A 120,469-nucleotide genomic window follows, 5' to 3' on the forward strand; every position below is an offset into this window, starting at 1 on the left:
CTCCTCAACGCCCGGAGAAACCGGAGAAACATCGGAAACATCGTGCCTGACGAACCGTCGTCGAACGAAAAGTGAGTGGTTTGAGTTTTCCTGTATGTGATCTCTATGTGTGTTCGTTCCACGCGTCCGAGCTCTTTCTTCGTTTCAGATCTATTTGGCGCCGTTGCCTACATTGTTTGAGCCTGCGTTCACGATTAAAACAACCATCGCAGAAAGCTGAAAGCCCGCCGAAGAACGGCTGACTTGCGAGCTAAACCTAATTCAACAAAACCATTTGATCCGACAGAATAATGTGCTTGATCTTACATTTCATGTCAACAAAGAACTGCGCTGTCTGTCTTCGTCCCTGCATGTTTTATTCTTTCGTGTTTTTCAAATCTTTACCAACCCGCGTCCAATCGAATGCCCCCATCACAACCAATAGTTGGTCGTACTCCGATGGCCCTTATCATCAGCCGGTAAGGCAGTTACGTTTTTCGTTTCTATATTTTGACCCAAGTAACGTCATATTCTCAAACTGTGAAATTCTATCACCACCTCTAGTTTCACCAAAATGAGTTGCTGGGCGAGTTGGATAGACATCTTGACTTAAACAGCGCAAATAAGTAGCGTAAGGAAGAGACAACAGCGCTCTTTCCTTCCTGTTGTCTCTTCCTTACGCTACTTATTTGCGCTGTTTAAGTCAAGATGTCTAGTTTCACATTCTGGTGCACCGTGCACTTGCAGCTTCCTGCACCCCTGCGAGGTTTCCTGCGGTCGTACCCTGTATATTATGGATTTCTCGCCGCACGCGAGTGCTCTCGAAGGCGTGCTATACACTCTGTAACATAGGCTGTGTGCAGAAAAGGCACAGGCCCGAGCACAGAAGCGCCCTTTTTGCACGAGCAGACGTGCAAAAAGAACATTCTGCGGAGCTACGCACTCGCACCCGTGCCTCTGCTGCACACAACTTATTAATAACCGAGCCGTTCTCGTTTTTGTTTTGCATATTACTGTGAAAGAAGTGTCATTGTTGTTTTCTTCTCAAACAAAATTCAGGCGCTAGACAAAAGCAAACAGATAGGAGTCTGCACATTCACACCCTTTTCTCCCTTGTGCGACAGGTTATAGCTGGTTGCGATTCAACACCGTTTCTTTTGAAGCTGATGGGCACCACAAGGCGTGAAAGAGGTGACTTGCAGCTTTGCCAAGGCAGCAGCAAAACACTACAAGCCTTCGCATTAACTGGCTAGCCAGTGCCGCTCTGTTCTGAACAGCACTGCGTGCCGTGCAGAGGGTTTGTGCAAGCTCGCTGGGTGGCGACGCTAGCCACGGTAAGTGCATCCTATGCAGCTTTCTTTTAGGGATATATGTGGCTTGCAGGCCATGTCGTGCATGTGCCACCCGAGGGACAGCAGTGCCAGTGGCAAGGCTGTGCTGATGGTAATCACCACTGCACTGTGTTTTCATTCAATAACTACTGAAAAGGAACCAAGCACTTCCGAGAGAGTCTCGGTTGTGCTTTGATGAACTCCAGGTCGCTTATGGACTTGATGTCTGTGTTAACAATGCAACGAGACTTCTTTTTAGTTTGGGGCGTTGTTTCTGCTGCGGATGACTAGCGTTGCAGTAGAGAAAGATGCAAAATAGTGTAATGCTTGCATTAGTTACCTAAATTAATGTCGGGAATAACTGACCTACATTTCCACTGACAGCATTTCTCAGAGGAATAGCCTGGACTAGATAGCTCGCTGCACTATGTCCTTCCTCCTTAGCCTGTACAACTCGGCGTCTTTTCCTGATTGTCTTATGTGGCTGCTTTTGTGTTTGCCTAGGCACTCGGTTGAAATAGTGAAAGCTGTCTGCATCGCACATAACTGCCATGAAATCCAGTGTGGACGTAGCTGGGGTAGCTCCCAATATGGCTTCTCTAGCTCGACACAAGTAATGTTCCTACCACTGTCGTGTATGATGCCAATCCAAGATTGAAATATACTTGTGCGTTTCATTGCCGTGACGTCAAGCAGGCACATAGTCAGAATTTTGTTTTGGGGGCGGCAGCGGCGGGGCGGGTCGGGCCGGGCTTCATGAACCCCCTCTAGTTACGTGCTTGCGTCACGGGATGGGACAGTCTCACGGTTCGAGCGGCTGTGTAGAAAGGAACTATGCCCAGCATTTGTTTCGTGCTGCTGGGTGGGATTTGGGGCGACCTTCCAAAGCATTCTTTTGACACCATGAAACTGTTTGTGATCAGTTGTGAACAAAGTCTACAGCCATAAGAGTGAACCTTTGCCTTCGCATGACGTCTCAATTTCAATGTTGCCAGTAGAGCTTTTCACTTTGAAAAGCACAATGATGACCAAAATTGTAAATTCTGTAACTTTGCGAAAAAAAGCTATTTCGGTTACTATTTCAGCGATGTTTGTTGATGTGTTTAGCAAGTTTTTAGGCAAATCGGGGACAATGAAGAAAATGCTGGAGTACCCCTTTAAAACATGGAGTGCACGTAGTACACAATGGAGAAGTTGCTCGCCAATCATTCTCTTAGAAGTGTGAGTTGAGCCCCTTTGAGGCAGTTTACTGCCGCAACGTGCACTTTAATCCGCCCGAGAAGGGAAAACGAGATGAATGACGAGTAGGATATCTTTGTTCCAAGGCTTCTTGAGACAGGAAAGGCTAGGGAACCAGTATTGTTGCTTCTTACTACCCGGTACGAGACTCAAACCCGACATGCAAGGAAGTCGAAAGGCCTCTTCATGTGCCCTCTTTCTGCTTCCTTGTGCCTTGAGTTTTAGCTGTGTCTACAATTCACACTCGCCTGCATGCCTACTCTTTTGGTTTCTTTTTTGTTCACTGTGTTACTGAAGTTTTCTGTCGTTGCTGTCCCAGAAATGCTTTCTGGATGCACAGAAATACAAGGTGCTCGACGCCTGCAGTTTATTGGTATTGCTTTTCCCGGTACCACGGCATGAAGGAGGTGGCCTCTCTCCCTTCCAAGCAGCTGCGATACACTACAAGCACTGGGTTACATCTGCAGCTAGCCCATGGGTACCGTTCTGCATCCTGCACTGCATGTAGTTCCGAGAGCCATGTGAAAAGGCAGGTGTGACCTTTTTAGGCACTGTCACTTTGTTTTGTGTATTTTCTGCCGTTTTTTCGGGGCAACTTCTTTTTAAGATTCAAATATTAGAAAACAGACTCAAGTGAGAGAGGGGTTTTTCTGAGAAGACTGGCTTTTTTGCTAAACCATTGGGACTGGTATTATATCTATAGAGTTCATGTACACCTTACGTTATGTACTTTTTCTTTAGTTTTATTTTACTTGGTACTTATACTTCCATGTTACACGACAGCCACTAAAAAATTAAGAAAAAACAAAAAAAATGTTGACTTGTCGGTTTTTTTGTTTTGTTTTTTTGCAATATGTTGGAAGAGTCAATGATGTGGTCGGTCATTCATGTTATTTTTTCTACACGCATGTCCAGCCTATGTTTACATAAAGCCCCAATTGCCTCTTAGCAACGGAAATAATCTGTGCGACAGACTAGGCGGCAGCATTGTGGACGGAAACTGGCCTGATTATATCTGCCATGTTTAGAAACTACATTTGATGTCAGGTTATGAATTCAGTGGCAAATTCCCCCCAAAAGAATCTACGTCACTGCCAGCCAATCGCTGCCGTCAGTTGTCGTGACGTCACGTCCAGCAAAGAAACTGCAAACTAGTTTTTTTGTTTTTTTTTAATGGCAGGCCTCAGCTGTTGATGCCACATAGCACGTCAACACTCAAGCAATTCTTCCGCTCTTGACCTCTCCGGTTTCACCTTGCCAAGTCGTGACGGTGTCTGCTTTTGTTTGCGGTATTTCCCATGTGTCGACGTGAGAAGGCAGCGGTTGTATCGCCAAGGAAGTAGCAATCAATCTGTGCATTTGCTCCAGCGGCACAGTGTTACAAACAGGACTCTTTCACCAAGGGCAAAGTCTAACGACCGGCCCTACAGTTGCCAGCATAGTGCAGCCGTGAATGCGTAACTTGTCTGAACGCTTTTATGCTTTCGTCTGTGTACAGTGGCAAAATGACTCGCTGAATGCGAAATGCCGTACAGCAAACTACAGTAGAGTCTCATTAATTCAAACTCCAGGAAGTCACAGATTTTAGTTTGAATTATCAGAAATTCATCTAAATATGATACTAGACAGCATTATGATTCATTACATGGATAGCTACTCATACAAAGCAGATTTTTGCCAGTTTCCTCTACATAGGCCTAATTATAAGCAAGTACAGGCATAACACATTCGTGAAAGAGCTGTGACATTGAGTTTATTCATCCGGCAAAAAATTTGTCGATTGTGGACTGTTTTGTCAGCACATACGATCCCAAAATAAAATTTTCAATACCAGCCAACGCAAGTAGCTCTTTACGGGACTCTTCCTTTGCAGACAGAAACTTCCGGAGCTGAGCGATGTGCTCAAAGCTATGGCTGTGACAGTTGGTAGCAAGTCATCCCTTTCTTCATCGTCATCTTCACTCTCACTGCTGCACTGTGCTGGCATTACTTCCTGTACTATGTCCTCTAATGAGTCATCACGACAAACACACACATCATCGTCAAGACTACCATATTCCGCCTGCTCGGCGTTCACATTATGTGGTTCAAGGCCAGAAAGCACGATGCCAGTGAGCTGGTCCTCATCCTCGATGTCGTCTTGGTCATCATTGCTAGTCTTGAAGCACATAATGTGAATGCTGTTTTCCGCTAATGTGTGCCCGCTTGAGCCCCGTTGAGTGTGCTTCTTTATGAGCACCGGTGCACTGCGGAGAAACAACACTCGTGAAATCACGCTCCGCAGGCATCGCTTCTCTGCGGTGCACCGGTGCTCGAACAGAAGCACACTCAACGGGGCCGCGAGTACAAAAGTATGAATTAAAGGAGTCATGAAATGCTTTTCCAACTTTTTCCTGTTTAGCTTTCCTCTTCAACTCATAAATCGCGCATTCTACCAAGCAGTTCAAGAAGATGGAAACGGGGCAGTCCCCTCTTGCTCGGACTCTCGTTTGAGTACCGGGACACAGCCATTGTCCCCCTAGAAGATTAGCCCGTCGCTCAAAATTCAGACAAAAGTTGCTTTCCCCACCTCAATCACCCCGAAGCTGACAGTGCTGCGGAAGCTACGTGCTCGTCGGGCCAGCCACATTTCTGCCACAAGATCACGCTCTCCCGCGCATACCCATGCGCAGAGAATGAGGCCAGGTGATGAAAGGGAGGCGGCTGATTGTCCGGCAAGCACGTAGCTTCCACCACAATGTCAGCTTAGGGGTGAAGGGATTAAGTGAGGTCCGGTGCCGTGTGACGTGCATTTGGACCTGGTGACGCGCTGGGGGGAGGGGCTTTGCAACGCGTTACGGGGACCGCGGATGTATCACAGTGAAAAGGCAGAGAGCTTACGAAGGGAAGGAGTTACGAAATAGTCCCTTGTGTTTTCGAATTTTCGTACCGAAAGTCAGGCATTTGACTTTCTACCTTTTTTCTTTTGGCCAACTGAATGATGTGTTATTAGTAAAATCCCAATATAAATTGATTTATTCCAGCCAAAATTTGTTTCATGGGCCCTTTAAGCAAAAACGCCGTTTGAATTAAGTGGCTTATAAATACATTAAAAACATAGCGGGACAACCAAAATTTTCAAGTCTGTTTGAATTAACCGGAAGTACGAGATATCAGTTTGAATTATCACAAACCTATTGTATTAATTACTTTCTGCAGCAACTTAGCGCTTAAAATTGCAACAAAGTGATTTTTAGGCTAAATTCATTTTTCTGGACTGCTCGATTATTCTGAACTTTGCGCGACCCCTTCATGTTCCGAAATATTGGTCAGTGACCGTAAAACTTAAACACAATGGTTACACACCACAGGTCCCGAGGACCATGACATCAATGAGCTGGCTTTCACCTTGTCCCAGGCAGCAGCGGAACACTATGGGTGGGACCCTGGGTCGACGCACCGGCCGGCTCATGGATGCCGTCCTGTACCCTGCACGGCACTGCGTGTGGCTTAACTGGCCAAGCAGAGGGTCATCGGATGACTTTTATGAGGCGTCGCTAGCTATTGTAAGTATATTTTTTGACACTCATGTCTGGTGACGTACTTTGGTGCTGTACAACTGAACACATTTGGTGGCAGTTCAGTCTTGCCAATTAGGCCATTTTGAAACGGAACACATTTAGTGGTGGCTGGGTTAGGTTTCCTGGCTCGGCAATCTTGTAGCAGTGTCTAGACTCGGCACAAACCTTTTTTTACTTCACTGTCAGCGCTAGTGTAATCTCTGCAATGCTGTCAAAGCAACTTCTGCACGCGAACAAGATGCAAGACGAAGCCACATGCTCGTGCCCAGTGTACGACTACATGTATACATGGGCACTCGTGCCCATGTGTACCTACTCGAAATGTGGAGCGAGTTCGTTTTGGCCGACACTCCATGCGTTGATATTTGCGTAGTATATATTCTTTTTTTGTTATAAATGGCAGGTCTTGGCTGTTGATGCCACGGAGCACGTTGCCACTTGAAGCAATAGACCCTTTGCAAAACTCCCAAAAGGCTTCGTGCACCGCGCGATGAATAATCGGAGCCCTCGGTACGCTCCTCCCGCTACCACGTGATTACATGGCATACGCGAGCAGGTGCAGGTTACCACGGCAACAACTTTTGAACAGCCGAGTCGGGCGAGCGACAAGCCACCGGCTGCCCCTTTCTCATTTCTCTCCTTCGTCGAAACGCTTCGTCGAAACGCTTCGTTGAAACCTGCCACAGTTGCGGCGCTCCATCACTCAATTTTTGCGGACTATATTACGTTATGGACAGCACAAGGAAACCCCGGACAAATCGAAGAAACTCTTCAACGGGGCTGTGATGCAGTCGAAATCTACACCTCCACAATAGGACTCACCTTATCTCCCTCCAAAACTCAACTACTGGTCACATCCTCCAAGAGAGGACCTGACCCCGACCGAAAACTCATCAAAATCAAGCTACAGGACAAGGGAATTCAACAAGTTGATCAAATCAAAATTCTAGGAGTAGTATTCCAATTCAACGGTAAACCAGAAGGATCACTCAACCGCCTTCACGCCCAAATCAATCAGATCGCACATCTGTACAACGGACCACATATCACAGAACCGGACTCAAAGAGCATAATCTACTCCATATCATTGACGCCTTCGTCATATCTCGTCTCCTATACACACTACCATACCTCACGACAACATGTACCCAAATCACTTAAATGTAAACATTGTACCCAAATCAGAAAGCTCGAAACCAGTCTCCGTAAACTGTATCGACTCGCCTTGGAAGTGCCGCGCTACACGTCCAGCGAACGCCTTCTCAACACGGGAACTTTCAACATCATTACAGAGCGCATACAAATGCACAAAGACGGGTAGATATTACGACTCTACCTCAAACTAAGGGCAAACAATTTTGCAGACACTAGATATCAGCACGGACTCACTTCCCCCAGTCCCCATACCTCCCCCTCCGTGGAAAAGCGCCAACCCAAATGTTACAGTAGAACCACTACCGAAAAACATGAACCCCCACAACAACCCTGAGACACGAAAACTCCGCGCCAAAGCCCACAAAAAGCGAATATGCTACCTACATGAGACAAATCACGATATGTAGTTTGCTGATGCCAGTCACCAGGTCACGCATGGCAAAATAGCTTTCGTTAAAGGGCAACTCCGCTCAGTTTTGAAAAATTTAGGCTTACATGCGATTCCATTTCACAAAGCACTACTAAACAGCTCTACGTCTTCGGATTCGCGAAATGTGGAATATTATTTGTGTAATCCTAATTTAAACAACAGCTGATACCGAAACCGAAACTTCGGTTGCGTCAGGCAACATTGGTCTCACGTCGTCAGAGTCATGGCCATGTCACGTCGAATCACATGGTCTTGTGACGCTTGCGGGGGCGAGGGACAGGACACACGACGCGGGCAGGTTGCTTCGCATGGCGTGGACGGTGATGGCCCAGGGGAGAGGGGGAGGGGAGAAGACGAAAGAGAAGGGGAGCGGAGAAACAGACTGGATGAGCACGCAGGGCAATGCAAACTAGCGCATCCACGTGGACGCTGTTCAGCCAACACCGGGAGGAGAAACTCATGACGTCATCGTTCAATTTTGCTCTGAGAAGTAAAAACAAACGAAACGTGAGAATGATGTAGCCATAGTGGCTCATTGTCGGCTACTTGAACTCCGTGGCATTGACTGCACTGATGATTGCGCCTCCCGCCACATGCTAGAGTTGGCAGATTTCGGCCACTTGGCTCACTTGAAGGTTTGCTGGCCAGTTTAATAAATATATAGACGGAATTAGATCGTAATATTTGACATGGGGTCTTCCTATATGATACTGAAGAGAGCTACATAGTTTTCTAAATATCGAAAATGAAGCGGAGTTGCCCTTTAACACACGCACTAATACACATTACTCCGAAACCTTCACAAAACCTTTAACGATCGACGATTTAGAAGAATACGAAACTACACCGACAACACCTTACACTTAAAACGGATAACCTAGTCTGTGAAATACATGTCCGCTACCTGGACAAAAAGTTCCGCCTCGTATGGACGCCTGGCCACCAAGGCGTGGAGGGTAATGAGACAGCCCATCGTCTCACGCTCGAAAACTCCCCGGGTCCCGTCTCGTCATGGCCAGCTATCTACTCTGTAGGCGCAACAAGGAACGCTCGTAGAGCCTGCGGAAGTCGAGGTTAAAAGAACAATGTGAAGAGCGGACCATTTACCCTCACCCTCCAAAGACCATGTCTAGGCAACAATCCTCCCTCGTCAGGCAAGCCCAGACCAACTCTCTTCCATTGCACCACATCTTCCACCACATCTACAAACGACCAGACTCCCCCACCTGCCCAAAATGCGCAGAATACCCTTCTATCCCCCATACCTACTGGTCTCGTAACCCACCCACCCTTCCCCCAACCCTCTCACACATCATTTCTTGTGAGGAATGGCTGGCTCTACCCATGGGCATTGACATACCCACCGCACTAGAAGCACTAATTGATCACTCCAGTCCCCTTGCGGAATCCATCCGCGAGACGTGCGCCGGACGGACCGTCCGGACCAAGACGTAGGCCCTTACACAAAGTAAAGTTTTGCTTGCTTGCTTGCGGTGCAAAATAAGTGGATTCGGTGACACTTCAGTTACGACGAATAACGTATTCAAATAAGCTCACCTGTCGTAATGCCTTTACGCTGTTACAGATACAGTACGCCGCCAAACGGCTTGGCGGATGGGCGGGATGGCTGCAACGGCTGCTGGCGGTAGCTGCCGGGACACGTGGGCAGTCGCAAAGGAGAAAGTCGCGATCTGTACCGAGGGTTCCCGAAATTCCCTGATGGGCGGGATGGCTGCAACAACTGCTGGCGGTAGCTGCCGGGACACGTGGGCAGTCGCAAGGAGAAAGCGCGTGATCTGTACCGAGGATTCCCGAAATTCCCTGCCGTCGTGGCGCTGTACGTTTTGCAAGGGGTCGATTCTTCCGCTCTTGGCCTCCGGTTTTACGTTGTAAAGTCGTGACAGTGTCTGCTTTATTTTTTTGCGGTATTTCCCGTGTGTCGACGTGTGCGGTATTTCCCGTGTGCCGAAATATTTTTTAAACTGACGTTCGCTCAAGTGAGAGTTTACTGTATACTCGACTACTGTGCGTTGCCCCAGAGCCGTAAATGTAGAGAGTTTGGCCATTCGTTGGGAAGTATAGGAGACAAATGAAGAGGCGCCATTGGCCGAAAGCGGACTGGGCGTGTTCCAGGGCGTCTTCAGAAATTTGAATGTGACCAACCAGAAGCCGGAAATAATACCCTGGCGGTGGTCGCGAGAAACAAACCTGATAACTGCATTGGAGTAACTCTCAACGGCTGAAAATATGGTACATGCGATGTTTCAATCACGTTAATCCAAAAAGATGGTGGAAGAGTGCGACTAGCGGAACGATCGACATAATCCTTACGCCAAGCACCCAGGGCCGGGAATCTGCCGTCCGAACGGTCACACTCTGTTCGTGCAAAACAGAGTTGTGCGGCGCATTCGTTTCTTAATCTTTCTGCATGATCATGATCAAAACAACACGTGCACCCTATTTTCAACCACAAAGAGTTACTACACTTCACTCTTATGCGCTTATTAAAACCATATACGAACATAGACTTTTGATCAGAACTGTTTGCCGCTACCACCGCTAGGGGATTCTTTTCGGCTTCTGGTTGGTCAAGAGAGCATGCCAAGCCCTCTTTCCGACTCTGCCGCACGCCCTGACTGCCAGCGCCTCCCATTGACCAAACTCTCTACATATACGGCTCTGCGTTGCCCTACATGTTTGGATAACGTACTGTTTCTGTTCACCTGGTAGGCACTTTCATTCTCTACATACACCATAGGTTGAAAATGCCCCGAATCATGGATCAAGCCTTGCAAGATGGAACTTCTCTTTAGGCCCAGCGCCTGGATCAAGTGTTGTCCCCCACCCCCTCAGGCCTTTCTGTCATATAAATTGTTGGTATTTCTTAAGAAAATGCGCAAAGCCTGCCGACCACATCTTACATTCCAATTGTTAGTTTGAACCCGAGGGGGACCAAAACATTGTACGAGTTTAAATTACCGGACGTTTCCTTTCTAGAAACATATAGGATGGGACCTGCATGTTAGCTTGAATTATTTGCGAGTTTGAATTAAGAGGGCTTGGACTAATGAGATTCCACTGTACAAAGAGTGTGGTTAATCCAAGGTTCAGATTACTCTGAAATATGTCGGGTGATTACTGAAAGGTTAAGATACAAAAATTTTGGTAGAAAGGAAATGAATCTCCTCAGTTTTTAATTTTTCTCGCCACTTTAACTGCTAGGCACGCTATGTCTGAAGTTTTTCAGAAGATCATGGCATCGGTCTTCGCCCATTTACACTTGGAAAGAAATGCTACCGGCAATAAGGGCTACGAAGTTTTCTTTGTGTTTGAAATTATGTACGCTAGTGTGTATCACTTGTTTCTCTTGTGCTACCTTTGCGCAAGCTTGCCGGCGTGCTCGCTTTGGCGAGTGAGGAAGAGCTAAACTCAATTGGACGTGGTGTGCTATCTTTTACACAAACTCGGTATTCCTATAGACCTTTTCATCTCGGCAGTTACCTGACTGGTAACTGCCGCATTGACACACATGGTGCCATAGAATGGCTTTAGTTTGGTTGGTTTTTGGTTTCAGTGGGCTCGCGGCTGTGTTATGTGCGATAAGAGACAAACCCGCCAATCGAAGTCTTGTCTTCTAGACAAGACTTCGATTGCCAGGTACCCCTTCATGGATTTGTGTAGACAGATGTTATTTGTTTGAACATGTACTAGTGATTCAAAACTATCAATAAATTGACTATCAATACTATTGATAGTTTTTGCACCACTAGAGCGAACACAGATGCCGCACCGCCGCTCACCTCCCTTCCTCCTCTCCGCCCAAACTCCCGTCTTCATCATCACTGAAAACTGAACCAAGTTGGGATGGTAAGTGCTTGGGCTAGTTGGTGTCCCATTTGAAAAAAAGAAGAGAGCGACGCAAACTAGTGTCGCTAGACTATCGATAGTAAACAGTTGACAGTACTATCGATAGGTTTACGATAGTCGACTATCGGTAGTACTATCCATAGCTTTTCGACAGTCGACTATTGATAGTAGTGTCTAGTTTTTCGATAGTCGACTATCGATAGTTTTTTTGCTATCGTGTCAGATTTCTGGCTACTTTCGCTACTATTGATAGTTTTGCATCACTAACAGGTACGCTCTTTCAGCGGCGTCGAGGGTAAATCCGGCATCGACATCGCTGCACCCGAGCGATTTCCATGATGATGGTCTCTTTTCAGCGTTGTGCATTATGTGCCTCGGGCACTTTTGCCAGGCACTCAAGTTTTCCTCGGCACGTTTTTCACCCCGGGAGGCAACCCTGTGTGTCTAAATAAATTATTTGTAGTTTATTTAAATTCATAAATAGGTCAAACAAATGTTTCTACTACAATCATGATTCCCCCATATAATCAAAAGTAACTTTTGGATTCGTTATGAAGGCAGAGCACGATGCTTTCAAGAAAGTGACTACTTGCATTGTCCATATTTGCAGTCTTCTTTAAGATCGTAAATGTGTAAATATACCTTGTGTTTCTTATTGCACAACTAACACTTAAGCAAATTTCCAGTGTCATAAATAATTGGCCTCTCAACCCTTGTCCGTCTTGGGGACCTCTCCATACTCTATATGCGCCAGTGCTAACGCCGATTCCTTTCCCCGACGGTGCATATATAAAATAATGTGCAGAAGTTGCACGCATAACAATGGCATGCAGTTAGGTAGTAAATATAAGTATCAGACAACACTTCACAAAGCAAGACAAAAAAAAATAAAAAATTGGGGCTCCTATTCACACTGTAAAGACAGTTAGTTGGCCAGCGAAGCTGTGGTATCACTGCAACGATTGCCCACTGCACTATACCAAAACGTCTTTTGTAAAGACCCTTTTCTTTGCAAATGCCACCAGGCGGTGCTCCAGTTTGACGTCCCAGCGAACTTCCGATTCACAGAAAGAATGAACAAAACCCACCTTGAGACAGCTGCCTGAAATGTCGATGAAATGTTTAACCACCAATTCTTCAGGTGAATGCCAAAAAAAAAAACGAAGAAATGGGAGATGCTGTAAACGACTTATTTTTTGCGGGCTCAATATTTCGCAATTCACGTTAAAGCTGAAGTTTTGGAATAATTCGCGGGTTCTAATTTTCGCGATGCGGTGGAATCTCAATATAAATTCCAATGTATTTATGTTTTACCAGAATCGTTCGCGTGACCTATTTTTTACGAAATGTAGGCGGTTTGCAAAATTTAAGTCCTTTACAGTATGTCAATAAGTTTAGAATATTTTGTAAACAAACTTTCCTCCTCCAAGACATTAAATTGTACAGCCGAATGCCCTCATTAAATCTCCAACCTTTTTGTCCGTGTAGCATTTATAATTTCTAGCATGGGTGACATAAGCAACCTCGACAGACTTGTAAAGACTCTGCGATCAGAAGTCGCTTGGGACGCAAGCAGCAATTCATGTTTGTAAACAGCGAAAGGGCCTATGTGAAAGACTGTATGGTGCCGTTACCATGGCAACTTATGAAACCGCAATTTTTACCGAGAGACGCATGCGGGGAGCACTATGTGTTTTGCATTGTGCACGCCTAATCTATCATGTGGTTCCAACACTTGTGGTTTTCTTATTGAAAAATACAAGCGTCAAAACTACACGATAGAAGACAAGGAGCGCACAATGCTTTTCTGTCCACTACTGTTCTGTTGACAGACACAAAAGAAAACTTACCAACGAGTCAGATACAGCTTCGCTGTAAAATTGCGGTAAAACTCAACGAAAAAACGAATGCAACGTGTTGGCGAAGGGGAGGGAGGAGCGACGATTTGAAGCCACCTTATGGCGGCTATGTGACATGATTTCAAGATGGCAGCACCCATGTGACAGGGTGAAAAAAATCTAGAATTTTAGAAATAAATTGAAGGGATGCCATACAACCACTTGCAGGGGGGATTGAATAGCTTGGGAGCCCAAGCTACTGTTGCATTGGTAGGAGACTACATTTGGAAGATGGAGTGGCGGTAGCTGGCTTCAATCGCTGTGTTGGCATGTGCATCTGTTGACATTTGGTGACCATAGCAAGCAGAATTTATTGTCCAGGAGGAGACTGGTGTGGCGAGATCAGGTGCATGCTTGCGCTCTTTTGCAGTGCTTTTCAATAAGGCCGCAGGACATGAACATAGAGTAGAGTTCTCAATAAGGACAATGTGGATGGCTGATATTTTCCAGCACCTAATATTTTGACAAGCCTTGCATGAAAAAAATTTGTTTTTCTTACCTGGAACATGGTGCTGAAGTATCAAACTGCCTCTGATGTTGTGAATGAAAAAAGATGCCACCAGAACATCTCTGTGCTAATAGTCGCCGACAAGATGAGAAACGCAGGGCATCTCTTAGTGCCCAGCCTCCAGCAAGCACTTGTCGCCTTTTCTCATGCTCTGTCTGCGTGTGCATTCTGGAGGCTCGCAAGACGCCAAAGCATTGCCGAATGTAGGAGGCTCCTCCCTGCAATTCTTGTTGTCCTACATTTAGTCCTCCAGGTCAGTACAAAAACATACAAGTCTATTCAACACCCGAACACGATTTGGGCGATATGTTAGATATAGTCCCTAACGGAATGAGAACGTCTGGGCGTGTCTTACAAATGCCCGGGCTTGAAGCATTGCCAAAAGTAGGAAGCTTCTCCCTACCGTCCTCATCTTGCGAGTTGCTAGAGTTATTAAACCATTTTAAATGTGGCAATGCTACACCATACAATAACGGTTTTTACAAAAGCAATTTCTGGTTGATCTTATCAAAAGCTTGCTATAAATCGAAATAAATATTGACTTGCTTCCAAGAAAGAATAAATGGCACCGTGTATTCAAGTGTGCAGAAACTAATTTCTAAATCTGGGGATATGCATGGTTCAATGATGGGGCAAACAAAATCTGTGCTGTTTTTAACAATAAAAGAAGATAAATCTGGACCCAAAAACAGCCTAGCTTTAATTTCTTTATTGCTTTCAACATTTCGGTGTCAACTTCCTTGATTGCTGAAATGTTAGTCAATATTACTGAAGAAAAAAGATGTGCTTTTATTGACCAACGTGTGAACGTTGTAAAAACACTTTTTGCAAACAGCAGATCTCCAACAATATCTGGACCCGCTTGGCAATGGTAGCAATGTGTGTACATATGTTCTTAGATCTAGGTCAGTTGACAAGCTTCGGAAAACGCCCGACGCCTTTTAGCGGTGCATCCGCTAATGGCACCTGCTACACGATCGGCCCATCATACGGTCATATGGACAGATCCGGTGAAACGTTGGATGCACATTACCTGCGGCGGAAAGTGACTTTATTACAATAACACAATACCTTACAATAAACATAAGGTCTTCACAATACTTAATGCAAAAAGAGCGTCGTTCAAAAAATGTTCTCTGTTGACCATGGAGGCATTGACGCTGTGGCGCTAGGAATGTTATCTACCTATACCTGCTTGCATGCCAGCAACAGAGAACTGTTTTTGAATGCTGCTTTTCTGTGGAGCTTGTCAACTGATAGATCTAAGAATGTTGCCATGTAGGGCCTGAGTGGAGGCACCTATTTTCTCAAGCACCAGTTTAGAAACCCCCATTTTATTCAATCCTTTCAAAAAGACACACAGTTTAGAGAAAATGGCAACAAACTTGCTTTTCGCAAATTCAGGAAAACGCAATTCACCGAACTCGACTGCTTGCTCTGCCTTGGCCGACAGTAAAGCCAAGCCAGTCAGCGAATCGCTCGCTTGGGCGGCCAGCACATTCAGAATATGATGGACATGTTTTGTGCATGTCACAACCCTGCCATTTTTGCAATTACATTCTGCCTGGTTTACAGCCTAAGAGAGAAGAGAGTGCTCGAAGCATAGGCAAACACGCCTCAGTGAATCGCGCTAGCATTTAGGGGCTTCCAGATTTGCTTATGCCAATTGAATAGATTCACTAAATGGCCATCCTTTTTCAATAACTGATGTTGCTGTAAACTGAGCTTCGATAAAATGGTCCCGTTCTCGAAAACATGCTTCTATGGAATTGTCTTCGGTCAACTGTCGTAGACCTCTGTACGAGTGAAACTGAGCAGTAGTTGTAGGTGCAGCACATTCTGTAAGCATAAAATAAAGGCACACAGCCAAACAACGCACCTCAGTGATGCCTAGCAGACCACTAAACAAATAAATATTTAACACTGGGTACTATTCTGTTTCATACCTCCAACATTACCGTCCCGCTTCGGCTCGTCAGTATACTTCGTTTCAGCTTCGGTTTAGAGGCAAAGCTACAAGCGCCAGCTCCGGGCTTTCAGCATCCCTGCCAAGCATGCGCGCTCGTGCAGTGCAAGCACTGTTCTGGGCCACATGCTCGCGCTTGTAGCATTGTTGACAGCTGCTCCGCAAGGATGCTTTCCGGACATGCGGAAACATCTCAATACAAGCACTATCCACACCTGCTTAACCACATGTTCTTTACGAACATAACTCGGCTTCCTAGCAATATTTTAGAACGCCATAAGTTAAAGAATATTTTCAAACAGTAAAAGCCTATCTTGCAATTGCGCAACATAAACAGAACAGTGCAGGTAGAGCTGCATGGCCACTTTCTACTTGTCCGGATTCATACAAAATATGATTGTCGTTAGCAAACTTTTAGGTAATGAAAACAGGAAAATGAACAAGAGTGTGTGATGGGTTTGGAAGGGAAAGAAACGTGGACAAAAGGCAAACACAAGCAATTTAGAACAGACGAGTCGACCCACCCAGCTAATGCTCTGTACGAACAATCTCAACCTTAAATACTACTTTCTATACAAATACAAGATACCCAGGATATTAAAAGATAAATAGTCACCAAAATTAACGTACCGATTGGGCAGTGCTGTTCGTAAATCAAAAAAATCGCCGAAGTCACAGCACGTTCACGAAACAAAACAGCCATCTTGGAAAAATAAAAATAGTGATGGTGATAGCGATGTGTGTTCTGTAAAAACTCCGAGGACAAATGTAGTCAATGTTTTTTCTTTAAATTTATGTATAGCACCTGGAAACGCTTTGGAAAACATACTTTACCTAGAAAAACTTCATTAAAATCATGGTGACAAAATAGTCTAAAGTTTAGGCATTTAGACGTGTTGAAATACACTTGGCAATGTCTACGTGGAGTGCAAGTTTGTCCGTTTCTTTTGCAGGGGTTGTGGTGATGTCAGAATGCAGAGCTCTGATTGAAGGATAGTGGGTAGACCTGAAGGCAGCTAGCATTGTGTACCCACCATCCTTCAATCAGAGCTTGGCATTTCGACGTCACTACAACCCCTGCAAAAAAAAGCAGAACCTGCACTCCGCATAAACCTTTTCTCAGTAATTAAATGCAAACAGAACAGACCTGAGAACCCTTCTTGCTGATAGCCTTTCCTTGAAAGTGTGAATGGTCAAAAGTCAATGCCATGATAAGCTGAAATACTTCGGGCATAGCATGCTAAGGTGGCAAGAAAAATTAAACGGGGATAGCTATCTTCTTTTCATCAAACTTGTCGGAGCTTCATCTTTTGTATAATTACTGTCGTATAAAGAAGACAAAGTCTGGCGGCATGCTGGCTGGGCCACGCGTGAGGGTCCGAGATGCGCATGACTGGCAGATACGCTTAAGGTTCGATAAAGGACTCACGGGTATTGGTTTGTGGCCCCGGGCTTTGACCTTTCTCTCGCCTCGGAACACGACATGGTGGCAGCAGTGGGATACTGAACAATCCTCCATCGTTTCTCGGGACCTGAGAAGCCGCACCAAACTCTGCAGTTCGACCGAAAGGCCAGCAAAGAAGATTCGAGCCGCTGCTAGATCTACGCCATGACTAGCAACGCAGACGGTTCGGGGGCTTCAATCTCCCAGGCCAGCAGAGGACCTTCCTTCTTCAACCCCTTTGCGGTCGAGCTACCGGAGAAGCTGGATTTCAGGAATCCGAGCGACTGGAAGGACTGGAAGGCGATGGATCATTCAGTGGGACCGCTACCGGATCATCTCGGGGCTTCATCTCTGTGACGCTTCAACTCAGGTGAAAACCTTCATCGAAGCGATGGGCAGAGGATGTCCTTTCTTCGCTCGAGATGACACAAGAGGAGCTGAACGACTACGACATAGTCAAAGCTAAGTTCGACACACACTTCATTCCGCGGGTGGACGTCATCTTTGAGAAAGCGAAGTTTAATTCTAGAAAGCAAGAGCTGGACGAGCCTGTGGAGCTCTTTATCACGGCATTGCACAGATTGGCGGATACCTGTGACTACGGCCCTTTACGAGACGAGCTCATATAGGACCGCATTGTTGTCGGACTCCTGGACAGGAAACTAAGCGAGAAACTCCAGCTCGATGCTAAGCTTACACTGCAGCGCGCGACTACGGCAGCTTGATCATCAAACGGTAAAGCGCCAACAGACTGAGCTACGCAGCACAAAGACAGACGGCGACGTTCTTGAAGAACTCAGAAGACAGCCGAAAACAAAAAGCGAGAACAAGGACTTTCGACGTCCGAACATGTTGCCTCTTTAAGCCCCGTCTAATAATTCGCCATGGACGTGCCGATGGTGTGGCAGTTCACGGAAACACGCCAAGTCTCAATGTGCCGCAAAAGACAAGAAGTGCAACGCCTGCGAAAAGCTAGGCCACTTTGAGAGAGTCTGTTTTTCCAAACACACTCGAGAAAATTTCAGTATACAAGAGCACAGACAAGGACTGAATGAAGTCTTCCTCGGCGAGTTGGTACACTCAAGCAACGGGCAATGTACCAGGGGAAGCCTGGTACATTACAGCCAAAGTAAACAACCAAGACATCACATTCAAGGTGGACACGGGGGCGGACGTCACAGCTATCCCTCCCAATATGTGCGACGCGACAACGTTTGCAACTTTGCAGACAACAGGGACGGATCTTTATGGAGCAGGCCACACTCCGCTGAACATGCTAGGCAAGTTCACAGCGACGGTAACGTGGAATGGGCGCACTACTAGAGAAATCATCTATGTGTCCGACCAGCTAAAACACCCACTGCTGGGGCAGCCTGCAATTGAAGCCCTTCAGGTGCTACCTAGCTTGAACAAAGTCAAAGCCGAAAGCAAGCCGGAGTATGACCACCTCCGTAAAAAATACCCCTTGTTTTTCCAAGGACTGGGGAAAATGAATGTGGAGTAGAAGATCGCGCTTCACCCTGATGCGAGACCATTCGCAATCGCATACCCGAGACGGGTACCTCTACCTCTGCTACCCAGCACTCAACAGGAATTGCAACGGATGCAAGACATGGACGTTATTGAGAGTCGACCATGCCGCAGCATGGTGCGCACCCATGGTGGTGGCTAAAAAGCAAGACAGTTCTCTTCGTATCTGCGTGGACTATACACAGCTAAACCCGCAACTGGTGCCGGAGCGGATCATCATGCCAACCGTAGAGGAGAGCTTGGCAAGACTCGCCGGGGCGACGGTATTCAGCAAACTAGATGCCAATGCCGACTACTGGCAAGCACCACTAGCCCCAGAGTCAAAGGAACTGACGACTTTCATCACACCAGTGGGACGGTTTCAATTCAAAAGACTCCCGTTTGGCATTGCGACAGCGCCCGAAGCCTTTCAGCGGGAGATGCTAAGGATCCTAGAGGGAATCCCAGGACAAGTATGTCATATGGATGACATCTTAGTTTTCAGTCGTGACAAAAGGGAACACAACAAAAATCTTGAGCTGGTACTCCGCCGCCTCCACGACTCCGGAGTGACCCTGAACACCTCAAAGTGTGAGTTCTCCAGGAAGAGCATCAGGTTTCTGGGCCACCTTCTGGACAGCGGCAGGACATTGCGGCAGACCCCAAGAAAACGGAAGCGATCATCCAGATGTCGGCACCTGGAAGCTTGGCAGACCTGCGATCATTCTTGGGGATGGTCAACCACCTTGGGAAATTTCTTCCCGACATAGCCGAGAAAACCAAGCCACTTCGAGATCTGCTACACGAGGATGCTAGCTGGCTCTGGAGCGAGCCTCAGGAAGAAGCATTCCTTAACATCAAAGATCTCCTATGCAAGACTCCTGTGCTCACACTCTATAAACCGGATGCACAACTTACATTGTCGACGGATGCGTCTTCGTTTGCACGGGGGGCGGTTCTGCTCCAAGAGGAAAATGGCTAAAGACGACCAGTGGTATATGCATCGAGAGCCACGACACAAATGGAGCAGAGATACGCCCAAGTTGAAAAGGAGGCTTTGGCCATCGTATGGGCCTGTGAACATTTCCGGACCTACTTGGTAGGAAAGGGATTCCACATCGAAACAGACCACAAGCCTCTGGTGCCACTGTTCACAACGAAACGTCTTGACGAAATGACACCAAGGCTACAGCGTCTGAGGATGCGCATCATTGAGTATGACTTTGCGATATCCCGCGTACCGGGCAAAGAGATGTTCACTGCGGATGTCTTCTCCAGGAAACCCCTACCGACCACACGCCAGTCTACAGACTCAAGGCACACCGTGGAGATCAGTGAAACGTTGGTTCACGAGTATGAAATGCTAACAGTGGAGCTCCTTCCAGCCTCTACTTCATTTTTGTCCAGACTGAAGGCAGAGCTTTCCAAAGACCCAACCACATCAAGGGTTATGGAATACTGCGAAAAACAATGGCCGGCAAGGAACAAACTTCCTCCGAACTTAAGCAAATTCGCGAGTCTCGCCGCAGACCTTTCGGTTGCGCAGGAATTACTAATGCGTAACGACCGGCTGGTGATCCCGCCTAGTCTGCAAGGAGAAGTCTTGGAGCGATTGCACAGCGGCCATCAGGGTGTTGTCCGATGCCGAGCAAGAGCCATAGAGTCCGTCTGGTGACGTGGCTTAAGCACGAAAATACATGACTATGTGAGTCGCCGTCCTACCTGTCAGCAATATAGACGACCACATACAGAACCCCTTCTTCAGACTCCACTACCCGATCGTCCCTGGCAGGAAATTGGAACGGACGTTTTCCAGTTCAGGGGGAAGAAGTATATAGTCATCGTCGACTACTACTCGAAGTTCTTCAAACTTGAAGAAATACCTCGAACAACCACAGAGGACATTATCAAGGTTTTCAGCCAGAACTTTGCTAGACACAGTTGCCCAAAAGTCATCCGCTCCAACAACGGTCCCCAGTTTGGCTCAACCAAGTTCCGGTGATTCGCCAGAGAGTGGGGAGTCGAACTGTTTGCTTCAAGCCCGTATTATCCCCAGAGTAACGGAGAAGCGGAGAGAGCGGTGCAGACTGCGAAGAAAACCTTGAATTCAGCACAAGCTCTTCTGGTCCACCGAACCATCCCTGGGCCCAAAGGGTTTTCCCCTGCCAAACTTTTGATGGGGCAGAAGTTACGCTCCACTCTTCCAACGGCGCCCCGTACCTCTCTGGCAACACTCCAGGAGGTATCGGCAATGATACAGGAAACGGAAGACAAGATAGGTGTCTAACTATAATAGGCGCCACCGTACAAGAAATGGCAGGGAGCTACACCCACATGCAGCAGTGTGGATTCACGCTGGAGCGGCCGGACCACCTTGGTCTTACCTTGTAGAAACCGACCAAGGAACGATACGACGCACAAGGCACCATCTCCAGCCCGCGATTCCCGACAGCGACAGCCAGCAGGCCGGTTAACGGGAGAACGATCCTCAAGCAACCATAAGACGAAGTGGGAGAATTTCACGACCACCGGAACGCTATGGACAATGAGGCTGAAAGGGGGAGGCGTCGTATAAAGAAGACGAAGTCTGGCGGCATGTGAGACGGTGAGCTGGCTGGGCCATGCGTGAGGGTCTGAGATGCGCGTGACTGGCAGATACGCTTAAGGTTCGGTAAAGGACTCACGGGTGTTGGTTTGCGGCTCCAGGCTTTGACCTTCCTCTCGCCTCGGAACACGACAATTACCTTCTCGCATGTTTCACAGTAATCTGTGGAATGGATTTACCACACTCTTTTTGTGACGTGTACCAGTAGGTGTGCACTGTCATGAGAAAAAAATTTAATTTATTTAATTACGACAGGGAGCCACGAGAGGGGAAGATGGCAAGTCCCGATCCACTAAAAGGGACAGGGCATAAGAGTGAAGTCTTGCAAGGCTTGGTCCATGATTCAGGACGGTTTGAAACCTATGACGAATGAAGAGAACAAAGGAGTCCATCAGGTCAACAGGAACAATATCTGACCTAAACATGCAGGGCAATGAAGAGCAGGGGCGAATTTATAGGTCAGGCTGGGTGGGGTGGAGAGGGGAGAAGGGGGAGTTTGCAAGGAGATACTTATTTCACGGGCAAAATGCAGCCCAGATGTGTTTTGTTGACCTAATATTTGTTATGTCACCAAAAACTAATAATTTCTTCCTAAGAAAAGCTGGGGTATGTTGATTTTTCATTAAGAAAAAGTTAACCTGAAAAAGAAACAACTCCCCCTCCTTTAAAAAAAAAAAAAAAAAAATCTGCTAATGATGCAGAGCATTTGAGTATGCACCAAAACACTGAGGGAGAGGGGGAGACGAGAATGTGTGTGGACGTCAGAACACAGAGCTCTGGTTGGAATGACTAGTGGGTAGACCTAAAGGTAGTATACGGCTAGCAGTTCAAGAGGAGGAAGAAAGAACTCCCCTCTTGCTCACAGTGCTTGGACCCTTATTTTTGTACCCGCACATCACCACTCTTCCCTTGGAAAATTAGCCCTTTGATGCTCTTCGCTCAACATTCGGACGAAATTTGCCAATCCCCCCCCCACTCCGGCCTGTGGCTTCTACAGTACTACGCACAAATATCCTCCGTGCACCCCTAAACTGACAGTGCTGTGGAAACTATGTGCTCCTTGGGCCAGTCGCACTTGAGAATCTTTTGCCACATGATCACGCTCCCTCGCTTATAGCCACATTCGCAGAATGGGGTCAGGTGACGGACAGGGGGGCGGGCGAGGTTTGTCAACTAACGTCCCAACTTTTCACCCCCGCACGGATTGCGACAGATCTCGCGGTAGCTGACGTTTGTTCTGAACCTATCTTTATCCGCTGATGTAATTCAACGTCTGTCTGGCAACAAAATGACTAAAAACTTGCAAATGAAGCACAGGTTGTCGATTGCTTGCTTCACAGAATGAACAGCGCAGCTCTCCTTCGATTTTGTTGCCCGTGGGACGTGCTTTTTTTTTTTTTTTAGGTTCTCCCGTCTCTTATGGCCGAAAAACCCCAGTTGTCTGCTCTCGTTCCTCTCCTGAGTGCTGCATGACGGGAGTGCTTTGTGGTGCACACTTGACTCTCAAGGTGCAGCGAGTGCATGGACGCGTGGAGTGGCAACGCCAAAATGAACTCGTGAAGTACACTGGGCACAAGCACTGGGCACAAGCATGTGGCTTCGTCTTGCATCTTGTTTGCGTGCAGAAGTTGCTTCGACAGTATTGCAGAAATTACACTATCCCTGACAATGAAGTACAAAAAGGTTTGTGTTGAGTCTAGACACTGCTGCAAGATTGCCAAGCCAGGAAACCTAAACCGAGCCACCACTAAATGTGTTCTGTTTCAAAATGGCCTAATTGGCAAGACTGAACTGCCACCAAATGTGTTCCGTTGTACAGCACCAAAGTACATCACCAGACATGAGTGTCAAAAAATATACTTACAATGGCTAGCAGCGCCTCATAAAAGTCATGCGATGGCCCTCTGCTTGGCCAGTTAAGCCACACGCAGTGCCGTGCGGGGTACAGGACAGCAGCCATGAGACGGCCGGTACGTCGACCTGGGGTCCCGCCCATAGTGTTCCGCTGCTGCCTTGAACAAGGTGAAAGCCAGCTCATTGATGTCATGGTCCTCGGGACCTGTGGTGTGTAACCATTGTGTTTAAGTTTGATAGTCACCGACTAATATTTCGTACTCGATGGGGATAGCGCAAAACTCACAATAATCGAGCAGTCCGAAAAAATGAATTTAGCCTAAAAATCATTGTATTGCAATTTTAAGCGCAAAGTTGCTACAGAAAGTGATTGATACAATAGGCTCACAATAATTGAAGCTTGGATATTTTGTACTTCCGGACAATCCAAACAGATTTGAAAACTTTGGTTCCATGTTATGTTTTTAAATTATTTATAAGCCGCTTAATCCGAATGGCGTTCACGCTTAATTCATATCTTTTTTTTTGCTCTCGCGGCCCCGTTGAGTGTGCTTCTGTTCGAGCACCGGTGCACCGCAGAGAAGCGATACCTGCGGAGCGTGATTTCACGAGTGTTGTTTCTCCACAGTGCACCGGTGCTCATAAAGAAGCACACTCAACGGGGCTCAAGCGGGCACACATTAGCGGAAAACAGCATTCACATTATGTGCTTCAAGACTAGCAATGATGACGAAGACGACATCGAGGATGAGGACCAGCTCACTGGCATCATGCTTTCTGGCCTTTAACCACATAATGTGAACGCCAAGCTGGCGAAATATGCTAGTCTTGACAATGATGTATGTGTTTGTCGTGATGACTCATTAGAGGACATAGTACAGGAAGTAACGCCAGCAAAGTGCAGCAGTGAGAGTGAAGATGACGATGAAGAAAGGGATGACTTGCTACCAACTGTCACAGCCATAGCTTTGAGCACATCGCTCAGCTCCGGAAGTTTCTGTCTGCAAAGGAAGAGTCCCATAAAGAGCTACTTGTGTTGGCTGGTATTAAAAATTTTATTTTGAGATCGTATGTGCTGACTAAACAGTCCACAATCGACAAATTTTTTGCCGGATGAATAAACTTAATGTCACAGCTCTTTCACTAATGTGTTATGCCTGTACTTGCTTATAATTAGGCCTATGTAGAGGAAACTGGCAAAAATCTGCTTTGTATGAGTAGCTATCCATGTAACAAATCATAATGCCGTCCAGTATCATATTTAAATGAATTTCTGATAATTCAAACTAAAATCTGTGACTTCCTAGAGTTTGAATTAATGAGACTCTACTGTAGTTTGCTGTACGGCATTTCGCATTCAGCGAGTCATTTTGTCACTGTACACAGACGAAAGCATAAAAGCGTTCGGACAAGTTACGCATTCCCGGCTGCACGATGCTGGCAACTGTAGGGCCGGTCGTTAGACTTTGCCCTTGGTGAAAGAGTCCTGTTTGTAACACTGTGCCGCTGGAGCAAATGCACAGATTGATTGCTACTTCCTTGGCGATACAACCGCTGCCTTCTCACGTCGACACATGGGAAATACCGCAAACAAAAGCAGACACAATCACGACTTCGCAAGGTGAAACCGGAGAGGTCAAGAGCGGAAGAATTGCTTGAGTGTTGACGTGCTATGTGGCATCAACAGCAGAGGCCTACCATTAAAAAAAAAATAATACTAGTTTGCAGTTTCTTTGCTGGATGTGACGTCACGACAACTGACGGCAGCGATTGGCTGGCAGTGACGTAGATTCTTTTGGGGGGAATTTGCCACTGAATTCATAACCTGACATCAAATGTAGTTTCTAAACATGGCAGATATAATCAGGCCAGTTTCCGTCCACAATGCTGCCGCCTAGTCTGTCGCACAGATTATTTCCGTTGCTAAGAGGCAATTGGGGCTTTATGTAAACATAGGCTGGACATGCGTGTAGAAAAAATAACATGAATGACCGACCACATCATTGACTCTTCCAACATATTGCAAAAAAACAAAACAAAAAAACCGACAAGTCAACATTTTTTTTGTTTTTTCTTAATTTTTTAGTGGCTGTCGTGTAACATGGAATGAATGAATGAATTTGGAGTTTTCTGGCGCAGCAGCAACATAGGCCATAGTGCGCCAAACACAAGGTAAGGAGTGTAACATGGAAGTATAAGTACCAAGTAAAATAAAACTAAAGAAAAAGTAGATAACGTAAGGTGTACATGAACTCTATAGATATAATACCAGCCCCAATGGTTTAGCAAAGAAGCCAGTCTTCTCAGAAAAACCCCTCTCACTTGAGTCCGTTTTCTAATATTTGAATCTTAAAAAGAAGTAGCCCCGAAAAAGCGGCAGAAAATGCACAAAACAAAGTGACAGTGCCTCAAAAGGTCACACCTGCCTTTTCACATGGCTCTCGGAACTACATGTAGTGCAGGATGCGGAACGGTACCCATGGGCTAGCTGCAGTTGTAACCCAGTGCTTATAGTATATCGCAGCTGCTTGGAAGGGAGAGAGGCCACCTCCTTCATGCCGTGGTACCGGGAAAAGCAATACCAATTAGCCGCAGGCGTCGAGCACATTGTATTTCTGTGCATCCACAAAGCAATTCTGGGACAGCAACGACAGAAAACTTCAGTAACACGGTGAACAAAAAAGAGACCAAAAGAACTGCAGTAGGGTGGAAAGTTGGGCTAGTTGGTAGTTATTCATCTTTGTTTTAAAAGTGCACAAAAGACGAGGACAAAGTAAGAAACACAAACACAAACGAAAGCGCTTGTCCGTCGTTTGTGTTTCTTACTCTGTCCTCGTCTTTTGTGCGCTTAAGAGACCAAAAGAGTAGGCATGCAGGCGAGCGTGAATTGTAGACACAGCTAAAACTCAAGGCACAAGGAAGCAGAAAGAGGGCACTTCAAGAGGCCTTTCGACTTCCCTGCTTGTCGGATTTGAGTCTCGTACCGGGTAGTAAGAAGCAACAATACTGGTTCCCTAGCCTTTCCTGCCTCAAGAAGCCTTGGAACAAAGAAATCCTACTGGTCATTCATTTTGTTTTCTCTTCTTGGGGGGATTACAGAGCACGCTGCGGCAGCAAACTGCCTCGAAGGGGCTCGACTCACACTCCTAAGAGAATGATTGGCAAGCAACTTCTCCATTGTGTACTATGTGCATTCTATGTTTTAAAGGGGATAACTCCGTTGATTTTTCGGTAGACTTCGATTTGGCTGGAAATTTGCAGACCGCATCAATAAGCCTTTTTTAACTGATAACCAAAATATTAAAAAAAATATATATATATTTCCGTGAAGTTATTTAACTTTCAAGTTATGCCGGCCGGGACGGTTCCAGGAGGCGACACTCTACTGGCATCAATGAAAAATCCCTATTTTTCCCTACCCACGTACATCACGGATGTGCAGGCGGACGAGCGACTCGGGCAGCCGCGAAGTGGATTTCCGAACGCCAGCGATCGAGGTAATTTTTTCGCAGCTTCAAGGTTGAAAGTTTCTTTGCAATCTGTGCTCCGCTATAGATTATAGAAACAGTGCCGGGAAAAAGCTTCTTTTTTGCCCTTGTTTTCGTGGGAGAAAAAAAAAAAGTGTTCCCCAGCAGCAATGGAGGCCAGCCATGTCAAGGAGCTTTTGCGCGAGCTGTGTGGCGAGAGAACTAGTGTCACATGAAACATTTTCACTTTTGCTCTAAATACTTTATAGCCGCGTGCTGCGAGTTGAGTATCCTTCAGCAGCTGGAACAGCTTCAAGAGTGGCAAGCGCAAACTCAAGCCGGCTGTGACCATTACAACATCCGTCCAAAGAGGAGTGCTAAGAACCGAGAAAAATAGTACAGAATCTAGCACTATAGTCAACATTTTGCAAAGTCACATTTGTTACTCCCAATTAGTTCAGAATTTTTTTTTTTTTTTTTTTAATTTTTTAGAAACACTATATTTGTTTGGGACGTCGAATCTAGCTCGGGCGACTCTAGGAGTTTCACTCACGCAGCCGATATGTTGAAAACGAGAAGAGAAACATATAAACGAAGTTCCAGTCTGAGTTTAGACATGACTTTTGACATATTGCTATTCCTGTCTGCTATTACAGAAGTCCATGGATCAGGTGTTGAGCTCCATTAAAGGGGTAGGAAAACGAAATTCCAGCGCTCATTTTCTAGCTTGCACCCTAACCTCAAAAACACCAGTCTTCCGTTGAAAGGCACAAGAAAACTAATTTTCAAGCTAAATAAACAATCTTTCAATGTGCACCTGGTGGATGCATGCGGAGCCTATTTGGGAGGTAATCTAGCGACAATGGGAAACTTGCTACGTAGTCGTGACATAGCAGATTCTTTCGGAGCAGCGCCGCTCTTTGGCATTTCAACGTTTTCCTTCTAGCTTTCCTCCTAGCTCAACTCACAAATCGCGCATTGTACCAAACAATCCAAGAAGACTGAAAGGAAGGACTCCCCTCTTTCTCGGACCCTCGTTCGTGCAACCGGACACATCCATTGTCCCCCTAGAAGATTAGCCCGTCGCTCAAAACTCGAACAAAAGTTGCTTTCCCCACAACGTTCAGCCCTAAGCTGACAGTGTTGTGGAAGCTATGTGCTCCTTGGGCCAGCCACATGCTCGTCGCTCCACGGGTACTTCGAACGGCTTGGTTGTTACGCGCTGACACTACTAACACCACCATAACGCTGACAACGCCACCAAGGGCAAAGCTCATAACCACGCCAGCCTTGCTATGTCACCAATGCGGGGAATCTTTTTTTTCTGTTTTGTGTTTGCGTCGGATATCCCACGACGCATCGCGCTCTCCGTTCACTTCTCTTTGAGTGCTTGCTCGAGTGCACAGTTTGGAACAAAAAATATAGCCAGTCGTTCAAAATACAAACGTGCGATTATCATTTACGGTTATTATCTGTCATGCTTGACTCATTTCCGAACGAAATTTGAATATTTCGATTTTTGTTTTTGTACCCCTTTAATATACAATAGATCCTTGCCTGGTTTGTCAAATGGTTGGCGTGCAATATTCGCTGCAGAAGAAGTGATGAAAATGTCTAATTTATTATATTGCAAAGAAATTTTATACAGAGCTGAAAAGTTTTTTTTTTTTTTAATTATGAAAATATTAATGTTGTTAAGGGGAGGCATGCAAATTTACAACTGATGAAAACTGTGCCAAATGAACTTAACTTAAAAAAAATTTACATAGAATTACCCCCTTCCCTATTTTGAATTAAAAGATTTATAATGTCTTTCTGTACCTCACGCACTATTGTATCTTCAAGCAAATATTCTTTATTTGGAGATGAACAGTGTATTTGTGTATTTTATATGCATTTCCCTGCACCTTGATGTTTGGCTTGGTGGTTGCGAAGTTCTTTTAATCGTCATTTTAACACAATCGTCATGACCAGTAACCTGCCACCTGATCTACACGAACGCAGTTCATTCCATTCTATACTTTTCATTGTTTACGATAATCACAGTCTATATGTCTTAGGTCCCAGCCCAGCATGCACATGTTCATCGCTTTGGAAGGCAAGCAGTGTATGTGCCACACGCATGAACGCTGAAAATGGCATCGACCAGAAGCGCTTTTCAGAAAATGTTTACAGATCTTTTGCTAAATTACTTAAGCACCAAGGAGCATATTCATGCCACAAGAGTAGTCACACGTGCTGACGCCTGCAACAGTAACTTTTCAAAAGAAAATCTAAAACAAATGGCACATTCCTTCAGGTCATATGAGCGTGTGGGGCATCTGTACCCACATTCCGAGCAATTTCCGCGGTGCTTTGGCAATTCACAAAAAATTTATGGCGTGACTCTTCGACCTGTTTTCACCAGCCACCTTCTAATAAAAAAAGAATCGATTTACCAGCGATATCACGAAACTAGCGAGGCGCGGCTTGAGCGTAGCGAGTTGCAAAAGTGGTTTTATGAAATTCCAATTGCTCCCGTTTTTTTTTTTACGTTCTTATAGTTATGCACATAGACCAAGGCCATACTTTGCGCAAATATATATAATTATCAACTTTAAACAGCACGAATGCCCAGATTTTTTTGCTGTTAGACGCGAGAAAGGCGGGCGCGAGTGTACCCGATTGCCGGCCGCACGCCTTGCTGCACAAAGTGACGTGACGCTTGGGCGACGGGGAAAACTGGGGAAAAACTAGGGAGAATGATGTTTCGCTTAACTAGAGTGAATCTGGGAGAATGCGATAGCATTTCGGAATCAGGAAGCCATCCGCATTCAGATTATGCCCTTGAATTAGGTAGCTCGAAAAGTCGGAGCTCTCCTTTAAAGGGGTACCCGGCATTTTCTTCATTGTCCCCGATTTGCCTAAAACCTTGCTTAACACACCAACGAACATCGCTAAAATAGTAACCCAAATATTTGGCCAAAATAACTTTTTTTCGCGAAGTTACAGAATTTACAATTAGGGTCATCATCGTGTTTTTCAAAGTGAAAAGCTCTACTGGCAACATTGAAATAGTTACATCATGGGAAGGCAGGGGTTCATTCACTCTTTGGGCTGTAGACTTTGCTCTCAACTGACCACAAACAGTTTCATGGCGTTAAAAGAATGTTTTGGAAGGTTGCTCCAGCTCCCGCGCAGCACGAAACAAATGCTCGGCATAGTTCATTTCTAGACAGCCCACTCGAACCGCAAGCCTGCCATCCCGTGACGCAGGCACGTAGGCAGGGGGGGGGGCCATGGGACCTGGGCCCCACCCCGAAATCTTCCATTTTGCTGGGACCTCCTCTCCCCCTCCCCCTCATACAGCACTTTGTCATAAACAGGCCCCCCCCCCCCCCCCCCCCTCGAAACAAAATCCTGGTTATGTGCCTTCCATGATGTCACGGCAATGAAAAGCACAAGTATACCGTAAAATACCGCGCACATCCGCCCATTCCACATTAAGCGCCCATTACCAAATTTGTGAGATCTGAGGAAATACGTACAGTACATTTATATGTAAAATTGATGACCAGACAAGCGCCCATCCCCCATTTTTTTGCAATTATCTCCAAAGTTTGAGTAGGCGTTTGCCCAGTATTTTACGGTATTTGAATCTTGGTATTGGCGTCATTTTCATTTGCCGATTTCATAATAAATATTTTGAGTTTCGTGATAGCAAATAGCATACCGGAAAGAGTAAAAGATGGCGATTTTGAAAATGTGGTTAGGTGGGGTTGCCCAAAAAATCGCTGGATTTTTTAAGCAGGTCTTTTTTCTGCGAACACGACAGTGGTAGGAACATTACTTGTGTCGAGCTAGGGAAGCCATATTGGGGGCTACCCCAGCTACGTCCACACTGGCTTTCATGGCAGTTATGTGCAATGCAGACAGCTTTCACTATTTCAACCGAGTGCCTATGCAAACACAGAAGCAGCCACATAAGACAATCAGGAAAAGACGCCGAGTTGTACAGGCTAAGGAGGAAGGACATAGTGCAGCGAGCTATCTAGTCCAGGCTATTCCTCTGAGAAATGCTGTCAGTGGAAATGTAGGTCAGTTATTCCCGACATTAATTTAGGTAACTAATGCAAGCATTACACTATTTTGCATCTTTCTCTACTGCAACGCTAGTCATCCGCAGCAGAAACAACGCCCCAAACTAAAAAGAAGTCTCGTTGCATTGTTAACACAGACATCAAGTCCATAAGCGACCTGGAGTTCATCAAAGCACAACCGAGACTCTCTCGGAAGTGCTTGGTTCCTTTTCAGTAGTTATTGAATGAAAACACAGTGCAGTGGTGATTACCATCAGCACAGCCTTGCCACTGGCACTGCTGTCCCTCGGGTGGCACATGCACGACATGGCCTGCAAGCCACATATATCCCTAAAAGAAAGCTGCATAGGATGCACTTACCGTGGCTAGCGTCGCCACCCAGCGAGCTTGCACAAACCCTCTGCACGGCACGCAGAGCTGTTCAGAACAGAGCGGCACTGGCTAGCCAGTTAATGCGAAGGCTTGTAGTGTTTTGCTGCTGCCTTGGCAAAGCTGCAAGTCACCTCTTTCACGCCTTGTGGTGCCCATCAGCTTCAAAAGAAATGGTGTTGAATCGCGACCAGCTATAACCTGTCGCACAAGGGAGAAAAGGGTGTGAATGTGCAGACTCCTATCTGTTTGCTTTTGTCTAGCGCGTGAGTTTTGTTTGAGAAGAAAACAACAATGACACTTCTTTCACAGTAATATGCAAAACAAAAACGAGAACGGCTCGGTTATTAATAAGTTGTGTGCAGCAGAGGCACGGGTGCGAGTGCGTAGCTCCGCAGAATGTTCTTTTTGCACGGCTGCTCGTACAAAAAGGGCGCTTTTGTGCTCGGGCCTGTGCCTTTTCTGCACACAGCCTATGTTACAGAGTGTATAGCACGCCTTCGAGAGCACTCGCGTGCGGCGAGAAATCCATAATATACAGGGTACGATCGCAGGAAACCTCGCAGGGGTGCAGGAAACCTCGCAGGGGTGCAGGAAGCTGCAAGTGCACGGTGCACCAGAATGTGAAACTAGAGGTGGTGATAGAATTTCAGTTTGAGAATATGACGTTACTTGGGTCAAAATACAGAAACGAAAAACGTAACTGCCTTACCGGCTGATGATAAGGGCCATCGGAGTACGACCAACTATTGGTTGTGATCGGGGCATTCGATTGGACGCGGGTTGGTAAAGATTTGAAAAACACGAAAGAATAAAACATGTAGGGACGAAGACAGACAGCGCAGTTCTTTGTTGACATGAAATGTAAGATCAAGCACATTATTCTGTCGGATCAAATGGTTTTGTTGAATTAGGTTTAGCTCGCAAGTCAGCCGTTCTTCGGCGGGCTTTCAGCTTTCTGCGATGGTTGTTTTAATCGTGAACGCAGGCTCAAACAATGTAGGCAACGGCGCCAAATAGATCTGAAACGAAGAAAGAGCTCGGACGCGTGGAACGAACACACATAGAGATCACATACAGGAAAACTCAAACCACTCACTTTTCGTTCGACGACGGTTCGTCAGGCACGATGTTTCCGATGTTTCTCCGGTTTCTCCGGGCGTTGAGGAGACCGCGTCTGTTTCCGTGCTCCTATTGGTCGTGACGTCACCAAATTTCATCCAATAAAGTGCGCGCCGAAGTTCTCTCTAGTCGCCGGTAAAGAAAAGCACAAAACACGAGGGAAATAAATGTTTACACTTTAGACCTCTATGCTTTAGACCCAGCAGAGAAATTACAATACACCATCAAAAGCGAGCACCTATTAGACGAATAAAACTTGTAAAACAAATAAAGTGAACAAACGTTGGTGGCGTCACAGACGACGTCAGTTGGTCACGTGACGCGCATGCGCAGTGACGTTTTTCTTTTCCAGTGAAGCCAGCCAGAACCGGCGGCGGTCATCATCGCGAGTGTCGAGCAGCGGCGTAGAGAAGAGGTGGAAGCGGGCGGAAGCATGGCCGCGGACTCAGTGGTGAGCAGCGTGAACGGCATCGGCATGTCGGATAACTTCCAGAAACCGCTCGGCGCCAACGGACACAGTCTGAACGTGGTGCTGGGGACGCAATGGGGCGACGAAGGCAAGGGCAAACTCGTCGACCTGCTCGCCAACGACGCCAACATCGTTTGCCGGTGTCAGGTGAGTCGACGATCCACCCTTCCCTGCACGTGTTGCCGCTGCCGCCACTACAGCCGGCGCCGATGCGTTGGCATCTGAAATTGCACCCTAGAACTACCTAGAACTAGGGTCAACCGGGACTTTCTTTTTTCTCCGAGAAGCTGCGTCTCGTTTTGGGGAAACGTCGACCGTCCTTGTATTCGGACCAGCATCTACTACTGCGTGATGCTCGTTCAAGGGTGGTGTACTGCACTAACTAAATTTCTCGTCTATAGTAGAGACACTCGAGATTATTGTCCCGCTCTTTAAACGTATGTACACACAACCCAATTAATCTTTGAAATATAATCTTAAAATTACTAGACGCGGCAAGCACCGCGGACTTCCCCACAAAACTCGCGGGCTCATTCCTTTCTTGAGTGTCGTGGCTTTCCTGAGCCGCAATGAATAGTTTTAGGGTCGAGTCCTCGCTGTGGACACGTCGGAACTTAGGCAGGAAATTGGAAGGGCAGGCACCTGGTGAGGGACTCCAGCTGCCTGCACTTCCATGCCTGCAAAAAGACGTGGGCTCGCGAGGGAGTGCTCACGAGCTCATGTCTTTTTCTGTGGTAGTTGGCATTGAAAGTAAAAAAAAGGTCTTCAGGGGCACTCTGTCGGAAGGTCAGCTGACGAGCATACAGCGCTTCTGCCTGTGGTGGGTAAATTTTTAGCCTGGCTGGTGCATAATGACGTCGACTGCGTTGGCGGTGTGTTGCTGCAAAGCAGGGATGAGCCTGAGAGAAACTTCAGTTGTCAAAACGAGGAAAAAATGACACATCAATGTTGTGTTTTTTTTTTACTCAATTTCCTGATTTTAGACCACGGAGAGTGCCATTATCTTAACCTTATAATGTAAAGGCAAGATTTCGTGACCCTGCTGATGTGCAAGTTTCTTGTGTGATTCGCCCATTCTTTGCAGTTCTCAATGTGGCTTTGTTCTTCGCCCTCATGTCTTGATTTTAGAAGTGTCTCCACTGGGAACCAAACCGAGCTCGTGTGAACTGCCATCCTTTGGGCAGATTTTGTTGCTAAATCCCAGTAAAAGAAAAAAAAAGTATTTTTTTTTATTTGAAGATCTGTTAGACTGCCACTGTGACTGTTGAATAGAAGATGAGTATAGTGAAAAGTCCGTGGACAGCAACAAGTGCACAGCTCACTTTGCTCTCCAAATCACTTCGAGAAGCAATGAGCTTTTGCTTATGTGTCCATAGTAATCATCTAATGCCTGATTTTGTTTACTTTTCCACCACAACTTGACCGTTATTGTAGTGCCACTTTCCACCTACAAGCATCGTGGATGAAAACTGGCATGCTGCACAGTATTTGTTGCGTTCATGAGCACTGCATACAAGTAGGTAGAAAGTGCAAGCAGGTTGATCTATAAATTAAACTATTTAACATTATCCACGAAAAGATAATCAATGATATGTGTTGCAGTTTCCATCAGACATCATTACTTATATTTGTGAGTGCTTAAAGTTACATTATTAAAACCCTTCTGCTTAAGCACTTTGTGGGTGCAGAAAGTGTTTTACCATTGTCAAGATTCAATCGTGAAAACAAACTGAGCGCCTATCTGTCATTTTTTTTTCGTCAACAAGGAGCACGGGCTTTCTTTCTTTCTTTCTTTTGATATAGCTTTAGAATTTCTAGGATGGGACCTTCATAGACTCGTGAAAGGATACTTTTGCTTGACTGCCTTTATTTTCAATTTGAGAAATTTCTACTTTTAATATCGTTCAATAGAAATAGGCTCAGTGTGTGTAGTCTCTAAGAACTATTTGCCATCAGTTCACCATCAAAAATGTTCTCTGGATTTCCTTTAAAAATGCCTCAAATTTGCCACCCAATGCCTCCCCATATGTGGCACTTCGTCTGCTCTTAGATTGCAGATGCCAAATCCACCGTTTACCTATAGATAGGGGTCGATTGTAATAGGAGGGCAAAACGATTAGCAATAAAGTTACGAGGTACGACAGTACAGACTGACACAGTACAGTTGGAAAAAAGACTGAGTTCTCCACAACTTGGGTGTGTATTGCTTTTATCCCTCAGAAACACCTGCGAATGGCTGGTGTCCTAGCAATATTGATAGGATTCAGTGTTTTTGGCGACTGCCTTTATAAGTCCCGAAAATTAACCCGCAAGATGGTTTTATCGAAATTGAAAATCCAAAATAAAATCTTGAATTGAACTGGTCTTGAATAAGAAAATCCTTCCCGGCTGCAACTAGAGCCTCACAAATTTGTCTCAATTTATTGTTACCATGGCGGCATCTACGTACTGTAAGAAAAATGGATCGTATTAAGATGTCCACATTCATGTTTACCTAACAGCCGGCACATGTGAATAGTGTATGTATGTTTTGGGGTGATGTATTTCTGCCCCTTTTACATATCCAATTTGTCTTATGATGTAGTAGGCTTCCGTCCGCCTTTTGTCTGCGCAGCATGAGCTGACACGATTTTGATATAAAGGATGCTGGCAACCTGGTGAATATTGGATATGCAAGAAGTCGGAGTTGAATGAGCTGGATAAATATTTTGTTTGTGTATTTCACAAGTGGTTATATTTTTTATGTCTTAGTCCGAGTTTATTGCAACATTGAGATATGGCTTACCTTAAGAGAGATCCCACCGTTGCTTTTCTGCAGGTCGTTTTAGGTCTTTGGAGATAATGAAGTGACATATACTGCTTTGTACTGAGTAGACATAGTTGTGACCCTTAGTGCCAGTGGGTGCACATTACTGAAAGACCATTCGTAAGCAGTCAGTTTTTGCAAGTAAACATTTATATCAAGCAGCATTCATAGCCTTAACTTGTCCATGAGGCACAATTGCATTGTGTAAAGAATAATTACAATAGCGAATGCCTTTGTTTCCGCCGATGTTGCGATCTATACAGATGGGTTTTGTAGGTCACCCTGTGTCGTTGCAAGGCGAGCGCAGCTTGTTGATTAGATATCGTAGCTCTGAATCCTTTTATGCTTTGTTATCTCGGCTCCAGGTTAATGAGCCTACGTTGTAGGAGCGCTAGCATCGTGGGGATGAAATGGAGAAGGTGAAGGGAGGAAAAATTGTCACGAATGAGCATTTTACATCTCTTTGTTTTTTAATTTCCTCTCGCTGTGCAACAAGCTGTTCCTTCTGCATTATGTAACCACACACTTAGATTGCCTCTATGGTCAGGTCCGGGATCTTGCGCTGTGTTTGCACATTTTGCAAGCTGGCAGCCTTAGACATTGAGTTATTTAATATGTCTAGTTAAATAGCTTTTTGACAGGTTTATGGCAAAGTTTCTAGCAACTCTCAACAGAAAGCGAACCCTCGTCACATTCGGCTTCCGTTGTGCTAAGTTACCCGGTCATTAGGAAACTTTATTTTTCATTTTGATACATAAATGGAGGAAACAAGGGGAAAAAAAGCTGCAAGAACAGCTTGACGGATCCCCTTGCTCCCTTGTAGTGGCATATACCGAAGTTTAAACCAAGCAACAGCGTAAAACACTGAGAAAACCAAAATCAGATGTGGCGCAGGCTAGCTGGTGAACGTTCACACTTGAAAAAACCCAGAGACAAGAGAAAAAGAATGGACGAACACAACGAAGTCTCAAAACGCAGCTGCATCTGTTTGTTCCTTCTTTTCCCCTTGTCTCGGGATTTTTCAGGTATGAGGGAAGAAACCGACATAACAAAGCAAAAAATCAAACAGGTTTCATAAATCGATTTATTCGTTTGCTTCCCACATTAGTTCAGTCCATAAATCCTGAATTGCAATAGAAATATATCAATGTTATTTTTATTAGGGTGTTCAATATTGTAGGAAGTGTGTATTTGAGTGATTGCATTGAATCGTTGTGACACCAGTTGCACAGTCCAATATTCCGCCGATTGAGTTGGGTAGGAAATTACATGTTCTTTTAGCTCTGCAAGGTTTACTGAGCTATCCCAATTTTTTTGATATTCTAACTTAAAACTGATCGCGGGTCTGTACTTGTACACATTGTAAACGGAAGCGTATTATTTTTTATGAACAGACCCTTGATGCTAGAGTAGTAAGAAGCATTCTCAATGAGGCAAACATCTTTTTTTTTTTTTTTTACTATAGAAGTATTTTTTTTTTTTTAGATTTGTGTGGGTGGTTGTGCCCCAACCTAGATAACAATAATTGAGGTGCGAAAAAAATAAAGTTGTAGAAAAGAAGCTTGACATTTTTTGGTTGGATAAAACGGTTACGAGAGGCTGGTCCAATGACCTTTGATACTCTAGTGCATAAATCATTTACATGATTTTCCCAAGATAACAACTGATTGAAAATTGCGCCTGAGTTCTTAAAATTATCTACAATATCCATATTCTTTGCATTTAGTTGTAGAAACATGTTTGTTTTTAGGTCGAAAGGTGATTGCCTTCGTCTTACTCGCATTGATGTTTAGCACACTATTTCGAGGGCCATTTTTGCAACACCGTTAGGGTCATTGCTGCTGTGGGTGTACGAGGTTCTTCACCGACGTCCTGTTTTCAAACCAGAAACAGTGTTGAGCAACTGTTCACGTGCGCAAGGGGTGTTGGGACAAAGCCTTTGAGCTTCCAGACTGCGCTTTTGATGGTGCTTTGCAATTTTCGCTTTGAGAGTTTGCTGATGGGATCATAACTCCAGTGTGCATGCCGCCGTACTTCGTACTGGCAGGATAAGATGCCTCGTGTCTTCGTTACCCTTTTATCTCGGCAACAAGGGACGAGGCAATTGGGGCATGTTCCACAGGATAAGTGATGCCCTCTTTGGTACCACCTTGAGACTCCAAGTGCTGTCAAGGTCTTCCAAGGTCACCGTTGGGAGGCCATCTGATAACTCTTTCTCCAATCTAATCATAAACTAAAAGGCTACTCTGTCCCCATAGCATGGGCGTAGCAATCTCTTAGTTTCAGTTAATTGGGGCCAACGTTCAAGGTTTTATTTTCTTAGAGTTCAGGTGCCTCTCTTCAGCATCTAATGTGCTGAAAAAAAGAAATGTGGGCTTGAATTGCTTGAGCCTAGACAAAAAGTTGCTGGTTAAGAATTTTTATATATATAACCTTTGATAATGAATCTGGCTTGGACAAAGACTTGTATGTTTCGGTAACCCCCCCCAAGCCTAAAAAAGGCTGAGCCATTAAAAAAATGTCAGACACTGTGCTCCTAAAGATAACACATCTAAATCATAAAAGTTGTTATAATGTTTGCTAGAGGTTCAGCTGGTGCTAGTGTGCTTTTGCAATTGAAGCAGATAGCAGTTAGTCGAAAATTGATTTCCGGTGACGCATTTCTACGGGGAAAAGCGGGTGTGTATTTTTTTTGCGTACCAAGTGAACAATGGGCATGTGGAAAACCAAGAAAGGCAGCAAGAACTACGCAGAAACACTTGATCAGTTACTCCCTGTGCATGTAGACGATTAAATTAAGTGAAGGCCAAGTTAATATAGTCTGATTTGCAATAAATAAGTATTGGTTTATTCTCTCTGCTCGTGCATATGTGCGAAAATGCTCGTTCTGCGTTCAGAACATCTCCGTCGTGCTCGAAATATTTGGAAGTAAAGAGTTGCTAGAAAACAGGCGCCCGATAGAAGCTGCCCGGCATAGAAAACGTTAAAAGGTGGACCTTTCACAACCGCATACTTTATTCTTTACTTCTTGAATGTTTTTAACCGCTCGTAAAGATATGTGACGGCGTCGTTCTCACGTATGTGACAGTACTGGTATATTAGCAATATATAAGCATCACCGGAATGCTGGCAAACCTTGAACACGCTCTACATTCCTTTCGATTGTTATTTTGCTTAGAATCATTTTTTACGCGCCTGCTATAAAACAGATGTTTGGTTACAGCAAAGTTTAACATCGTTCACTGATTAAGAAAAATGCTGTAACTAGAGCAGTTACACCTCTGCAATGTTAATAAAGTTACACAGTACTATTCGGTACGACCAAAATAGCAAGTTATTTTTATTGTTTTCTGGCGAAGAGACAAAATGCGCGTGCATTTCCCCATAGGAATGTGCAGGAGCACCGCAAAAGTAGGCAATTTGCTGTCTGCTTCAATTTGCATCCCGTAAGTCGCATAGACAGAGTGCCTGTTGAACCCCTAGCATACGTTACAATGACTCTATTATCTAAATATTCTTTTTCTTTGTGCGGATGGTCAGTGATTGGAATTCGCTGCACTTCGACTGTGTATGTGCTCTGGATATCGACTGTTAAATTTTCTGTTAAAAAAAATTAATGAGATCTTCTCCTGCTTAGATAGGGAAAAACAATCACACACACACACAAATCGAGCTAGTGCAAGTTCCATGTCCTTGTCTGAATGAGCACTCGTGCTGTGGGAGGGAACATGCGCTCGTGTACAGAAACCTGACTGACAGTTTGGAGTGTTGTGAACCGTTTTCGAACTCTGGACGCAGACATGTCACTCATGAGCATACATTTCCTAGTGTGCAAAGTTTCTCATTTCATCAGTTTTTGAACTGCATTCCTGTTTGTTGATGTAAACAATGACCATTCTCAAATGTATGCACCTTCTTCAGGAAACTGTACTGTAGAATCAGTTCCATTAATTTTGACTTCTGTTTTTGCAGCTGCTGGTACAGACAGTTAATTGTTACATTGAAGATAGATGACTAGGGACTGCACGTGTGGCGATAGAGGGTCCTGCAAATTAGGTGTGAAAGTGTTGGCATCATTAGCATAATTAAGAATTGTTTGTAGTTCTCAGTTTTTACCTTTTCGACAGTTATACTTGAAAGCAGGCTGTACATTTAATTTAATGCAAGCATTTGGGCTTGGGAGTTGCTTTTCAAAGTCAGACATGCACATGCATACATTTTGCTTCACCAGTAGAGCAACTTTTTACAAGTAAGGTCGCCTGCAAGAGCTGTGAGAGGTGGGCGATTCCACTGCAGAACTCTTGAGTAACTGGTGCCTTTGCAAATGAGTTTGAGGCATGACTCCTGGCCTTTGCAATGGCTCATATCTTCTTTCTGTACGCTTGTCTTCATTTGTGCTGCTGGCAATACGATTGACAGTTGTCAGCATGGCCATACCCAAACTGAAGATTTCCGTTGACTGAATATTTCTTTGATATGTGCAATGGAAATAGAATTATACATTTTGATATGGCTTTGGTTAATCAAATTAGGAGTCGGAATGAGATGAGCAAAGGGCTGTCCGATCGTATTAGACCCGTCGCAGCTGAAAACATAGCAACTCGCGTGAAAATAGTGTGCGGTCGTCATGACCGTCTGTTGCACGGTAAAAGTAAATTATCAGTGCTCATCTGTTCAGATTTTACGGTGGGTTTGCCATTTCACGAGTAATGGTGCAATCAGCCATTGATTTTTGGCAATTTATTCTGTTAAGGCTGTTTTGCTGTGGACAATTGTTATGCTGAAAACGTGAAAATCATCCACTTGCTTTAGGAATTTGATTTAGTAGTGCTTCAGTGTTTCTTTGCCAGTTTTTTTTTTGGAACATGGTACTTAAAGTTACTTTCAATAAAGCTAACTCAACACTCATTACCAGTGCTGAGGGGCTTGCATTTCCTTTAAATCTGCAAATTTTTGTTTTGTTGGCTGTTTATGGCACCCAAAAAGAACACTGGTACCTTGACCTTTCTACCAAGCTTTCCTACCTTTGGGAGATGTTCGTTTTTGGTAAATATTTCTTTTCTGTATTTAGGAATGTCATGCTGTCACCGTTTCTATTTCTGAAGAAAGTTGTGACATAATCCTGGTTTAAAATAACCAAAATGTCACCCTGAAGGTTATTTTATTCTCAGATCCACCTGTGAGGCTTTCCAAGGCTTTTGCACACTCCACCTTTCTAATTATAGTGGACATGTGAACTGGGGGGGAGGGGGGGGGGAAGGGAAGGGAAGGGGGTTGCTTATAGAAAACATTACAATCTTCACCTGCCAATTTTTGTGCTGAATGAACGTGCTTAATTCCAGTCCTTGGTGAAGGAGCTGACATACGGTTACATTGTCCTTCCTTCTCAGATCTTTTACCCAAACCAATAGCCAAGTTTGAAATGCCTGATCAGCGTGAACTTCATGCACTAAAAGTGCCAAAAGATAGGGATATAGTAAAGATGGCAACAACACAAGGCACCTTGTGTTGTCATCGTCTTTAACGTGTCCCTGTCTTTTGGCGCTTTTAGTGCGTAATAAACCAACCTGCCCAACTCATCATATTGTTGAACTTCACGATAAGCCAAGCATTTACCCGTGTGCCTACCAACTTGGGAAACCTAAAATTGTGAGAGAAATCGCCAGAAAATTGGTTAAGTCACGGAAAATGGCCGATGTGGGCAGTGCTGTGACACGCAGTGAAGTGGGAGAGTGGTGTGCGGTGGCATGGGAGGCCTTCACGCCGAGTAACAGTTGCCCGAGGCATCACTAGGCAGCGTAAGCCACTCTCCGATTACCAGATAAGATGAGAACAGCCCAAACAGACACTGAAACTCCATCGTCTGCATGCTTTTTTTAATGGTCAGAAAATTTTAATATTCAGGGAAAATGTGGAATAGTTGTGGAATTTTAGAGAAGCAGTTTAGTATACACTCAGCTTACCTAAACATTGTTTATGTCATTTGTGTGTAAACGAGGAATGTAAAGGAACAAACTCTACATCTGTTTGTTGTACTTTCCTCGGGACAAGACGAATGTTAACTAGAAGCCTCCACTATTCTTGGCTCTCTGCCTTTGAACCTTCAATACGGTATCTGCGGGAACACCATTGCCAGGTGTCAACCTCCTAACCAGACCGACGACTCTCTTCTCGTTACTTCAGGACTGGGTCGCGAGAATCTTGGCCCTTGGCACCCGAGCTTTGTTTAGTATTGCCTTCGCTATTCTGGCTTCTCAACGACCCGATGTCCTCCTACGTGGGTCAAAATAGTTGCTCTTCGAGAGAACGGGAGGGAAAGCGTTTGAGGGGCGTTCCCACACCCTAGCCCAGTGCCCCAGCCTTCCCTTGGAGAGACGCCAAGTTGCTGTTTCTGTCAAGCCTTCGCCTTGCCGGTTTCCCCGCATTGTGCGTTTATAGCTGTTGCGGTGGGAGTCACGCTTTGTTGACTTTATAGCAAATGGGGTGCATTCTTAATTGCGCCAGAAGGCCGGGTAGGTGTTGTAGTGGTGAAGCTTTGACGGAACCCAAGGGGTTGCCTCTTTTGAGGTGTCGGGTTTTCGTTCTAGGGGGAGCTCTGTTCATGCTCTGCGTTTTTGGATGAATGGGTGTGCTGCTGGATAGCTTTGTGGAAATGCAGGCGCAGCTTCACTTCATATTGTTTTATTCCAGTCACTTCCATGGACTTTGCATACACAGTACCAAGGGGGCACAACGAACACACTGAGGGATGGGGCTTTAGGATACTTTTGAGACAGCGATACACCTCCATGCCAGACAATGGACTCGCGGGGCCAGGTCAAGCAGGTGAACACCGCGGCTCTGGTGTCTATTTACTTGGTTTGAAGTGACTGGTTCGGTTCTACTAAAAAATGTAGTTATTTGTTCCTTGAAACCTTGCTTCCTGTTGTTTCTCTGGGTTGGGCGTGAACGAGGCAACCTTCCCACATGTTTCACTTCAGGGTTGTGGTTACACCAACGGTTATCAAGTTTGTGGACACAGTAGTGTGCTTGTTGTCATTATAGGCTTTGTGGAAGTTTGTCACCTCATGTTTCAGAGGTTCAGCACCTTTGTGAGGCTCTAATTTGTAGCGTGCCAAAAGTGGTGGTATTGTGACAGATCATCATGCTCTATGCTGGCTTGTGACTGTCGGAGACATACCTGACTGCCTCGGGTGTTAGATCCTGCGACTTCAGGAATATGATTTTACTGTTAAGCATAAGTCTGGACGCAAGCACAACGATGCCGACGCACTCTCGCATTGCCCGGTACCAGCAAAGGCAACACCGACGGGTCAGTCTTCAGGCACTATACCATGTTCCATTCTTGCCGTCCTCCGAAATGACACATTGCTCTCTGCTCAACTCTCGGACTCCTGGACAGAATGAATTCTCGACCACCTTGAAGGAACACAACTGTCTACAAACCGTCGGTTTGTCCAAAGAGCACAGCACTTCACCATCATTGATGGCCATCTCTACCGACACAACTACATGCTTGAGGGCCATCGCTGTCTTCTCGTGGTTTCGCCTTATTTGTATTCCGAACTCCTGCAATCTTCGCACGACGATCCAACTGCGGGCCACCTAGATCTCTTCAAGACACACGCCAGACTTCGTCAACGCTTCTTTTGGCCTGGCGTGAATCGCACCGTTTGCAGATAGCTTCGGTCCCGTCCACAATGCCACTATCGCAAACGTCCATCATCCCTACCAACCGGCCTACTTCAACCCCTCAGCCTATCACAAAAGCCCTTCAAAGTGATCAGTATCGACCTCTTTGGCCCTCTTCCTGTGTCCACTGCTGGCAATCAAGGGATCATTATTGCCATCGACAATGCCACCCGCTGTGTGGAAACTGCACCCCTCCAATATGCCACCGCTAAAGCAATTGCATCATTATTCCTCTACAACATTGTTCTACGTCACGGAGCCCCATGAGTCCTTATTAGTGACTGCGGATGTCCCTTTTTAGCACAAACTGTGGAGGCACTACTCCACGCCTGCAATGTCAACCATTGCATGACCTCCCACCACCAGAATGTGAGGGTGTCTATGTCAGTACTTAAGAAGTACAAACAGCGACGGTTGCACCGCTAAAATCCATTTGTCTAAGAAAAAAACCCCTCGATCCGGCAGCGATTAACTTCTGCTTGGCAGAGGCTCAGATGAAAAAATGTTTTTATCACTGTACATTAAGCAAAGATACTAAAGTCGCTTCGTTTGTAGTAGGATTTCAGTTCTTATTGGTAAACAGTTTGAAACCTTTTGGGTATTGTCACACTTGTTTGTAGTTCTTGCGCGCCTGGCGTTACTTCGGTATTTTGTTAGTAAGTGATAGAGTAAGTTATCCTGTCAGCTGTACTGAACCGCCACTAACAGTTCCATTGGCTCTTGACAAAGCAATCCAGTCAGTATTACTTGTTGTAAAAAAAGATTATCTTCTAGACCAATCAGTTGAGTTGCTCTGTTTAGTAATAAATAGGACTATCAAGTTATTGCCACCGCAATTATTCCGGAGCTGGGAGTGTATACAGATTGCGACCATGTCCAAGCATTTCTTAGACGCATAATCTGAAGTTGGCCCTACAATTGTATTGTGGCAATAACGGATGTGATCATAGGTGACTTCAACTCCGCGCTGATGCATCCGAGTGACATCTCTTAGAGTTGGAAATGTTCTGACATTGCTCTGGCTCTGTAAATGTGGCACTAGGGACGTGAAGTGGAGACAATAGCTGAAGTTTGCTGATGGCAGAACAAACTCTGTCGAGAGTGCAGTGTTTACCTTCACAAACAGACGCCCATGGTGTGTTGTCAGGTGCTGTCAGCAGGAAATGAGTTATGGAGTTGTTTTGGCCGGGCTCTTTGTTTCGAATATAGTAAAGGTTTGCGAGACAGCTTTTGCCTAAGTTATCATGCAGTTATTTTAACCTAGTCAGGTTGCTTACCAACTGGAGCAACTTGGAATGGTCAAGACATTTTATTCAATCTGAGAAGAATTCAGTCAAAACAGAGATTTTCATACTTTCGTTAAATACCGCTCAGGGTCAGCTCTTGATGTTCAAAACCTACAAAACGTGCATTAGATTTTTTTTCTTTTTTTCCCCTTGCAGTGGCAGTCTCAGAAAAAGTGAGAGAAAAACGAGCAGTTTGCCCCCTCGACTCACATCCAGAACAAGCGGCCCGCTGATCTTGTGCCAGTTATGTGCCACTAACATTCATTATAGCCACACACTAGGGTTGGCAGCAGAGGGCACGCGCTGACTTGCAGACATTGGTAGGGTTCGGCTAATCCTGTCATTGCAGCCATTGGACTCGAGCCACTATCTGAGTGCTCGTCGAGGCATTGATTGTCACGAGCCTAAGCCGAGTGTTCACACTCTGATCGTGTCCAATCTAAAGGCTGCATTTGAATATCGTCTCCAGGGGTGCCTCATGTCAACAATGCAACTCACGACTACATCGTCAAGTTTTGCGAAGGGGAGACCGAAAGAGGTCTGCTTTTGTCCTTGAAATTACAGTGACCAGTCTGATCGTACCCGACGCTACACTTGGTCAGTAGCGTCGGTTACGAGCATGCTTTGGTCCCACCAGTGCCAGTAAGGTATGCAAGGTTAGAAACATTCAACCCCAACATCATTGCACGGCCCCTTTCATTACTGCTGGGTAGTCTTTTTTCTACATTGTGGAAAAAGAGTATGAAAATTTAAAATGTGATTATGTCAGGTTAGTTTGGACGAGGCCAGCTGCAGATACATACAAGTTTCGTATTTTTTCTTTACTTCTTTAGTATCTTCACACTCCTAGAGGATTAAAGGGAGATGGCACACAAATCTGAAAGTGAGAAATTGAAGAAAAATACAAGTTGAATACCGAAATGTGCACTAGATACCAAGAAATAAACAAAGAAGGCTTGAGGTACACCTAAGCACTTCTTATGAGTTGTGAATGCTAAAGCATGAATGTCGTTCTTCGCGCCACAGCTGCTTTTGATCCCCTTGGCACCAACATTGCTTCTGATTCTCTCGGCACCTCAGCTGTTGCTGCTCTAGCGCGGCCACACTGCGCCATAGGGTGGCGCTAATTGAAACTGACATGTGTCAGCTTCATATCATTGCTGTTTTGCATGGTTTCAAAGCTGGGATGTCTCGGATCGCGGCTTCGGGAATTTATCTGCCGTCTGGCGCGGCTGATGACGTCGGCTCGCTCCATGGGACAGGTTATGCTTTCGCATTAATAGAACAAATAGACCTTCGCCAAGTTACCCATACTCTGAGGGGAATGCTGCGAATTTCTGTGTGAAAAGTACATAGTAAACTACTAAAATAAGGCCTTGAAGAGTTCACTTGCAGGAGTGGAATTTATTTTAGAGTTTTGCTTTATGATATTTTTTTGTTGCAGATGCAGCTCAGGCATGCACACTAGTGGTGGGCTCCTCGGTATTTGCGTGATTTAGGAAAAGGTCTCTTATATTATAAAATAAACAGTGAGGCACATAATTGGCTCAAGTAAGTAGTCAGCTCTTCTTTAAAGGCCAACTCCGCTTCATTTTTGGTTTTGAAAAAACAATGCAGTCCTCTTCAGTATCGCCTAGGAAGCCCACACGTCAAATATTACGACGCAGTTCTGTCTAAATGTTTCTTAAACGGTCTGGCAAACTTTGCAACTCGCCAAGTTGCCGAAATCGGCTGACTCGAGCGGGCGAATTCAGGCGCAACCAACAGCGCAGTCAAGGCTACGGCATGGGTGGAGCCAACATTGAGCTAAACGCCATCTACATGGCCCCCTTTTGCTTGTTTTCACTTCTTCGGGCGAGCATAGCGCATGACGTCAGCAACGTTGCCTCTCGGCGCTCAGCAGTGTCCACGTGATTGGCGTAACGCGCCTGCGCAGCGCGTTTCTTGGGAGCCGTCCAGCCGCCCGCCGTGGTCCCGCCGTTACCACCGTCTTCCACGTCACAACCGCCATCTCGGAGTTTCGTCCACACTACGGACACCACGTGCGCGCACACTTATGCCGCAGTTGTGCAGACGTCGTCGAATGCCGTAGACACCAAAACGTGGCGAAGAGTGCGGTGCAGACGACACTCGCGCCTGCCACATGCCCGCCCCAATCCCGCCCGTCGTTGGGCCGAGGATCACGTGACATCTCGTACCACGTGATGGCCATGTACTTGGCGACCCGAGGCCAATGTTGCCAGGCGGAGCCGAAGTTTCGGTTTCGATTTCCGCTCGTGTTTAAAATCAGATTTAAAAATATATATCCCATTTTTCGCGAAGCAAACGACGTAGTGTGTTTTACTAGGGCTTTTTAATTCGAAATCAATCATTATCCCGAAATCTTCGGAATTGAGCGGAGTTGCCCTTTAAATAAGCCAATGGACGATATATCTACTAAAAGTGTGGTAAGGTGCTTCTGCTCGGTGGGTGTTTTAGGAATGAGCAAGTTAATGTGAGTGGACACCTTACAGTGATGAATCCAGACTTTATATTGGTGATCGACATTTAGAAAAATGAATGAGGGGCTAAGTGTTACTTTGTCTTTTGGTGAAGTACTGGAATAGAAAGAACAGATAAATTAATTTTCATAGTTGAGACAGTCTGGCAACGAAAGTTAGAGAACGCAAAGCCTGAGCTGCGATTTTATAGGGTTCTAAGATCAATCGCGAGTGCTGCCTGACCTGTGTCCGAGATGGCCGCGGCATAACCTAGTTTAGAGTGCAGGAGAGTTTTACTCAACATTGGCTTAGAGTAGGGCTGGGCAATTGATAGGTTAACCTTCTAGTTCATGCTTTAATAGCAACTAGTTTTTTTTAACCCGTTGATTGTTGACCTCCATAGAGGGAAATGCGGCAAAGAACAGACAAACTTAGGTTGGTGGCGCTCTCACTTTGCTCACGTTCTACAGCCTCTCTCCTGACACGATGCACAGAGCTAAATGCCACCAGGCAATTTTCATTGCTTTTTTCGCTCCATAGAGTCCAGCCTTAGACAAAAAACTTGAAAAATTGTGAGGAAAAAAAAAAAAAAAGGAAAAAGGTCTGCTGTATTAGTTGACACACATACTTTCGTTTTTGGAGGCAGCCCTGTTGACTTCCACGGTAGGGTCCTTTAACACTTTCAAGCACAGTGGTTACCTTCACTAACCACCACCTGAATATTTTATTCTTTTATTTTCTTTTGCATAAAAACCACACGCGCCGCATTTCCTTCGGCTTCTCATTCCCGACTCCGGATGGCACTGCCTTGCTATACTCGGCGACAACTTTTCTTGGCAATGCAGTGGAAGGTACGTCCCGCGTCCCCTCTTCCATTTTGAGTGTACGCAGGCTCTCCTCCTCTCCCCGGAAATGGGGGAGGAGGAAAGCCTGCGTACACTCAAAATGGGAGAGGGGACGCGGGCCTCACCTTCCACTCCATTGCCAAGAAAAGTTGTCGCCGAGTATAGCGGGCTGCGATAAGAGGGAAAAAATGTTTTGTTCAGTTGCTGCGGTAGTCATGGCATCCTCTCTTGTTCGATCCCAAAAGATTTTACCAATGCAGAGTAGAGTTCACTCAGTAATACCTTTAGCTGCAGAATTTCTGGTGTTTAGACGCTTTAGACACGCACCAGATTGAGGTGCCATTGCCAACCTTCTCTTGTCTTACCGAACTGCTGAGCCACTGAGGCAGGCGTTGATGAGCCTCCAGAAAGGCCTATGCTGGGGAGGAGGACACAGTAGCACCTAAAGGGGCAATAACCTGTCCTGCTGTGGAATTGATGGAGTGAAGTGAACGGAATGAGAGGAAACTAAAATGAAAGGTTGGTTATGGTGGTGCCCATGCACAGCTGCTTAAAAGCGCAGAAAACATGGGGTGCAATAAAACAAAAATTGGAGCACTCTGTCATAGCACGGGTCACGCTAGATTTGCTTGGTGGTCATCAGATGTAACCACCATGCATGAATGACTTTACTGCTGTGGCAATCAGTTCGCCGAGCGACTCTTTATTGACAGGTCATTTCGTCAGCATGCAGATTCATAGACATATTCTTTTTATTGAAGTCTTCCCACGTTTGTTTCATCAACACACCTGGCGACATTTTGTGAAGCACAACCCTGCTGTTTTTGCAACAAACGTTTTGCGTCTCGCCTAGTTTAGAAAAGAGTGGAAGCTCGTGCCAAGAAGTAAAAGTTTTCGCAGAGTTCAAGTGCAAGTCTTCTGCTCAGCACACAGTGCAGCGAAAAAAAGTAAAATGTGTTGCCCAACCACACATGTCACTGTGTCAAAATATAAGCCGAAAAGGCGCACATCAGGAATGTGCGCAGCGCGCTCGAGGACAATACAGCTGCTTGAGGAAGAAAAATGGTCTTGCGACTTTCAGAAGAAATAATCGGAAGTCTTTACGAGCGTGGTAGTCACCTGGACCTACCACCACCTAATATATCGTAACCCACATCAAATTTTTTTTCTTTTGCGAATATTTTTTTGTTTTTAATTTTAGTTTGTAACTATTTTAATAATATCTTGATTTTATGCGAAACAAAACTTTTGTGCCTGAAATAGTTAACATCTTTCATCACCAATGTCAAGTTTGTTAAATGTTAATTTTTAAAATGTCTTCCAGTGTTTTTTCTTAAGGGTGGTAAATGTTGCCTCAACTTGAATGTTTATGACAGTAAAAGATAGTCAAAAAAAAAAATGTGTATTTTTGTCACTTCTTGGACCTTATGTCCATAGGTAAACAGAGCTGATTAACCGATATGTGAATCGATTATAGGGCAGCGATTGATTGGGTTAACATCTTTAATCGACGCCCAGCCCTAGTTTAGGGACGTCAGGGCAATAGTGACATTACTTTTTGAATAACCAAGCATTGAATTTTTATTAGCAATAATTCTATCCGTATTACATACAGGGTGTCTAGCAACCGGGAAAACCGGGCATTGTCAGGGAAATTTTAATTACCGGGAAAGATCGGAGCATCGTCAGGGATATTGTCAAAAATCGAGCCCCGAGCAAAGACTAGGGGCAGAAAAAAAGGCAATAAACTCTGCTTAGAGCGAAGCACGGGTTCTGATCACCCGATGTAGAGTGTGCTACCCGATGCAAATGGACCTGCAAACAAATCCAGTCACGGCCTTGGATTGGATTGAGGGTGCGACACTAGGCTAGATCCAGTTAAAGCTACTAGATTTAGTAACAAATGGAAAAGCCGCAGACCTTAATCCAATCCAAGCCTTAAGCCGAAAGTGGGCATCTGGCGGCCATGCTGCCACTCGGTTATTGCCGTGTGGGGTTGAGCGTCTTGTTTTTATCGTGTTTCTAGAAGCGGCCTTTTAAGTGACGATGTCGGTAGCAAGAAAGGGCTCATTTAATCTGGACTGGACACACCCAAATATTTCGGATTATGCAAGTTTGATTAAGCCCGTGCAAGATTATCCTCGCAGTGCTCAATGCTCAGTTCCTTGTGTTGTAATGGTCTTATATTTTTAACCGCCCCTACAGTGGTCAGGGAATTTCTCCTGAAATTGTCAGGGAAAACCTGGAAAAGTCGGGGAATTTAAAAGTGATAGTTTGCTAGACACCCCGACATATTGGAATCGATGTGAAAACCAAAATGCTTGTAGCTGGTTACAGAGTGCAGAGGAGGGTTAGAAGTTGAGCAAGGCAAAGAAGGACCGTTACGACGAGAGACGTTTGTAGCTTCCCATTTGTCCCTGTTGACGTCTGCCAAAGTTACACATTCTGCTTCCGCATGTATGTTGCATTGAAAGAGCCTTGTGTGTCAGAGTTGTTGGTAAGTTCACAACATGCAACACAATCATCGGTGATTAGACTGATAGATGGAAAATACACATATTCGTCATTTATATAAATAATCAATGGGGGCCCTAAAATGGACGCCAGGAAATGCCATAAATAGCGGGGTTGAGTAATCATTAAGTGCAACTAACTGAAATGATTAGTTGGAAATTATTTAATCCAGGACATCATATTAAGATCAAGATTGAGCTGATCATGTGTGGAAACTAAACGCTTCCGCAAAATTTTATCGAAAGCTTTGCGAAAATATAAAGAGGAGCAATCTATTTGGTTTATGGTCAAGGGTGGAAGGGAGCTTATTAGCGAGAGCAAAAAGGTGAGTTGTGCAACAAAAACTTGCAAAAAAATTGCAAGAAAAAAAAATTAGAGTATAATTAATTTTTGATTATTGTAAAATATTGAAGGAGCGCCCACCCGAAACCAAAATAAATGACTGGTCCCTGATTGGCCAGAATTTCGGGTATTGTACGATTTCTCTTAAGGTAAGCACATAGTTTTATGAAAAGGTCAGCTCTATAAAACAAGAAATATTGATCACTGTAGTAATTGTTACCTTGTTCGATTCTGGTTCACTGATTTTCTGTGGATCTGTTACCTTCATTTTGGCTTTTCCATGCAAATACATACACACATTATTGATAATAATTGGAACTAATGGGTGAGTTTTAAAACCATTTGATAGGCACCATTAAAAAGTAATCTCGTCTTGGAAAGAGGAGCCTCATGGTAGTTTGGCAGTTGTCTGTTAGGAAAAAGGCGGGTACCAGAGTCCTCATTTTATGAAGTGTCAGTGAAATTTACTATTCATCAACTGCTCCTACTTCAAGGTACTTCAAACTCCAATCATGAGATTGGAGTTCTTTTTTTTTTTTGAGAATTTGGTGTTCAGTTCTTGCAGTCTTCATTTTTTCTGGAACCGTTTCAAAACCAACTGTTCAGGTTCTGCTATGGAAATGCACGAGAACATGCTGAAACGAAAGTGGGCACTCCCTCAACCAATGAGGCTAGATCCCGCTGTATATATTGAGCTGCAGTGACCTAGGTTAAACTTCTCAAGTGTCCCTTTTGTGTTCATTTGGCTCATCTTTTGCCCTCTAGTTTGTTCCGAGAAGCTTCTTTCCTTCCCTTCCTAATGACGCTTGCTTTTTCGTCCTGGGAATCCTCGAACCCAAGTACTCCACCGGGGGCGCTAGTTATCTTGAATATGATCCACTGGTTGCAAAGATTTCTTCTGAAACTTACAAAATATTTCGTGCATTCTTTCTTTTACAGGGTGGCAACAATGCTGGCCACATGGTGTGGGTGGGCAACGTTGCGTACGACTTCCACCTTCTGCCCAGTGGTCTGACCAACAGCAAAGTTACTGCCCTCCTGGGTATGTCTTGCCCTCACTGTCTTGGGTATAAGAATATTTAGGGTCCTCTGGGAAAATAAGTCTTCCGCAATCGTCTGCCCTTGGAACCCCTTGTTTCCTTGGACCAGCAGTTTCTTGGGGCTCTGTCTCTTTGAGCACTGTGCTCCCAAAAGACTTATCTTCTAGGATGCAGACATCACAAAATGCGCCCCCAAACAACTTTATTAACACCTGCACGGCGACATGGGTTTTAAATTTGGAGTTATCCTATCTGCTCGTGCACGTCTGCCTCTAAAACAGTTCTTGGTTTTGTGAGGGCCGTCGACTCGAACTGGAAACTAGATCGAAACCGTTGCCAAATGTTTGGCAACGGTTTTGGCAACGGTGTTATAAACCGTTGCCAAAACCGTTTTATCACACCGAAGCGTCGGCTCAAACGCTGGCCACGCCCGTTTTTGTGGAAGGAGGCATGGGGTGGGTTTTGACATTTGCAGCGGTGGCGTCGTCATTGGTGCACCATATCCGTAGTAAATGGCAGTGACGTAGAACTGGCTCAATAAGAACGAAACAAATAAACGAATTTCACGTCCGTGTGCAAGTACGACTTGGCATCGGTGAGTCGGCGTGATGGCGTACGCTTCTAGCCGCCCATGCCAAGAGACTAAATGCCCATTCACACATTAGCGACCTTTTAGGACCGAGCGCCTCAAAACCTTTTAAAATGTCGTACAATGAGACACTGGCACCATTTGTTGGGTAGTCGTATAACACTTGTCGGTATCGTACGTTTTCCATTTATTTCGCGCATAATTCTTTCTTTCTTGTCTCGAAAGACTTTTGTCAATGTCATAGACGACCATTTCTCACAGGTAGTAGGTTCTCTCGTTGGTAAGAGATTTTGAGAGGTTTCAATCGGTCCTAAGAAGTTGCAAGTGGGGAACGGCACTTGGGAGCTATTTTTGTTTGGTTTGGTTTTTGTTGCTGCCAAGGTAAGGAAAAGGCAAACATAGAAACGTAAACCATGGTTTGTGTCGTCGTCGCCATTGTTTTGCAGGGAATGGCATGGTGGTGAATGTGCCTCAGCTCTTCGAAGAGATCAGAAAGCTCGAGGACAAGGGCATGGACGTTCGCTCTCGCCTCCTCATCTCGGACCGTTCACATCTCGGTGGGTGCACCTATTACTTTGAATTTGTGTCTGAGCTGGCTTTCTTCCTTTTTGCTCTGTGCAATGGGGGGGGGGGGGGGGGGGGGGTACTTAATGGTCGTTGTAGTACCAGGGAAGGAATGGCATTGTAGACATCATTTGCCTCTTCCGTCTTAGTCGCTGACAGAATGCTGCCTTCAATGATGACTCGCTGCCTTTGATCATGCTTTGGCATCTCTTGAGCCTTGTGCTTGCACACGGGCAAAGCGTGGCGAAAGGCATTGAGCACGTGCTGAAGGAGGGGCATTTAAATGACACCCTGCCATTCTCTCTTGTCAGTGACACTATCCTTCACGGACAAAATGAGCTGGAAAACCGATGTGACCTTTTTGTACATCCAAAAATGCGAAATAGGTCGAAATTGCTCCACACTGCGTCAAAGCAACTCAAAAACTAAAATGAAGTTTGCAGCGGCGCCAAATTTAGCGGGAAACGAGAGCTTGGTTGGCAACATTTAATCTTGTCGTAGTAAAGTAGACGGCACGGGTGCAGGGTGGCGCAAGGAACCGCTCGATTCAAAAATTTCAGCTGTAGTACTCTTCTATACTTATGATACGTGGTCTTTTCCCGATTTTCGTACTACTTTCCGCTGTCATTTGTGACTACATGCTAACGGTGCGCTGTCATGCGGTCTCGCTGTCTCGCCGCGGGAGGTACGACGCACAAGCTATCAAGATGAGCAACCTAAGTAGTTCCTTTGTTTTGAGAGTAAACCTTTTCTTAAAAGTGCTATTGAGCACCTCCATTCTGTAATTGTTCATTCGTATCCGTAATCCCGTCAAAATGGACGGTGCCATCGCTGTTAGTACTTTCGGTTATCACACACGCTTCCAGTGCGTGAGCAACCGAGTGAATCAATCAGACACCCGTATTTAGTGTGCATGTGGTGCCCCTAGTTTTTCTGCCAATTCGCTACTTACCTTTTAACTCACTTTGGTGGGAAGTTGTTTTCTATCTGCACATGCTTTCTACGAGTGTCCAATCGATGTCTGGTTGTAGTAAACCGTGCTTCTCTGTTCATGCTCTCGAATCACCGCTTTAAAAAGTTTTTCACTACAGTTGCCCTTTGGCTCCAGTTCGTATAAGCTTGAGGTACTTGGTGCCCACCTAACTTTGCAGCAAGCCTGTTTTCCCTCTCCTCATCTGTGCGCATGAAACTCGTGTTTGCCTTCTTTTTTTTTTTTCTATATTTTATCTTGGTGCAAATCGGCACTGATGAGTTATTGGAACCAGAATGGACAAAAATAAGGATTAAAAAAGAAAAATCTGTTTTATGTTATTTATATCAGAATTTTTATGATTTAAATTGCTGATAAACTGCTCTTTTATTTTCTGCTCCTAAACTGCTCCAAACTGTAGACTTTTATGCTTCGAAGTTGCTCCAGAATGCATAAGCTGCTGCTTCAAAACGAAAATTTTGTGCTCCTAAGCTGCTCCGAAATCCAAATTTTTCTGCTCCAAAAATTGCTCCAAAACCTGTTTCACCCGTCTCACTACGGCGGCGATTGTCCGGCGCAGGGATGTCTTTGACCGTCGTCGACCCACTGGTGTCGCCCTTTCGTGTTCCTTCTTGGGGTTGGGCTGGTGTTGGGCTCTGCAGGGTCCTTTCTCCCTGTCGGTCCTTCCTGGGTCGTTCTTTTGGCGAGGCTCAGTTTCTTTCCTGTTCCCAATTGGTTTTTTTTGGTGAAATTTCCATTTGATCCCAGGATCCACTTCGTTTATATCGAATTGGCTTTAAAACGGTTGTGCTTACACTAGTGGGACCGATTGAGGTACTTTATTTTTTAACCTTTTAACATAGCCTTACTCTACTAAATGTGGGACATCTTCACTGTCATTTCGCTTCACCAGGCAAATGACAGGGAAGATGTCCTACATGTGGGACTCTTCTTTTTCCTTTCTTTTTCTTCTTGTTTTGATGTGTTTTAAAGAAGACGAGAAAGAAAATAAGTCATGAGTCAGCGGTGTGTCTGTGTCCTTCTAATTGTCTTTACGTTTTTTGTGCTGTTTAAATTGTGTTTTCAGTGGTGAAAACGGCGTTTTAAAACACTCAGCAGTTGCATTGGCTGTGTGCTTTTAACATCCAGTGACATACAGTGATTAAATTGGCGCACAAAGTCGTAATTTAGTCATCCTTAAAGGAGCTGTGCAACAATTTCAGGGCTTTGCTTAAATAATTGTGGAAGTTGATGCCTGACACTTCTGCAGTGAACTACAGAAAACAGATTTTGCCTGGATACCCTAGTTTTTACTTAAAAAAATGAAAAAGATCCAGGTTTTTGCCGCCTCTCAACTCGTGCATCGTCTTCCGGGTCACGTGCACAGTGACGTCACTAGAGTAGGCGCGGAGTTCCGGAAAAGTTCTCTCTTTAGAGCCATCAGCGAGCAGCGAGAACTCATCCGCTGCCGACCGCGTGACCACCCGTCCTTGCCAGTGTGGCGCTGTCCCCCTCCCCCTCCGGCTTCTGGCGGCTGTTCGCGGTTTTGTGGACCTAGGATAGATGGCGCCACTAAAACTCCGTATAATAAAAGTTTTGTCGATGATACCAGGGTGTTGACGCATTTATATATATGTTGGAACGACAAGATTTGTAAAAAGAGTTACCTTTTATCGAGCAGGTATTCGCACAACTTGCTATCTTTCTTACAACGACCCAAGTGACGTCACGCCGCTTGTTTCTCATGGCCGCCGCTCGTGGCTGCAGGTCGGGAAATATTCCAAGTTTTGCCTCGCTATTACGCGGCGGAATCGCAACATTGCGATGAAAAGAGGTGTGTTTTCTGCCATTTGTGACACAGTGAACAATATCAAAAGCAGAAAATGCCAATTCCTTCAACGTTAAAATCGTTGCACAGCTCCTTTAATGTTGTATAACCAGTGCTCATTTGTTATGTTTGTATGGTGTAGCCACAACTGAGGCTGTAAATTTCTTAACACATCAACTAGTGTGAATAAAGGCATGGTAAGGCAAAAGAAAATAATTCAAAAGCAGAAACAATGCTTACCAGTTGTCTGGTATGTATAACTTTGTAACAATCAGTCTGCTTGGTAAGCTTCTTTACTTCTTCGTGGTGGTATAAGTTCATTGTTAGCTTCTGCTCTTGGGAATGTTCAGTTCAGTGTTCACTACTATGTCAAACATTGATCAGCATTTATTCGCCGTTTGTATCATAGTTGCAACACAGTGGTTGCAGCAGCGGTACGTACATGACTGTTAAGGATAAAATACGGCAAAAGGTCAAATTTGCAGCAGTTTTTTTGATTGAAATATGTGCTAACACGCAGTTTGGTTGGTCATCATATTCATAACTGTTTTTCTGCTTTGGCCATGCCTTCTTATAGTGGCTTTGTATCTGTCCACCTTGGAACCACATTTGCTTGCTTGCCAAGAACTCGTTTGCTTATGGAGGTGTTACGGCTGGTTGTTGTATCACACTGTTAATACCCACATTTTGGCCCGCTTTCTTACGCTGATTTTTGGCTACTTATAGTGTGGCTGTAGTTGTTGTTTCTAAAGTCAGAGTAAGGTTGTGATTATTATTATTTTTTTTGTTTGTATTCTTTTGTGCCACCAGTTTTTGACTTCCACCAAGCTGTCGACGGTCTCCAGGAAATCGAAAAGGGTGCTAAAAGGTAAGTTGTTTCTGCTTGGATGAGGATTTATTTTTATTGGCCCTCACTGCTGCTGGAGGTGTAGCCCCGCTGCAAGCAATGTGCTTCGGCAATTGCTTCATGCACACTGCACTTGGAAACTGGCAGTCATGCTCAGTAATTTTCTGCACCAAGGCAAAGATGTGTAGGCGAATTTGAATGGCCAATATACAGGGTGTTTTTTCTAATTATTTACATAATTTTCTTTAAAAAAAAAAAAAACAAGTAAAACTTGCTGCGATGCAGTTTGTGCAGATGAGTTATACAGTCAGGCGGACACTCTTTTAAAGAGATAATGCATCGAAAAGATAGGTAATTAACTCAAATTCACCAACTAACGTTCTAATTCGAGGATTTAGGGCACATGTTTATATTGCGAAAATGGAGGCAGTCAATGTCAAAGGCTAGCCCAGTTCTTGGAAATCCTGGATCGAGCACGGGGTTCGAGCTGTCCATTGCACAAACTTCACTCTGGGAACTGTCTGAAACCGAAACCAAACGCTCAAAGCGCACCAGAAGGACAACCCTGTTTTGTACCAGAGGGACTGTCACAAGTTGCTTTCCAGCGCATCTCTTTAGTATCTTTTTTCTACTTTCAGATCCGATTAGAATACAGGCGTCACTGATAACACACTGAAAAATAAACCTTGTCACGGTTGCTAGAAACGGGGGTTGTCTTTCCGGCACATTTCAGAAGTTTGGTTTCGGTTTCAGACTGTTTCTAGAGTAAAATTTGGCGATGGATAGCTCGAACCCCGTGCTCGATGCAGGGTTTTTAAGAAGTGGGCTGCCCTTTGACATTGACTGCCTCAAATTCTGGAATATAAACATGTGCCCTAAATCCTCTAATTGAAAGTCAATAAGTGAATTTTAGTTAATTACTCATCCTTTAGATGCATTATCTATTTGACATAGTGTCCACTTGGACATAAAACTTATCTGCACAAACTGCAATGCTGTAGGTTCTACAGTTCTTTTTAAAAAATTGCATAAAATATAAAAAAAGACGCCCTGTATAACGGAAAATGAAATGTCTCCCCATGTAAATCAAAAAAATTGCTTTGTCTATGGTGATCCTTGTTTTGGATTAGGCATCACAAGGTATGTGCATGTTTAACTCAAAGGGGTACTCCGCAGATTTCTTCATGGTCCCCGATTTGCTTGAAATTTTGCTAAACTCGCCAAACAACATCGGCAAAATAGTATCCCAAATATTAGGTCAAAATAATTTTTTTTCACAAAGTTACTGAATTTACAATTTTGGTCCTCACCGTGTTTTTCAAACTGAAAGTCTCTACTGGCAACAATGAAAAAGTGACGTCATTGGAAGTGCAGGTGTTCACTCTTTGGACTGTAGAATTTGTTCCCAACTGATTCGAAGCAGTTTCATGGTGTCAAATGAATGCTTTGCAAGCTTGCTCCAGTCCCCACGCTTCAGCACGGAACAAATGATCGGCATATTCTATTTTTTAGACTGCTCGCCCGACTGGCAAGCTGACCTTCCACTGACGTCACGGCCCTGAAAAGGGCGGGTATATTTGAATGTTTGTTTTTGCATCATTTTCATTTGCCGATTTCGCAATAACTATTATGAATTTCACGATACTAAATAGCATACCAGAGAGGGTAAAGGCCGGGGAGTCAGAAAATATAGTTAGTTGAGGTAGCTCAAAAATCGGCGGAGTACCCCTTTATTAAAGGGATTGTCCAGTCAAAACCGGAAGTACTTAAGTTTTTGCGCTTGTTACGTCAAGGGAGCCTTCATGTAGACAAGTGTCATTTTCATTTTGATATATTGCCGCACGCCAAGTAGGTAGCGCAGACGTGGCCTAACAGTTATCGCGCTTGCCTCCCACGCGAAGAGACAGGGTTCGGTTCCCGGGAGTTACGCGTCCTTTTGTTTATTCCTGCAATTTAGTTTTCTGGTAAATTCGAGAATCGTGTTGCTTGTTCGAGGTCCAAATGGTTCTACGCGTCGAACATTCTACGCCGATTATTCCAGAAGCTCACGCATGTCCATAAGGGGCTCCGCGTGGCGAGCCGGAGTCAGTTTCGCCCCAGCGTTCGATTCTGCTGTCACGCCGACTTCGACGCCCGCGACGCTCTGCTTTATTCTGTTCCCTTTTTACTTTTGGGCACAAGTTCGCCCCATTAAACGTTTAGTTTCTCCAGTTATTATCGCCTCATCACTTGTCATTCGTAACAATATGATCTCCTGTTAAACCTTTCGTAAACAAATGTACGAAACTGCACTAGTTTCACCAGCGTCAATGGCTGACATCCGTAGCTGCTGCATGACATCACAAAACTCAAAGTTTGTCGGATGGTCGGGATAACAAGCGTTGGTCGATGGATGTCTTGTATTTTGTTTCGAATTGTATAGACTCCTAGGCTGTACCCTACTGAAATACGGTTCTTTTAATGCAGTTCCGGAGCATGTGCAAAAAAAGTCGCGTCTTTTAGCAGGATATTACTCGCAGACAGCCATAAGTTATGAGCAAATGTATGCCATTTCGCGCAAACACAACTGCAACGACCACCGATCGAGCTAGGAGCGCTTGCAAAGCAAAGGATGCAGATTTCGCCTCTGAAAGCGGCACCTAGGTACACAAAGCGGCATCTGGGTACTACACATGTCGGCTGATCCACTGGATCGGTGATGAGGCTGCGGGTCGTTCCCTCAGAGGCGACGTCAACGAATTGAAGGCGAACGGCGAATCGTTCAAATGCATGTTGTCACCTTACTTGGACTAGCTTGGTGCATCATAGCCACGCTATATTTTCACATGCGGGTCAAACAGAATGTGGCAGCACGCGTGCTAAATATAACTTCTAGTATCGTTTCCAGGTGGTCTAGTAGTTGGTTTCGGTTTCGCCGCATAATCAAATTGATCTGATTAGGGCGAGGAGTGGATGGACGTAGTTTAATATCGTTGGCACAGAGCATCGCACCTCAGCTTACAAGACTTCTGTCCGCTTAGAGCTCGGCTCGTAGCTCTATTCTGTGAGATGATTGCTGCATAAGCGGGATCTCGATCTGGACGAGAACCCACTCCCTACGCACAGCGACGATCCAATTTTGTTCGTCACTGCATGTCTCACGCAAAAGTGCGGAACAGCATGTCTTGGCTCGCATGTGCTGCCCGGTGGTTGTGGCACCCAACCGCGCAACAAAAATCTTGCCCAACCACGAAACAAGTCGAGCACAACAACAAAAACGAAGCACACTGAGTGCTTCGTTTTTGTTGTTGTGCTCGTTTTGTGTTCTCTGACGTCAGAGCTCCAATGTTGCCGTCGAAAGCAGCGTTTACGCTAGAGAGTGATTGGAGCAGTATAAATTCAGTTACTCATGCACAGGGGCATATAGAATTCAGATATTCCACATACGATGGGTCTCGAGGCAATAACAATGATATTCTATTGTTTTCTCAAATAAAAAATTTGACCGGACAATCCCTTTAAATGGGCACAAACATGTAATTTAAAAGCATTTTCGTAAGTATTCTAGCTGGTCTTTTGAGTAGGTCATTTGTACCAAGTACTGCTCATTTGCTGTCATTTTGCGAGGATATGACCTTTTTATATGTGCTAGCATTTATATTATTCAATTTTGGGGATTTTTTTTCTATTCATGAGAATCATACAAGTTAATTCACCACAAGATATGAATCGTCTACAGTGTATGCGTGAGGTTTCTCAACTTGTCCTCTACCAAAAGAAAGTTAATTGTAGCAACAGCTGCCCTGGGGCAAAGGCTAGCGTTGGCAGCTGTCGGAGGTTTGTTGCCGATGTCGTGAAAGTAGCTAGGGAACTGATCAGCCATCTCTTGCCCACCAGCATAGGAACCACGAAAAAGGGCATTGGACCAACATATGCCTGCAAGGTGAGCGAAACACATTCACATTGCATGTGCATCTTCCTTGAAGCAATATTTCAATAACCTCGTAGATCTTACCCATTTCAATGTTTATTTTGTTTAGTGCAGCAAGTTTTAAGAAAGCAGATGAGCTGGTATTACTTAATTTCACCTTAAGGTGCGCTGCAACGAAGGCTAAAAGCCCAAGCTCATAGCTTTTGCAGTTACTTGCGCTACTTGCAGTTACTTGCGTTACTGCTCGCGCTTGAGTTAGTGCAGCTGAGGTGGACCCTTGACTAAGGAGCTTGCGCTTGTGGGCTTTGCTGCTGTACATCTTAAAGGCACGTCAACATGTCAACCTGAAGTAGAAGCCTCTTTTGGTGTTGCTCCTGGGGACACTGAGCTACCAAAACATATTTTTCAAGTTCCTGAAGTGCAGACGTAGGTTGCAACATAAACTTTCCCTGCAAAAAAAGAAACAAATTTAGCGTTCTATTTACGTCATATTATCCTTTTTGGCAAGGAACGATTCCAAAGTGTGCTTCCATTTTGGCAAATCTACTGCGTCCACAATTTGTTCCCATGACACGTGAGTTCGTAGCCGGTTCTTGCGCTTTTGTCCGCAATCTGCACGCGTGATATTGGTCCCCATGACACCCACGTTTTAGCGGGTTCGCGCGTGTTTTGTCGCACTGTGATGCACGAATTTACTGCGCCTGCGTTCTGCGGTATCTGTTCCTGTGACGAGAGCTTTTAGTGAATTGCTGCGTGCTTGTCGCACTGTAAAACATGAACTTACCGTGTCCGCAATCTGTTTTATCAGTTCCTGTTTGAGGTAGTTTGTAGTGGCGGCCCCCCCTCCCCTGTTTGTTTTTGTTTGTTTGTTTTTTGTTTTTGTTGTTTTTTTTTTATAAAAAAACAATTTTGTTTTTTTTTATAAAATTTTTCTGTTGCATTTTAAACATCGCCCATTCCACCTTTAGCTCCAAAATAAAATTAGCAAAAGAAAAAGTAAAAACAAAAAAAGTTGAGTGTGTTGACAACAATGGTTGTGCAATCACACTTTGAAAGCCTTATCTGTTTACCTTTTTCTTTTGCCCTTATTACTTTGCCCATTTTTTTTTATTAATTTTTTTTTTTTTGCTTTTTTTGTTACCTGAATATATAGTGAGCTTTCTTTTTTTTTTACAAAGATCAAACAGCGAATTGTGGAAAGTACAAGATTCAAAGAAAGAATAAAAACACTTAGGGACAAGGACAGCCAGCACAGAACTGTGCTGTCTGCCTTCGTCCCTAATTGTTTTTTAATTCTTTCTTTGCATCTTGTACTTTCTTTTTCTTAATTTACCTTTTTCTTTTTGCATTTATTGCTTTGCCAGCTTTTCTTTTTCTTTTTTGCCTTTCTTGTTGCTGCCTAAATTTAGTGAGCTTTCTTTTTTGTTGCTTGGTTAACTTTTTTTTATGGATCAAGATTTTTTGACGTGTTTCACTTTCAGTCATTTCTTTTTAAATTATTTTCTTATTTTGTCACTTTTGCTGTGTGAAGGCCCCGGCCAGGTGCGCATGTAAGTGCGGCGGTGTTTGCGGTCTCTGCCAACTATGCTGTACTGTATTTAGCTGCTCTCGGATGCTCTATTTGGTAAGCTTCCATTTGTCGCGACCTTCAGTGTTAGCAAAGACGCCAGGATAATTGAACATATTTTTGTATAGTATCAAATTATTGATATATCGAACCATTTTTTGATCCCCTTTGAATTCAATATATCTGGGTTCGACTGTATTGGTCACTTGGTCACATCACTTCAAGCTCATCATGACATATTGTAGGGGATCATAGAATCACTTAGTTCCTTCATGCCAGCTTTTGTTTCTGGGTCGCTTCAAATGTGAGCGAGCCTGTTGTTCATTGCTTGGAGCCTTTCCTTGTGATGAATCGTGCACGCAGATCGAAGGTGCTGTTTGCTTTCTCATATATTTTTCTTCCTCCTGGCTTTAGTAACTATGTTGTTACTGAAACCAGGTTGACAGCATCTTTTCTCTTGTTTCCTAAGTTGGTGGGGTCAACCTTTAAGCGTGTGGGCCATTTCATCCCACCGGGGAGGCTTTCTTCACCGCCCAGCAAAAGCAGACATAGGTACAGTCAGCAGCAACATGAGTTGGCCCAGACTAGTGCTAGTGAAAAAGGTAAAATGGCACTTGGGGTGCTTCTAGCTTGCTAAGCTGCGAAACTGACTGCGACATTGTGACAATGGGCAATGAGGCAGTCCATGCCGACCTCTTTTTTAACAGCTTAACGCACGGATGGCTTTTGTGTTGCCCCGGCCTGAACTCCACTAATCCAGGTCATACTGGCACACCCAGCACTTTAAAAACAAAACTGAAACTGGAAAGTTTGAGATGGCAATTTACGGGCAGTCACTGGAATTGTAAAGGCTGTGAAGAGGGAACATGACAGAAACCTCTAGCGACATACAAGCCTGCAGCGTGCTTGAGGCCAGGTGTTAGTACACAGGCTCTTGACTGGTGCCAGACTGAAACGTGTAACATGTGTGGAAATGTTCCGAATTTGGGACGTTTCTTCTTTACAGGCATCCAGAACAGGACTGAGGATGGCGGATCTTGTGGGGGACTTTGCAGTGTTTGAGCAACGGTGAGTATGGGCAGTTTCTCGCTTCCTCGTCGCCGACCATCTTTTAATGGCCAGCTTTTACGCACGACAGCAGCACGTGATGAAGCGGGTCTTCTTGTGGGCTAGAATGGTTCTCTGCTTGATGGCCCTGGACAAGATGAGGCTTATCTTTCCTGATAAGCTCACACAGGAAACTGAAGTTTCATTTACTGTGTAGACTGGACTACTGCACCCAGCTATCTCTGTTAGCAGCTGTTTATGGACCGTAAGCTGGCTGGACCTCACAACTGTGTGCATGCTTTATCTGAGGGCCACACTTGATATCACTGCATACGTTTCCAGTGTAGTAGTCTCGCCTTGCACCCAAAATCCGGAGGTTTTGCCCTGACGGGAATCTAAAGGGGGTACTTGTCCCACTACAAGGTTTTGTCGACACTTCATTCATTGATATGGTGATAAAGACCGAGCTCTGGGAGGCTGGCGCTTACACGCATGATAACGGTCGTGGGTTCCCTACGATGAGTGCTAATGTCCGGGTACTAATGTTATTTGGGGGTTTTAACTAGCATAGCGGGAGTTCCCCTAGTCCCCACACGTAGTCGCAATCGGAGAAGGCTTGCAGAGTGTTCTCGGCGAGTGCAAATTTTCAAATCTGCAGCTCGAGAGGTCTGGAACCTACAGGCCTCGAGCTGCGACCCACATTTTTTTAAACGCAAGCATCTTTGTTCATCGTCGATACACTCTGGTGTTGTCTTTTGAGTGGTTCAAGGGTTAAGTAATTTTCTAGATTGGTGATATAGCAATCTCGTTTAAAATGCACCATTTCCAAGCTGCTCCCACCAGACACCTTTCTTTTCGTGTAGGAACGAAAGATTCCTACAAAAGATGTTCAGCTTTTCCACTCTCGTGAAGAAGGAAGACCGGCGGAGCTGTACTCGATACACTGCCGCAACGCGCACGTGCCCGTTTCCCGCTTCATCTCGTCCAACACGCCGCCGATCGTGGATTAGTCTCCGGTGACCAAGAGTCCGTCGCACACGGCGCGCGTGACGCCAAATGGGTAATCCACGAACTCCCTGAACATCGCCGCCGCGCCCAGGAACTGTTCAGCCGGCGTGGAGTGCAGTCGTCGCCAGGCCTTGTGCTGGCGCTTGGCTTCCATGGCCCGCTGACGCCCTTTACATCGCTGATTCTGTTCTCGGCGGCGGCTTTTCAGGCGAGCGATGTGCTCTTCTTTGGCAAGGAAATCTGAAGCACTCGATGCAGTGGAAGTCGAGGCGACCGCGGCTTTGCGGCGATTACAGACTCATTCGCGCTGCTGCGTACGTCGCTGCTCCTTCCCGCAGCCAGTCTTCTTTCTCCGAAAGGGCTCGCGGCTGACCCATCTTGAGTCCAAACCGAAACTGATAAGAGCATAGAAAACAGCGCGCAAAACAGACGAGGACGAAGAAACACACGTGACGAGCGCTGTGCTCGTTACGTGTGCTTCTTTGTCGTCGTCTGTTTTTCGCGCTGTTTCCTACGATGAATTCCCACCAACGCGCCGCCCAACTATCCATTCTTCTATGATAGCTGGAAAGGTTGGCGCCATCTACCAGCGACGGCGGCAACCATACTGGTTGTGCGCTTACCGCTGTCGCTTATAGATGGTGGTAGCTGTCCAGAGGCGTTTTTGTCAACAAGTGATTTGTACCGAACACGATCCTCAAGAACCTAGCTCTTAACAGCTCCGCTGCAAAAAAAACAAACAACAAGAAGGCAATCGGAAAAAGGCTGTCTGCTTACCCCGGTGCTGTCCCGTGCTTTTGTTTTCTCGTTTACTTTGCACGTCTTTTGTCTTTATTCTAGCATCTCCGACCTTTTGTCACATGCATGCCTCGCAAGTGATGTTTAGCTTTCGTTTGCTCTACAGTGCTGGAGTCAGAATTGTTGTACAGCCGAGACAATTAAATTTTTTACCATGATACAACGCCGCTATCGGAATCATCCCACAACCGAAACATTCTGGATGGAAAGTGTGTTTACTGGGATGATAACTAATTTGTTCCTTCAGAGATGGTAAACAACTCGCGGTATTTAATACGCGATTGAACCAGTGATGACATCAAACGAAGTTGGACTGCTACATCATATTGAACCGTGGCATCGTGCGCGGAGCGCGGCAAGGTGGTGCAAGCTCTCGGCTAACTGTTATCTATGGTCCATGGAATGCGCCTTGGACTGGTACCTTTAGCGTCCTGTCCTGCCCTTGCATCGAAAGTGGTCCCAAAGTGGCAACAAACGACGTCGCAAAAGCAGAAGTGTCCTGCTGTCGGATGCCACGATACCGGCGATTCGTCATGAAAATGCCAACAAAAAGCACGAGCGGACGCACGCGTCGTCATGTTCGCAGCGTCCCAACTCCTGGATCGTCAAGCTGGAAAGCAACCCACAGCAGCTATAACGAAACAGCCATTAACTGAAACAGGGTACCTACAAAGGTTGCGAAACAAGTTTACTAAAAAAATTATGCTACGAATGGATGGGTGGATGCTAATGGCTGTACCTTTTATAACGGGTGATGGTTGGCACCACTCAGCCTGGAAACCAAAAGTATGACTCATCCGCTCGTCCCAGCACTCCCAGCGTTGTCAACAGTCTGTTTCCGTGTGCTGAAACTACGTAGCATACTGTGGGCACGGGTGTCCGGTTTATTTAGTGTCTTTTTCTAACGTACATAATGCGTAACAGTGTAGTTCACCTTTGTAGTTCACCAGGTTGGTTTTGCTTCGGTGTGGTGACATTTACGCTGCTTCGTGTAATGCTACCCGGTAAAGTCCCCAGCCTTCATTGAGTGATGAGAGAGCTGTGTTCAACTTTTGTTAGTGCAGAAATGGCAACCGCCCAACGCTGTTCACCTTGTGCAAGTCCATCTTGTTTGTCATCGAGGGCTGTTGCCCACATGCGATGAAGTGTGTGAGGGGACGCAAGGGCCCCTTGGTTTTGGCGTAAAAGGGGAAGGTGAAGAAGCAACGAAGGCTTGAGCAGGTTTGGAGCATTGACTTTGTGTGGATTGGCCTGGAGTCCCTAACTAATGGCAGAATCGACTGTTAGATTTGGAGTTATCCGAAACTGCTCCATGCTCGCGTGTTTAGAGCAGCAAATGCTGGCTCATACTTGCATGTGTGTAAAGATACCAAGAAAAAAGCACTCTGTAACTGCTCCAAATCTATTAGCGGAATTTGCCCTAAGCTATGCTCAGAGTGTCCGCACTTCATTCTTCGATTTTCTCGTGGGCGTCGCCATTTCGGTGTTCGATGCGGCAAGCTTCAAAATGGCTTCGCCCAGAAGCAAATTAGAGAATGGAGTGTCGCTGTCCTAAGTGTATCTTATTTAGCAGTTCTAGGATGGCATAGGGTGGGATTGCTCTAAAGCTGAGGAGGGGGCATGTGGAGGGGTGGCACTCTGGTCCCTGGTTGCTGGGAGTCTAAGGCGGTGGGTGTTCCGGTGGCGACAGCTGTGTGCCCCCTGTGTCAGGTTCCGGAGCCTGGTGGAGACATACCATCGCCTCTTCCCCTCCACCCTCAAGGTGGACATGGACGCGGAGCTGGCAAAGTACAAGGTGAGGCCCTGGTTCTGCGTGGCGCCCTTCCATCCGTATGCCGTGAAATACCGAGCACGCGCCGACGTTGCAATGAGTGCAGACCCCCTATTTTCTGAAATATTTGAGCTACCATGCGAGCAAAGGTCGTAAAGGGCCCACCTCAGCAAACATCTGAACCTACAGGGATAACCGAGGTTCTCCTCTGCGTCGGCTGCTTCTCTGAGAAGACGGCGAAGCTCTACGATACTACGAAGCAGGAAAGCTCGACGCCAGTGCCGAGCATGCTTGACAGGAGCGGCGAGGCTGTTTATAAAATACTAATGGGCTCTCTCGGACCCCTGTACTGCTGCTATACTGTTCTGTCAGGTCGAACTAGGGCCTACCCTGCCGTGTGCCCATTGTGCGTCACTGCTCACAAACCCAACAACCGCTAGTCCCCATTTTTTCGCGATTGTCTCCCACTTGTGGGTGGGCGCTTTCTCGGTATTTTACGGTGAGAAGAGAGAAGTATAAGGGTGTGCCGTGGAGGCCGCTTCTGTGTGGTGGCACCGTACTCGGAAGCCGACCTTCTTGTGCCATATCGTTGAAGCTGGCGTAGTTTTCACAGTGCTGCAGCCCCACACTACTGTGCAAGTGTGTCTTGTGCCTCGTTTTTGTGTGCTCTCGTGCGCGCACAGAGAGTCATGGTGTTCCCTTAAATGGGGTTACTTTGCCACCTAAATTTTTTTAAGCTATCGTAGTGGTTGCTTCGAACTGGGACAAAGTGATGAAACCGAAACGCATAAAAGCCTTTTTGGTTACTATATGTTGTACCCTCTGGCAAGATGCGTTTACTATTTATTTATTTATTTATTTATACATACTGCTGGCCCGTGGGCCGTGGCAGGGAGGAACAACATATAACAAAGCGATACAGTACATACCTCCAATAAAAACTTTGAACAATACTATATTTACAAGACGTGCCCATAGCGCGTTAGGTGCTATGGGCACGTCTTGTCAATGCGCACGTTACGTGGTCCGAGAGCATTCTCCTTTTTGTCTCTCGAAGGCATCAACTTTTTGCATACCATTGCATTTATAGGGCCAGGTCTTGGTGTTTTGGTGACGTCACAGTGTCGCGTAACACTGCACCATCTGAAAGGCGTTCTAAATGCATAGTATTTGTCTTCTGCGACTTAGTATCTGTGACACATGACAGTGCTGCCATATGACGGATACGTTATGCGACACGGTGACGCTACACGACACTGGCATCACATGGCATGTCACACAAGAGTGCGACATCATAGTGTCTGTCACGTGGTCATATGATATCTGGCAGCATTGTCACGCCATGGCATTACACAAAGTGGTAGCGTCGCAAGACACCACGATGGCTTAATTCTCAGAACCCCCCCTAATGTTCGCTCCACTGGCCTCCTTACTCTGCTCGCAAAAGGAGGAGTGCGAATAGGCCCTTCAATTGCTGTGCATTTATACATCTTTGGGAAATGTCAAAGAGCCAGTCAGTTTTTCAAGGCTGCAATCGGTGGTTCCGAGGCGAGGCACCGGCCTGCGGATCCTCGGGTGGCGGGCTTGAACCCCTTCCGAAGCGCCCTTATTGCAGATACGGTGCCTCGTTACTCAGAAGGTCCCAGAGTGGTCAAAACTAATCCTCGGTCCTTCATGGGTGGGCCAGATGGCCTTCATTAGCTTAGCACTTAATACTCACAGTAAGTTAGACTTTTTTAAGGTCGCAGATGATGTAACTGCACTATGAGACACATCGTCGCATAAATGCTCGCGAGGTTCCCAGTGTCTGCCAGTCTGCCATGATGACTGCGACGATTGTCCGGTCTTCTGCAGGAGCATGCAGTGCAGCTGCGCCCTTTCGTGATCGACACGGTGTCGTACCTGAACCAGGCCCTGAAGGATGGAAAGAAGATACTGGTGGAGGTGGCCAACGCCTGTCTGCTGGACATCGACTTTGGTAGGCCCTCTTTCCCCGAGATGCCAATTTCCGACTGCGGCTATCGTTTTTGGAGTGTGCTCTCTTTTGCAATTTGTGCCTTCTGCGGAGAGATTGGGAGCAGCTTGTTTGTTACCTTCTGTCTTAGTCAACGCCGACATGCTGCAGCCATCGTGTTAAAATCGGCAGAGTGTGCGAAGAAGGGCTTGTCTGTCACATTTAATGTGAATACCTTCCGCCCCCACCTAAAAATGTTCATAATGCGATTTTTTCTCTGTAACGGGGCAATAATGTGTGCATTTACCCGATTCATCCTTAAAAATGTTGGCATATAGAGGGATGTTTATATTAACGGGGTTCATATTAACGAGGTAGGACTGTGCTCGTAGGTGTTTCTCTACTGGCGACCTTGGTAATCATGCTAATATTTTTCTGACTTTTTAATGCAGAAAGTGTTATATTAGCTGAATTCCCTGAAAAACCCTTCATGTTCTAGCCGCAGATTTTAGCGTTTCATTTTGCGCAAAGTTTTAAGTCGCATTAAAGTAAATGTGTTAAAGAATCGACAAAATATGATAAAAGAATCGTGTTTTTCTACTGTTCCAGCTACACCCTTAAAGGATCTGTGCAACAATTTCAGTGCTTTGCTAAAATAATTTGAGAGTTGGTGTCTCGATCTATCTGAAGGAAAGAACAAAAAACCGCTTTTGCCTATATGTCATAGTTTTTATTTAAAAAATGACAAAGATTGAGGTTTTCGGTCAACACCTTGAGCATCTTTCGAGCCACGTACGCTATGACGTGAAAGGGGGACGCACGGAGTTCTGCTGAAGCTCTCTCTAAGGTCATCAGTGAGCAGCGAGAACTCGCCCGCTTGCGATTACGAAAGGAGGAAAGAGCCAGCGTGCTCGTCCGGGTCCGGTCATCCCCGTCCGGCTCTGCCCCCGTCCCCTCCGGCTTCTGGCGGCTGTTCGCGGTAGCAGATAGAGCTGACGGTTTTGTTGACCTCGGGTAGATGGGGCCATTAAAACTTCATACAATAAAAGTTTTGTTGTCGATACCAGGTTTTTGGCGCATTCATATTTATGTTGGAATGATAAGATTTATAGGAAAATTACCTTTTATCGAGCAGGTATTTTCACAACTATCTATCTTTTTACAAGTCCCCGTTTGACATCTCGCCACGTGGTTCTGACGGCCGCCGCTCGCGGCTGCAGGTCAGGGAATATTTTTTGCCTTGCGATTACCCGGCGGAATATCAACATTTCGAAGGAAGGAGATGTGTTTTCTGTCCTTTGTGACAAGATAAACAATGTCAAAAGTAGAAAATGCAAATTTTTTCAACGTTAAAATCGTTGCACAGCTCCTTTAAGAAAAGGTTGCCAGTATCATTTATTCATTAGTCAAAACTTAATTCTGTACCTACAACCTTGTCCCAACAGTTCTGTGCAGAAAGCCACTTCATTGCAGCGATTCTGTGCCAGCAACCTAGTTTCCACAGCATTGTGTCAGCCTCCTACTTGTGGAACATGGCTTCTGTGGCATATGTAGTTTCCAGGGGTGGAAGCGCTGCGCCAATTGCGCCACCCTGCGCCAATTCACTTCCCTGCGCCAGCCTGCTCCAAAACGCCAATTTCAACTTTTTTTTTTTTTCTTTAGTGTTTTTTTTTTAAATTTAGCGTAAAACGGTTGGCCACGGGCCACCATGTGGTGTGTACTTTTGCTTAGGTGTCACTGCGGGTGACTCGTACCAACTCGACTGGGGCTCCGAACCATGTGTAACCTCAGGGCGAGGCGTCGATTTTAGTTCATCGAGAGTGCGATGTCGTTTTTTACTACAAAGAGCTTGATATACGAACACATCGGTTTGGTTTCGGGCATAGTTGGTTGGCGCGGTTGGAGCGCGCATGCAGTTGCCCGTGGTCCCGATTTGCCGTGATCGTGGGAGTTGGTGCCTCGGCACCGGTGGGCTACCTTGGCCATTAACATGAGCAGAAGTAAGTGGTCTTTACTAGCTTTACCTGTTATTTGGTAGCCTACCATATTTGGACGCTTAGCCGTGAAGAATCGCGAGCACAGGCACATCCGTTCTCGAGCTCAACTTGTCTTGTCAAAACGAAACCAAAACCATCATTGTGTGCGCGAATGTGCACGCTGTCGTGTGTTGTCTCCCGCCGTCAGACCACTAGCGAAAACAATACCCGCGATCTTAAGCGAGTTGGTTAATTGGCAGTGCTTCACACTTTTTTGTTACTTTCCTTTAGCGTGGAGGAGTGGGGGTTACATCAGAAATACCGTACAACACTCCCGCGCTGCCGATTCCTGTCAAGAACGCACCTTAACTTGCTATAGCCACTCTACTCGTATAAGTTTCGGGTATAGGTGTATCTGGTTGGGGGGGGGGGGGGGGGGGGGTTGGGTAGGGTAGAGAGAAGTTGGTGGGCTTTTTGTCACGTAAGAAGGCAGCCTGCCCCGCAGGGATCAGCGCCTGATCAGCTACATCTCATTTTCAGTCTCGTTCAAACTGTATTCTCTTAAAGCACTTCTACTGAGTGCACAAGAACTCATAAGCAAGGGTGAGGCAGTTAAGGACATGGACAAGGTGGGGAGTGGACACCTCCTGCTAAGTGATGTGAACTCTAAACTGCCCAAAGTACTCGAGCGCATAAAAGAAATTGACTCTGCTCTTCAAACTGTGAAAAAAAAAGGTGAACTTCAGTTGTTTCTAAATTACACAAATTCAGCCTAGTCACAACCCTTTTTTTTTAACATGGAGCCTGTGGGCTCTTCTAGTCAGTGTTTATGCTGCATATGTATTAGTGGCTGTGATATTTTTAAGACAATATATTTTTCCATCTAAAGTAATATAGATATAGCTTTGTAGATATAGATATATAGATATAGCTTTGTAGATAGAGAATATAGATATAGCTTGGGTGTAAGGATTACTGTATTTTATGAAAAGGGATTAAGAACATTTGTATTTAATGAAAACAAGTCAGCAAGGACTGCTTTATTCTGAAACATGTTGTGGTACCTTAATGTTTTTTATGGAGACACGCAATGCACAGCATTTTATGGAGTACATAAGGTTGCGTTGCTCTTCTAGTCGATGCTTAAAGCTGCATATGTACGAGTGACTGTGGTATTCTAAAAATATAAAATACATATTTTATTTTGCATCTGAATTTTTGTCAAATGTCAGTAGCCTTGTATTTTGTTACTAAACTTGATATAGGGCTTTTTAAGCACTGATTGAACATGTGTATTCTTTATTAAACAAAAACTGTAGTCAGCGAAGGTAGTCTATCTGACACCTTGCAGTGGTTTAGTTTTCTGGATACATGTTTACTATTGGTCTATTAAGTAGACGCTTTTGTACTGGCGTGGCTCAAGTTAGGCTTTTATTGTCGGGGCCTCCCATATAAAGTCTATTATGACTCTGCCTGCTGCCGGAATGGTTCTCAAAGCCTTTCCTTTGCATAAATTGCCAATATTCCATATTTCAATGCAATAGAAATAGAAAGGTGTGTATGTATGTTGCTTGAAAATTATTCTGGGATGTGCATGCATATATTTTTGCTACATTTTCACATTTAGAAACAACAAATCACTTTAAAACACTTGTTTGACCTCCGTGACCTGCTCCAAAACCTACCTCTACGGCTAGAAAACTTATTTTTGCTGCTCCCGAGCTGCTCTAAAGCGAGCCTTTTACTGCTCCAAAACTGCTCCAAAGTGGGACTTTTGCTGCTCCCAGCCCTGATACAAAAGGCTCTAGCCCGCTTCCACCCCTGAGTTTCTGCAACATTGTTTTTGTGACAATCTCTGCAGCATTGTTTCTGCCACTTAGTTGCTACAACATTGTTTCTGCCACTTAGTTGCTACAACATTGTTCCTGTGATAGTCACTCCAACATCGTTCCGGTGACAGTTTCTGCATCGCTGTTTCTGAAACAATTCCTGTGCCAGTATTTCTGTGCCATAGTTTCTGCAGCATTATTTCTGTGACATAATTGCTGGAACATTGTTTCTGAGACCTAGTTTCCCTAGCATTGTTTCTGTGGCGTAGACGCTGCCACATAATTTCTGTGATCTAGTTGTTGCAACATTGTTTCTGAGACATTCTTTCTCCAGCATTGTTTCTGTGGCATAGTTACTGCAGCATTGTTTCTGCGGCACGGTTTCATCAATATTGTTTCAGAGACAGTTTCTCCAGCATTCTTTCTGACAGAGTTCCTTCAACATCATCTCGGCATCCTCCGGAACTCTGATGCATTGTTCCGACGTACTGTTCCGCGACATTGTCATCCAGCATCGCGCCCGTGCACTTACCTCACTGGGGGTTCGCTGTGGTGTTGTGCGTTGCAGGCACGTACCCCTTTGTCACGTCGTCCAACTGCACGGTGGGCGGCGTGTGCACAGGCCTGGGCATTCCCCCCAAGGTGATCCAGAAGGTCTTTGGCGTCGTGAAGGCGTACACGACGCGTGTCGGAGACGGGCCCTTCCCCACCGAGCAGAAGAATGTGAGTCGGCTGGGTCTGCCCCCTCTCCCCTCTCTCCTTATAATTGCTACGAGTAGAGAACAGTGACGCAGTGGCGCCGCCTGTTGGGTAGCCCTAGAAATGTTGCCACATGCATGGCCGAGAGGAGACTTTTAGAAGATTTGTATTTACTTTTACCTTGAGCGATCGACCCTCAAACATTCTAGAACGAATGTTCGAGACGCCGAGTGTAATAGATGTGGAGCCAAAAGTGGCTCTGCTGACTCTATCTCACACTGCCCAGCTGTCGCAGCGACGCCTCGACACTTACCCCCACTTTCTTGACGCTTGTTCTTTCTCTAGTTTCTGGAACAAATTCACCGATTAGTAGATCAGGGATGTTTCAGTTGTACCTGGTGGATGGCCCCAGTGTATTTTCTCACTGAGCAGATACAAGCTGTTTCTAAGGCTGTCTATCACACCAGGACACAAGTGTTTGAGCTAGCCTTTAGATGCAATGGTGTTGTTTTCTGGTTGGGAGCAGGTCACTTGTGATTGGCGGAAGGTCCCAGCAAATGGCTGGGCACAGGAAATATTTCGACCCGAAAATACCACTTGTTCTGGAAGCCTGCGCACATTCTTGCAAGCCCAAATTTGCGATGTTAAGTATACGTCTGGATCTTGCGAGTTTCGCAATGGGTCAATGCGAGTTTTGAATTGCGTCTAACTTAGCTATCCCCCAAGCCAATTTTCTTTTGCTGCCAAGCGGTCAGGCCAACTCAAGTCAAGCCAAGCCGCTCTCGTAATGACTGCAAGTGCGTAGTTGCGGAAGTGATCAACCGTGAAACTGAGCGGCATTTTTTGTGGTCCACTTTCGAACAGTGAAATTGTGAAAGTGGTTAGGCCTAAGAATGGTCACGTTGCTCTCCATACTGAGTGAGCTTCGTAGGGTGCTTTTCCTTGGCAAAAGGCACACCGAAAGCGATCTAAAAAGGTTTGCAATTCATAAAGCATGGTTACTGTGGCGCACCCCCAACCAGCTGTGGGTGCACCTCCATCAGTGGAGACATACCACAGTACTTTGACATGCCATATTGGCACCTAGTATGACATTTGCACCAAGTGTGTAAATGCAAAAATTTTACCCTGCGTAATAAACAAACTTTTTGTCATTTAAAAAAAAAATTCTTTTATTATGTGAGTAAATACGGTACTGGGAAGCGTTTGGCACACAGTTACCCAACATCGGATTTCTCAGATCTTCTAACAGGGCAGGGACAGCCAAGGAAATTTGAAAAAGGAGACCCCCAAAGATACTCCACCGGAACATTTGCAGGAACCCAGTTTTCATGGATATTGAAACTAGGTTTTTCAGGGTACCTTCCAGTGTTCCCTGAGCACTCAAATTCTCTTCATTGTCCCTAGTCAAGTGAGGTATTTACCCAGTTTATACAGTATTTCAGCATATCATGGCCCTGCATCGATGTGTAGCTATGAGCCAAACACACTTAGTGTATGTACCGTTGCTAACCAGGTCTGTAAACCTCTGTACCGCTTAAACACAATAAGACTGAAAGGGACTGCAGTTCCTTGGCTGTCATTAGAGCCAGATATGCTCTCCCAGAGAGAAAGCTTTCAAAACCCACCTTGTAGCGGTCTATCCGCAACTTTCATTGTGGCGATAGGGATCAGTTGTGCAGTGTACCAATGGGGATGCGTGCCATGCAGGAGGTTGGAGACCGTCTGCACAGCGTGGGCGACGAGTTCGGCGTGACAACGAAGAGACCTCGGCGTTGTGGCTGGCTGGACCTGGTGGTTCTCCGCTACTCCAACATGATCAACGGCTACTCTGCGTACGCTCCTTCGTTTCGTCGTCACTCTTCGGCCTTGCCCGCTTAGCTGCTCTCTTTGTGAGGCGTCGAGCGGTGCAGCTGCCCTTGGTGCTATAGTTGGGGTGGCTTGCCTTGTTCAAAGCTGTGAGAGGTGATCTGGGTTTTTAACCCGACAGCATTTAGGAGCTTGTGTCGCAGAAAATTCGGCATCGGCAGGACGGGAAAATCCTGATTGGTCGATAGGTTCATGACGTCGCTGCCACACGACCTCGCGTAGAAATTTCAAACAACCCACAACACTTGCGTGAATTGTGATGTCATGTGTGGAATGAAAGTGATCAAAACATGGCATGTAATGCGGATTAAAGGTTGCCGGATGTCTCAAATGATTTCCCTTTATTAAGTAATTCATTTGCCTTGAAGAAAAAATTTGAACAATCTTAGGTGGATGCGGGCTTCGAACCCACGGCCCTTCGGTTACGAGCCAGACACGCTACCAACTAGGCCACGCAGACGCGCTTGCACGGCTTGGCAACAAGCGGGGGTTTGTATGTTTAGCTATCACGTTCCACTCTTAAAGGAGAAATTTAAGTGTCCTGTGTCTTTTGGTTATTAGTGTCTGGGGGTTACTACCATAAAATACCAAGCATGCGCTTCCCCTTTTCTAAGCGCCCTTCCCATTTTATTTTTTTATATTTTAATATTTTTGCAGCCGCCATCTTGATTGTTATTTCCAAGCCGAGTAAGGGACCTCTCCCTATTTTGATTGGACAATATCTGAATTTGAAGGGGTGCGCTTGCTCGGTATTTTACGGTAGCTTTCAGAAAGGACATGGAGAGGAGGGCATCAGTGGCTCGAGCTGCTTCGTGACTCCACACACCGCTTGCATGCAACATCATCAAATCACACCGATAGTCATTCCTACTTGGTCTTGCCAAAAAAAATATGATCGGTGGTGCGAAATATATGCTGGAGAAGGTGTGCGCACAGCAGCAAGGTTCTTTACAATGGCTGCCGATGCGATATCGGTGCATGCCAGATAGAACCGTTCCGAAAGTTTTGAGGGAATTTGTAGCTAGAGCCGAGCTTGGTTATATCACACCCGAGTATTTCGAATTATTGTTTATATCGTAAAGTCGAAACATCCCCTTGAAAATCGCACGTAATTGTATAGGAGTGTTGTTTTTCTGTATCGAACTGCCATGGGCGGGGACACTCAATAGAGCGAACAGTACACACGTAGCCCATGGCTTCTCCTGCGGCAATCACATAGCTCGCGTTGTGGGGCTGGCAGACCGCCAAGCCAGCATACGCGCGCTAAGATACGCGGCAAAAGAGCAGTTGTAAAAAAGCAAGGGGATGGGCATGCGCGCACGTAGCGAGGGCAGGGAGTGCTCGCTGTTGGAACGGTAGTGTGCGCTTTTTCCTCGAATACCGCTGTCACTGCACGACTCCTTAGCCCCAAAATAAAATATGCAAAAAGAAATGCAAAAGTCAAGTTGAGTGAGTTGACAACAAGGTTGAGCAGTCGCACTTCCAACGCCTTATCTTTGCTTACCTTTTTCTGTCGCCGTCTTTGCGCGTTTTTTCTTTTTTGCCTTTCTTTTTTTTGCTGCCTGAATTTAGTAAGGTTTCTTTTTTGCTGCTTGCTTAGCATTATCCTATGGATCGAGTTTTTTTTTTTTTTTTGTGCAACTCAATTTTTGTTTTGTCATTTTTTTTAAAATTATTTTCGTGCTTTGTTGTTGGCGCTTTGTGGAGGTTGTGGCGAGACGTAAACGCAGCGGTGTTTGTGATCCTCACTAACTAAGCTCTAATGTATTTAGCGGCTCTTAGACGCTCTATTTGGTAAGGTCCCGTTTATCGCTACCTTTGGTATTAGCAGACTCGCGGAAATTTCAACGAGAGCTTAAGTTGGCATATATTTTTTGTAAGAACCAAAGTTTTGCTAATTTCGCGACCTGAACAACATTGATTGTGCGAATATACTGCCCTGTAGGAACGAGTGCACAGCATGCAACTTCCAATCGCACAATTGTGAGTTCAATATATTTGAATTCAATATATCCGGCTTTGACTGTAGTTTGACAGAAGGAGGCCCTCGCGGAGCTCGGCACTTTTCCGAGACGTCACTTGAAAAGTTTTAAAAAGTTTTCGAGCTCCGTTAGCAAAATTGCATAGTACGTACTGTGTTCAATTTTATTTTTGCGGTCTCGGTACTATTTCAAAAATTTGGCAAGGTCTGGGTTTTGGGAACGTTTTGCGTGCTCAAAATTGTGCGATTGAAGCGGCATGCTGTGCACTCGTTAGTACAGGGTGGTATATTCGCACAATCAGTGTTGTTCAGGTCGTGAAATTAGCAAAACTTTGGTTTTTACAAAAAAAATATATTGCTAGGATAAAGAAGACGTAGAAGGCCAGCAAAGAAGAAAAGGATTGGGACCTTTTTCCCCTTCTCATTTGTCACTCTTGTACTGTGCCACTTTATTCATCTAGTATTCTTGTTTATATAGTAATAAAACAAAAGCTTGTGTTGCACTGTCACTCGTGCACGCCCACTTTATGCTGAGCTGTGTGCCGACACTCTTGCTCGGGGTAGAAAATGTGAGTAGAGCTTCGGTGCTTGAGAAAAAGCCCTCCCCTTCTCTCTCCATCCAGGATTGCTTTGACGAAGCTGGACGTCTTGGACGGATTTGAGGAGATCAAGGTCGGCACCGGGTACCGCCTGGATGGCAAGCTGCTCAAGACGCCACCGGGTAACGGCCCCTTCGAAGTGCATAGCTGGGGCGACGAACGCTTGCAAGCAGCCGGTTGATGGCAGGTGCTAGCCGTGACAATGTGTCTTCCCGAATGCGGACTACTAAAAACATTTGCATTGCGTCGGATTTTGTGTTGCACAACTGGTGTAGGGTGTTATGCAGTAGCTCCACCTTAAAAGCTGAAACATGTGTGCTAGTACGAACAGGAAATCTTGCATAAATCCGAGCACGAGACACATCCCTCACCGTTATTTCTGAAGACAAATTGCCACGTGCTTCTTCAGTGTACAGCAAGTGTGAATGAATATGCTTGTAATGAAACCACATTTGTGATCTACGGGGTGCTTCTGTAAAGGCTTTCGGAAATTCATACCAATGAGGTGGTTGAAGAAAAAAAAGATATCTTTTCGGGAATGGGACCTCTTGGTCACGGCGAACATTGAGCTCTGCAAGAAACATACTAATTGCCTTAAATTTAGTAGTTAAGTTTTTAATTAGTCAAGATAAACACATGGCTTTAAGTAAAAACTTGCTGAGCATTACGTAAAACTCCTAAATCAGTCAATATTAGGACAATCTTCAACATGTGAGGAGGAGGGGGAGGGAGGGAGGGAGAGGGAGCGGCTAAAGTTGCTGCTCCTGCAGCAGGCATGGGGCTGGCAACGTGAAACCGCGAGCGATAAGAATATCATCTGCGTACCGTCGTTTTCTGAAATTAGCACGGGAATAGTTTCCCATGTTCCGAATTTCGTGCATTCTTTTGTTGGTTTTTTTGCGCACGTGTCCAGGTCTTGGGCCTGTGAAAGGTTAAAAAGTGAACTGTCCTACATACCAATACTCGGTGCACCACTAGAGATCGGTTCTGTTGAATATGAAAAGCAGTTAAATTTTTCCTTTTGTAACTATTTTTCATTCTAAAATGATCTGATGGGCGAGTTGGTTATACATAATGCACACTGAAGTGCAGACAAGGACAAGTAAATACGTAAAAAGGACAAGCACTGATTAGCGCTTGTCCTGTCTGTTTTTTCTTGTCCTTTTCCTTTGCACTGCAGTGTGTATTGTATGTAATTTTAAATCACCCTCGCCATGTCACTGTGCGTTTCTGCACCCGTCCTCGAGAGTTGCGGTACCTGGAGCCGGCTCAGTCTCTAAAAATATCGGATATAAAACTGTTTTTAAATGCGGAGCATTTATAGGGCCCATTAGGATTTTCGTGTCTGCACCAGGAATGTAGGTTCGATTGTTGCGTCACGGCGTTTGCAACAGTTGGTGTCTGACTGTGCTGCCGGGATAGTGACGAGACGGGGGTGTCGGTGGCAGAGCGTGCTAACGCATTTCCACAGAACCCAGCGAACCCGGGTTCAATCCCCACCCCTTTCCGTTTCGATCTGGACTAGCGCCGTACCGGCATGCGGCCCCTTGCAGCGGTACTGTCCCGGCTAAATTTCTCGCCTACAGCCGCGACACCTGATGTCCATTGGGGCCGACTAACTTTCGGCTGTCTAAACATACACGCAACACAATTATTTTTTTATGGCAACGAGTCGTAAAAGAAGAAACTCTCTGGCGATCGTTTTTAGGTGTCCCCGGGACTTCGCATTGCACAGTCACGTGACCACATGACAGTGGCACACGATGTAAGGTCGTGCGACACTGACATTTCAGTGTCATGTGACATTGCACAACACTGGCGTCGTGGTGTCACGTGAGCACATGGCATTTATGTCACGTGCCTGAGGTTATGCGGCACTGACATTGTGGTGTCACATGACATGGCAGTATCACGAGATGCTAGTTTACATGACGCTGTGTCACGTGACTTGAGGTAATGCAACCGCATGCTTTCCTGATCTGACGCCGTAGCATCTTGGACGGCAGGTATACCTCACGACATCACGGGGGGGGGGACATGCCAAAGAGGCGGTTAATTCTTTTGTGTGTACTGTTCGCAACTGCGGTTTTGAATTGGCGACTCGACTGAGTTTGGGTTTCCCCTTGTGCTTGCAGCAAACACGGACGACCTGTACCGCATCCAAGTGGAGTACATTACGCTGCCCGGTTGGCAGGCGCGGACGGAGGAATGCCGCAAGTACTCGGAGCTGCCCCCGAACGCCCGCAAGTACGTCGAGACCATCCAGCAGCTCCTCGAAATCCCCAGTAAGAACCTTTTTAAAGTGATCGCTCTTATGGGCTTTTTCTACCACTGGAAAGGACATCCGTTGTTGTCGTCGTTGTAGACGTCTTGGCATCATAGGGTGTCCGTCGTCGATGTTGCCCAATCCTTACAACAAATTGCCCGCCGCCCGGGGAAATCGAACCTGGGTCCGTTGTGTGTGAAGCGGAGGCATTACCACAGACCAACGCCACAGCATTAACAACCCGTTCTACACTTAGGGCTTTTGTAGTACCCATTGGTACTACAGGGAGCTGCGAGCCTCAATTTAACACGCGAAGAGCCGCATGCGGCTCGCAAGCCGCAGCTTGGCCACCCCTGGTATAGGTGCTTTACACATGCGCCAGACTACAGCCACCATTGCCGACCTTCTCTTGTCTTACTGACACACTCGGCCATTGAAACGAGCGTCGGCTAGCCTCCACAAAGGCCAATGTGCAGAAGGACACAATAAAATCTAAAATGGCAGTGACCTGGCCTGCAATGGTAAGGACAAAGTGAGTTAAATGGAATAAGAGGAAACAAAAACTGAAGGTCGGTTATGACATCACCCATGCACAGCTGCTGCAAAGCGTCTATATGCTGTATATAAATGTGCACTTCCTCAGTGTAGTACTTACAATACACGTGTTTTTACAGTGGAGCTGTAAAAACACTGGGGCTAGCTTCCCCAGTATTGTGTCCATGGACAAACAAATGTCGACATAAAACTCCAAACAGCTACTGCCATCTATGAGTGACGGCGGCAACCTTTCCAGCCTTTCCATTCTAGTTTTCACCAGAGTGGAAAGGCTGAATTTCTTAAGGCGTCGTCCTAGAGGTCGTCCAAGAGGTTGTCCTTGAGGTCGTCCTAGATGTCGTCCTCCTCTAGTCATTGTCCTAGACTTAAAGATGGCAGCTTTGCTGATCCTCCATCTTCACGTGAAGTGGAGGGGCTCTACATTTTTTAACCAACTTTTTTGTTGGTGTTTTAAAGGGATACTTCAACAAAATTTGAAATACACCCATCACGTTCAGAAATAGGCTTAATATGATCCACAATGTCCATAAATGACAATCGCGCATTTGCATTTTGAACCTGATGGCTGTATTTATCGTTATAAACGGCCCACTCTGGCGAGGCTGATGTCGTCAGGATGCCCTAGCCGTTCCAGCCACCGAAGTGGTCGAAGCACGCCAGCCATTGGGTCACCATAACTAACTGCAAATCTGCTTTTGTGTGGATTTTGAGTGACGGGTTAATCTTCTATAATCTTCTAGTGGGAGAATAGCAACCTCTGGGACACACAAAAGAGTGTTCCTCCCTCCCCTCTTCTCTTGTGCCGGCCATAGAGCAGTTGCGATGACGTCAGGTTTAAATAGTTCTAGGCGAGGCAGTTCTAGGCATTCAATTTGTTTTAAAATTCCTTTTCCTGTTTTTTTTAACAAGATAATGGGCGCATTAAGTTAGTGAGCTCCAGACTCCGGACATCTGCGCTCGAGCGCGCGAATCCGGAGCTTAGCTTAACAACTACACTTTTTTGGGTACCGAGGTGCCATCTGACGTCTATTTTTAAAGTTTCCGTTTCCGGCTTTCCGGCGCGCGTTTAAACATGGCTCTCGTCTCATCTTGTCGAAACATAGAAAAAGTGTTTGTTCGACTACGACTTCGATGAAATAAGTTCTCGGAGACGGTGGCAACAGCAAGAGCTTCTATTTGTGCTGCACGCTGTTGGTGCGGCAATTAAAGGTACACCGAACGTCTTCTGAATTCCAAAAAGCCTTAAAGGGATGGTGAATTGAAATTCGGATTTTAAAAAAAAACGATGCTGGAGATGTAGGCGGGACGCTACAATCCCTACAACACTACTTGTAAGGCGATATCTCAAATGGACGGCCATATTTTTGGAAAAAGAAGTCTAGATTAAACCAGGCCGACGAGGCGCATGAACGTCAAGATACATAGTTTCCTCCTCTCTTCACTTCACTCCCTCAAGGCCGCGAGGCGGAGAAGACGCGAGGCCGTTCCCTCTCCTTCCCGGAGAAACATGACGTCAACATTCCTGCAAAATTCGCCTCTTTTTTTTAAAAATACGGTCATCCATTCGAGATATCGCTGTATGAGTGATGTTTCAATGTTTGTAGCATCCCGTTGCACGCTTTTACCGCGTGTTTTAAGAAATCCAGATTTCAGTTCAGCATCCCTTTAAAGAATGACGGCTGAATGGCCGAATTTATCAGCCCGCCTCATCCTGAGGTTGCGGTAAAGTACATCAAGAACTTCGACAGGCATTTGAATGATGTATGCATACCTGTCTACGCCAGCATCTTTTTATTTTTTTTCCCCACGATAACGGAGTGATCGCACGAGATGCCAAAAGATTGCTGTCGAAGTATCCACGTATCCAAGCAGGCGCGACTTGTGCGTCCGAGGGAGTCCCTAAAGGCTTCGGCGCAAGCACGAAGGACGCCAGGAGCTCCGAGCACTGCATGGTAGCGCAGAATGAGCAGCTCCTACCTCGGTGCCATTCCTGGTTGCGCCGGAGCCTTTCGGCCGCAGGGTTCAGTTGGTGCGGTCGCGGTCAGCGAGGTTTGACGAGGCGAGCGCGGTGACATCCTCGGAGCGTTCGGAAACGATCTCGCTCGCCAGGAACTGCGCATACATGACGCATCTGGTCCAGGGTGGCCCGGCGGCCCAGCCAGGAGCCCAAAACACTTGGGTTTTCATGTTTCTTCCGTCTCGTGCGAAACCACTGCGTGGGACCACTGGTTGCAAGAGCGAAAACGCCGTCATCTTACCGGAGACCAACCTGTTCGAGCTCTCGCACACCATTTCCGACGAATTTAACGTGCCCATTGGTGTGTCCGGTGTGATACTGCTCCTTTGAGCACGTATAGACCAAGAAATGAGTGCCGAAATTTCGTTGTAGTGTCGCTTGAAGGCCAGGGTTTCCCCTTAGCTAATTAAAATGGCTTTTTGTATCTTTTATGTACTTGACAAATGTTGACGATTGGGCTACTTGGCGGGCCAATTTTAAAAACTGGCGGCACGCAGAAGACTCAGTCGAAAAAGGAGAGATGCACGTGTGGTGCTGTGGTGTGTTAATTTCGTTTGATTTGTGTCTGTTGTGCTATTTGTTTTTAATAATGTTTTATGTGTTTGTGGATATGTTATCATTGGCTCGTAGAAGAAAAATGCCTAGTATGTGCCAAATTGCAGAGAAGTCGGAGGTTTTGGAGCATTATACTGATAAATGTTGAATTTGGAACAAAAAGAACTTCGAAAACGTGAAACCCTACTTATATCGTACAAAACACCTGAATATGTTTTTGTTTGTTGCATTGCATTGCTAGGTTCGTGGGAACTTTGCTGATTTGAGGACTCAAAGATATTCAAGCCGAAATTCGGGAGAATGGACGAAACTCTTGTTACGTGGCTGGTGCTTAGGTTATGCACTTCCTACACTAGTGATACTTCACTCGCTAAATTTCTCGTCTAACTTGAGTCTGTTTTCTTAATGGTGCAAGAAAATTGCAATTCTAACTACAACCAAACATGGCAATTCGAGTTTCAGCTTTTGCTGCGTGAGAACGTTACGTTACCGACATTTTGATTTCAAGATGCCATAAAGAGCTGCTCCAGCTGAAGCGGGCATAAACACTCTTGTAATTCCCTTCTGTGTTGGTTGTAGCATAACAGCGTGTGAGAAGCAAAAGAAATAGAGAGGTTTAACAGTGCACAATCAGTTGGAGTGCCATGTCAGTTTTTTCAGATTATCTTTTTGTTTCTTTTTACTTTTTTTCAGTCAAGTGGATTGGAGTTGGCAAGTCACGTGCATCAATCATAGAAGTCTTCTAATTGTTGGACCCCACTGATACCTCATCATTTTATTTTTTCCGGGGAGAGGGGAGGGGTTTTTATCAAAACTAAGCGTCCTGGCGTCCGACAGCATTTCTCGGAAGGGTAGCACTACAGCCAAAGTTCCCAACTGTCTGCCCGGGATAACGGCACACGCGTCACGAAAAGTCTGGAGTGGTGGCAATGTACTTTATTTTCGACCGTTTTGTACTGACTGAACTTGGAGGTCCCTGTGTAGGTCTGCTTTGCAAGAAGAAAGGGAGGGAATAAACGTCTTTAATTCCTCTAGTCCGATGCTCGAGGACTTTAGTGCATCTAGTCCGATGCAGGAGGAGCAAAAGATAAAATGTGTCATACAAGAAAACATGCTTCGTTCAAATATTATTGTTTCCGCCTCCTAGTTCCAAGAGTTTGCCGTACTATTCTAGCGAACAATTCTGCGAGACGGCGGGAGCACGCTTACTATTAGATCGTCGTGTGTTTTGTCACACTTAATTTCCCAGGGTTGTCGCTTGCTCGAGAAGTATCGGCATTTGCGAGGTTTTATGGAGTCTTTGAAGTCTCAGTATTGGCGTTTCTGTCAGAAGATTTTTTAACCTGTTACCTGCAGTTCAGGGCTCCGTTGATGTCATTAAAGGTGGATATTTTCATCTTGTGTTTGTTGTCTCGTGAGCCGCCGTCTTCAAGTGATGCCACGATGCCACATCTACCGAATAGTTTGATTTTCTGACACCTTCACAAGTGCCACAAATGGTGTGGTGTCGTGAGCTATCTGCCATATTTATTGGCTCGTTTTTGCAATACACCTGCTGGAAAACCTGAAGCTGAAACTGCCCCTGCAGTATTCAAAATGCTTTCAAGAAGTAGTGCGGCGTGTGGCGACGAGCCGTGCACCCGCCATCTTCGTCCCGCCATTTCCCGTTTCCCTCTCGATTGCAAAAAGCATGACCGCAGCAACCGCAGGTTGCGCGTCGTCGTGGTGTCTGGTGTGTGCACGGCTCCATTGTCGTTGTGGTGTGGTGTCGTGATGTAGTAAAGCCGTCAAGTAGCTGTTGTCGGCCTCCTTCCCAAACGCAAATATGAGTTGGCGATCTTCCCATACGCAAAAGCCAGACGAGGCGGCGTGTCGCATCGTTTTTCGCCGTCGGAATTCTGGACATGTTCTTGCCGCTGTCCGCGCGATTTGTGCACTTTGTAACACTACAGCCTGTCATTCTCACGGGGATCCTTCTACGCGCATGAAAAATTAATTGCGGTAAACAACGCAGCGGCTGACGAAAACGCCGTCGCCTCACTTTCGAATGAGAGCTCACCGACTCTCCAAGATCGCCGGATGTGAGCCGGTCGCATATCGCGTATCACTCCACGAGAGCTGCAGACGCGAGCAATGTGATCGTCGTTCGTGTCATTCGCTTCCAATAATAACGATAATTATTTTATTTGCACATACTGGAATGGGCACATGTGGTGGTGCGCGGGGCTAAGCAGATAGGTGAAAAACCCTTGAGCAAAGCGCCTGCCAGCCCGCCACCACTTGTGAAAAAAACAAGACATATATATGTACAGAATATACACAATACAGAAAGTACATACAAAGGAAACAAAAGGAGGTGGGAAACAACAAAAGCATTATGACAAGGATGCCAGCTGCATCCCATACATCCTGGCCAGCTCTCGTGACTTTGCCCCGTTTGACGGTAGGGGGCTGCGCACACTAAGGGGAAGTTTCAAAAAGTCTCTTATAGCAGCTGGGAGCAGTGAGGAGCTGTGGCGCAATGTCCTCCCCCTCAGCTCGTCGGGTTGTCCAGTTCTCTTGCCAATTCGAGCTACTGTCGAGAGGTAGGTGCCTGACGTCCAACACCCGCACACTGTGACACTGAACACTTGGCGCCTATGTTGGAGCGGGCGCCACCCAAACGCCGTCAGCCAGTCACAGTAGCTGGTGTCCAGTCCAGAGACATGTCCAAGTGCCCTGCAGCATATATTTCTGGACGCCCTCCGCTGGACGCTTTCGATCCCATGCATTGGAAACGGATGTTCTGAAACATAACTCGCGTTATAAGTAACGCGAGTTATGTTGTACTGTACCCAGTTGCTACACATAATGTTCAATGGTTAAGAAAGCTTTCGGTTCGTTCGATTTTATTCTGGTATCTATATCTTGTGAACGCAAAGCGGAAGATATGTTCCCCCCGAAAATTGGCACCCTGCTCGGATCCAGTTCTGCCCACGTGACCACACCAACGCAAATACGGAAATGGCGGCCCTACGGGGGCCAGAGTTGCGGGTTCATCCCCGTAGCGCCGTCTTTCCTGCACGGCATGTTGATCCAGCTCCTCACGTGACTGAATTCGGCGAATAGCGGCGCCGCGCGTTCGAGGCGCGCGGCGCGTGGCGCGCTCAGAAGCAGGGGAACGTACGGGGGCGTGCGCGCAACGTCTACTTTCCTGCACGGCACTTGATCCAGCTCCTCACGTGATCGGATCTCGGCGAATAGCGGCGCGGCAGCATGTGGAAAACAGACGCGCAACTCTCGCTCCCGCAGGGAACTCTACTCCACAGTCTCTACTCCGGCTCAGCTCCGGCTCTGCAACTAGCGCCATCTATCAATACGAGCGCCAAACGCGCCCCGCCACTCATGGCCCCCGAGATCCCGTGCGCCACTCGACTTGGTCGTCTGTGCCGTCGCCCGCCGTTGACCCTATCAAGTTTCTTGGCCCCACTTTTTGCAGGAAAAGACCTACGCTTTCTAATTTTACAAAAAAAAAAAAAAAAAAAAAACTGTTTAGTGAAAATACATCTTTGACGAAAAGTTTAGATTGCTACGTGCAGGCGCCGATTTTTACTGCCCATTTTAGATTGCGTCTGGTTACTTCAGTCACCATATACATTTACATTGTGTCGTTTGTATGTCGGTACTCTGCCAGGCTTAGGTATTTCAAACCACCTTTTGGGGGTTTTCAGTGGGCAGGGTATTTGTACCAGCGGAGGTTTTCATTAAAACGTGTCCGGCAAGAGCCCAACGACTTGGAACACAATTTGCAGCTCAAAATTCGAATACCTTCTGCACAAAGACCACGGGTCGAGAATAGACCGCTTTCAAAAGTCGTGCCGAATCCGATTGATAAAAAAATTGGATCCACCGCACAGTGGTGGAACAATCGTCACGGCTTAACGTGGAAGTAGCGCAAGCGGGAAGCTGCATGAGGGCTCGTGAGACAGGACGCGTTTAAACCCAAGAAGCAGGGGTTCTACAGCTTGCAACAGAGGGCACGCTTTCGACTTCAAACTGATGCATGCCAAATATATTCAAAGTCGTGGTCATCCAAGGCACACATTCAATATTGGAAATAGAAACGAATATGAACCCCATTTTTTGTGGCTAACAAGAAACTGCAAATACGTTGATTGAAAAAGAAAAATGTTGCACAGGTAACAGGAAGTGGATGTTTACGTCATCCTCAATATACCCTTTCCAAAAATCCCAAAAGCCCGCGCGCTTCACGCGACGAATAATAGGAGTTCTCGGTACGACCCTCCTCCCGCTACCACGTCATACGCGAGCAGGCGCAGGTTACCACGGCAACAACTTTTGAGCAGCCGAGTCGGGCGAGCGACCGGACAACGGCCTGCCCCTTTCTCACTCCTCTCCTTTGTACCGGCTCTGTCGTCTGCTGCACCAACGCTTTGACGAACCTGGTCGAAACTTGTCACGGTTGCGGTGCAAACTAAATGTATTCGGTGACACTTCAACACGTGAAGGTAAGTTACGATGAATAATGTATTAAAATAAGTTCACCTGTTGCGATGCCTTTACTCTGCCACAGATACGGTACGCCGCCAACGACGTACGACTCGGCGGATGGCTGCAACGGCTGCTGGCTGTAGCTGCCGGGACGCGCGCGCAGTCGCGGAGGCGCAACTAGAAAGCGCGTGATCTGTACCGAGGGTTCCCAAATTCCCTGCCGTCGTGATGTTTTGCAACAAGTCTATATGGCGACGTACTGAGGCCTGGACGACGCGATGGTGGCACACGACATGCCAACGTTGTGGCGGACGTTTACCCGCTACTTCGGAACAGTCGTTTGTGGTACCGGCCAATCGGTCCTCAAGAGCAGAACATCGAGCGGAAAGTATATAAGTGCGATACAATAATAAGAATAATATAATAATCTTTATTCTGGGTGTCCCAAAACACGATCGTTTCGGCTCAAAAGCGGCGCGAGCTTTTCTGATATCAGTTGCCAATGCATTATTTCAGTGGTTCTCAAATGGAGGTCCGCGAAGCCCTGCCTCATCAATTAAGCCCGGCAATAAGAGTTCCATTTTTTTCAGGTCGATAAAAAATGTTTCAGTTTTGGGGCCAGGTTTCTCATGTGTATGTAAATAGAGAGGTCTACTTCACACTAGCCTTTAGTTATATCCATTTATTTAATCATTACCATATTTAACCTATACCTTCTCTCTCCTCTCACCACGAACGGGGTCCTCCATTATTTCCGCCGATCCACAAGGGGTCCGCGAAACATCGATGGTTGAGAACCACTGCATTATTTTATCATCCTTTTAAAAACATATTGAATGGACAGATAATCGATTAAAAAAAATGGTTTGTCGGGATATTTGACTGTTTTTTTTTTTTTGTTTTTTTTTTCCGAAGTACTGATATCGTCTGCTTTGCAGTTCCTTGTTACCGAGTCCGTTTTTGTTTCTGCGACTGTCGCCACTTGCGGAACGCGCGCCGCTTTTGAGTCGCAAAGCTCGTTCTGCTAAAGACGCTGGCTCTCGGCGTCGTATGCTCGTTCGTTGGCGGCAGTTGGCGTCGCGACCGCTTGCGCCATCTCTTGTCTCCCGCGCGAAGCGGCGCCGTATTGTTTGAAGACCGGTGGCGTCGCTGCGTTTCCGTAGGAGCTAAGCCTTTTTCTTTCTTTACTATTTCCTCAGGTAAATTCGCTCTTGGCAAATTTTACAAAAAAACAAACAAACAAACAAAACAAACATCTGTGAGCAAAGCCTGGCCGCTCCTTGAATCACCCAGTAGTTAGTAAACAAGAAAGTAATCTTTTGTTCGCTGCCAAAACCAATACATTGTTCTTCCCTTCCCCTCGTGACCCTCGTGACATCACTTGTGGGGCCTCGTGAAGGTCGTGACCTTCGTTGTGACTTTCTCAAGTGACCTTCGTAACGTCACTCGTAACCCTCGTGACGTCACGCGTGACGTCCCGTGCGTTGCATTATCTGAAACGTCCCATATTGCAACCCGCGGGTTACGAGTGATCCGCGCGTCGCATCATGGAACGTTTCCCATAATGCAGCGCACGGGACCCTCGTGACGTCACTCGCGACCGTCGTGACGTCACGTGTGACGTCATTATGCGACCGTCCCATAATGGGAACGTCTCACTCGTGACGTCACGCGTGACGTCACGAGTGAGACCCGCGCGTTGCATTATGGGAAGTTTCCCAAGATGCAACGCGCGGTTACGCCGACGGTGACGCCGCTCAAGCCGGAAACGGCCGCCTAAGAGCTGCGCTCTAAATGTTACTGTTGCAGACGCAAACACGTGTAACCACCCTTGTAGCATGTACAAAATGTCGAAAAAAAAATTGCAGTTTTTTTTTTTTTACCGCAAAAATAAACGAGGCATTGCTAACGCTGATTCTCCGCCCAAAAGTAGCGCTAGAGGTCACAACCAGATGCCAAAGTTTCAGCCCGATCCGATAATTTAAATGGGGAAATGGCGACTGACGAAGTTTACAAATACATGGCGGCTTATGGCACCAGAAACCGAAAACGGGCAAAAATGGACTCCATTTTACCATTGAAATTTTCCGAAAATCACAGCTTTTGAATAAGGTATCGCATCTGGTTGTGACCTCGAGCGCTACCTTTGGGCGGAGAATGAGCGTTCGACAATAGGGAGTTGTAGTAGATCGTTTTTCTCCTCCGCTACGGTATCCCCGAAGAAAATGTCGCAGCTGCGCATGCGCGCCGCTAGCCTTGTCTGCATAGTTCAAGGTCTTGTGGCGGATTACGGAGCGCTATCCGGGTGCTTAGCTTTTTGTATATGCTTCTTGGTGCATAATGCCATTTTCAGCGTTCGTGCGTGTGGTGCGTACTTTGCTCGCCTTCCAAAGCGATAAACGCGCGCATTCTGAGCTGTGACGTAACACATGTAGGCTGTGATCCTCGTAAACATTGAAATAAATAGGAAAAAGTGAACTGCATTTGTGTGACGGATGTGAGGTTTCTGTTCATGAATATCGCGCTAAAATTAAAATGAAAAGAGTTCCGCAGCCTCAAGCCAAACATCAAGGTGCAATGAAAGGCGCAAATACACGATTCATCTTCAAATAAATAGAGATATTTGCTTGAAATAGTGCGTAAAGGACAAAAATTCATCATAAAATGTTTAGTTAAAAATAAGTTAACAAAACTTACCCTCCCCCGATCCTCGCGAAAAAACATTGTAAACCTATATATATATACATATTTTTTTCGTACTGTTGAAGTAGAATGGGCAATTCATTCGAACACTCATCCACGAGTGCACATGGGGAAGGGTGTGATTCTATAGATCTCTTATTAAAAAAAAAGTTTCGTTTTTTCACAAAATTTACTCAGGGGGGGGGGGGGGGGGAGGGAGGGAGAGGGAGGGAGGGAGGGAGGGAGGGAGGGAGGGGGGAGGGGAGGAGGGAGGAGGGGAGGGAGGAAGGGAGAGAGGGAGGGGTGAAGGGGAGGGTTTGGAGTCGAAATTTTCTCCTCCCCCAAGATGCCAAACCCCCCTCCTCCGGGGCCCGCTCGCTTCTCAGCTCACGCAGTCGGTTTTGCACGGGACGTGGAGCAAAGGTGGAGCGCGAACATCTCCAACTTATATGCTTTCGGGAAATGTGTTTGTGGGGTGGAAACTGCTCAAATATATATTATAGGCAATATCTCTTCATTCATGTTTATTTGATGGGGTGCAGAACCTGATCACAGTATTTAGAGAACGGATATTTCGGAACTTTTCTGAGGTGAAGGAGGGCAATTTTAAGGCCATATATATATATATATATATATATATATATATATATATATATATATATATATATATATATATATATATATCCACTAAATCAGTCATTTTCAGAAAGACCTTGAGCGCGTGAGAAGCGTAGTGGTGCACTAAAGTTACCACTCGTGGAGCAGGTACAAGGCTGGGGCTAGATAAGAAGCGGAGAAATCGCGCGGGCGCCTTATCGCAACCGCTACCTTTGTACCTGCTCCACGAGTGGTAACTTTAGTGCACTACTACGCTTCTCTCGCGCTCAAAGTCTTTCTGAAAATGACTGATTTAGTGGTTCTCGGTGACGCTGTGCAAATTTCTAATTGGAACCATATGTCTATTTTCATTGATTAAAAAGTTAATTATCGAATTTTAATTAATTAGCCAACTGATCGTTACGATTAGCCCCCTATAATATCTCCTCCTGGCCGTATAACTCACCTCCACAAGCAGCATAAGTGTAACTTTCACGGCTTTTTTAAAACAAATCTGTTCGAATTAAAAATGAACACCCGGTATATATATATATATAAAAAAAAAAAATATATATATATATATATATATAGATTCTTGACGAAGGCAAGACTCTTGCCGAAACGTTGAAATAAACCTTCCGTGTTTTTGTTTCTCTGACTTGGGATTTTCACCTTTATATATATATAAACTATTCTCACTAAAATACACAGTTCAATCAATCCAAAGCGAACATAATATAACGAACACATGGTGATAATAGAAAACAACGTCGCTGATATAAGAGAAGGAGGAGGGGGAGGGGAGAAGAGAGGGGGAGGAGGGGAGAAGGAGTGAAGGAGGAGGAGGAGGGGGAGGGGAGTAATATTGCCCTGTCCTCGCCCCCAAAATAAGATCCTGGCTACGTCACTGCTGGGCACACAGCTCGCGCGAAAACTCCTTGACGTGGCTCGCCTCCATTGCTGCCGGAGAGCGCTTTTTTTTTTTTTTTTTTTCTGGCTTACAAAAAGTAGGGCAAAAAAGAAGCTTACTTGGCACTGTTTCTACAAGCTACCGCGGAGCACAGATTGCTATTCATTGCAAAAGAACTTTCAACCTTGATACTGTGAAAAAATAATCTCGATCTCTGGCGCCCGGAAACTCGCTTCGCGTTTGTTTGGGCCTGCCCGGCACCACGACAGAACAGCACAGGACATAACAGCACGCGACAAAACAGCACGGTCAAAACAGCACGGCGACAAAACAGCACAGCGTCAAAACAGCACGGCGACAAAACAGCACGCGTCAAAATAGCACGCGACGAAACAGCACAGTGTCAAAACGGCACAGCGACAGAAGAGCACATGCCAAAACAGCACGGCGTCAAAACAGCACGACGTCAAAACAGCACAGCGACAAAACAGCACAGCGTCAAAATATGACATTGACTATATAGCTAGGGGTTCCACGTTTTCAGTTTGTATTATTTGAAATTCCGCGCACTTTTTTTGGTTTTTATTTCAAACAAAAGTTTTCGGTTTATTGCGGTGAATATTCGTAGACTCATAAACTTCTCAGATATATTAGGTTTATCGACGAAAACCTCTATGCTAAGAAAATACAATATTATAAAGCGTTTGTGCAAAATGTATATTGAGTACCAAGTACTGGCCTTCTTATTTGTTGCCGTCTTTGGCAGCCGACGCGACCTGCTCGGTAAGACGCACTCCGTTATCGTCGTGTGCTCGTATTTGTTCACAGGACGAGCATGAGTTTCAGTACCACTTCGGTCGGAGAGGGAAATATTAAAATGGAGAAATTAGCAAGCATTATACTCGGTGCTTAAACATTTCGACAAAAACCCCGAGACTGGGACAAAAAGCGACGGACAAACACAAAGTATTGAGACTTTGTGTTTGTCCGTCCCTTTTTGTCCCAGTCTCGGGGTTTTTGTCGAAATGTTTAACCACCACCAGCTCGTTTGCGCCCTTACCTTTTGTTCACATACTCGGTGCGTTTTTCCCCATTTTCACGACTGCGAGAGGTGATAAGTTCGCGCCAACGGGCAGAAATGACAAGAAAACACTCCTATTTATGCCCTCCTCTAGTAGACGGAAGCTAGGGGTGTTAAACAATGTGCGGCATTTCCGGACGCTCTTGATTTCCGTTATTTGATTTCACGATTTTACGATTAAACGCTTTTCTTTTAACGAAGAATTTGGCACAAATCCCTATCAGGTGAAAAACCCAGATATCGTCCTGAAGACCCCTGCGCCTCCGGAGCTTTTGTTGAAATTGAACCGATCTCGCAGACAAGCTGAAAACTGAGAAAGGAAGTGGTCATATGGTCAGTAATGAGTAGGGTTCCGTGTTTTCAGAGTTTAGTTTTCGTCAAGCTCGGAGGGTGTTTTTCTGAGTTTATTTTTTGCCGAAAATTCTGAGTTTATCGGAGTTTATTTTTGTTTGATTCCGAATTTTCTGAAATTCGGAGCTCAATTGCGCAGTGTTTCTTATTAAAAATGGACAAATAATATCCAAATGTAAACTTATGCTGAACAACAAAGAAAAAAAAAACGCGATTGTATCAATTAATATTTTCTTCAGTTGGATTTGGCGTTGGTGCCATTACTACTGGTGATACTAATTTATCCTAGAGCAAATGTGGCACGCAAGTGTTATTTCAATAAATGTCGATACCGTAAAATCAATAACTTACTGGAGGTACTCGCTGGGAAGCCTGTATTCATTCCATGCTATTCCATCAACCTACCGCGCGGCCGCAAGTAGAGTGGAAAAGGATGAAATAGAGAAGTTTTAACTGTCCTCTTCCCCACTTTATGTAACTTCTATGGTCCATAGCTTTCACAGTTTCAAAAACACAACCTCTCCTTCCTCTCACGCACAAATAGTATGACCTAAACCGGAAACATAAACAGTGACTTTTGTCTTGACCCGATATAGTACAATGACCTGTTGTCCTGACCGAAATTTGAAAGATATGTGTGGTAGCACTTTCCCAAGACCCTTTACTCTACGCGCTGGTTAAACCATTCATTGTAAAATGTATTTGTGTGTGTGTGTGTGTGTGGGGGGGGGGGGGGGGGGGGGGGGATTGGCACATCGAAATTCAGAGTTTATCAGATAAATCTAGAATAGACGAAATTTTACCGGCGGGTGTTTTTCAAATTTATCCGAAAACACGAAACCCTAGTTGTGAGTCACATTCGCCCGCCCCCCCTACAAACACACCACTCCAAACGCCCTCGAAAATACTGAATTTTTTAGTTAAGACCGAATTTGGAAAAATGAATTCGGCGTACTTTTACCGGTTATATTCGGTTTAACCCAAAAACACTGAACCCTAAATATAGCGTTTGAAGTTAAAAAATTCACTTATCAAATGAGGCTCTGTAAAGGAATTTCGGTTCTAGGCCAATTCGTCGAAAGTTAACTCGCCGACGGCCAATTTTTCGAATCTGTTCTTTTGGAAGCAAGTTCGTAGTGGGGGGCAGTACCGAAGCCCCCGTTGGTATTCTGGCTATTTTGTAGCGTGATCTACACTGGCCGAGGTTGAGCAGTTTCGCGTGGCTCGCATAATAAGCCGTGCTCCGTGCTGCGCATGCGCGAGGAGCAGTGACGTCACACGGCGCACAGCTGGCGCGCCGGAGCCGCCGCCGCCGCGCCCGCCTCGCCGGTCTGCGCATTCCAGGGGAGTGACGTCATAGCCGCGGCAGACGCACTGGCGCCACCGCGTGCCCACCTGTGCGCCTCCGTTGCGCAATAGCCAAGTCTGAAGCTGCACCGGAGCCGCTTGATAGCGGCTCCGGTGCGGCACAAAATGAGAGGCGCTTGATAGCGCCTCTCATTTTGTGCGCATAAGCTCACGCTAGTATATCTTGGCATAGCCGAGCTAAGCCACCGCAATTTTTTTTCGAGCAGTTTTGCTCATTTTGACGCGCAAGTTTGCTGGTGATATCGTCTACAATAAATAATTCAATCGCACGGCAATGTGCTGTTGTTAATTGTTAAAAAAAACAAAAAAAAACAGAAAGCGTGTGCGGCAACAGTGTGTTCAGCCGATGGTGCAGTGTAAGGCCACAGCATTGAGGCTGCGGCATGTTACCGCCTCACCTGTTTCCACTTGATCAAGGCCCTCCCTTCGTCGGCAATAATCTTTGAATTTAACTCAAAACGTACAACTTCTCGCCTGCAAGCTCCAGCCGCGTGTTTCCAGGAGATTTTATTCACGGCGAATGAACCCCGCAGAATCGGTGCCCATGTTACACCTTAAATACGCTCCACATTAAAGTCACCTTATCTTACCGGTTCTATCAATGCATCTGTAATCGGCGCATCTCCCGCTTTTTTTTTCTGGGGGGGTGGGGGGGGGGGGGACGTTTTATGCTTAGGTGGTAATTAAGAAACGACGAGTACTATGGAACCTCACCGGTCCGCCAAAAAAACCAGGCAGTTCATAACTTGAACTTATGGATATCTTGTTCCCAATAACTTTTCCTCTTTCCCTGATACTTCAAAAAACACCAGACAACGCAGCCAAGATAGATCGACGCGAAGGTGTCCCCTCTAACTACCTAATCTCTTCAGAGATGAGCGTAGTTAAGTAGTAGTAGCTACTGCTATCTTTATTTGTTTTTAGCAGTCGCACAGCAGCAGCAGCACTCGGCACACTGACCTGAGTGCGATCCCGTTGCCGCCAGCGTACAGGTTTTTTTATTGTTTCTCCACTAGGTGTTAAATAATGCCATGCAATGTTCAACCCTTTTTGTTTACATTATGTTTTGTTTTCATAAAACGCTACATATTACAGACAGACTTTTTACATGCCTGCTGTTTTGTCGTTGTGCTGTTTTGACGCCGTGCTCTTTTGTTACGTGCCTTTCTGTCGCTGTGCCATTTTGACGCCGCGCTGTTTTGTCGCGTGCTATTTTGCCGCGTGCTGTTTTGTCGTGTGCTGTTCTGTCGCGTTCCCGGGCCGGCCCACCGGTGACGTAAGCGGGTGGAGAAGACTAGAAATGTTTTTATTGTTGTGAGCAGAGAGTCGCCTCCGGGGAACCCTCGCGGCCGACGTACTTTAAAAATTCATGAACTTCAAGGGAAAAGTTTTATTTTTATTAAATATTTTGTGTGCCAGTTGAGAAAGGGTTATGGATACGGTCTGCCAATTTCCAACGAAGTGGAAAACTGCCAAAAAAATTGCCGGAGTTCCCGTGGGAAAAGCTTGTCGAACGGTCACTAAAACACTTGACTACGATTTGAATTCGCCACCAACTGCTCTCTCAGCACCTGCCACTGCTCGAAGAAAAAAAAGAAAAAGAAAAAAAAGTTTTTTGTATGTATCTGTATTTGTATCCCAGGATACTTCTTTACCGTTTCTGTCGAAGTATCTCGGTGATAACTTGTTGCATTGAAGAGAAGTAAGTGTCTATGAGTATTTGCATTTTGGCATTCAAACACACGTATCTCAGTATTTGTACTTCGCAATACTTTTTTGAGTATCTCAGCCCAGCCTCGCCTACAGCTCGGATAATCAAATAGAGCACAAAATATTATTCAGATTCTTGCTTCGGGCAAGTACCAAAAAGACCTTCGGAAACCACGAGTTAAAATTCGCTCGTCGACTGCGCTTGCCACGGCATCGTCTGAACTCCCGGGCGATGCTGCGATGTGGCCGATGTTGCGCAAATACAAGTCGCGAGAAAAAAAAAAACAAACAAACATAAATTGGTGGTATATGGCGGCGGCTGCGATAAGACAAAACCAGGGACCGACACTCCCGAGGAGGGCGCGCAATGGACCTTTTCCAAATACCGACGGCACCAGGCGGTGGCTGCACGAACTAAAAATCGAGGGAGTGACCTACCTGCGCTACCAATCAATAATGAGAGCTACGCTACCAGTTGCTTCGCTCTCTGAGCAGCGTCGCGTGCCCAACGCGACTTTAAAGAGGGAAATCCGTAGCGTCCACCCAAACGTCGTGTTTTTCTTTCCGTCTACTTTCTTTTTTTGTGTAACACAATTATATATATGCTGCAATTACGTGTTCTACTCGTCGATTTACAGCCTCATTCCGAATTTCCTCGATTTTTTCGTGCCGATTTCCACCGCTTGGCATCGGGCGCTCGCGCGTGCGCAGAACGCTTCTCGGAAAAGGTCCATTATCATCTCGGCCGTGCGCCACGCCTCCGTCCCGTAGCACTATCGCCGCTCGCGTCCACCTTCGTCGAGCTTCACCTCTTTGCACCGGTGTGCTAGGAAGAGCAGCGGCTGACGGGGAAGAACACCTGGGTTAGCTCGATATGGGCTCGGAAAGCACCGTTGCAGGTCGACCTGTTTTGGCCTTCAATGTAGGTTCCTCGCAAGTCCCCCTAGTTGCCGTACTGGCGCGACAAAGGCAGTGGTGGTGACGCAAAATGTGAAGCGTTAGCTTGGATAAACAATTACGCACACATCTGGAGACTAGATGGCGCGAAATGGTAGGTAGAACGGAAGAAGCAATGTATCATCCATCCAGTCTTTCCAGTCGATGTGGGACGCTCTCCGCCTCTACCGCGCAGAGCCCCGCAGCGATGCCCTACCTCCTTACGATGGAGCGCAGAGAAAGCCACGAGCCATCGGAGAAAATCCGGTGTCTTACGAGTGTCACGTGACCTTGGAGAGGGGCACGCCGAGGCGCGGGGAGTGTAGTCGCGTGGCACTCCCAGCGTCCGCCTCAGTCCATCGTACGATGAAACGGAGGGTGGCGGTTTGATGAGCTGCACACTTGTTCGCCCGGGCACGGGTCTGTCGCTGTGCGCTGTCTTGTGCACACAAGGCGTATCTCCTCTAATGGATAGCCAGTTCTACCGAGTGGTTCCGTGTTGTCCTAAATCGTAATGCCCCCTCTCGTGCACTCAGGTTCGGCGCGTATCAACTGCTGTTGCGCTGCTATCTCAAACGGTGGAAGCGTATAAACACACCTCGCTGGCTAACGGTGACGAATGAACGGCAGCAAAAACAAGCTCTGTCGCATTATTTGTGTTGTGTTGTTTATAGACCGACACGTGGAGCGGCTCTGTTTAGCAACACGGCCGGAAGGCCGCGCATGCGCGGTAGCTATGTGGGCAAAGGCAGCCCGGCTCTCCGTGTTTTCGCCATTGCGTTCTATGGCGTGCGTTCGTTGTTGACGCTGTAGGGATGCTTGTATCTTTATTTCCGCGTCGTATTTCCTCACAAGGTATGTCGTATGCTATGCCCGACTATTTGAGCTCGTGGCCCGAGCCTGAACGGCAGCGGTATCGCAACAAACTGTGCGTGGACGGCGTTGCCTACGAGGATCCGTACGCCGTAAACAATGGCCTGCTGGACTTCCGACGCAAAGTTGCTGCCACGGAAGCCGACGGCTCACGTCGTCGTATATTTAGTTTTTTCGCCAAGCCAGTTCACGGCCGACACGGTGCAGGCGTACAAGTCTCTTTAGGTCTACGAGTACTTCGAGTAGGTTTCCGCACTGCCGGCGGGATCAGCAGACTCTGGGTCTGAGGAAGTGTGTGTATTCATTAATTGATTAAATACACACAGTGTCTTCAAGTCAAGGTATGATATTTTTCCTACCTTCATGACCACAAGGCATGACAAGCAGTAACGGTTTGCCCGTTCTGCAGTCTTGGCGGTAACAAGTTACAAGTAACGGCGTTGTTAGTAAAGCGTTACTTTTTTCAGTAATGTAGTAACCAACTCGTTACGTTTTCGACACAGTAACGGGTGACGTACTTATGTTACTATTTCAAATAACGTAGTTACGTTAGTCATTACTACTTCCTAAGTCTTAAAGAAAGACATGGCTTGACGCCTAGGCGTCAAGCCATGTCTTTCTTTGCGTTCTTTTTCGTAAGTATTTAGGTGAAACCGTAAAAAAGAGATAAAGTAACTATGTTCAGTTTCTGCATGAACATAATTTTTCTTGATATATGACCTGTATCGTCAAAACTGTAAAATGTGTTAAATTATAATTTAAAAAAGTAACGCAGAAGTAGCGTGCGTTACTTTTTATCGGTAGCGGTAACGCGTTCCTTTTATTTTAGGCAACGTAGCTCAGTAACGCGTACCTTTTATTTGCAAGTAACGAGTAACGTATTTCGTTACTTTTTTTTCGGTAACGTCTACAACACTGCCGATCCCCTTCTGCTTGGTAACACGGGCGTAGCGAGCATCCGACGAGCGCTTCGCCGGTGCTTTGTGCGCGAGCACCATGGGAACAAAATCTGGGTGGTCTCGATCAAACAACGGTTTCCCTGCACATAAGCAAGCCTCGGGACGGAATGGAAGCCGCACTTGCCTTCAAGAAAGTGTTTGCCGCACAAACGGTCGTTCGCGCGAGGCGACCATTCTTTTCGATCCACGGATATCATCCACCTTCTATGGCTTTCAGAGTCTACCGGGAACTTGTGGAAACTCACTCCACTGCTTTTCTTGTACATTTTGGTGCAATTAACGGCAACACAGCTTCGCGCAATGCTGAAATGCTATGACGCCCGTGCGAAACGTGCGCGCTTTTGCCCACACCCCCCGGCTCCGGCGCGATCGCAGCGCCGCCGCTGCTCCGTGACGTCAAGCCTGCGTGTCGGTCTATATCGACCAAGTGCCACAGATACCCATTGTCCACCGCATGAAGACAGCCGACCTTTTTCAAAAAGGGGCACCATCTGTAGTAGTTGCTCCTCCAATTACCATATGTCAGCCGTTGTTTGGGTACATACTCTGAGCATGTCCTGGGCACGAGGCGCCGGGTCAGCGTTCTTCGAGAATCGGAATCTGATCACAAGCTCTGTGCCCACGAAATGGCGATCGACAGTGTTGCTTGACTTATTGTAGAAAACGATCTATTATAAACTTTAAACTTTCAAATATTTAGGCTGACACTCGAAATGCTGAGCGTGTTGGTCGACAGCTAGTTTAATTTAATTTAATTTATTCTTTATCAGGGCCTGAAGGCATCACGGAGAGGTGTGGGACATGTAGCCTAAAGATAAGAAAAGAATAATGAAAGGCAAAAATACAAAATTAGAACGAAACATCAATTAACAAATTCGTAATTGGAATTCTAAAATCAGTGGTGTTAGTAATTTAAACTACGACTGCCGGAAGGCAAATCCAATCAGTTGAGGTTCGGGGTAAAAAACAGGCACTTATCGTAAAATAGATGTGCTACAGTGGGGGATGCCGATCCTTAAGTTGATAATTGGTGCGTAATGACATGCAAGAGGGGGTTCTGAAAACAGTGCTTGGCGAAGTGTTGGGTCAGAGTGGTACATCTTGTGAAACAAACATAGGCGATATATTTTTCTACAAGGAAAGTGATGAGACAAGGATAAGGATGTTGGAAAGTATAAAACGAGCGGGGCGATTTCGGATGCATTCCACTGTACATGCAAGGGCGATTCCAGGGTCCCAGACTGAAGCTGCATATTCAAGTTTAGCGCGAATTAAAGGCTTGTAAATGAGGAGTTTTACCGAAACGGGAGCAAGAGCAAAATTCTATTCGATGTAACGCAATATTTGATTAGCGTTGTTAGAGACATAGTCGACATGGGATTTCCAGGAAAGATCATTAGCTATCTGAACATCGAGGTATTTATGGGAGAACGAGAGAGTTGTATCGTTTGTGTTGCAGTCCCGTGGATCTCCTTCGTTCTTGTGCTACTAGTTGTATTCGTTCTAACCTAAAAGAAAAAAAAAATCGAAGTTTTTGCGCATTGCTTATAGGCCGCGCGAATTAGTTTTACAAGATTTGATTGTCGGAGGAAGAAGCGATGCTTTTGGCGTATGGAACGTGTACGCCTTGATTAGATAACGCATATATAACCTAAAATGTACCTACATATATCTTAATTATCTACATAAAGGGAAAAAATGAGTAACACTCCGCAAAAAGTCCAACTTTTTTTTTTTTTTTTTTTTACCGCGGTTATTTAGGTGAAAGCGAGTATAGTTTATGTATGGACTGATGAAAAGATAAGAATCCTCCATCGTCCGAGCTAGGACACCATGCTGAAACAAATTAGCTTCATTTGTTTTTGTAGCTTTAGCCAACGACACTTCCCGGCTGGAGAGCACAGTGTTATCCAAACTACACTAAGCAGCATTCGCCGCTAAATGAAGCGGATGTTTCCGCCGTCCCAGGTTCATCGAACTGCGGGACTCATACACACCGTTTACCCGGAAGCTGACAGTGCGGTATGAGCTGCGTGCTCGTTGGACCAATCATACGTTTATCCTTTCCCACGTGATCACTCTCCCGTCCGTTCACAGATGCAGAGAGCGAGTTGGCGGTCGATAGGTCAGCTGGGATCGTAGATCCCACTGCACTGTCAGCTTAGGGGCGAACGGAGCATCATGGCCCAAGCCGCCGATAAGGCTGGGGCAATGCGATTTCTTCTGCGTTTACGAGAGGCCAAGTCTTTTGTCCACTGACTCGCGAAGTCCAGATAAGCCCGGCCCCAATACGGCGTGAAATCTAGGTCTCTGCGCATGCGCGTGGAGATGGGGGTCGCTCTCTACGTGACGTCACGGGCCCCGTCTGCTCTCTCTTCCACGAACAATTCCTTCCGATAGGCTCTGTAAGTATCACATTGTTCGACGGGTAAGCTGTGACAAGGGCAACGGTGAGTTGTTGTGCCCTAATCCAAAAGTCACTGAGCTTGAATTCGAAAATTGTAAAATGAAATCGAAGGTTCTTTTTTTGTAGTGATGTTCAAAATATCCCGTATTTAGAAAATTTTAAATGGCCCCATTTGAGCGTTTCTCGTAAATTTGTCCCGCTAAACGGGACAAAAATATTTAGCGCAAAGATCAACGAAATACGGGGCAACTCGGTGGAACAGATTGAAGATATTAGCAGTTATTTATGCGAAGAGAAGAAAATATATAAAAGTTACGCAATATTGTGAAACGTGCCGTGTTTGCGCTTTTTTCTTTGCAAACGTTGTAAATACTTCGGGTCAGTTCTCCCTATACGGGAATTGTCAGTAAACATTTTTAGATCCGTAGCCACAGCAGTTGTTTCGGGGGGATCGAGGTGCCCAAAATGCAAACTTTGCGCCATCCGCAGAAAATGCGCTTCGGGCCAAGAGTGTGCTTCTACATTTTCTCCGCGAAAACAGTTTTTTTTTTCGCAAAACAACAGTTGGTTTGATTTTGCTAAGCATTGAGTGTACAATCTTTTTCTCGGTCTCAAAATTAAAAATAGTAACCGGACATGGTCTGTCGTATTTATCTGAAAACACGTGTGCGAGCTCCTTTCTATCACGCTAAAAATCGTCAGAAAATATATCTATTTTATACATGTTTGCTTGCTCTCGTTCTCTTGAAAACTGTCAGTACTACTGTATGTTGGTTTAAATCTTTTTATAACATCATGTGTGGGCTCAAACTAATCGTACATGCAAATAAAAGCTAAATAGGGCAAAATATTGAGCTTTCAAAAATGAGTAAAGCAAAAGCTTCCTTGTTTAGAAATTCTCTGGGCTGTCGCTCGGACAGCTGGCTGCTTTGCAACGTGAAATACGAATTCCCTTTGTTTGTTTACTTTCTTGTTGTTCCAAAATAGCAAAATAGCTTTGTGATTAATGATAGAGAAGTAACTCCACGAAAAGTCTTAATTCCAAAGTTACATAACTGGTATAGTTATTATTTACATTAGACATTTCCAGGACCGTCAACATAATGCATTTAGACTATAAACATTCCTTGTCACCTATAGACCGAGACCGAGGGCCGTTATGCATGCGCGGACGGACGGACTAACAAATTATAAATTTCTGGGAGGGGGTGGGGGGGGCTTCGTTTTCCATTGCAAAACTTAGCACAGGTATCAATTATCACGTACGCACGCGAAGTTTTGCAAGGAAAGCATTGATGAGGTGGGCATTTTCCTCTTCTTATCAATTTTTCCCGCACGAACCGAATAAAACGAGATATAAAATATGCTTTCAGACGTCGGCTCCTTAGAGGGAGCCAATGTAGCAATGCAGGCGAGTTGGTTTATGACTACAAACTGGTAGCAGTGCGCAAAAAATACACAAAGGGAGGAATGGACAGGACGAGCGTCGGCACTCGTCCTGTCCATTTCTTCCTCTGTGTATTTTGTGCGCGCTGCTACAAGTTTGTAATCTTTGATGGAGGATGAGTAGATAGGTAGGTATACAGTGGGGTCACCTAACCTTGAAAACTGACGAAGACCTGGGAGAAAAAATAAATTGGCGTCATGTGACTTGAGGTAACGTGACGGGATCACGAAATCTCATTAGACGCTTTTCAAAAGTCTATGAAGCAACATTGGTAGTCGCCATTGCTTGTATTCTTTAGGACAAGGAATGTGGAAGAATAGACAACACAGAGCGCTAACTTTGAACCGTCTAATAAGAGAACATCGTACATACACACCGCGCAACCGCAAAACCCTCACTCAATCCGACGTCCCGTCACCGATCGCATGTACGCTATCTGATAAAACCCGTTTACTCTAATGACGTATAATCCTTGGTTAGCTCAGTCGGCAGATTGCTCCACTGGAAATGGAGAGGTCCCGGGTTCGACACCCAGACCAGGCGGACTTTTGCGGTCGTGCACAAGTCACTTAGCTGTTTTTGGAAACTTGTGTTTGTCCTTTGTCCCATTGTTTTCCTTCTCCAAGGATTGCTTTCGTCACGCCATCTCCTTTTCTCCTAGGCCAGATCGAGGCCACGCTGATACACCCCGTGCCGGATCCTTTGATGATGTCAGCCTCAATTATCTCTCCAACTGTATTGTCTTTGTGCTTACCGGGAACACTACACGCGGCAAATAAAGGCTTGCACCCGCGGTCATGACAGCGACACGAAAGACGGACATTCCGAAATCGGTTTACTTTCTGATTGTGCTCTCCTAGTCTGTAATTAAGATACCACCTGCCTGTCTGGCCAACATATTTCGTGCCACGTGGCAGTGGAAACTGATACACTAACCCTTTCGCGCACGCGACAAAGGGACTCCTGTGCTTCTGTAAGCAGCCCGTTGCTGTTCTGCGGAACGGGTCTGTCAATTTGCACATCTTGGCGAGCTTTTCAGGTGCAGAGAAAACAACTTTTACATTTGCACATTTCGCTACCTCTCCTAGGTTGTGCGCTTTCCTGTGCATGTACGGCACAACTGCCACCTTTAGTTTCTCCTTGTAGAGGGCATCTGAGTGCAGACTAACGACTCTTCGCTGTTTCTGAAGGACGCCGTACTGCTACAGATACAAGCACAGCCTTTGGGAAACCGGCGCACAACAAGCGCTCGAATTGCTTAGTCAAACTCGAGGGCATTGCATAGTAGCAAGACTTTCTTAAGGCGTTCACGAGACACATTGGCTATTCCTCTTTTAACCAGCTTTGAGTGAGAAGAGCCATATGGTAACAAGGGCTGATTGGCCCTAGGATGGTACTACACTGTACGACACTATTTATGGGTACTTCAAGCTAAGCTGAACGGGAAGACATCGTAAAAAACGAAAAAAAAAAAACAAAAAAACGAACAGAAGGCTTTTCACCGTCGGGTAGAGGAGGGGTCTATCTTGGTCAAGAAAAAAATCATCAAAATGTCTAAAATCCTTACTAACGTTAAAAGCACTCAGGCTATAAAAAAATACTCTGTCACGGTGCGCTACAATATATCACTTAAAATAGGAGCTAAACACGGGCGGATACATACACCCCGTTTCTGAATAAAAATGTCGTTTTTCCATTCTGCGAAGGTTGAGTTGATATAAAAAAAAAGCAGTTCCAGAAAGCCACTTGTTGTCATACCAGCTGCATTCTGAAAAGCGATTATCCCGTTGCCATCGATGCACTCTTCAACGAAACTTAGTAGTCTGTCGTGAGGCAAGGAGTAATACAAAATTTTTATGTCTAAAGTGCAGGCGAGATAGACTTTGTCAGAGTTCACCTTTAAAAAATCTACAACCTCGTCCGAGCTCTTGACCAGAAAGAGCTCGTCAATCTTTAGGATTTTCACATTTTCTTGCAAAAAAAGTGCAATCGATTTTTGCCACGTGTCATACTTAGCCATCGCTTGGACACGAAGCGCGTGATTGGATACGAGTCGTCGCGAAACGCTGACGTCACACTAGTGTCCAATGCATGCTCCGAGCACGTAATCAAGCCATGGCTGACAGGCGTTGGCACGAACTTTTGAAAAGGGTCTGTTACTCTGCCAAGTACAGTGGGAAAATCGACGTCACTTGGCTTCATGTCACATAACGTGGTTACGTGACGTTAACGTTTCCGCTGAATTTAGCGGGTAAACTAATGTCAGGAATCTTCCACTCAACTGAAAAGGGGTTCAGAGTGAACCTTAGAACCAGGGACAGTCTAGCCATCATCTACGGAGACGTGGTAGACAGTCCCAAAGGCAGCAAGAAAATGAGAGTTATCGTGTCGTTAGACATAAAGAAGGCATTCGATTCGGTTCCGCTTAAGACTATCATCGAAACGATGGATAAATCAAATTTGAGAGGGAGGTCGCTCGACTTTGTTTTTGCCTTTATGGCACGCAGAAGATACAGCGTCAGGTCCGGCTTCCGCACAAGAGATGAACGCGGACGAACCAGGGACAACGGGGTCGGGGTCCCTCAAGGGGCAGTTCCATCCCTGATCCTTTTCAACATAGCTCTTGTCCCAATTATTTGAAAACTGCAGGAGATACAAAGATTGAGATCGACGGTGTAGCTCATGGCATCATGATCTGAAGAAAGACGGAGCACCAGAAGCGTAGAACGAGATGTTGCAGAAAGGACTCAATACCATAACGAAGTTCCTGGCCGAAACAGGCACGCAACCCTCGTTTGAGAAGACTAATTATGCAGTCTTCAGTAACGAATGCTTAAACACCGACCTGGGGCTCACCTTTAACGGCAGCCCCATCGATAGAGAACCGCACGTTAGAGTTCTCGCGGTTAACTTGGGGTACAGCAAGCGAGTTTCCGACAGCTGTGCCAGCGAAATGTCCAAGAAATGGAAACGGACTGAATCTCGTGCAAAGGATCTCCCACAAAAAAGGGGGAGCTAGAGAAAAGGTCGCCAAGGGACTTTTCATGGTGGTTCTTGCCTCCAAAGTGAATTACGCCTTCAGTTTCTACATACTAGCAAAAGAACAAAGAAAAAAGCTCGGGAATTTACTTAACGATGCTCGCAGGGTTGAAACACTAAGATCGCCGAGCTGCATGAGGCAATTTGCTTGCCGGGCTACGCAAGCACCTAAAGACTTAAAATTGAGGCACATTGAACCAAGCTGGAACACATGAAAGAAGGGAGGTAAATTGTCCCGTACCCAGAGATCCAAATAGACACACGGCTCCCAAGGCTTTTCATGGTACGTGGTCAACCTAACTCGACAGCCAAACCCCTTCCATGAAACATAAAGTCCAAAAGAAATAAGGAGCGCAGATGTCATGAAGCCCGGATCCACAAGCGAGAATCCCTGGCCTTGATTCAGGATGCTGGCTGTGTGCTGGTTCACACAGATGCCGCACTGCCGCCAGACACCGGAAAATGGTCCGTGGCGGCCGCCACGTATCAGGGATCTCTCGAGGCACCGATGACCAAGGCGATAATGCCATGCCCCCGCGGAGGCCCGGAACACACGCCAGAAATGCCAAGGCAGCTCATCTGGGAATGCACACCGCCGCAGAAGCGGGAGCACTAAACTGCAATGTAGTCAGCTACGCAGACTCACAGTCAACACATAGAGACGTCACATAACACAGGACAACGCGCAGTCCCACCACCGACGAGCTGTACGCCTCGGCCATGCGGTTGCAGAGCACCCATGGACTACTGGCCTTTGACATCAGGAATTGGTTCCAGCACATCAAGGCATCCCCGGGAACAAGACTATGCCCACGGGGCGGCGCGGAGCGGGCTGTACTATGCAGCACAATACCCGCCCACGTTACAGCCACCACCTCAGTGTCAAACCACATCCACATCCAACGACGACGACACCGGCCGACATAACGGCCTTGAAGAATACGACCCGAGAGAAGAAATGAGAAGGGAACGGCTCCGAAGGCAACGGGAGTCACAAGGCTCCTGGCAGCCAACGTACGATCCGATCCCTGACAGCACTTTCCGGCGGCGGGAAACCGTCACCTTCCACCGGATCCGGACGGGTGGAGCGATCACACCTCGAGTAATCTATAATATCGAATTCAGCACTCTCAAAAGAAGAGAGCCTTACGCCGTCCTGCCTGATCCGGGCTGCCAGCGCTGCAAGGTGCCAGGAGCCATCTTTAGGCTCTGCCACAAAGTCTGGGAGTGCGAAGCCCTAGCAGCGCTTCGACGGACCGTCATAGAGCATCTGACAGTAAGGGACAGACCAAGCTGTATGGTGGAGCGGGCGTGCCAAGCCGGGGACGCGGAAAGGAGGGCCAGGATTCTGAGAACTCTCTTGGACTGCGTGTCCCTGAGGGAGCTCAGGATCTAGATTACCGCTCCCCTTCAATACCTTGAGCCTGCCGCGCATCATTTTTCCTCATCGGCTTCACAATTGCCATAAGAACCATCGTCACCAACGAGTATTTATAAGATTTCCCAGGCTCCCAGCTACCGGCGACGCACGAGCGAACAACCTGAATGTTAGGATGTATACACGTGTAGGGGGTCTCGATTTTCAATGCACGTCAATTCGTTCCTTCCTTCGTGACGGTTCTTTATGACGGCCTTCTCATGAAATTCGGCTAATAAAAACACTCTGTGTAAAAGAAAAAAGAAGACAAGTACACGACAAGAAAAAGCTTCAATTAAGCATATAGTTTTTTTGTGAGGCAAGGCTGAGCGAAGAACTGGAAAACCGATGACGTCGCGAATTCGTTCATGATTCCTTAATTTCGTAAAAAAGAAAAGCATTATCCTATTTTGTGTCACCCACCCTCTGGCGTTTCTCGATTCCTTGAAACTGGCGCTTCGTGATCTCTTTAATCGGACACTTCAAAATCAAATAAGGTCGTAACCGAATCAAGAGAAATCCGTTCGACACTCAGTTGGAGCAGTGACGGTATATTTGATTCCTTTACGACCAGCGTTCCAAGAATCCTCCCGTTATTTCCAATCTCTTATCGAAGAGGGTAAATCTCTGGCAAATGTCAGAGATGAAAAATGAGCTCGCTGTTTCTTTTTTTATGATGTGCCGGTTTTATGGACGATAAGCAGGAATATGGATGGCCGACTGACCCAGTTTGAAGAGAAACGGGATGTTTTTTTTTTGTGTTTTTTTCCCCTTCGATGAGAGCCTTTGTGATGACGGCCCCTTGATAGCCGGGGAAACGAGAAAATTTGCTAAAGTGTAGTGATATGATGATGATTACGTTAGTAAGAAGTAGTGCCCATGCCTCGGGGGGGGCAAATGTTGACCTGTTTGTAAACAACAGGTAGAATGGTCTATAGAATCGTCTATAGGCCATTCTACCAATCGCTTTCTGCGCGCCGCCATATTTGTTTATTGGGCTGTGAAACGCGTTTTGAGAATGCTCAGTTATTCTGCGTGACTCGGCATTTCTTGCCCCATCGATGCGCGTTAAGGGGAACGGCTCATACTCGGCTTGGCTAAAGCAGTTCGTTTGGTAGCGTTGTAGGGTTCATTCTCCACTCCTAAAGTTTACGAAGATGCTGCCGAAAATTACGGTAGAAATTTAACGTTTTTGTCGTCACGATGCAACCCTCTTGTATCATTGGCATGTTCCACTGTTTCTAGTGTTTTTTTTATAACTTGTGCTTCAATACAAATGAACATTCTTATCTGCCTTTAATAAAAAAAAATGCAAATATGTATTTTGCGTGTCATACAGTTTCGTTAATATCCAGAGCTTATTTTGCAAATATTATGGGCAGGACTAAGACCAATTCAAATCCTAAATTCAGGAAATCAACGTATCTCTGGAGACTGGAAGGTGTGTGAAATCCAATGAGGAGCCAGAAATCTCTAGGATGTTCATTAGTTTTTAAATACTTTTAAATTTCTCATTTTCAAAATTATTTTTCGCACAATGTATTTGAAAACAACGATTGGACCTCGCTTGTTGGAAACCTTTTACTGGACAACCCTTATTGAGTACCTCGTTTATTAGAAACATATTTCTGTGTACCCCCTATTGGGTACCTCGCTTATTTTTAAAAACCCCTTACTGGATACCCCTTATTGAATACCTCGTTTATTAGAAACACGTTACTGGATACCTTCTACTGGAAACCTCGCTCTTTGGAAACCCCTTACGAGATGTACCTAATGAATCCCTCGCTTCTTAAAAAACCCTTACTGGATAGTCTTTGTGAATACTTGGAAACCCCTTACAGGATACCCCTTATTGGATATCTCGCTTATTTGGAAAATTCTCATTGGATACCCTTTGTGAATACCTCGCTCATTGTAAACCTCTTACTGGATACCTGCCATTGTATACCTCGTTTATGGGAAACCCTTTACGAAAACCCTTTATTGGATAACTTGCTTATCGGAAAACTCCTACTTTGTTCCTGTTATTGGACACCCCGCTTCTTAGAAACCCCTTATTGAATACCCATTATACAAACCCCTTACGGATACCCCTTATTGAATACCTCGCTTATTGGAAGCCCCTTACTGGATGTCTCCTATTGGATACCTCGCTTGATGGAAACCCTTACTGGATGCCCCTTCTGAATACCTCGCTTATCGAAAACCCCGTACTGGGTACTTCCTATTGGACACCTCTCTTACTGAAAACCTTTTAAGGAGACCCTTATTGGATACTTCGCTTATTGAAAACCCCTTACTTGGTTTGGCCTTGTTGGATACCCCGCTTAGGGGAAATCACTTATTGGATACCCCTTATAGAAACCCCTTACTGGATACCTCGCTTATTGGAAACCCCTTAGTGGATGTCCCACATTGAATATTTCGCTTATTGGAAAACCCTTACTGGACTTGGAATACATTTTAACGCTCAAAGACAAGGACAAAAAGACGAGAATCAGACACCACTCATTCAGCGCATCGTAGTGTCTGATTCTCGTCTTTTTGTCCGTGTCTTTAAGCGCTAAATAGTATTCCAAGTTCCAAAACCAACTAGCCCAACAATCTACTCTACCTTACTGGACACCCGTCTGAATACCTCGCTTACTGAAAACCCTTTACTGGATGTCCCCTATTGGACACTTTGGTTATAGCAAAACCCTTACTAGATACCCCTTTTTAATTGCCTCACTTATAAGAAACCCCTTATTGGATATCTCTTATTAGCTATCTCGCTTATTGGAAACCCCTTACGGATACCCTTGTAGGATAACTCGCTTATTGGAAACCACTTTCTTGATTCCCCTTGGATCGCTTATTGAAAATCTCGTACTGAATACTCCCTATAGAAAACCCTTAGGGACCTTGCTTATTGGAAACCCCTTACTGGAATCCCCTTATTGGATACCTCGCTTATTGGAAACCCCTTACTGGGTTCTCCTTATTGGATTCCTCGCTTATCGGAAACACCTTTTACTGGATACCTCTTTTTGATACCTCGCTTATTTGAAACACAATATTTATGCCCCTTATTTCTACATTTACTGGATACCTTGTCTATATACCTTCCAGAGAAAAAAAAATGAAGAAAATTGGATGGGCACAAGCATCTTATGGCTTCCATAAGATGGCAAAGAGCGTAAAAAGTTTATTCTGAAATAACAGGAAAAAACATGCTCAGATCAATTTTACTATGATTTAAAATCAACGTTTCAAGATAAAATGGATTCATCTTGCAAAAATACTTCAGGGCAAGATGATAAGTTCCTGTAAATCTTTAAACAAAAGTTTTTATGTTTTGTTTTAAAGTGCAGTGTCTCCCTTTATGATAAAAGAGTGTAAACCCCAAAGGCTAGAATCGCGGCCTATAATCATTACAGTCATTTTCATTTTCAACATACCAGCATTAGACAGAGCGACTTTGTTGTGAAGTTTCCCAAGCTTTTTTAGGTTCGATCAAATTATGCGACAGCTATAGGGCACGAACGCGCGAACTAAGTACTCAAGTTCAGCAGACAATTTTTTTTTAACGAATTTAAAATGTGCTACAACATTTTAACGACGAAGACCAACCCACAGAAAGAGGTACCGCATGTTTAAACAATCAACGAGGGCAGTCATTAAAAACCACTCACACTCAAAGGGGCCGTTTGCTTATTTCAGAAGCCTCGACCGTCTGGCTTTCATTATTTTAGAGGAGAAAAAGATGTCCCCAGGAAAGTAGGGGATCAAAAAGTCATTGTTCGGGTAGAAAATTTGTTGCATTGCTGTTGTTGTCCCTCGAGATAAAAAAAAAAAGTGGATAGAGGGGAAAGATTGACCCAGTTTTAAATAAGGAACGGGACTCCCCAAAATATCGCTGGACGCTGCTAAAAAAATTAATATAAAAATTAAAACAGAAAAAAAAAAATGGCGTCGGTCTTGACCCGCGCAGCACATCGCCTTCTAACATCGAACCGCGTCACTTCTATCTGGCCCGCCTTAACTCCAACGCTTTGGAATCCGCCAGTTTTTTTTCCCCTTTATTTTATGGCCTTGCTTGTCGTTTTAGTTGTTTTGTTATCGGTTTTCGTCGCTCCATTTCTGGGGATCGCCTTTCTTCGCCTTGGTCGCAGTGGGCCTTTTTTATTACTGGTGCGGCGGAAATGCTGATGGATTGTAAGCGGCGTCATTTTTGTTCGCGTCTGAGAACCACGGGCTGAAAACTGAGAACCACGTTTTGTGTGGTGTTTTTGGGGGGAGCGCGTGGGAAAGCTCACGTGATCAAGTTACAAAAAGGTTTCTCAAGTATTTTTGTTGGTTGTTTTTGTTATTGAATCGTGTTTGTTGGCGCCAGTCAGAGGATTTGCTGCGTAAGGTTTAGGACTTTTAAAAAAACCAAGCAATTTGGTGCACATTAAATTTTTTTTGCGATCTGTACAAAACATTAGCTTATATGATGGCTTATATTTTTTTTCTTATGTAACTGTGCCTTGGCGAACTTTGATGCGTCTGGTCTATGTGCGAGGAATCGGACGATTTGACCACACCATATGTACCGGGGCCAATGGATCTATCCTATACTTCAAATCAATCGCAAATGGCAGTTTCGCGCGTTATAACAGCCTACTTCTTGCAGGATGGCGTGGTTGCAAATTTATATGGCGATGGTATAGAAGGGGGACCATTCGCGTCATTCAATAGTTAGAAATAAAAACCCAAGGTTTTCTTGTGGGCTATTGCCTGTAGCCACAATAACATTTGTGTTTTGACACTTCAGCACGAAAAGGCTCAGCTTCATATGTTTTTTCATGAGCCGTTTTGTTTTTTTGTTTGCGATATTTAATTCAGGAAGCCTCTGTTTCCGTATTTTTTTACCAACCAAATGGGCCATGTAGCCGTCATCGCGGGAGATTAATCTGTCGTAGAACCCGAAACTAATTATTCCGCTTTATTAAATGTGGTGATTTGTTTGGTATAAACCCGATATAATGTTTCCCTTCTAAAGTTGTCCATTTGAAAGGGGCTTGTAGGGGCCGCGCCTGCCTAAAGCCTTTTTTTCTATTTTCACTCGTCAGTTTATTTTTGCTTTGTTATATTCATGGAGGTAGGAAGAAAAGGAGGCCGACATACCGGCTTAAGACAATCCGAAGCGAAACAATCCGAAACGAGACAATCCGAAGTGAAGCCGGAAGTAGAGGTCGCGGTCGGTGGGAAATTCCCGGGACCAGAAAAGCTGTTGGCGCCGAATCAGCTGTCCTCCCCATCCAATAGCGCCTTTTGGTGGTTTTTTTTTGTATGTTCCCCTCTAGAAGATTCCTACATCCATGTTTTTTTTTTAGCAAGAGCAGCCATGCGTGGCATTAAATAAAGACGTTTTCTCCACTGAATTCCATAGTTTTACTACAACGTTTGATGTTTCGCCACGTTTTAATAGAAAGGGAAAAAAAAAAACTTTCTTGGAGGCGGTGGCGAGGTCATGGATTGGCTGAGAGTGGTCTGATTGCACAATGAATATAGTTTCGTGTGTTCCCGTTAATACACAGTTGAAGGCTACTGCACAGTGGAGTCCACTCTTTTCAGTGTATGTTAAACGTACCCAAACTTATTTGGGCAAATTCAATTTAATTCGTGCCCCTTCCCTGTATGATTTTCGTTTAGCTTGTCCCTTCAGAAGGGATGTTTGAGAAAAACAAAATCTTTATTGCGTCTGTTCAATTTGAGTACGTACTTGTCTTCATACAGTACACTTTATCAAAATACGTGGAATATACCGAGGCCCAGAACATCATTTTGAAGGCAGTCGGTTCATCCAAAAATTTCGTTCTTTTTTGTTTGTTTTATCCTTTGATCCAGGTAACGTGACGTTACGTAGACTTCCGCGTTCCGTCCTCAACCCACCACTGGCATCACAATCCCACGCAGAGTTCCAGCTCCCTGCGCTGGATGGTTTGTTCTTGCGGGCCTCAAAAAAACAAGGTTTCGATTTTTTTTTTTTTTGGATCGAATCCCGTAACTGCTTGCAGCGTACGAACTCTACAGAAAAACTAGTTTTCGGTTTTCTGGAGCAGGTTCTAGACTTTTTAAATAAAAAAGTTGGGGCCGAAGTCTACGCAGCGCCGATTGGACCACATGTCTGCAGCCTTTTTTCGTATGACCAATGCCACCGTCCTGCAAGAAGGAAGGACGCCTCATGCGGTATCTGCAGGTTGCCTTTCGTATGGTGTATTAGCGTTGCAACCGCGGCTCGAGGTGCAAACGAGTAGGTTGCAGCTAAACGCCACCGTAACGAGCCACACGACTGGTCGCTTTAAAAGTCGGACCCGAATCTCATTACGTCGCGCCGTTAAAACAACTTTTTTTTTTTTTTTTTTTTTTTGCGGTAGTAAGTTCCCTCCGCCGTTAAGCGGACGTGGTAGTACATAACCGAGATCATCACGGAGTACGTTTTCGGCGCGTTGGCGGGAACTGGGTCAACGACCAGGATTCCGGAAACTAGTCGGCGACAAATTTCCGACGCGGGTAACGACTCGGGGAGGACGTGAGTTTGTTTCGGAAGTTTGGCGAGGTTTGTTGGGGTCGTAGGAACGAACCGAAAGTTCGTTTTGGGGATCCGCCTGTTGTAGACTTGCGTTGCCCTCGGAAAGCGACGGAAGCGAAGACCTAAAGTCGGTCGACTGCCTTGCGCGAATGTTATAGCAAGAGGGGAAAAAAAGAAGGAGGGGGGGGGGGGTTAATAAGGGCGCACCGTTTAGATTGGTAGAGGAATAAATTATATGTTGTGGCAGAAAAAACCTTTCCAGAAATTTATTTCACCCTCTCTTTCGTTTCGGTACGCAATCCGACATACGGCGCGTGAATTAGTACCGATGAGTAGAAAAGAAAAAAAGTGCATGTTAATTTGACAGTCTGTGATTTCAGAATGCAGATGGAAAAGAGCAATAATAAGAAGAAAAAAAAAAAGAGTACGTACCGAATTTTGTTTGCGTTTGTTTTATTTCATTTCTGTCCTGAACCTACAATGATTATAAAGAATAGATCGCGCCGCCTGCAGGATATTTAAGAAGCGTCCAAGTCACCCTGAGCGTACATCGGAGCAACCCCAGAATTCCCTGCGTCAGGCGTCGCAATCTTGGATTGCCGCGAGGTGGTGTGGGATTTTCCGGAAAGGTATGTTGCTCCCATGATTATAGGGATTGTTCTTTATTTTGATCGCTAACTAACCTTTTATTACGATGGGGTTCCTTCAGCAATTTTCTTTTGAAATTTAAGGTACCACTGGCTTAATAAATATTTTATGATTAAACAACCCGTTTGAAAATAAAGGCACAACTTGATTTGACTTGTTTTTACTTGACTTGTAAGACAGCTTTCGAATGGGGAACTTAATTAAGTCAGACATGCTGCCGGAATCGCTCTTTGAGGACACCATCTGCTGGTTTGGTATTTGTTCCCCAGAGTTAAGTTCCTGACGTTTCATTATAGGGTTGGTTATTGTGCATACGTACTTATGTTGTGATTATTGTTATGAAACTGTTCCATATATAAAGATATGCTCATATATGTTGCATTTATCCTTGAACAAACGAAACTTAGTTCTTCTTGAGATGATGACTAAAAACGACTAATTACTCATGAGCTTGTGACATGCTTCACGTATACCAGAATGAAGGCAAAATATTCTGCTGCATTTTCAGCAGAAGTATGTACCGTTTATTCAATAAACAAACAAGGAAGATACACGAGTTGTTGAGAGATAACGTTCAATAGGATTAGCGTTGCGTTTAAATTTTTTTTTAATGTTTTACGCAACACCGATTTAGATAACATACTTTCCTGATTTAAAATGAGGGAGTAAATCTCGTGATGGCCGTTAACTTTCTAATATATTCAAAACTCTAGGAATGTTTTTGGTCGGAATATTGGCACGAACGTCATAGATTACAGCGAATATTTTTTTCCACTGTCCCTCTCTTTTTCATCAATTTATTTTTTGCATTATGTTTTTAAATTATTTTCCCACTCGGTAGAATACATGTTTTCCTCTGGGGCAGACCCATCAGTTCCCGACACAATCGTTATTCGCATTTTTCGCGATACAGTACAGAATAATACAATACAAATACTTCTAGTCACGTTGGACAAAAAATGTCGTTTTTATTACGGCTGTTTGATAGATATAAAGGCGTTTTTATATTAGTTGTGTTTATTGATAATATTTTTGTTGCTTGTTAGCTATATTTTATGAACTTTTTTCTTAGGAAAACCCCCACCCTCCAATAATGCCTGAAGGCGATCCCGGTTCTTTGTAAATAAATAAATAAAATAATCTATGCTTCATAACTATCCGTTATCGACATACATTCACCGAGTGTCTTGAGTGGAAAAGCGAGCGACCTAAATAAGAACGTCAAAAAAGAAATACTGGCGGTACCATCGCCCGATATGTCGATCCAGGGATATAATTAAGCTTGCAGTTCTGCTGCCGGGTTAGTACATCGGCCAGATGTTTCCGCCATATGTAGAGTAACAAGGTTTCAACGGCCGTAGATGCCGTTGAAAGCCATGCCGTTCCTCTACGCTGCTGACCTGACTCTACCTTATACAGCTCCCTTCAATCCGTCCTTGACTACTGCCACCGGTGGTCACTGGAAAACCGCCCTTCTTTCAACCTGTCGAAATGCTGCTCCATGACGATCTCTCCGCAACGATCTTCTCCTCCGTCCTATGGCCTCCAGCTAGGAAGTTTCCCCTAAAACAAGTCGCCACGATGCACATTCTGGGTGTGCACATCGACCATCGCGTCCACTTTGGAGAATGAGTCTCCTCCGTCAGTGCTCGCGCACGCCGCCTTCTTGGCTTTGTGTTCCGGGTTACCCGGGTAATGAGCCCCGCAGTTTTTCGGAACTTGTACACGGAATCTTATGCAATTTTGTACGCAGCAAGGACGAGGACGAAAGGGAGAACAGGACACAACAGGGCGCCTTGTTTTGTCCTGTTCTCCCTTTTGTCCTCGTCCTTTTTGCGCACAAGATTGCATAAGATGTCAAACCAACTCGCCCAAACAACCCCTCTTCTTGTACACGGCCCTAGTCCTTCCAACTCTGGAGTACTGTTCTGCGGTCTGGCACCCACTCCAGGCTTCACTCCAGACGAGGCTCGAAGCCGTGCAACGTCGGGTTGCATGCACCCTCCACCACCGCCTGAATCCTGCCACCGATCTCTCCTACAGGTGTGCTGCCTCTGCTGCCCTCTACCAGGCTGCAAGGGGGCAAAGCCTCCTCCTAAGGAGACAGTTTGCGTCCATCCGTGTGTTTTGGCACCTGATGCAGCCCTCCTTCTCCGACATCGCCGCTCACCCTCGTATCCATCCAGTCTTTGGTAGTAACGCGTTACTTGTAAGTAACGCGTTACTGTACCTTCGTTACTTTTTTGGTAACTTGTAACTGTAACGAGTTACTTTTTTAAAATTTAACTTGTAACTGTAGTTCTATTACTTTTTTTTAGGTAACGATGAAACTAACGACGTTACTTTTGTCGTTACTTTCCAGTTTTTTTATGAATAATACATCACTGAACGAGTACAATTTAGCCATTCTTTGCGCTTTCCAAATTGTCTGTTCCGACATTTCGAGTGTCAAGTTATTTTTTGCACAAACTTGTGAATACGTTCTTTCTCGGCAGTCACGACCCGAATATAGTCACGTGTAGATTTGGTGAAAAAAAAAAGTAGTTATCTTTAGCACGCGCTTGTACTTTGTGACTGAACACTTGCGTATTAGTATCTTGAAGAACTATCTCTTTTGCGGTTTTTCTTTTTTCTGCGCAAACGCTTCTTAATCGGGTGAATCAAACGTGAAAGAACAATACACGCGGAGGGCACTGCGAATGTTTCGTATTTTGATTAGCGCCACCACTCCGCACTGCCCATGTTTCGTATTTTGATTTGCGCCACTACTCCGATGTAGTGTCAGCAGTCGAGGCAAAATTTACTGCTTTTTGCGCGGGGTTTGGTTCTGGCTTGCCGGCTACGAACTGAAATATGTCCAGGGACTCTATTAACCCAGCGCAACCGTCAACGAGCCAGCAATGTCCTATTGCTACCAAGGATATGATTGTTGATAAGAACAAAGGAGAACTACAATGGCCGGCGTACAGAGAGTATTTTGCTGTGGTGGAGGTGGTTACTAACAACTTGACCGCAGAAAACGGCACTCTGTTGCCTCAACGCCTACCCGGCAATCAAAAACCTGTTCCGGTGAAACAACACAGCAATCCCATCCAGCGCCTTAGACGAGCGCCTGTTCAGCAAGGGGCAGGGACGTGTTCGTTATCAAACAAGAGAATCTTTCAGACACTAATTTCAAGAAGCAACTGCTGCTAAGTTACAATATGAAGTAAAAAGCACACTTTTTAATTTTATGCAAAGAAACTTGGTGAAAAGCGTTTTTGGTTTTTACTATTTTTTTCTGTGTGTTATAGAAAAGTAACTGAAAAGTAACGTCCTTACTTTTTAAAAGTAACTGTAACTGTAACGAGTTACTTTTTAAAAGTAACTTACCCAAGACTGGATCCATCCACGCACCGGTGCCCTCCAGCCCATCCTCGCCCGGACGCTTCGCCACTGCCAGTCGTGCCTACTACGAGCGGATGTAGTTTGGCAAAGCCTGCCCGACTCCCTGACTGCTGTGATTCTCGCCAGCCGAGTGGACATTCGCTAACTACAGCATACTGTAACACATGTCATTGGCAATCAGGTCAGCTGAACACGGAAAAAACAAGAACACGAAGGAAAGGCCTGGACATTCACAGCGGTGTGAATGTCCAGCCCTTTTCTTCGTGTTCTTGTTTTTTCCGTGTTCAGCTGACCTGATTGCCAACAGTATGTACCAACTGGCTCAACTAAAAGCATGCCATTTAAGGTTTTTTTAGCTTATCTTCTTGTGTAAAATTATTGCTCTAGCTATCCCCCCCCCCCCCCCCCCCCTTATTATTTCTATTTTTATTTTTCGGGCTATGATAGGTCAGTTCGGTGGGCACCCCAAATGCATGGGCCTCCGCCCTTCCACCGAACTTGCACACCTGTCGTATTCCCATTTTATTTCTTTCAAGTGGAATTAAGTATGAAGTATGAATTGAAGAAGAAACACAACGGTTATACTTCGAGGAAACATGGATTACATAATAGGCAGCGGAGAGTGCCGTGACTGAAAAATGTTTCCTCCTATTGGCCCCGAGCGGGAGCGATTGGAGCGCTGCGATCGCTCGACCGAGACGTAGGATGGGGGATCACGTGATAAGGCCAGGTATTCCGCCTAGCTTTGGTCGGGGTCTTCGGAAACCGTTCGCTCGGTACTTTCGCTTTTTTTCTGCGTTTGAAGCCTGATCAGTACACGCGTGTATCGACTTCGGCAGTTTTCGAGCTCAGGGAGCATTGCTAAAGTACCGTTTGGTGCCGCAATACCACAGATAGGCGACCGACTCAAACATGACCTTCCACATTTACCCCAAGGAGAAGCATTCCAGTATGATTTCTAAATGTGAACAGTCTCACCCTGCATAGCAGTACCTTTCTGATACAACTTCAGTATCATTTAAACAATAGGGTTCACAGTGTATGTACAAGTTGGCGGCACGCAATCCAAGAAGAGCTGAGTGCTAATATACTTGAAAGAGTAATTTACAGAGGGTAACAAGACATACAATTTCACTTGCTATTTTAATGCAAAAATCACTCACAGCTTAGCGTTATTGAAGCAAACAGCAGCTGCATAAATGAGAGAATGTTATGTGGCTCCTTTTATTTTACTTTAAAGGTTGGTGATACAAGTATCTGCACTCGTACTAGCATAAGAATGCTGCTTATATTGTAGGGGCCCAAACAAAACAATTCTACAACTCTAATACATCAAGCTGGAGGAATATTTGCATAAATGTTTTTTTGTTTTTTTACAGAAGAAAGAAAAACAGCAGTTCTGTACACGAACACCTGTCATTGGCCTTTGGATGATCTGATATTAATTTGTGAAAGTAAATGTTATCAACAAGCTTTAATATTCGTCGGTCGAAAATTCCGACATCGCGGAAAAGTTACAAAGCCTGTGCTTCAAAAACGTATATATATATATATATATATATAAAAGGTCAGGTGCACCGTATTGACCCTGCAACTCGCGAATTGGGAAAGGAGCACGTTACCACTGAGCCACGAGCATTTTTGTTTTCTTGATTCCTGAGCCACGAGAACAACTGGGGACGTCCGATTATATTTGGAAAAAGGCGCCGCACTTCACCGTTTATCGCAAATCGCAATCTCTAGGAGTGCTCCAGTTGTTTCGCTCCCGGCTCTGGCCGCGAGCTCCTCAATCGATTTCACAGCGCGCCGGCCGGTGGGTACATACAACCCTTGATTCCTGAGCCACGAGAACAACTGGGGACGTCCGATTATATTTGGAAAAAGGCGCCGCACTTCACCGTTTATCGCAAATCGCAATCTCTAGGAGTGCTCCAGTTGTTTCGCTCCCGGCTCTGGCCGCGAGCTCCTCAATCGATTTCACAGCGCGCCGGCCGGTGGGTACATACAACCCAACCAAGTAACGATACACGGCATGTTCCTTCGCCCATGCTTTGCAGGAGCACGATGTGTCACCGACGTTTCTTCCATTCAGTGTTATCTCCAGCTTGTGCGGGTACGAAGTGAGTGCCGACATTTGGAGAACGAACCCAATAAACGTGTAGCAATCCTTATCCAGCTCCTTGATGCTACAGGAGAACACGTGTCCCGCTTCAAGAACACTTTCGCCCTCGAGCAACAGCCGGGATGTTTCGTGGGCCTTGTCCACGAACGCATTGATGCTGCTTACAGACAGCACAACTGAAGAAAGGGTACATAGTTGTAACGCGGTGCCCGGTCAAATAGAATTAAAAAAAAAAATTCGCCTTCCTTCAACGGTAGGTTGCACTTCGTAAGCATCAATTGCGGTGTGCGCGACAGCCGCCGAAAACGACAAGTTGACCCGTACCCTCTAGTCCACGCCGCCGCGCTTCTGTGCAGCAACCGTTTCCCTGCTCGCCTGCAACCGGCTCACCGGCTTCCCAGAAGTATTCGTACGGTAGCCGATTTAG

General features: G+C 45.5%; 1 protein-coding gene across 1 annotated transcript; it reads left to right on the plus strand.

Moving 5' to 3' along the window:
• The first annotated feature begins 32,618 nt into the window (after window positions 1-32,618).
• Window positions 32,619-84,451, plus strand: LOC8038709 (adenylosuccinate synthetase). Its single transcript, XM_040216276.3, has 13 exons — window positions 32,619-32,998; window positions 51,756-51,858; window positions 52,892-53,002; window positions 56,618-56,675; window positions 60,531-60,576; window positions 63,138-63,199; window positions 66,695-66,779; window positions 68,610-68,733; window positions 73,083-73,237; window positions 74,924-75,048; window positions 77,687-77,784; window positions 79,798-79,947; window positions 83,749-84,451. Exons 1-13 carry the CDS (start codon window positions 32,816-32,818, stop codon window positions 83,799-83,801), a joined length of 1,353 nt encoding a protein of 450 aa, XP_040072210.1. The 5' UTR covers window positions 32,619-32,815; the 3' UTR covers window positions 83,802-84,451.
• The last annotated feature ends 36,018 nt before the right edge of the window (window positions 84,452-120,469 follow it).

Source organism: Ixodes scapularis, unplaced genomic scaffold (genome assembly GCF_016920785.2).
Source record: "Ixodes scapularis isolate PalLabHiFi unplaced genomic scaffold, ASM1692078v2 PGA_scaffold4__175_contigs__length_147842914, whole genome shotgun sequence".
In the NCBI taxonomy this organism is placed as follows: domain Eukaryota; kingdom Metazoa; phylum Arthropoda; class Arachnida; order Ixodida; family Ixodidae; genus Ixodes; species Ixodes scapularis.

Excerpts from the sequence above, each read along its gene's own strand:
- LOC8038709 (XM_040216276.3), top strand. The coding sequence starts at position 32,816 with ATGGCCGCGGACTCAGTGGTGAGCAGCGTGAACGGCATCGGCATGTCG. Across the intron at positions 56,676-60,530 it reads ATCGAAAAGGGTGCTAAAAG|CATAGGAACCACGAAAAAGG; the intron begins GTAAGTTGTTTC and ends CTTGCCCACCAG. Across the intron at positions 79,948-83,748 it reads GCAGCTCCTCGAAATCCCCA|TCAAGTGGATTGGAGTTGGC; the intron begins GTAAGAACCTTT and ends ACTTTTTTTCAG.